The following is a 110000-nucleotide window of genomic DNA, read 5'->3' as shown; positions in this document are numbered from 1 at the left end:
CTTGTAATTTATTGTCAGTTCCAGAGCCTTGTACACTGATGTGGTGGCAGAGCTGATGTTTCTACCTGAGTTTCCCTGTGCCTTTCTGACACTCACACACTGTACAGATGGATTTGCACTGCTTCGTTTACATGTCGGTGTGTAAATATGTAAAAGCCTTAAACTGACTGTAAAGCTCGACCACAGATGTTTAAACTGTTCTCTTGCTCACGGGTTGTTTCCTGTAAACAGACGATGAGGAAGATGTTCCAGAGAGTAAACGGTTTCCTACTCCTCCAGTTTCCATACGTCTGTGTATGAGTCTCAATTCTCTTTATGATGAAATTCTTCCACAAGCTATCAGAGCTCAGAGATGTCTGCCTGCCGATAAAATCATAATGAATATGAAAAAGTAAATAGGGTAAGAATTCCTGTCACATTCTGTGAATCCAAATATGCTTGTGTAGTACAGACCACACCACTTCCATTCGATGCATAGTAAATTAATACTATTATTATTGTTAATATATTTCCATTACTATTATTATTATTACATCTTTATCATTATGAATAATAATAAAATATGCTTGTGTAGTACAGACCACACCACTTCCTTTCGATACATAGGAAATTAATATTATTATTGTTAATATATTTCCATTACTATTATTATTATAACATCTTTATCATTATTAATAATAATAATCAAATATGCTTGTGTAGTACAGACCACACCACTTCCTTTCGATGAATAGGTAATGAATATGATTATTGTTAATATATTTCCATTACTATTATTATAATATCTTTATCCTTATTAATAATAATAATCAAATATGCTTGTGTAGTACAGACCACACCACTTCCTTTCGATACATAGGAAATGAATATGATTATTGTTAATATATTTCCATTACTATTATTTTAACATCTTTATCCTTATTAATAATAATAATCAAATATGCTTGTGTAGTACAGACCACACCACTTCCTTTCGATGCATAGGAAATGAATATGATTATTGTTAATATATTTCCATTACTATTATTTTAACATCTTTATCCTTATTAATAATAATAATCAAATATGCTTGTGTAGTACAGACCACACCACTTCCTTTCGATGCATAGGAAATGAATATGATTATTGTTAATATATTTCCATTACTATTATTATTATAACATCTTTATCATTATTCATAATAATAAAATATGCTTGTGTAGTACAGACCACACCACTTCCTTTCGATGCATAGGAAATGAATATGATTATTGTTAATATATTTCCATTACTATTATTTTAACATCTTTATCCTTATTAATAATAATAATCAATTATGCTTGTGTAGTACAGACCACACCACCTCCTTTCGATGAATAGGTAATGAATATGATTATTGTTAATATATTTCCATTACTATTATTATAATATCTTATCCTTATTAATAATAATAATCAAATATGCTTGTGTAGTACAGACCACACCACTTCCTTTCGATACATAGGAAATTAATATTATTATTGTTAATATATTTCCATTACTATTATTATTATAACATCTTATCATTATTCATAATAATAAAATATGCTTGTGTAGTACAGACCACACCACTTCCTTTCGATGCATAGGAAATTAATTTCATTATTATTGTTAATATATATTTTCATTACTATTATTATAACATCTTTATCATTATTCAAAATAATAAAATATGCTTGTGTAGTACAGACCACACCACTTCCTTTCGATACATAGGAAATTAATATTATTATTGTTAATATATTTCCATTACTATTATTATTATATCATCTTTATCATTATTCATAATAATAAAATATGCTTGTGTAGTACAGACCACACCACTTCCTTTCGATGCATAGGAAATTAATTTCATTATTATTGTTAATATATTTTCATTACTATTATTATAACATCTTTATCATTATTAATAATAATAATCATATTTTTTCATCGTTACATTTGTTTTAATAAAATAGAACAAAGCACCAGTGAGGATTGAATCATTTCCCCGGACCGGCCACTAGGGGGCGGGTGGGACCTACGTCATCATTGTGGGACGCGTAACCAGAGTGCGACGGAAGCTGCGACTCGTTTTCTCGACTCAACGAATCTTTCTCCCATTTGATCGTAATAATCACGATAAAAACCATCGACCAGCGGCGGAGCGGATGTTTATCTGAAGGTAAACACGTGAAACGACTTCCTGTTTGTTATGTTTTGACGCAACGCGACCGTGACGTCAGCTGGCACATCCTGTGAAAGCGTCGCGTTGAGGCGTCACCTTCGTGTTTTGATGGATCCAGAGAAACAATGGAAGCAATAACGAGTTAAATCAGGTTTAATTGATTCTGAATATTAATCTGTGTGAGATACTGGTGAGAGTTTAAAGAGGAAACAACCAGAGGAGGAAACCAGAGGAGGAAACCAGGATTCACGGTTTTAACGCTAATATTTAATATCCACACATCGAGCTTCTTAAACATTAACATCTAAATATGTATTTTATTATTTTATCTTTAACATTTAACATGCATTTGGAGTTTCCTGGACATTACAGACATACTCCTCCAGATTTCATACGTCTGTGTATGAGTCTCAATTCTCTTTATGATGAAATTATTCCACAAGCTTTCAGAGCTCAGAGATGTCTGCCTGCCGATAAAATCATAATGAATATGAAAAAGTACATAGGATAAGAATTCCTGTCACATTCTGTGAATCCAAATATGATCGTGTAGTCCAGATCACACTACTTCCATTCGATGCATAGTAAATTAATACTATTATTATTGTTAATATATTTATATTACTATTATTATTATAACATCTTTATCATTATTAATAATAATCAAATATGCTTGTGTAGTACAGACCACACAAATCAGGTTTAACTGAGTCTGAATATTAATCTGTGTGAGATACTGTTGTGAGTTTAAAGAGGAAACAACCAGAGGAGGAAACCAGGATTCACGGTTTTAACGCTAATATTTAATATCCACACATCGAGCTTCTTAAACATTAACATCTAAATATGTATTTTATTATTTTATATTTATCATTTAACATGCATTTGGAGTTTCCTGGACATTACAGACATTTCCCTGTTGTTGTGAATGAACTCCGGACAATCTCCTGCTGCCTTATTCACATGTAAAATACAAACTGGACATTATCCGGAGTTCACGTCTTATGTCACTTCCTGTTTGCTGTTTGTCACCACGTCGGAGCCTTTTGGTGGATTTTAATAACTTCAGAGTGTTTTTAACTGATCCACAGTTTCTCCATGTTCAGTCTCTGATTCCCTGTCCACCTGTGTGTTTATCCTCTGCAGGTGTCTTCTATCTCCGAGGTACAGCAGCGTAGACGGTTGCCATGGCGTCTCCAGGGGGACAAGGAGGAGGAGCTCTGTCGACCAGGGGAGGCGGCGCGGCCCGGAGGATGAAGTGGGCTCTGGAGCTGAGCTCGGGGAACACGAGGTGAGCAGAAAAGACGAGAGACATCGTGAATTAGAGACGACTCGGTGCAGTGAAGAGACGCATTCAGAGAATCACGGGACAGTAAAGTGTAATGGTTGTTCTGCGTCTGTGCTGCAGGAGTCGTGGCGACCGGCAGGGCGGGCAGGGGGACGTGGTGTATCCCATCGGCTACTCCGAGAAACCCGTCCCTGACACCAGCATCCAGGAGACGGACAAGAACCTGGTGGAGAAGGTGAGGACACCTCCTTCTTTACATCAACACAGCAGATATTCACTTTGTTTGCAGCTTCCTGTTGAGTTTATACTCAAAATAGTAATAGTCAGTTGAAGTTATGAAACCCACTTTATTAGGGACACTTAGCTGAAAGTCACTGATCTCTAACTGCTGTAGTTTTATTGAAATGCAGTTGACAGTATACTGTACATTCTCACTGGGGGGTTTTAAAGGTTTTATTCTTTATAATCAGTTTAGCAGAATAATCCGTTCAGTGTGTGACATCTGAGAGAAGATGAAACTGTGATAATCACACGAATGTTCTGCTGAGAGTCGTCCTCTGTCTCCTTCTGTCTCACAGCGCTGCTGGGACGTGGCCCTCGGGCCCCTGAAGCAGATCCCCATGAACCTGTTCATCATGTACATGTCGGGCAACACCATCTCCATCTTCCCCATCATGATGGTCTGCATGATGGCCTGGAGGCCCATCCAGGCCCTCATGTCCATGTCTGCCAGTGAGGATCCAGTTCTTCACACAGTTTTGATTCACACACAGTTTTATAGTTAATTTGGTTTATGCCTCGTGACTTTTCCTTTGATCCTTCTCTCTGTTGTGTCTCAGCCTTCAAACTGTTGGAGAGCTCCAGTCAGCAGTGGCTCCAGGGCCTCGTCTACCTGGTGGGAAACCTCCTGGGCTCCGCCTTGGCCATCTACAAGTGCCAGTCCATGGGCCTGCTCCCAACACACTCGTCTGATTGGCTGGCTTTCATAGAACCGCCTCAGGTAAACATTACCATAATCAGAATCACAAAAAGTCTCTTTTTAATGTTTTTGTTTGTGCTTGTTGATCGTCTTCAGGGCAAATGAGCTCCGTCAGTTTCTACTGCTGTTCACTTTTTGACCAGTAGGGGACAGAATAGGCTCCCTTTGTCATTGCATGTTACATTGTGTTTAATAAAGTTATGTGAACTAGTTTATTATTAAGAATAGATTCCACGACCGGTAAAACACACATTTGTCAGATGAGGGTTTCTCTCTCCTTTATAAAGACAGTTTGTTTTAGGTGATAACGTTTTATTCAGTTTCATATTGATATTTGAGAGTTGATATATCAGCTAATATCGCTTCCCTGCATATAACCCACACGATAAATACACGTTTGATGAGCTGTTGTGTGATTTCCTCCTGTCGCCGTGTTACCGAGGCGATTCAGCTCTTTCTAATCCTCTGAACTCTTTTCTCCTGGTGTCCACAGCGGATGGAGATCATGGGCGGAGGGATGGTGCTGTGAAGCTGCCGGACCCGACGCACATGAAGGATTCATAAATCCACAGAGGTTTATACTCTGCTCATCCTGCAGCAGACCACCGCTCACACAAGGTTTCCTCCTCAGCAGATCGTCAGACTGGCTCCTGTTGAACTACCGGGACTTACTCCACACGCACAGACCCACAATCATGTTTAACTTTGTCTTGCAGAATACAGAATTCCATACGGTTTGATCTATAACTTCCTAGAGATTCACTCACAGCCTGTGCTTTTGTTTCTTTCCAGCTCGTTTCAGTTTGTAGTGAAACGCTTCATTTTAATAAATGATTTCCTTATGTTAGCAGCAACATTAACTAGCCTGTTTAACTTATAGCTCTGTTTAATTTATACTGATCTCCTTTCTGAGAATTGTCTATGAAGTAAATCCTTATTGGCCGAATTTAAATGTCAATAAACGTGTCTTAATCATGCTGAAGGAATTCTGATGTCTGATTTCTACATGAAATATGTTGGCAGCTCTTTCACGTGAAGCCAGTGGTTCTCTAGTTTCCGTCATGCCCCACTTTGGAGCTAGAATATGTTTCATGCCCCACCCGCTCCCCTGCCCCAACAAAATTATGACAAAATGGGCAAAGTTTAGCATGTGTACTTACATAAAATACACGGGGCCTGTGTTTACCCTGGTTACCCTGGTTACCTGGAACCCTTTTCTGAAATGAACTTCCTCAATAACAAACACAGACCACGACTTACTGATGCACTGGTGATAAAGTGTTTGTGTACAGTTTATGATTTGACCATTTTATTTTACTTTTATGATTCATTCATATATCAATGTGTAGAGTGGAGCTCTGACTGTGTCGTCCCACTGAACTGAAACACAACTGAACAAAATGCAATGAGACAATGTCCTGCTGACTGTAGTTTATTTACCCATTAAACATGGAACCTTAGACATCATCACAACAATTTACTTTTTACTTTTTACCAAACAGACACCACCAGAAATCCTGTTTTTATTTCCACGTCATCTACTGATGTGAATTTTGACTTATAGCTGCATATTTGAATGGCGTATAGAAAGCTCTCCTGAAAGTAGTTTTCTGCTGTAGAAAGATACGATCAGGTGTTTGTGCATTGAGGAGGAAGTGGAGCTGAATTTCATAACTTGATTGTGACTCAGCGTCATCTCAACTTCTTCAAACCAGGTTCTGCTGTGACTAAGCAGGAGTCAGAATCTCATCACACGGTCTCCAGGCATCAAAAGGCTTTTTACATTTAACTACACTTCTATTTGTAGTTTGGGTAAAAGTGAATGTGATGAATTCAAACTACTGCTGCACATGGTTCTTGTGATGTTCTTCTTCACACTGTGGTTGAAGGTGATCACCAGCATTTCACACATCATAGATACATGCTCTTTACAAGTCTGCATTCTAAGCAGCAGTCTTCATGCAGAGCATCTGGAGCAGGGGAAGCCAACACGGTGCCCGCAAGGCAAGCTCTAAATTTGAAAAAGAAAAGGAATTAAAAAATGAAGAAAAAAAGGAAATTTGAAATTTAAAAAAAGGCAAACAGCCATCTCACTCTATGCCAGTGGTTCTCAAACTTTTTTTGTCATGCCCAACTTTGGAGCTAGAATATGTTTCAGGCCCCACCCGCTCCCCTGCCCCAACAAAATTATGACAAAATGGGCAAAGTTTAACTTGTGTACTTACATAAGATACATGAGCCCGGGGCCTATGTGTGTGTGTGTGTGTGTGTAAGTGTGCTCTGTCTGGGGGCAGACACACACACACACACACACACACACACACACACATTCTCCCGCGCCTGATATTTCATGCTGGCCTGATACGATGATGATTTAATAAATTAATGTGAACGTGAGTCCACTGTTCGCGAAAAATATAAGCAACATGCACAGCACTGTACAGGGAGCCCGAACCCTGGCTACGGCGAAAGAACAATTTGTTTCTGTTCCACCGTTAAAGAGATGCGAACGTCAAAACATTAGTTCCGCCTCACATTTCCCCTCCCGGCCACCCCACCTGTTAGGCCGGGCGCGCCACACAGTTTGAGAATCACTGCTCTATGCTGAGACAAGCTAGCGGGAGCAGTAACGATGGCGAGCTAGATGTGGATTTTACCTTCCAAACTGAAGAAAACATGGCAGAAAAGCGAAAGAGAACATACTATTTTCATAATGATTGGGAGGAAAGTTCTTTTTTACGACATTGAAAGAAAATGCGTGAGTCTCATTTGCGGGGCAACTGTTAAGACGACAAAGCGGCGAAATGTGAAGAGACACTTCAGTACGTGTCACACAAGCTTCCATGCTAACTACCCACCTGGCAGCGCACTACGGACAGAAAAAGCCCGTGACTTAAAGGAGCTTTGGGCAAACAACAGTCTTTCTTCACGAGGCCGGTGATAAAATCACAAAGAGCAACTGAAGCTTTGTGTAGAGCTGCACATTGTTTGATAAAGAACAAGAAAACCTTTTCGGACGGGGAGGTCTTGAAAGAAGCAATGATGATAGTTGCAAACACTGTGTTCAAAGACGAGAAGAATGGTCCCGATGCCATCTCCGCTCTCTCCGATGTCCAACTGGGGGCAAGTACGATGGTTAGAAGAGTGTCGGCTATGTCCGAAAACTTGACGGAGCAGCTGGACCAGGAACTGGTTAAGTGCAGGTGGTATCGCATCCAGTGCGACGAGTCCGTGGACAACACCAGTACAGCTCAGATGATGATGATTATCCGAATGGTGATTGATGATTTCTCCACAAAAGAAGAAGTCCTGACTAGGGCTGGGCAAGTTAACTCGTTTTAATCGAGTTAACTCAAGTGATGAGTTAACTCGATTGTTTATCCGCCAATTATTTTCTTTTTTCCTGTTCTGCAGCAGTCAGCAACAGACTTTCACAAAATAAAAGCCTGACTTTCACAATAAAACAATAAATAATCAAACCTGAGTGAATGCGAGATAAAATAATTAATCGAGTTAACTCATCACTTGAGTTAACTCCATTGAAACGAGTTAACTTGCCCAGCCCTAGTCCTGACACTTCTGCCCCTGAAGACAACAACGAGGGGAATTGACATCTACAACACGGTGAAGAGGTTCTTCGTGGAGAAAAAGGTATCATTGGAAAAGCTGGTGTCGGTGACAACAGACGGGGCTCCCTCCATGACGGGCCGGCATGCAGGCTGCATTGCACAATGCAAAGGTGACCCAGACTTCCCAACATTTCTACATTACCACTGCATCATTCACCAGCAGGCGCTATGTGCAAAAAGTAACCGGCTTTGATCATGTGATGACTCCTGTCGTGAAGATCATAAATGGCATCCGCTCCAAAGCCAAACGACACCGGACATTCAAGGTGCTATTGGAGGAGCTGTCAGCTGAGTATGGTGACCTGTTACTACACACAGAAATCCGATGGCTCAGCAGAGGACGAATTTTGCAGCGTTTTTTTGTCACTTTTGGGCGAAATCCAACAGTTCATGCAATCGAAAGGGGAAGACGCCTGGCTGCTGGACGACACTGAGTGGATACTTGACCTTGCATTTTTAACGGACATCACTGGGAAACTGAACCATTTGAACTGTGAGCTGCAAGGCAAAGGTAAGACTGTCGCTGACATGATAAGTGATGGAAACGCATTAAGAGCTAAGATGAACCTTTTCTCTTATTTACAGAGAAATAAAGTGCTGCACTTTCCCTCCGTACAGTCAGTGTTGATATTAAAGTTGCTTGCCTCTTTGAGTCCACCTGTCACTGTGAATCAGCCTTTTCTGACATGAACTTCCTCAATAACAAACACAGACCACGACTTACTGATGCACATCTACAAGACTCACTCAGAACTGCAGTATGAAATTACACAACAGATTACAGGACATTGGTGAACAGGATGCAATGCCAGGCTTCCCACTAACAGACATCTGCAGACAAAGAAAGAGATAACGTGTTTTCATTGAAATGACAACATTAAACTCAAATATTGCACAAAAATGTGAAAAATAATTTGTTCAAAAAGTGTAACAGATATTATGATTTGTTAAAAATGCCTCAGATTTGGTGATTAGTACTTATGTAATAGGATTCATTTAAAAATGTGAAAGAGTTGATCTTACATAACTGATCATTTGTATAAACCTGGGACAGAGTTCATGATTTGTTCAAACATTTTACAATGGTAGTGGTATGTACAAACGAGACATGATTTAAAGATATGACAGTTGATGATTTCCTACATTTTTTTAGAAGTGATAATTTGTAAAGAAAAATATATCAGGTTTGATTTTGAGCAAAGTAGTACAAACACACAGTTGTACAAATGTGCTTATTCATACGAAACTGTCTAGAAAGATATTAACAGAAATTTCAGAACTGTGATACCTCTGACTTTCAAATGTTGAAACAGATTATCAGAAATATATGGTGCCTGTTTTAATATATCTGTTTCCTACCATCACTGTTGTGGAAATCATTGTTAATAATTATTGTGAGGAATAATTAACATTGACGTGATCAGACAGTCTCCTCACATATATTATTATTATTATTATTAAAAGTTGATCCGTGCAACTTTGTTATTCAGGAAGTTTGTATCGAACAAGTAGCCCTTCGTACTACTCAGTACCTTTGAAGTAGCTCTCAGTCTCAAAAAAGGTTGGTGACCCCTGCTTTAAAGGGATATTTACTGAACTGTGTAGACTGCTGCAATGAGTTCAAACCTTCAAATCTATATAGATATAAAAATATATTTCTAGAGAGAAAGTCCCTTTTGCATCCAGCTGTTAGTTTTCACACTGGTGGTTTTATCTTCTCTGCACGTTTGTATTTTCAGCCACTGTCACTTCAGTGTCACCTGCTAAGCTAAGCTAAGCTAAGAACAACAATCGACAACAAACTCACATTTGAAGCCGACGCTGATGCTGTTTGTTTAAAGGTCCACCAGCGATAAACGTCTATCACCAGGGGAGAAGGTTTAATGTGGATTCTGCTCACAGATCTATAGAATCCAAACAAGATGAAAGACTTTGAGACGTAAGAACTCATCCGTCCCTGCGACCGTCGGCCTCATTAAAGCGTCATGTGATCTACACGCCCTTATGTACATGTGCGTTGTGTGTATAGAATTATTACTTTCCTTTATTCTCTGCTGGCTGTAACACAAACGGACTCTTGGGGATAATAAAGCTGATCTTGAGCTGCTGCTTCACTCTATTTCATGTGACGTCATTATCTGGTTTCTCTGACGTCCAGCAGGTTGTTGGTTTGATTCCCCTGATCTCTTACTTCTCTGTGTGTGAAATCATCCACTTTTATTCTGCACTTTCACCTTTTTGCCATTAATTGCAAAAGGTCTTAAATCCATGATGCCATAAACACACACAGAACCACTAACACACCGGTGCATGAAGGGATTTTTTCATGTTCATAGTATTTCACATGAAATGTGAAGCTGGCATCTGCAACACGTTTTACACATTTCCATAGAAGCACATTTCTTTATTTCTTCATGACTTTTCATATTCATGATTAGCTAAAGTGAGATTTCTGGGGTTTATTTACTTGAATATTCTTTGTACTGGTGATAAAGTGTTTGTGTACAGTTAATGATTTGACCATTTTATTTTACTCATATGATTCATTCATATATCAATGTGTAAAGTGGAGCTCTGACTGTGTCGTCCCACTGAACTGAAACACAACTGAACGAAATGCAATAAGACAATGTCCAACTGACTCCATTTTATTTACCCATTAAACATGGAACCTTAGACATCATCACAACAATTTAATTTTTACTTTTAACCAAACAGACACCACCAGAAATCCTGTTTTTATTTCCACGTCATCTTCTGATGTGAATTTTGACTTATAGCTGCATATTTGAACGGCGTATACAAAGCTCTCCTGGAAGTAGTTTTCTGCTGTAGAAAGATACGATCAGGTGTTCGTGCATTGAGGAGGAAGTGGAGCTGAATTTCATAACTTGATTGTGACTCAGCGTCACCTCAACTTCTTCAAACCAGGTTCTGCTGTGACTAAGCAGGAGTCAGAATCTTATCACACGGTCTCCAGGCATCAAAAGGCTTTTTACATTTAACTACACTTCTATTTGTAGTTTGGGTAAAAGTGAATGTGATGAATTCAAAGTACTGCTGCACATGGTTCTTGTGATGTTCTTCTTCACACTGTGGTTGAAGGTGATCACCAGCATTTCACACATCATAGATACATGCTCTTTAAAAGTCTGCATTTTAAGGATTACACAAAAACTACTGAACCAATATCCACAAAACGGCAGAAGGATGGAACCAAGAACCTATTGAGTTTGGTGCAGAAACGGACAAAGGGGCAGGAAGTCGTTCACTTTGTTTAAAATGAACATGTTGGACTTTTCCACCAGTTTCCCAGTGAAAGATTCCCATTTAGAGAACTGGTATATTAGTGTTTGCAGATTGATTGAACTGGACTGTCGGGGCTCGGCGGAGGCACTCAGAGGGAAATTCTACATCTTGTGTCATTCTAGTGTTTATGAATTAAGTCAACACACTAATGTCAGATTATTTGCTTGCCTGTAAATCAGTAATAATATAGACGTCTTTGGAATTAGAATTAGAATTAAAGGACACATAGTGCGTGCGTTTTAACATCTGATTGCATGTTTCCCGTCAGATAACGTTGTTTCCTGTCATCAAAATGTCACAACATGAAATGATCATAATCTACAAAGATATTTTAAACTGAAGACATATTTGAGGCAATACTCCTTTTCTTTTTTACTGCATTAAATTTCCATCGTTGCTATCCCCATTATTTCAGATATCATATAATTCCAAATATCCAGTAACTATCAGGACGACAGTTCTGTCTGGTGCAGGGACGTGTGCTGATTTCTATCACGGTGGCTCGACAGCAACAGAATATAAAAGTACAGTATATAAAGGCTAGATGTCTCGTCTGCGTTGCCGGCCAACGGAGAGGAACGTCACCACATGGCGGCCATCTTGCTACGGGGCAGCTCGCTCACCCATAACATTGTGTTGGTAGTGGTAAATAACCATGTTAAAATGTTATTTTCTAAAAAAAAAAAAATAATGTATGCAGTGTCATAACTACATCTCTGATGTTTATAACAAACCAGATCGTTTAAAAATCGGTTGAAAATTGAGCAAGTTATGGTTATTTACCACGACCAACACAATGTTATGGGTGAGCGAGATGCCCCGTAGCAAGACGGCCGCCATGTGGTGACGTCTTGCTCCGTCGAACGAGACATCTAGCCTTTATATATGATATCTATGGTGTGAGGCTCCTGTGAGGAAGGAAACTGACCCAGGAAACAGAAGTGCACCAACACCTCCCTCTCTCATGTTGATAAGAGATGTGTTCCGCTGATTCTCCACCTGTCTTGAAGTGTGTCTGAGTGGCGCTGCTGGATGGGACCATGGGGAACTCTTTGCTCCGGGTGCTGTCCTTATTCTGTGAGTATCAGAAACTTTTATTCTATGAATGCAAGATGTTTATTAGATGTTTGTCCAACCACAGCAACAGCTGCTGGAACTGAAATGTCTTTATCTATTTGCTGAGGTAACCCGCCGCATGTATTCTGTTACATGCACTTTAATAACTTTTATTTGAGACTAAATTGTGGTTGTTGGAGAACCGTTAGAAAGTGGAAATTATATTTTCCTTAAATTTATTATTTGATGCCCGACAGATGAAAAAATACCAATTTTATACCTGATTCATTGATTCATTTGCAAAAAGATAATTCGATATAAGAAAAGATGATTTAAAAAAACAAATCAAACATTGTGATGTTCTCATGGGAATTATAGACTTTAAAGTTACAGGCTGTGAATATTGTCCCGATGATTATCAGAGAAACAATCATCTGATCCACATGAATTCAAATAAATGGATCAAACTCAGTAGATCACTGATAATTTAACTTCTTTGATTCATTGAGTTATTGATTCTCAAGACATTTCATACTTTTGTACAATTTCTTTGATGGGTAGTTTTAATACTACTGCTCATACTCGCTTCTACAATATAACAGTACTTACTAACAGACTTATTACTAGAGTCTGTCCTGTGTTTGATTATTTACCTGGTTTATTAATGTCTGATGAGATACCAATGTTTCTTTCAGTGCTGAATACACTCCTCTCCTGTGGACACACTGAATGTGAGTCAGCTCTTTTCTTTATTGATCTCTATCTTTATTAATATGTATATTTCATCCCATTTTTCTTCATGTATGTTACTAAGATCAGTGAGTATATGAATGAACTGCAAACTTATAGAACAAAACTCTGATTTGTATATCCTCTAACTATGTTTGTGCGGGGGGGGGGGGGGGGAGATGCTGTGCTGACCAAGTAAAGCACTTCACAATAACTGGGACAGTAGAAACATGAAGTAGCAGGCTTTCATGACTGGCTACGATGAAAACAGAACCAGTCAGCAGCAATATTAACCAGTTCTCTCTGTTGGTTTGATATTTGTGTTTGAATGTTCAGTGTCCAACAGAAGCTTTGTCGTGCTGCAACACAACTGGACTCAGATATTCAGCGGAGAGACGATCTCTGTCAGGTGTGAGATCCAGGGAGGAGGAGACACCCAGTGGGAATATGAATGGAGGACAACAAGCTCCCACCAACCAGTCACTGGTCCAGACACAGCTCCCACACACAGTGAATACAGGCTGGGCACTGCCTCTGTTTTCCACAGTGGAGAGTACTGGTGTAAGGCCAGAGCGGACTGGTATTCCTCAACAGAGTGGAGTGAGGCCTTCCAGCTGAGAGTAACACGTACGTCCAATCATCTTTCAAAACCTCCACGAGGACGTTAGTCTTCACCTCTTTCTATTGGTTGTTCTTGGCAGGATTACGTAAAAACTACTAAACCTATTTCCCCAGAAAGCATCTGGGTGTGGACCTGAACTGGTCCACATGTAAACATGCTAATGTGGCCCAAGTACCTTAAAACCAACCTGGGTCTTTCTGGCTCACATCAGGTGCTGTAGGCAAAGTGTGATCTGGATGTGGACCTCAAGTGGTCCATGAATGGTGAACATGGCTCAAACAGCACATAACACATGGGGGCCTAACCCTATCCCTTGTGGTTGACACACGGTATTGCTCCGGCTCATCTGTGGCCCGGCTCTGGCAAACAGCAGTGGACTGCCCCAGTGCCATCACTCCATGAGGTGTGTGGGCTGGAGGCCAGTGTGACAGTGTGGGACACATCTGGTTCAGAAGCATTGAGCTATGTGGGGATCAATGAACCTTTTACATGTTGAGATTCATCATTAGACCTTTTTGTCTTATATATTCTACGATCAGAACTTTGTCCTCTACTGAGTGAAAATTTGCTTCATACCCTTTAATCTTTTTTCTCATTTAATTTGTCTTTCATTTTCTCTCACGGACTTTGAAAGCCGATAAACCCAGGCCCAGGCTGACTGCCGATAACACAACCATCACAGGAAAGGGAAGCGTAGCACTGAGCTGCTCTGTGGAGAACGCGTCTGAGTGGAGATACGACTGGTTCAGAAGAACCTCAGCCTCCTCTGCAGCTCAGATCCTAAGTTATAATGAAACAGATGATGGAATCAGCATCTCAGAGGAAGGCATCTACAGCTGCAGAGGACGGAGAGGAGACACAACCTTCCTCACAGAGGACAGCAACCGAGTCACAATAGAGAACAGAGGTAAGAGTCAGTTTAGAAATCCAAAGACTAGTTACCTCCGCTGTGGAGGTTATATTCTGTCCCTGGACGTTTCTTTCTTTATTTGTTTGTTAGCAGGATTACGCAAAAGCTACCGGATGGATTTCCACGAAACTTGGGACAGAACCAATGAAATTTAGATGGAATCCAAACATCCAGACTTTCTTTAACTTTTACTGAGCAACAGCGCCCTCTGCAGCCACATGTGATATTTTTTAATAACTTCAGAGTGTTTCGAACTGATCACAGTTGTTGTGCAATAATGGTTAGGAGTGATACCATGAGATGGTGTGCCTTAAGGCATTCAATATATATTTATAATATTTTGTTATCAAAATAAAATATAAAACAATAATATTTAAAATATTAATATTAAATCATAACTTTAGTTTGTTAAAGTTACCTCGGGGCACCACCCTTCAAAGGAAAATAGACAATTTATTGATTAAGATCAGTCTCATTTAGATGGAGTTCAATTAGAAATCTCAATATTTACTATTAAAGATTATACAATGAACAGTGAAGGTTTATGGAATTCTTGACAGTGTAGAGGTTGGCAAAATTCACTTATGCAACATTAATGAAAGAACATTTGTGAAAGAAAAACATTTATTATGAATATAATAAAGTATAAAAAACACAAATTACTAACATGTATTAACTAAACAAAGATGTGTATGGGAGTGTGTCTATGTAAATCAGGTTGCTCTCAAAATGGTGGCTTGCCAAAAGAGTAACACCTTACCGTTGGCTTTTAAGATAGCGCACCCCCCCCCCCCCCCCGTTCTACAGAAGTGGTTTTACAACTGGTAGCAGGCGAAGAGTTAAATGAGGTGAAGACTATGCGTGTGTCTGTGTACATGTTAATCAGAGATTGAAAGGGTCAGAGAGATCTTGTGAAGAGCATATCTAACATTTAACTTTCAAATATCTTATAAACACAATATCACAACATATATCACACTTATAAACACCACACAGAATCAAATAAACAGTCTTGCTTAGCGTAGTATAATTATTAAGCCCAGATTATGTTACCAGTCTGAGGGAAAGGGAAAAAGAAGTTGCAGTCCAGTTCGCAATTCGGTGAAGTCTCCGGTTGGTCGTAAGGTTTCTGCTCCCGCGGTTCTGTTGAGCTGTGATGCTCTTGCTTGTTGAATCTTACCTACAGGACATCGAGTCGCTGCTAGGACTTTGTAGAGCTTGATATGAGAGGCGGTTTCCTTGAGAAGATGAGCTGGAAGCTGCAACTCTGCGTTCCTCTCGTTGGATGCAAACAGAAGGGGTGAGCTGGAGAAATCAGGTTTCTCCTCTCGCCGATGCAGGAAGAAAGGCCGGCAGCCTCACTCCTTGAAGAGTTATGGAAAGAGATAGAAGAGGGGGAGAAGTCTCCATGTATTGGCCCGGTGACCTCACAGGTCATGGGGCCAGGGTGACCAATTGGAGTTGACCCTGGTGGCTTTTCACACCTCTGTGTGAAGTTGCAGATACAATGAAACCTGCGGCTTCCTGTGAGATTGAGTTCGGGAGGCTTCTTCAGAACAAAAGGCCATGCTTGTTTCCAGGCTTTGACCACATGTAGGCCGAAAAGGACGCCCGTGGTTCCTTAAAAAACATTTCCCAACACAGTTCAGCTTCACTCTCCAGCTGCAGCTTGTTGAGACAGGTTGTGACTCTCAGTCAGTTCTTCTCTCAGGAGATGGAACCCACTCACCAGAGTCACAGAGAACAGACGCTCAGGGAGAGAAGGAGGAAACTTTCTCCTTATTAAGGCAGAGAATCATTACATTAACTTGGAAGCTGCTGTTTTAAGGTTAAAAAGTTGCATAGTGTTTTGCTTTAAGATTGTGTGATTCTTTTTTGATTCATTCCCCTGATGAAAAGATGAGAGGACTGGTATCTGTACAGTTTGGTGGAGGGAGGAGCTGTACTGAGCCCTTCTACTTTCTTCTGTTCTCTGTTTCTATTTGTGATCAGTTTCCCACAAGGCGTCTGTGGCCCTGCAGCCTGACTGGTCTCTGGTCTTCAGCGGTGAGACGATCACTGTCCGGTGTGAGGTCCCTGCAGATGTACCAGCTGAGTGGGAGTATGAATGGACCAAACCCAACTCAACTAGGGTTCCAACACACAATGAATACAGGATTGTCAATGCGTCCTCGTCCGACAGTGGAAGCTACAGGTGTTTGGCTAAAGACAAGAAGAACTTGAATTCCACGACCGAGTGGAGCGACGACATCACATTAACAGTTTCTGGTGAGAAAGAGTTTTGAGAAACTGGCAAATGTCTCCTTCAGTTTATGTTCATATTCGCTGATGAAAAATAGAGTACAACAAAAAAGTAACAAGGGATGCATCGATTCAAAAGCTGAACATCTTACCGATATTTCTCTTGTTGTTGCGATCAGCCTATTGGCGAGTAAGATGACGTTCACCGATGTTTAGATGTTATTCTCATCTGGGAGGAAACAAGTGCTGTTCAGAATCCAGCAATTTGGTTAATGTACGGAACGGCTGTGGCTAACTTGTGGCTCTGATGTGGCAAACAGGTGGTATAATCTGGACCAAACCATTCTGTACTTTTGCTTTTACTGCTGTTTTAGTTTGTAGACTGCAGAAGACTGAAGGAGATACATGTTCTACTCATTTCATTCAACTCTCATGAAATGGACTAAATGCAAAAGTGTTTTAAACATTAACAGAAATACCAGCGGCGAACCTGAGTGCTGACCACAGAGCCTTTCCAGTAGGGGGCAGTGTGCTCCTGACCTGCTCCGTGGGCCCAGCATCACCCGGATGGAAGTATTATTGGTTCAGAGGTGAGAAAACCTCGGAGCCCCTGACGGATGAGGATTTCAAGTCCCATGGACAAAGTGCTAGTGCCTCAAGTGAAGGACTGTACTGGTGCAGAGGAGGAAGAGGAGATCCAGTTCACTACACCCAGTACAGTAACTCAGTCAGGATTCATGGAATCGGTGAGTGAGGAGAGAATCCATTCTGCGTTCATGACTGTTTGTTGAGATGACGTAAAGGTTGATGCTGATACAAGCTGTTATTCTGTCTTTACTGGTGAATATGAACAGTCCACAACAGAGCTGCTGTGACTCTTCAACCCAACTGGCCGAACAGATACAGAGGAGAAGCCGTCACCCTGAGGTGTGAGATCCAGGGAGGAGACTCTGAGTGGGAGTATGAATGGACAGCAACCAGCTCACAGGCACCTCCCAACACAAAGGAGTTCAGGATCAGTCTGGGGTCAGATCTGAGCGGCAGCTACTGGTGTCAGGGCCGACTGAAAGGTGCACGGCAGAACTCCACAGGATGGAGTGTTCCCCTCACCTTGTCTAACGGTGAGTCAAGTCATATTCAGTATTAAAATATAGGTGTTAAAGTTTAAATATTACAAAGTTTATATGTGTTCAATGCACATGTACAAAAGAGAAGCCAAAATATCCTGGATACCAGCCATCTTTCACTTTTCAGGTCATTTAGAGCCAGAGTCTGTGAAATCATGATGGAGGTGTGGAGCTGGGTATCGAGGTCCCGCCCATACATGTGCTCGACCAATCACGAGTCAGAGTCAGCTGTCAATCAGGGCGTTTCACTGTTTTTATATCATCAAATAACTAATTAAAACCAAACTGATCAGAAACATGAACACGTGAACAAACTGAAATGAAAGAAACCATGGTTGACATGTACTGCAGGCAGCCACCAGGGGGCGGTGTTATAGTTTGGCTTCACTTTTGGGGGCAGTCATGTCGACGGCTGAATGTGAAGCATCCAGAAACTGCATTGGTTCCAAAATGAAACAAACATGAAGACGTGTTTTTGTTGTGACGATGTTCCGTTTCAGCGGCTGCACCACCACCTGTCGTCACTGTGTCTCCGTCATGGCTGACTCCTGGAGCCTCCGTGACTCTCACCTGTGGGGGGGGTCCACATCCCACTGCAGGGTGGAGGTTCTACTGGTACCGAGCTGACCCCATTAGTTTGGATCAAGTCCCAAGATGTCAACAGTCAATTCCATATTGGTGGAGTGATGTTCACGTTCCTGAGTTCAGTTATGAGCTGCTCCCAGGAAGCGACGGAGGAACTGAACAAAACTCCTTCGTCATCCAAGGCCTGACGGAGTCAGCAGGTTATGCATGTCGAGCTGGAAGAGGAGACCCCGTGTTTTACACTGAGTACAGTGAGACAAAGTGGGTGTGGTCTGGAGGTGAGTTTGTTTCTTTCTCTTGAAGCAGATGTTGTCCCTTCAGTCGCTCAGTTACTTGGGGAACTTTACTTTGGCTGGTTCCTCCAGGTGATTCACTTTTAGAGGTCAAAGGTCAAAGGTCAAGACAGATACAGGGTTAGAGAGACAATCTGAAGCTTATATTGATCAGAGAATCATTCCCCAAAATCTAATGTCACATGAATTATTCTTTGTGTTCATCCTGTAGGACTGACCTGAAGTTGACATTATTTATGATCATATGCTCGGACTGACATCATCATGATGTCACTGTGATGTCACTGTGATGTCACTGTGATGTCAACAAACGATTTCGTCCTTCTAACGTTTCTCCTGTAAAATGATGCAAAGCCTAAAATGACACCTTTAATATGGAAACATTTCAAATGTATTCTGGTAATATTATGACCTTATTCCCAAAAACAAGATGTGACTGAGATGGAGTCTCTGCTGATGGCTTCACGTTTTTAATGCTCAACTAATTTAAACCATTAGTTTCTGTTTCACACTTCATGTCACGTTTTTCAGATTCCAATTCGTCAGTGTCTCTCACAGTGAGGCCGGACTCAGTGCAACACTTCTATGATGACGCGACCCGTCTGACTTGCAAGGGAAACTCTGATAAACTGAGATTGTGGATGTTTACTAGAGACGAAGTACGAGTGTTAGAGTGCAAGTCTCAGGAGAGGAGCTTCACATGGAAAATGAAATATTTTCATTCTGGAGTTGTCTGGTGTGGATCTGGATCAGAGATCAGCAACGCAGTCAACATCTCTACAGGTTGTAGTTTTTCATTGAATCTATTCACACTGTGCATGTTTCCAACATCCCATAATGTGATTTAAAGGTAGAGTAACTGAAAGTGGGGAGCACTGCCTCCCTTCACTGCTCCTGCAGGAGCTGCACCCCCCACATGTACCAAGCTGCATCACATCAAACATGATCTCTGGATGAAATTCACCTTCTTTATTTACACAACCACACGTTCAACGCCCAGAATCAGCTGTGAGAGTGTGTCCGTCTGCGTTAAACAAGCAGACATCACGTGACTGTGTGGACGCCACAGCCCACAGCGCCACCCGGAGGCTGTTTCCCTCTCTCTACTCAAGAGGGAGCTCTTTTGGTTGGAGAGCAGGACTTATATTTTTTTTTAAACTTTTTATTTTGAATTTTGAACAGAAAGAAATAAAGGGAAAAAAAAAAAAAAAAAAAAAAAAAAAAAAAACAAACAAAAAAAAACATACAACACACTCATGGGTGTAACAGTATATGGTCACATTCTTCTCAATACATCGAAGTACAGTGTCACACTATTCCAGGCACAGTGCATACATAATCCATTTTTCCCAACGTTCAACACATTTCTCCAATTCCAATCTTAAAATATAAGTCAGTCTCTCCATACAGTAAACTTCTTTCACTATCCCCCTCCACTGGTGCAATGTTGGGGGGTCAGTTTGGAGCCATCTTCGGGTTATAGCCTTTCTACCACATGCCAAGAGAATCTTTAGCAGGTATTTGTATTTGTGAGGGATAAATTCTGGTATTTTACCTAGATACAAAGTAGTAAAAGAGTAGTCTACTTTAATTCCCATCATCTTACATATTTCATTAGTTACTTCCCTCCAATATGGTTGAATTCTTTGACAAGCCCAAAAGATATGAAAATGATTGGCCATAATGGCTCCACATTGTCTCCAACAAAGCCCCGGACTCTGAGAGCCTGATTGCAAAGCCGTTATTTTAGGAGTGATAAAAAACCTCACAACATTCTTCCAACCAAACTCTCTTAATGATCTTGAGTTTGCAGTGGTTGCTTGTGTCTCACATATCTCCATCCAGGACTCATCTGATATTTCTGTACCAGACTCCTTTTCCCATTTTTGTTTGATGTATAACGTAGAGTGATTTTTGGAGGTTTGTATACTTTCATATATTCGTGAGATCAGTTTTTTAATGTTGTTTTTTTCATATGCTTCATGGAATATAGAGATCAGGTTATATTCTTTCCCCTTTTTGATTTGTGATATTTTATTAAAGTAGTCTCTGGCTTGTAGGTATCTAAAAAAATTGCATTTTTCCAATCCAAATGAGTTAGAAATTGCCTTATAACTCTGAAATTTACCGTTAGAAGTGAGTGAACAAAAGGATGTGATGCCTCTCCTAATCCACTGTTTAAAGCTCCTGTCCAGTCTCGCAGGTTCAAACTCTGGATCATATGCTACCCAATTCAAGACCCTGGCCTGTTTCTCTAACTGCAATTTCCTCAACATCCTAAACCACAGTTTAACCGTGAATAGGGTCCATTGATTCAAGCTGTTATAATTCTTTTCTGCTTGGCTTTTGTTTCCTAATATTGATTGTATTGGAATATCTGTCTGTGTAATTTCCAAAGACTTCCATTTAGATTCATAATTTGGTGTACACCAGTATACTAAGGGTTTCAATTGTGCAGCATGATAATAGGCCTGTAAGCATGGTAGAGCTCTCCCTCCCCTCTCCTTCTTCAGCTGCAGTGTCTTGAACTGTACCCTTGGTCTTTTACCGTTCCAAATAAACCTTGAAATCCACCCGTCCCATTCATCAAATTGTTTGGGTGGTATCTCCAGGGGTAAGGACTGGAAGAGGTAAAGAAATCGTGGCAACACATTCATTTTGATTATTTCTATTCTATTGCTCATATCCAGCGGGAGCATCGTCCATCTAGAGATGTCTGATTTTACCGCTTTGTTGATGGGGCCATAATTCATTTCAGAAAGCTTCGACATATCTTTTGGTAGATTTATTCCTAGATATTTTATTGTGGAAGAGTCCCATTTAAAGTTGTACTTCTTTTTTATATCTGGATGGGGAGTATAATTAAATGTAAGGGTTTGAGTTTTTGAAGTATTTAGCTTATATCCAGAGTATGAGTTGTAAGTCTTTAATAGACACATCAATCTGGGGATGCTCGAGTCAGGGGTTGTGATAAAGAGCAGGACATCATCCGCAAACATACAAATTTTATGTTCCTCTCCTCTAATAGTTATCCCCTTTATCTCAGGATCCTCTCTAATTGCTTGGGCCAAAGGTTCAATAAATAAGGCAAACAAGGTCGGGCTCAGGGGACATCCCTGGCGTGTCCCTCTTTCTAGGCGAATAGTTTGTGACAGGTTTCCATTTATCCTAATCCTGGCTGTTGGAGAGGAGTATAACGATTTAATACATGTGATGAAGCAGTCCTTAAAGCCAAATCTTGCAAGTACCCTATACAAATATTCCCAACCTACTGAGTCGAAAGCCTTTTCGGCATCTAGACTAACCAACATTGCACCAATTTTGGCCGAAGTAACATGACTCATCACCTGTAATGTTCTCCTTAAATTATCCTGTGTCTGTCTATTTAGTACAAAGCCTGTTTGGTCCAAATCTATTAGCTCCGGGATAATAGCTTCCAGCCTTTTAGATAGGACTGAGGCAAATAGTTTATAGTCTACATTGAGTACTGATATCGGTCTATATGAGCTGCATTCCTTTTTATCTTTACCTTCTTTTGGGATGACAGAAATGACTGCTTCCTTCCATGACTGTGGGGCTTCTCCTGTTCTCAAAGTGTGGTTAAAGCAGTTAAGCAGCATAGGTGTTATTTGTGTTCTAAATGTTTTGTACCATTCAGACGAATATCCATCTGCACCAGGAGCTTTATTAGTTTTCAATCTTGAGATGGCTTTATTCAGTTCTTCTAGCTTTATCTCAGCCATAATTTCTTTATTCTGTTTTTCTCCTATGGATGGTAGGTCCAGCGAACTTAGAAACGTCTCTATTATTGTGGTATCGGCTCTGGTTGGTTGAGTGTACAAGTCCTTATAATATAATTCAAAAGAGCGTTGGATGTCTTCTAGATTACCGCTCATATTTTTTGTCATAGGGTTCCTAATTTTATATATTGTATTCTTTTCCTGTTGTTTTCGTATCCTCCAAGAAAGGAGTTTCATAGCCCTCGATCCTGTCTCATAGTACTTTTGTTTGGTAAATTTAAGTTGTTTTTCAATTTCCTCATCATATATACCATTTATATCTTGTTTGATTTTATTTATTTTAATTAATATTTGAGGATCTTTTTGTTCTGTATGTCTAATCTCTAGTGACTTAAGTTCCTCTTGTAATTCGTTAAGTCTTTTCTGTTTTTCTTTTTTCCGTGAGGCCGTAAGTGCAATTATTTTACCTCGAATTACAGCCTTTGCTGCATCCCACAAAGTATTAGGAGACACTTCTCCATTATCATTATACTGTAGGTATGTTTCAAATTCCTGCTGGATCTGTTTCTGTACTGCTTTGTCATTTAAAATGCTTGTGTTAAGCCTCCAAAGTGTATTTTTCCGTTGGTTGTTTAAATATAAGGTTAAATATACGCCTGAATGATCAGATACGTCTCTAATCCCTATCTCACAATCTCTGACCCTATGCCAGTCTGATTTATACATAAATAAGTAATCAATCCGTGAGTAAACAGAATGACAAGGGGAGTAATATGTAAATTGTTTTTCTATGGGATGGGACTCTCTCCACACATCAATCAGGCCCAGTTGTGTAAGCATTCGCTGAACCAAGATGGCATTTGGGCTTTTCTTTTGGCGTTGGTTAGATGTATCTAATTTTGGTTGAAGTTGGATGTTAAAGTCACCACCAAGAATCAGGGTTCCCTGTGTTTCCTTTACCATCAATTCGAATATTTTCTTAAAAAAAGATTTGTTACTCCCTGGGGGAGCATACACATTAAATAAAGTTACTGCTTCATTATCTAATTTGCCTTTTACTAAGACAAATCTCCCTTCATTATCTTTCACCTGAGAAATAAATTCAAAATTTACTGCATTGGGGATCAGTATGGCCACACCTCTCCTCCGGCCTGATTTATGAAATGAATAATAGGTATTTTGAAACCCAAGCTTTTTTAATTTTTCATGTTCAGAAGAAGAGAGATGTGTCTCCTGCCAATATATTATCTGCTGCTTTTCTCGCTTCATTTTTGCAATAATTTTACTCCTTTTTATCGGATTATGCAGCCCATTGACGTTCAGTGTGACTACTTTATACTCCTGACGATGCATATCTTTTTCCAAACTGTGTTAATTTGTGTGACATTACCCATGATAACAAGAACAACGAACAGTGAACAATGAACTAGAAAAACAGAAAAAAAAGACTTCCAAGTCCGAAGTTCCAATAAAGCTTCAAAATGAGAGGAAATCCTCGCGTCCATCGAGGGCCTCTCTGTGTCAGAGATGGTACTCTGCACCGGTAACATTTAAAACAGCTCCCAACAATCGGTAAAAAGTTCAAACCTGTCCAGCTCTGTGAGAAACGATAGTCAGTGTCTTAGTAGCTCACCCACAGACGCTTCACTCTGCAGCGTCAGATGTTCCCGGAGTGGCGCGCTGAAAGCTCCGTAGTTTCTCCCTTATCCGTCCGCGATCCACCGCCCGTCCGGATCGATTTGCACCCGCTTTCTCCCACGTCGATAATCTCCGTTGTTTCTCCCCGGTAGGGTCCGGCTCTATCTCATTTTCCAGAGTGATTCCTCTCTTCTTCAGGTCCTTTGCAGCCTCCGCCGCGCTCTCGTAGATCCGGGTGCCGCTGTCAAAAAACACCTTCAATTTAGCTGGATGTGGCGTCTGGAAGCGGATACCCTTGGCTTTGAGCTCTCTCAGCATTCCCGCGTATGCCTTTCTCTTTTTCAAGATCTCGGGAGGGTAATCTTGGTCGAAATAGATCCTTTTCCCCTCATATCGAACGACTTTTTTCTTCCATGCTGTGTGCAGCACCTGCTCTTTCACTCTGAACTCGAGGAAGCAAATCACCAGTGATCTTGGCGGAGCGCCTTGGGGAGGTTTTGGAGCCAGTGCCCGGTGGCAGCGCTGTATTCCGAGGTCCATGTCCGCTACCGGCATGCCGACTTCTGATTTTATTAGCTTGGTCACAAACGCCGACAGATCGGGCCCCTCAGACTCTTCCGGTATTCCGTGTATACGGAGGTTGTTTCGGCGTGAGCGTGCTTCTAATTCGGTTAATTTAGCCTGCAAAGTCTCTTGGGTCTCTAATGCCTGGATGAGAGCCTCCCTCGCAGCTTCATCCCTGTCTTCGATATCAGATATACGTTGTTCTACCTCCGCAACTTTGGCTACAGTAGCATTTAGCTCGCTAGTAGCTTCTTCAAGTTTCTGGTTGATTTCTCCTTTAAACTCGTTCAGTTCCTTCTTCATGTCGTTGCGAAGAGAGCGTCGGAATTCACTCATTTCACTTTTTAGATCTGACCTGAGTGCCCGAATCTCGTTGTAGATAGCCTGCATGTTCGGGTTAGCTACTTCTTCATCAGCGCCGCCATTGTCCTCATTGCCGTCTTCGTCTTCATATGTTTCGTCGGATGTCGCCGATTTATCACGTTTTGAGCTTGGTTTAAGTTTAGTCTTTCTTTGCTTCTCCCCTTCCATGGTTAATATCAGTACTTTTTTTTATCAGTAGGGTTTTTCTAAGGGGATTATATCACACCGGGTGGGAGCGAGATTTTCAAGCAGCCATCAGGTTCAGCGCCACCGGAAGTCTTCAGAGCAGGACTTATTGATGTCCCATTCAGATTTAGTGATGCTCTCACTCTAAACCCTGCGCTCACACTCAACTCTCCCCTGCTTGAGCTCAGACGTCCTGCTCTTGAAGCCAGAGCTGTGTATTGAAACCAGATGTTTTTCCAGCGCACACACAACGTACAGCTCATGGACCTGAGGAGCAGGATTTAACTAAAAGTGCATTGAATGACTTTGGCTCCACTTTAACATCTAATATTTAGACTCATGCTGTCTATATACGAGCTGAATTATCAGGTTGTTCACATTGATGATGGTTTTTTTAACTGTTTACAGTTGACCATGATGTTATCCTGGAGAGCCCTGCCCATCCTGTGACTGAGGGACAGTCCGTTACTCTCAGCTGCTCATTGTTCACAAGACCAAACCTCGATTCCAACATCTCTTTCTACAAAAATGATGAACTCCTCCAAAGTGATGTCAGAAGGGAACTGGAAATCTCAGCTGTGTCAAAGTCAGATGAAGGTTTCTACAAGTGTGGACGTTCAGGAAGCTTCTCAGCGGAGAGTTGGATGTCAGTAAAATGTGAGTGTGATCAATATGAGGTAGAAAAGGAGTCTCCAGGTTGAGAAGTAGATTCAAAACTTTTCTACTCAGTATTTTCACTGAGACGGTTTCTAAACACCAGCTCCACTTGCTCAATACACTTATAAAATCTTTTGTTACCCAGATACCAGCCATCTTTCACTTTTCATCTCATTTAGAGCCAGAGTCTGTGAAATCATGATGGAGGTGTGGAGCTGGGTATCGAGGTCCCGCCCATACATGTGCTCGACCAATCACCAGTCAGAGTCAGCTGTCAATCAGGGCGTTTCACTGTTTTTATATCATCAAATAACTAATTAAATCCAAACTGATCAGAAACATGAACACGTGAACAAACTCAAAAGAAAGAAACCATGGTTGACATGTACTGCAGGCAGCCACCAGGGGGCGGTGTTATAGTTTGGCTTCACTTTTGGGGGCAGTCATGTCGACGGCTGAATGTGAAGCATCCAGAAACTGCATTGGTTCCAAAATGAAACAAACATGAAGACTTGTTTTTGTTGTGACGATGTTCAGTTTCAGCGGCTGCACCACCACCTGTCGTCACTGTGTCTCCGTCATGGCTGACTCCTGGAGCCTCCGGGACTCTCACCTGTGGGGGGGGTCCACATCCCACTGCAGGGTGGAGGTTCTACTGGTACCGAGCTGACCCCATTAGTTTGGATCAAGTCCCCAGATGTAAACAGTCAATTCGATATGGGTGGAGTGAAATGCACATTCCTGAGAAGTTCAGTTATGAGCTGCTCCCAGGAAGCGACGGAGGAACTGAACAAAACTCCTTCGTCATCCAAGGCCTGACGGAGTCAGCAGGTTATGCATGTCGAGCTGGAAGAGGAGACCCCGTGTTTTACACTGAGTACAGTGAGACAACGTGGGTGTGGTCTGGAGGTGAGTTTGTTTCTTTCTCTTGAAGCAGATGTTGTCCCTTCAGTCGCTCAGTTACTTGGGGAACTTTACTTTGGCTGGTTCCTCCAGGTGATTCACTTTTAGAGGTCATAGGTCAAAGGTCAAGACAGATACAGGGTTAGAGAGACAATCTGAAGCTTATATTGATCAGAGAATCATTCCCCAAAATCTAATGTCACATGAAGTTATTCTTTGTGTGCATCCTGTAGGACTGACCTGAAGTTGACATTATTCATGATCATATGCTGGGACTGACATCATCATGATGTCACTGTGATGTCACTGTGATGTCACTGTGATGTCAACAAACGATGTCGTCCTTCTGACGTTTCCTCTGTAAAATGACGCAAAGCCTAAAATGACACCTTTAATATGGAAACATTACAAATGTATTCTGGTAATATTATGACCTTATTCCCAAAAACAAGATGTGACTGAGATGGAGTCTCTGCTGATGGCTTCACGTTTTTAATGCTCAACTAATTTAAACCATTAGTTTCTGTTTCACTCTTCATGTCACGTTTTTCAGATTCCAATTCGTCAGTGTCTCTCACACTGAGTCCGGACTCAGTGCAGCACTTCTATGATGACGTGATCCGTCTGACCTGCAAGGGAAACTCTGATAAGTGGAGATTGTGGATGTTTACTAGAGACAAAGTACTAATGTCAGAGTGCAAGTATCAGGAGAGAATCACAAGCTTCACATGGAAAATGAAATATTTTCCTTCTGGAGTTTTCTGGTGTGGATCTGGATCAGAGATCAGCAACGCACTCAACATCTCTACAGGTTGTAGTTTTTCATTGAATCTATTCACACTGTGCATGTTTCCAACATCCCATAATGTGATTTAAAGGTAGAGTAACTGAAAGTGGGGAGCACTGCCTCCCTTCACTGCTCCTGCAGGAGCTGCACCCCCCACATGTACCAAGCTGCATCACATCAAACATGATCTCTGGATGAAATTCACCTTCTTTATTTACACAAACCACACGTTCAACGCCCAGAATCAGCTGTGAGAGTGTGTCCGTCTGCGTTAAACAAGCAGACATCACGTGACTGTGTGGACGCCACAGCCCACAGCGCCACCCGGAGGCTGTTTCCCTCTCTCTACTCAAGAGGGAGCTCTTTTGGTTGGAGAGCAGGACTTATTGATGTCACATTCAGATTTAGTGATGCTCTCACTCTAAACCCTGCGCTCACACTCAACTCTCCCCTGCTTGAGCTCAGACGTCCTGCTCTTGAAGCCAGGGCTGTGTATTGAAACCAGATGTTTTTCCAGCGCACACACAACGTACAGCTCATGGACCTGAGGAGCAGGATTTAACTAAAAGTGCATTGAATGACTTTGGCTCCACTTTAACATCTAATATTTAGACTCATGCTGTCTATATACGAGCTGAATTATCAGGTTGTTCACATTGATGATGGTTTTTTTAACTGTTTACAGTTCTAAATTATGTTGTCCTGGAGAGCCCTGCCCATCCTGTGACTGAGGGACAGTCCGTTACTCTCAGCTGCTCATGGTTCGGACCAAACCTCGATTCCAACATCTCTTTCTACAAAAATGATGAACTCCTCCAAAGTGATGTCAGAAGGGAACTGGAAATCTCAGCTGTGTCAAAGTCAGATGAAGGTTTCTACAAGTGTGGACGTTCAGGAAGCTTCTCAGCGGAGAGTTGGATGTCAGTAAAATGTGAGTGTGATCAATATGAGGTAGAAAAGGAGTCTCCAGGTTGAGAAGTAGATTCAAAACTTTTCTACTCAGTATTTTCACTGAGACGGTTTCTAAACACCAGGTCCACTTGCTCATTACACTTATAAAACCTTTTGTTACCCAGATACCAGCCATCTTTCACTTTTCATCTCATTTAGAGGCAGAGTCTGTGAAATCATGATGGAGGTGTGGAGCTGGGTATCGAGGTCCCGCCCATACATGTGCTCGACCAATCACGAGTCAGAGTCAGCTGTCAATCAGGACGTTTCACTGTTTTTATATCATCAAATAACTAATTAAATCCAAACTGATCAGAAACATGAACACGTGAACAAACTCAAAAGAAAGAAACCATGGTTGACATGTACTGCAGGCAGCCATCAGGGGGCGGTGTTATAGTTTGGCTTCACTTTTGGGGGCAGTCATGTCGACGGCTGAATGTGAATAATCCAGAAACTGCATTGGTTCCAAAATGAAACAAACATGAAGACTTGTTTTTGTTGTGACGATGTTCCGTTTCAGCGGCTGCACCACCACCTGTCGTCACTGTGTCTCCGTCATGGCTGACTCCTGGAGCCTCCGTGACTCTCACCTGTGGGGGGGGTCCACATCCCACTGCAGGGTGGAGGTTCTACTGGTACCGAGCTGACTCCATTAGTTTGGATCAAGTCCCCAGATGTAAACAGTCAATTCGATATGGGTGGAGTGAAATGCACATTCCTGAGAAGTTCGGTTATGAGCTGCTCCCAGGAAGCGACGGAGGAACTGAACAAAACTCCTTCGTCATCCAAGGCCTGACGGAGTCAGCAGGTTATGCATGTCGAGCTGGAAGAGGAGACCCCGTGTTTTACACTGAGTACAGTGAGACAAAGTGGGTGTGGTCTGGAGGTGAGTTTGTTTCTTTCTCTTGAAGCAGATGTTGTCCCTTCAGTCGGTCAGTTACTTGGGGAACTTTAGATTAGATTAGATTAGATTTCTTTATTTATCCACACAACGGGGAAATTCACTTGTTACAGCAAAAAAGAGAAAAACAGAATTTAAATAACAGTGCCGAAGCAACAATAAAAAAGAAAGATCAAAATATATACACTACTAAACTACACATAATGAGAGTAAAAATATACAGAAAACAAAAACAAAAAACAACCTGCAAAACAGACACTGTGCAAAAGCAGGTACTGGGGAGAAAGTGGAATGATGTAAGTGTTATTGTAATGAAAACAAAAGTATTATAAGTAATATTGCAACAGTAGTGACCATGATACAGAAAAAATAATTAAAAGTAAGTGACCATAATATAAATAATACTACAAGATAGTATAAAGGAAAATATAAATATTGCAATGTAACCATTATAAGTGACCATGATATAAATATAGATGTAAAGTGTTGAATATTATTGTGCATGGTAGTGATCTGAGTAAAAAAAATAAATAAATAAGAAAAATAAAAATACAAATACAGCTATGGTGAGAGGTTGAGTGGAGATAAAGATAATAGACAGGGACTAGAACATTATCAGGTGGTGCTGGTGTTGTAGAGCCTGACTGCAGCCGGGATGAAGGACCTGCGGAACCTCTCCTTCTTACACCGTGGGTGTAACAGTCTGCTGCTGAAGGAGCTGCTCAGGGACCCCACATTGTCATGTAGGGGGTGAGAGGTGTTGCCCATGATGGACGCCAGCTTGGCTAACATCCTTCTGTCCCCCACTTCCTCAATGGAGTCCAGAGGACAGTCCAGGACAGAGCTCGCTCTTCTTATCAGTCTGTTGAGCCTGCTCCTGTCTCTGTCCGTGCTACCCCCCCTCCAGCAAACCACAGCGTAGAAGATGGCTGAGGCCACCACAGAGTCATAAAAAGTCCTGAGGAGAGCCCTGCACACTCCGAAGGACCTCAGCCTCCTCAGCAGGTGGAGGCGGCTCTGGCCCTTCTTATAGAGGGCATGTGTGTTGTCGGACCAGTCCAGTTTGTTGTTGAGGTGAACACCCAGGAATTTGTAGTTCTCCACCACCTCTATGTCCAATCCCTGGATGTTCACTGGTGTTAAGTTGGATGCTTTTTTCCGGAAGTTCACGATCATCTCCTTCATCTTGCTGGTGTTCAGCTGAAGCTGGTTGAGCTCACTCCAGCTGACGAAGTCTGTGATGACCGCCCTGTACTCCAGGTCATTCCCCTCAGGAACACATCCAACGATGGCTGTGGCATCAGAGAACTTCTGGATGTGGCAGTGGGTGGTGTTGTGGGTGAAGTCGGAGGTGTAGAGGGTGAAGAGGAAAGGGGAGAGCACCGTACCCTGAGGGGCACCTGTGCTGCAGAGCACCACGTCAGACACACAGTGATGGAGCCTCACATACTGTGGTCTCTTGGTGAGGTAATCCGTTGTCCATGCAGCCAGGTGTTGGTCCACTCCCACGTTCTCCATCTTCACTTTGAGCAGTGAAGGCTGGATGGTGTTGAATGCACTTGAGAAGTCAAAAAACATGACCCTCACAGTGTTCCTGCTGTCCTCCAGGTGTAGCAGGGATCTGTGCAGCAGGTAGGTAACTGAGTCATCCACCCCAATCCCAGGCTGGTAAGCAAACTGCAGGGGGTCCAGCTGTGAGCCCACCAGCAGTCGTAGGTGTCTCAGGATAATCCTCTCCATCGTCTTCATCAGGTGAGAAGTCAGGGCAACTGGCCTGAAGTGGTTAGGCTCCTTGGGGCGCGGCGTCTTCGGCACCGGGACCACACAGGAGGTCTTCCACAGGGCTGGGACTTTCTCCAGGCTCAGGCTTAGGTTGAACAAATGCCTGATCACACCACAGAGCTGGTCAGCACAGTCCTTGAGCAGTCTTGGGCTGATACCATCCGGGCCCGGGGCCTTCCTTGCCTTGATCTTCTTGAGTTGGCTTCTCACCTGATCATCTGTTATAGAGAGGGGGGTGGAGGATGATTGGGGTGGGGGTGTGGGGGTGAGGAGTGGTGAGAGTCTCAAGGGGGGATGATGATCTGGAGATGGGGTGGGGGTTGGCTGGTGGGGGTCAGGTGTCGAAGGTGGCAGGCTGAGGAGGGGAGGGGGGGCTGGCCAGGAGAGGTGTGAAGAGGGGGCAGGGGGGGGGATTCAAATCTATTGAAGAACAGATTCAGTTCATCTGCCCAGTCCTTGTCCCCGCTGGGTTGTTGTCTTCCCACACCTTTTCCGTGGCCTGCGATGGTCTGCAGCCCTCTCCAGACGTCCCTGGCGTTGTTCTGCTCCAGCCGCTTCTCCAGTTTCTTCCTGTAGCTGTCCTTCCCCTTCCTGATCATCAGCCGGAGTTCCTTCTGGACTCTGCGCAGCTCCTCTTTGTCCCCCGAACTGAAGACCCTCTTCTTCTCGCTCAGCAGGGCCTTTATCTCGGGGGTCACCCAGGGTTTGTTGTTGGGAAAACACCGTACCAGCTTGGAGGGCACAGTGTTCTCCTCGCAGAAGTTAATATAATCCGTGATGCAGTGGGTCATGCTGTCAATGTCAGTGCCATGGGGGCTGCAGAGTGCCTCCCAGTCTGTAGTCTCGAAGCAGTCTCTGAGCCTGGCACTGGTCTCCTCGGACCACTCCTTAACAGTCCTCTTCACAGGTCGTTGTTTATTCACCACAGGGGTGTAGTCCGTGACGAGGTGAACGAGGTTGTGATCCGAGCGACCAAGCGGGGGGAGGGGGGATGAGGTGTATGCATCCTTGATGTTTGCATACATTAGGTCCAAAGTTTTATTGTCTCTAGTGTGGCAGTTCACGTACTGGGTGAAGGTGGGAAGAGCAGAGGACAGAGGGGCATGGTTGAAGTCACCGGAGATGAGGAGGAGGGCTTGGGGGTGCTGGCTTTGAAGATGCGAGATAACTGTGTGGATCCGATCTGAAGCTACAGCAGCGACCGCCGAGGGGGGGGTGTACACAGTCACAACAATAACATGTGAAAACTCCCTCGGGAGATAGTATGGCCGCATGCTGACCGCTAACAGCTCCAAATCTCTGGTGCAGAGCATCTCCTTCACGCTGGTGTGTGCCGGGTGGCACCATCTATCGTTAACCAACACAGCGATCCCACCTCCTTTCTTCTTACCGCACTCCGTTGCTTTTCGGTCCGCTCGTACGAGTTGGAAGCCGTCCAGATTTACGTGTGAGTCCGGAGAAAGTTCAGTCAGCCACGTCTCTGTGAAGCACATGAGGCTGCATTCCCTGTATTCCCTCTGCAGACGGGTCAGCGCCGTCAACTCTTCCATCTTGTTTGGGAGAGATCTTACATTCCCCATGACGACAGACGGTAAACATGGTTTAAACCGTCTTTTCCGCTCCCTGCGCTTCACTCCCGCTCTGCATCCTCTTCTCCTCCTCCGTAACTCCTCGGGGATCTCCGGCCGCTCCGCGCAGAGAAGGGGTGTGTGGCGCAGGCCCAACAGCTGATCCCGGGTGTAAACAATGGAGCCGTGGTTGAATGGGGAGCCGTGGTCGAGTGAGTTTCCCACAGCCACACCAAAAAGTGCCGAAAACAGCAAGGAGCAAACTACGAATGTTAAAATGTGAACATCCATAGCTGCGCACTTGCTTAAAGTGTCAATGTAGTAAAAAAAAACAACAACAAAAATACACTAAAAACACTATTTACACACTAAAAGAGGTACGAAAAGTGAGAGCTGCTGTAACAGGCTGCCACTCACGCAGCGCCATCAGGGGACTTTGGCTGGTTCCTCCAGGTGATTCACTTTCAGAGGTCATAGGTCAAAGGTCAAGACAGATACAGGGTTAGAGAGACAATCTGAAGCTTATATTGATCAGAGAATCATTCCCCAAAATCTAAAGTCACATGAAATTATTCTTTGTGTTCATCCTGTAGGACTGACCTGAAGTTGATATTATTTATGATCATATGCTCGGACTGACATCATCATGATGTCACTGTGATGTCACTGTGACATCATCATGATGTCACTGTGATGTCAACAAACGATGTCGTCCTTCTAACGTTTCTCCTGTAAAATGATGCAAAGCCTAAAATGACACCTTTAATCTGGAAACTTTACAAATGTATTCTGGTAATATTATGACCTTATTCCCAAAAACAAGATGTGACTGAGATGGAGTCTCTGCTGATGGCTTCACGTCTTTAATGCTCAACTAATTTAAACCATTAGTTTCTGTTTCACTCTTCATGTCACGTTTTTCAGATTCCTATTCGTCAGTGTCTCTCACAGTGAGTCCGGACTCAGTGCAGCACCACTATGATGACACGATCCATCTGACCTGCAAGGGAAACTCTGATAAACTGAGATTGTGGATGTTTTCTAGAGACCAAGTAGAATTGGTAGAGTGCAGCTCTCAGGAGAGAATCACAAGCTTCACATGGACCATGGATTATCTTCCTTCTGGAGTTTTCTGGTGTGGATCTGGATCAGAGATCAGCAACGCAGTCAACATCTCTACAGGTTGTAGTTTTTCATTGAATCTATTCACACTGTTCATGTTTCCAACATCCCATAATGTGATTTAAAGGTAGAGTAACTGAAAGTGGGGAGCACTGCCTCCCTTCACTGCTCCTGCAGGAGCTGCACCCCCCACATGTACCAAGGTGCATCACATCCAACATGATCTCTGGATGAAATTCACCTTCTTTATTTACACAACCACACGTTCAACGCCCAGAATCAGCTGTGAGAGTGTGTCCGTCTGCGTTAAACAAGCAGACATCACGTGACTGTGTGGACGCCACAGCCCACAGCGCCACCCGGAGGCTGTTTCCCTCTCTCTACTCAAGAGGGAGCTCTTTTGGTTGGAGAGCAGGACTTAGTGATGTCACATTCAGATTTAGTGATGCTCTCACTCTAAACCCTGCGCTCACACTCAACTCTCCCCTGCTTGAGCTCAGACGTCCTGCTCTTGAAGCCAGGGCTGTGTATTGAAACCAGATGTTTTTCCAGCGCACACACAACGTACAGCTCATGGACGTTAGGAGCAGAGTTTAACTAAAAGTGCATTGAATGACTTTGGCTCCACTTTAACATCTAATATTTAGACTCATGCTGTTTATATACGAGCTGAATTATCAGGTTGTTCACATTGATGATGGTTTTTTTAACTGTTTACAGTTTACCATGATGTTCTCCTGGAGAGCCCTGCCCGTCCTGTGACTGAGGGACAGTCCGTTACTCTCAACTGCTCATGGCTCGGACCAAACCTCGATTCCAACTTCACTTTCTACAAAAATGATGAACTCCTCCAAAGTGATGTCAGAAGGGAACTGGAAATCTCAGCTGTGTCAAAGTCAGATGAAGGTTTCTACAAGTGTGAACATTCAGGAAGCTTCTCACGGGAGAGTTGGATGTCAGTAAAATGTGAGTGTGATCAATATGAGGTAGAAAAGGAGTCTCCAGGTTGAGAAGTAGATTCAAATCTTTTCTACTCAGTATTTTCACTGAGACGGTTTCTAAACACCAGCTCCACTTGCTCAATACACTTATATACATGTACTAAGTATTTCTACAACTACAAACCTTTTTTGCACAATTTCTTTTCACGTCAAAATGTCTGCTGAAGTGTTGGATCTATGTTTCTCCACGTCATGGATCTTTCTTTGCTCCTCACTGCTCCTCCTCTGATCAGTGACTCCTGCAGCACCTCCCTCTACGTCTCCTGTGCCGCTGGTCGTTGGGCTGGTTGGAGGCTTCACACTGATTCTCCTCCTCTCGCTGCTGCTGTTGTGTTGGTGCAGGAGTTCAAAGAGTGAGAGCTGCTCTGGTTCATTTCATTTAAATCAAACTTATTCCAAACTATTGTCACGATAGTCATGGAGCAGAGGTTGAAAAATAAAATCATGTAACGTGATCATTATTGTCTTTTCCACAGATCTGTGTTGTGACAGGTTGGTTCCACTCTCTCTTGTTTCATCTTCAACAAAACATCAATTCTTTTCTTTTCCTGTTTCATTCACTTGTGATTGTTTGACTGTTTCAGGCTCAGCCAGTCTCTGAGAACCAATCAGAGCTCAGACCCAACTGTCCACCACGATGAAATCCAGCTGCCAGTGTACTCGTCTCTTCTCCCCGGTCAGCCGTCCTTCTCCTACTGAATGCCTTCACAGCTATTTCTAACTTGATGCTTTTCAGAAGAACCTAGTCACAAAGTTTCCAATTACATTTCATGTTGATTTGATTTTTTATTGACTCGTAGGTGACGACTGCATCTATGAATCAATCAGAGGAGACACGGAGGAAGGTACAGTATAAAATGTGTCTCCTGCAGAGAAGTCCTAAATGAAAAACCTTCTGATTTCAGGTGGACGGGCAGATGAGGACAGAAATGTCCAACACGATGTCATGACATCAATACACACGTGTGGCTTTCCAACATCTCATTTTAGTCACATGGTCCAAAGACAGACATTTGGACTTTTCAGTTGAGTCTGAAGCAGAGTTACAGGTGGAAAGGTTCCTCAGACCCGGCTCCAGACCAAAGCACCAGAATGTAGTCAGACCCGGATCAAACTGAACCAGGGATCGGTTTAGCTGCGTCCATATAATGTTTGAACAACAAGGACGTTCATTTGCATTGGAACACGTGTGGAGCACCTGAAGCTGCTGATGCTGGTTGTGATAGAGATATTAGAGTGGCAACGAGATCAACTAAATGAATAAAACAGTGGTTCTCCACCTTCTCAAGTCGTTTTCTGTCTGATCTTCACAGGAACCCGAGGTGATCCAGAGGAGACGTCTGACTACGTGAATGAAAATCCACATTCAGCTTCAGGTACAAATATTAACAACTTGCTGTTCAGCTACTGGCTCATGTGCATTTGAAATAAACCTCAACTGAAACTCCATCATATCATTATTAAATAGTTCTTGTACGATAAATATGCAGTTCAATTGGTGTCTCAAATTTCAAATCCTTTGTGTAAAACTATGAACGGCCTTGATCATGTTGTCGGGTTGAAGTATCAAGTGTGTACTTTTGAAATTAATAGTTATTGTCACTTTGTTTCAGGACGACTCTGAACGGTGCATCCTCCAGAAAACAAGAGCATGAAAATCAACATTCATCCTTAAACACCTTCACATATTAGACTCACCAGTTTTGTAACAGCTCATTGGAAAGAACAACTTGATCTGGATTGAATTTCAGTATAAATGAAAAAAGAAATGCTGTGATATTTGCTTTGTGTTTACGTTCAATATTTCAATTGGCTGATATGGGCCTTTTACGATATGCATTGATATGAAAAGGTTTATTTTACAGGATAAATAATGTGCATTATGATTATATTTTACATTGAACATTTTTTTGTCTTAATTCAAGTTCTATATATTCAGCCGTATTTGTGTCTTTTTCAATTTATCTTCATTTCTTAAAAAAAAAAAAACTTTTACTTAAGCTTTATTACAATTTTATACATAAGTGATGTTTTTTACTCCTTGATATCGGTATCGGCATTGGCCACTAAAAAAAGCTTATTCTGTATATTTTTGCCGCAGTCATGCAACAAAAGTTTGAATGCAACCTGTGATGTTTTCCATTCGTACGTATATAAATATATCTTTGTTATTATTCACCAATGACTCAATGGAGGACGATGTCAGAAAGGACCTCGTCTGTCTGTGTGTTATGATCCATATACAGTCTGTGGTGATGTGTGATTATTTCCATGGCTCGTAATTCTCTGTTTGATGAAAACAATCGTCTGCAGACAGTTTAGCTTTTTGTTTTTAAATGTGATGAACTGTAACATATTATAATTCAAACACATAATTGAATGTGTTCTTTCTTTTATCTTAATTAAACCTTCGAAATCCCAGCTGGACTCTGTCGATATTTCCTGTTTTATTTTGAAATCCTTCACCTTACGTGTCCTCAGTGTTCACCTTCACATATTAGACTCACCAGTTTTGTAACAGCTCATTGGAAAGAACGACTTCATCTGGATTGAATTTCAGTATAAATGAAAAAATAAATGCTGTGATATTTGCTTTGTGTTTACGTTCAATATTTCAATTGGCTGATATGAGCCTTTGAAGATATGCTCCGATATGAAAAGGTTTATTTTACAAGATAAACAATGTGCATTAAAGTGTAGGAGCCAAAATTAATTAATGAATGCAGCTTTGGTGGTAAATATCTGATCATGAGTTCTGGGTAATTAGTTTTCACATTTTTACCTCCGCAAAGTAAATTGTGCATAAATGATGATCCAGGGATTTGTTTTCACTTTCTCTATATTACTTTTTTAAACTTTTTCATTGATTTCAACAGCAGAACGGAAACCACGTGTGAGGGAAAATATCAAAGTTCGACATCACACAACACAGGCAAATATCATCTGTCTGAACTAAAACACAGCATATATTACATTCTGGTTACAATATTTGTACAATATAATTACTACCTGGATTGTCTTATCATTATTCTTTGGCCACCTATTACTATTATTATATAGATTATTACTTCAACTAATTAACAAACTAACTAACGATTTTATAAACACAGCTGCTTTCAGACTTCAGATTTTATTTCAATTATATGTTTATTTTTAACCCTCTCCCACCTTTTTCTCTTGCTTTTTCTTATCTTTATTACAACTTAATTGTTCTAATTCTACTTCATGTCACGAGAAGAGAGAGAGAAGAAGAAGAAGAGGCCTCGGCCAATCACAGCGCTCAGGATCGGGCTCTTTGAAGAGGGGGAAATTCCACAGTTGACAAGTAGGAAGAAGACAAGAGTACACCTTACTCTGAGTTAGGGCTGCGAAATTCCGGGAATTTTCAAAGTTGGAAAACTTTCCATGGGAATTAACGGGAATATACGGGAATTAACGGGAATATACGGGAATTAATGGGAATAAACTGGAAATGTTGTGGGTAATTTATACTAACTGTATTTACCTTGTCATAAACAGACATAAATATAAACATTTTGTTGTGTCATAGACTGATTTGAGCCCTGAGGAAACATTCGGCACTTGACTATACGCTTCTGCATCGTTCTACATTGGATGGGGTGAAATGTCTCCACACATGAGAGAGTGCACGTGGCATTGTTCTGTAGAATAAGATGAGAAAAAAGTTTGTAAAAAAACACTAATGCAGTGCCAGATATATAAATAGTTAGCCAAACAATTGGAAAAGTCTGTAAAAATATTAATTAATATTATAAATATTATAAATTAATGGAAAAAGGCTAGATGAACAATCCTCAATCAGTATGCTAATATATTTTCCCAGTAATATCATTGAAACTTACCTGACTAGTCCTGCACTCTACAGCAGGCCTCAGTAGCCCTGCTGTAGAGTGAAGCATGCTGGGAGTTATCTGTGCATGTGATGGAAGAATGACCAGTGGAGGGTTGAAACTCAACGTTCCATACATCTTTAAAATAGAGTTTTGAATGATGTTTTTATTGCTCAGCGTTTAATTTGCATAGTTTTATTTTTTTTTACAAAATTCCCAAAATTCCCGAGCTAAATATTCCCGTGGAAAGTTTCCGGAAAGTTTCCGGAAATTTACCGGAAACTTTCCGCCCATTTGCAACCCTACTCTGAGTACACGTTACTCTGAGTACACAAGTGTACACGCTACTTTGAGTACTTAAGAGTACACGTTACTGTGAGGTAACAGGATCATATTCAGGTTGATGATTCTAATTAGTGTTTTTACTTGAGGAGGTTTCATGCTCTAATGTTCAGAAACCATCACTTTCCTCAAACTGCTGCAGCTCCTCTGTTCAGCCTCTGTCTGAAACACATTCCTCCTGTTTCTGGAGTTTTGGTGTTTTTCTAAAGAGAGTCTGTGGTTGCGTCTTGTGAATGAACCCTTTGCTATGTTAATGACTGGGAACTGTTTCTGTCAACACTGGGTGTGGAGGACAGGACACTTAGTGAAACTACACACAAATCAGTGAAAACACACAATCACAGTTATATGGAATTTAGAGAAAATCTGGAAATCAATCAGCAAACATACTTTAGATCAGGGGTTTTCAACTGGTTTTGTCCCAGGGACCACCATTCTGACTAGAAAGTAATCCGCGGCCCACTGATGTGCCTGAGCGCGCCCGTGCCTACGTGTGTGTGCGTGCGTGCGTGTGGATTCATGTGAAGGTTTAACATTTGGTTTTCTATTTTGGTTTTATTTAAAAACCTTAAACAAATCTAGATATATCTACTTAAAAACCTCAAACAAATCTAGAAAAATCTGTGAAAAAATAACAAAAACGGTTGATTTTCAGTGCTTAAGAATTGAAAACAAAATTAAAATGCAGTTTGTAGTTGTACCGCATCTCAGAACCATATGTACATCAATATATATCGTTCATGACTTAAATGTAGACATGTAGCTGACATGTTGAGAGAACGTTAAAGTAACGGTGATCAATAACAATCAACATAAACTGGGGCTACAACTGAAGAGGGAAGTAATGCAGAATATGTCAGAAATGATAATCATACACTATCACACAAACAATTGAGGCCTACTTAAGTTTAACCGCATGATCACAAGCGCCTTTATATTATTCTAGACATATGTTTCTTATTTAAGATATTTTTCACGATATTTAAGAGTAATCTGGAAATGTGTTGAAATATCAAAGCGAATTTCGCGGACCCCCTGCAATGCCGTCGCGGACCACCAGGGGGCCGCGGACCCCCGGTTGAAAACCCCTGCTATAGATCAAACCAGTTTGGGTCTTAAACACTTTGATGGTTCCAGGTAACAGTTTATCAACCAGGACACGTGGTTGATCTCAAAAGTTCCATTTCTGCTCATCTCATGTTTCCCCTTTTAATGTATTTGGTTGTTAATGAGTCATAATATTATAATATTTGACAAAAGCAAACGAGGATCCAATTTGAATTAAACAAAAACAAATTCAAAGAGCTTGAGTTTGTTGTTCTGACCGGATTAACCGTGTTGGACAAAAAAAGTGAAACAGAAGTTTTGAAGAAGAGGAATTCTCCCCAGCGACTCGTCACCAGTGGGTGTGTTGGTCCAGACTGGGAGCGAGAGCTGGTATCAGCAGCACCACCCTGCCCAGAACAATAGCAGCAGGTGGGGCCGCGGCCAAACCCGTGAGGCCAGAAGAACAGTGTTTGCTCTGTGTCATGAATGAGAGGTGGGTTCTAACACAGAGTTTAAACAAACATCTGGAATCAAAATTTATCAGGTTTCACACCCAGAACTGAACTTAGCACAGAGTCACCTGTTAAACTGCTCACCTCTGAACAATATTCAATATTCAACATGGTTTTTTGAAAGTATTTGTACTGCAGCTTGACAAAGACGTGGTTATTGAAGTAAAGTCATGACAGTAAATCCCCTAACTTGTTGTGGCAGCAGTGGTTAGACAGGCAGAGCCGGAGTGTGATGATTAATACAAGAGACATTTTAATAAATCACTTTAACTAATGGGATCTCAGTTTGTCTTCGGAGGTTAATCTTTATCTACCTCATAAAACTATTATGATTTGTTAATACACATAGTTCACATGAAGAAACATACTAAATATACTTCTGTTTATTTGTACTTTGTCTTTTTAATACATGTAATATAATATTTTCACATACTGTGAATAGATTGATTGTCCACTTACATTTCAATACATTCAAGATAGATTTATAGATGTATAGATAAGAAGATAGATTTATAGATAGATTTATAGATATGTAAAAAGATAGATTTATAGATTTAAAGATAGATAAAGGGATAGATTTATAGAATGATAGATAGATAGATAGATAGATAGATAGATAGATAGATAGATAGATAGATAGATAGATAGATAGATAGATAGATAGATAGATAGATAGATAGATAGATAGATAGATAGATAGATAGATAGATAGATAGATTTATAGATGTATAGATAGATAGATAGATAGATAGATAGATAGATAGATAGATAGATAGATAGATAGATAGATAGATAGATAGATAGATAGATAGATAGATAGATAGATAGATAGATAGATAGATAGATAGATAGATAGATAGATAGATAGATAGATAGATAGATAGATAGATAGATAGATAGATAGATAGATAAAGACAGAGACAGAGACAGAGACAGAGACAGAGACAGAGACAGAGACAGAGACAGAGAGAGAGAGAGAGAGAGAGAGACAGATCGATTTATAGATAGATTTATAGATATGTAAAAAGATAGATTTATAGATTTAAAGATTTATAGATAGATAGATAGATAGAGGGATATATTTATAGATAGATAGATAGATAGATAGATAGATAGATAGATAGATAGATAGATAGATAGATAGATAGATAGATAGATAGATAGATAGATAGATAGATAGATAGATAGATAGATAGATAGATAGATAGATAGATAGATAGATAGATAGATAGATAGATAGATAGATAGATAGATAGATAGATAGATAGATAGATACTTAGATAGATAGATAGATAGATAGATAGAGAGAGACAGAGAGACAGAGAGACAGAGATACAGAGAGACAGAGAGATTTATAGATTTATAGATAGATATATAAAAAGATAGAGCGATAGATAGATTTATAGATATATAAAAGGATAGAGCGATAGATAGATTTATAGATTTAAAGATAGATAGATAGATAGATAGATAGATAGATAGATAGATAGATAGATAGATAGATAGATAGATAGATAGATAGATAGATAGATAGATAGATAGATAGATAGATAGATAGATAGATAGATAGATAGATAGATAGATAGATAGATAGATAGATAGATAGATAGATAGATAGAGAGAGAGAGAGAGAGAGAGAGAGCGAGAGAGAGAGAGACAGAGACAGAGAGAGACAGAGAGAGAGAGAGATTTATAGTTAGCTTTATAGATATATATAAAAAGATAGAGCGATAGATAGATTTATAGATATATAAAAAGATAGAGCGATAGATAGATTTATATATTTATAGACAGACAGACAGACAGTTGACCTGGTTCCACCGCACCGGTTCCAGGGACCGGTTAGACTCGCCTGCTCTGCCCCGGATGGAGCTCGGTGGGCCGGGCAGCGCGCAGCGGGGGGGGCGGGACAGGTGAGGACACAAGAGGAGGACCAGTGGCTCAGCGGGTGTCGCACCGTGAGGACGGAAGTTCGCCACAAGTTCGATTCTGCTCCGTCGTCGTGGTTTCGTGTTGATGCTTCTCACGATCCCTCCCGGTGGTTTTTAAAGGACGCAGTTTTAAACCCCGCCACTTTAAAGGTTTTATTTGTTTTAAAGGATCAAAAAACAAAGGAGCTTCTGGAGGAGTTCTTCTCACACGCACGCAGGATTTCTCGTCCCTTTGAACGTGTTCCTGAGAGGAACCGGGTTCGAACATGGAGGAGCAGGAGTGTTACCAGCACCCGTTCGTCCACCGGGTGCAGCTGACCACAGCCCAGAGGATCAGGGTAACTGCACCTTCTCCATCTCTCAGGGTTCCTCATCTCAGGGTTCCTCATCTCAGGGTTCCTCATCTCAGGGTTCCTCATCTCAGGGTTCCTCATCTCAGGGTTCCTCATCTCAGGTTCCAGCTCAGGTTCCACTGGAGAACCTCAGAACCAGCTGGAGACAGAGACAGAAACCGTGTGATAAACGCAGCCTCGTTGTTTCTGTCACGTTTAAAGACTCTTTAACTTTAAATAGTTTATGAAATCCCAGCTCGATCAATGCGATGGAACTCCTCCAGCTTCATATCGTTATAATTTGGACTTATTGATATTGTTTTATTTCGAGATAGCAATGTTCGTATCGTTAGTATCGACAGTTATCGTGATGCGTTTCTTGTTATTTTTTGTTTTATGCCCGAAGACAAATCTCTGCTCCTGAGTAAAGGTCGTGGTTTTTAATGTTGTCTCATGGGAAGAGATGTTTATATCGTTAGAAATTGGACTAAACTTATGATGCAATTGATGAAAACTACACACCGATAATTATTGATAACACATCTAAAGACTTTATCTTGTGTTGCTGGAAAATTTAGGTTAATTAAGAGCAGAATCTGCACATTCATCCTTCATGAAAATAATCATCAGTCTCACGTGTTAAATATCTGTCTAAACTAAAGCCGCAAATCATTTCCTTAAAGTAAAAAACATTTTATTTACAGTCCTGCTAGACAATAAAATCAGAACAACTTCTGAATTAATGCAAATGAAGACTTTTCTTTGCCAAACCTTAATATTTTAGAAAGTGACTGAACGTACGACGGGCAAAACTTATAGTAAACAAAACACAAACACACAACCCAGACACGCCCGCTTCCTGCACATGTCTGCTGCTGGTTTCTGTCTCTGTCCTCTGGCCGAGGGTTCCAGCTGCTGGTGTGAGCTTCAGGTCATTGTCCTGCTGAGAGACTCCAACCCTTCGTCCAGGCGTCCCCCAACTGTCCAAAGGGACTGGTTGTGTGTGAACGCATTTCACGTTTGTCGTTAATCAACAACTTTGGACAGCAACACAACTCTGTGACAGCCGCGCTGGGGCCACATGATCCAAACAGGACAAGGATCATAGTTTATTTCTGCATTCGTCTATAAACACATTAATGCTTCAGTCACGGCTTGTACAGCATGAGATTATAAAGTCAAGTTTTATAATAATTTGAGTGGTTTTATTTGGTGTTGGTTTGATGTACGTTGTCTGTTCCTCAGGGCGTCATCCTGGGCAGCTTCCTGTTCCCTGTGCGCGTCACAGTGGCGGCCATATTGTTCCTGGTGGCCTGGCCCGTGGCCCGGCTGCGGCTGGCCGGCCTGTCGGAGGAGGAGCGCGCCCGGCCCGTCACCGGCTGGCGCCACCACCTCTTCCACCCGATCATCTTGGGCCTGAGCCGAGGCGTCTTCTTCACCCTGGGCTTCCTGTGGGTGAAGGTCAAAGGTCGCAGGGCCGACCTGAAGGAGGCGCCGGTGCTGGTGGTGGCGCCGCACAGTGGCTACCTGGACATGATGGTTCTGTGTCAGACGCAGCTGGCCACGGTGGTGTCGCGGTCGGAGAACTCCAGCCTGCCGGTCGTCGGAGGTGAGGAGATGCGACTCAGATCACAAACACAATAGAATAGATTGTGTGACAGTTTTGAATAATCGTATCTGTGTCAAAGAGCCGGAATGACGACATCTTTTTACAGTTTCTTCTCTGGTGGAAAGCTTTATTTTTGAATTGTTATCAGGTGTTGAATATCCCCAAACGGTCAGGCAGCAAACTAAGATCAGTACTCCTGAGAGAGGAGGCTGGTTGAAAATGAAAGTATGCGAGGAAGTCTCAAGATAAACAAGCGCCTCAGTAGTCTGCTCCTGACCTGCTCTGTCCGCTCGGGCACTTCCTGTGTTGCTGGACTTCTTCTCTGGATCTGGTTTTTAATTTACCCCTTGTGTTTTTCCTCAGCCTTGCTGGAGTTTAACCAGGCGGTGCTGGTGAGCAGGAAGGACCCCGAGTCGAGGAAGAAGGCGGTGACCCAGCTCAACGAGAGGCTGACCTCTGATGGCTACTGGCCTCAGGTGAGATCTGATTGGTCACTCTGTGCTTTTAGATCATGTGCTGTCTCACAATGTCCATTTTAAACTTGGCCTAAGTTTGGAGTAATGAAACTATTTATTCAGATCTCCTCTAAGACGTCTATCAGCGTAACACGACCTGGATTTATTTAAGTAGGAGACAAGACAAATAATCTTTTCAATTTAATGACGGTGCCAAAATAAACACAAATCAATCACTGACATGAATTGAACGGATGAACTTTCTGATGTGCCCCTGCTCTTTAAATGCAGCCTCTGAATTCGGACTCAGTTTTGGGAAAAGAAGGTTTTGTCTCTAACAGCAGGTCTGAACTCAGGAATCACATTTTTCAAATCTCTGCTAGATGCTGGTGTTTCCAGAGGGAACCACAACTAACGGCCAATCTCTCCTCAAATTCAAACCAGGTGAGTATTTGCAGGAATAAAAGTCTTGGCCTGTTTACTGTTCAGGCTCCAGGAAGAGAAACACTCCTCCTGCTTGTTCTCTGGTCCTGAAGCAGACAACATACCACAGTTTAGCTGTTTGTAAGAAACTATGAAGGAATGAAAAGGGCCTGCCTCATTTTTCTGTCCCTCGTCATCAGGTGCCTTCGTCGCCGGCGTCCCGGTCCAACCTGTTCTGTTGCGTTACCCCAACAAGCTGGTGAGTAGAGGTGTGGGAGTGTTGACACACACGTCACAGGTGTGATACTACAACCAACTGCTGTCTGTCCTATACAGGTTTATTACAAAGGGATAACTCATCGCTTTACTTCATGTTTCAGTCCAGAATTGAACTTGCAGCCTTGGAAAGCACTTAATCTTAATGCAGATGGTGAAAGTTTTCTTTTAAATACACAATCTGTTAAATCACATGTCGACATATATGAGATGACATCATGTTTGTGAACATACAGCAACAGTTTGCATCATGTCAGGTTGTGTAATGAGGGAACATGAGACTCTGTTGCCATGGAGAGCTCTGTGTTTGTTCTGGCACTTTATGGTTTGATTTATGGTATTTTTATGGCTCTTCCTCAGGACACCGTTCGCTGGACATACAAAGGAACCACCTGGTGAGTTTTGTCCTTTTTCATATCCGTCAAACCAGCTTTATCGTGAAAGTTCTTGGTTCTTTGTTTATGACGCTCATATTCTCTAAATTAAATCTAATAATCTGTCTGTGTCCGTTAGGCTTGAGGCTCTGTGGCACACCACGTCACAGCTCTACACCAACATGACGGTCGAGGTAAGACCGGATCATTCGGGTGAAAACCTCTCCTGGTGTTTCGATCAGATTCCCAACTTGACAGAGAACCCTTGTGTTTCAGTTCCTGCCCGTCTACAGCCCGTCGGAGGAGGAGAAGAAGGATCCCAACCTGTACGCAGACAATGTTCAGAAGCTCATGGCCGGGTACGTTAAGGTCACTCCTTCTTTTATGACTCATGTCAGAGCAGACGCACGAGTGCAACTGTAATTACTGGAGCCACAACTATCAATTCACTGGCAAATTGTTTATTTTCTTGATTGACTGGCTCATGAACTAAAGCTTGTTGTCGATGACAGATCCACTTGTGATGTTGTGTAGTGACTTTGTGTGTTAGGTCTCCTGTATTCTGAGGTTTCTGTTAAGGCCACTACAGGGTTCATAGTTCATGTTAAATTGTTCATGTCCAAGATCCTCTCACAAAACACGATGTCAGTACAGTAGAATAGTTTATTTTCTTGATTGACTGGCCCATGAAATGTCAGAGGGAAAACGTGTCCATCACAGCTGTCAGTGTGTTTCTGAACTAAAGATTGTTGTCGCTGACAGATCCACTTGTGATGTTGTGTAGTGACTTTGTGTGTTAGGACTCCTGTATCCTCAGGTTTCTGTTAAGGCCACTCCAGGGTTCATAGTGTGTGAGCTAACAGTTGTCATTCCCTCTCCTGATGGTTCAGGGCGCTCGGACTCCCAGCTACAGACTACGTGATGGAGGGTGGAGTTCCCGTCAACAAACTGGGAGGTCTCTCTCTCCCAGTGGAGTCTCCCGCCAGGAACACGCTGTCGCTGCTGTACAAGAGCGGGTGAGAGAGAACCTGCCTCTGTCTGAAAACACCCAGTCGCTTCAATGCATGTGAAAAATCAAATTACTGATATTTATCCTCTTGATCTCTCAGCCTGCAAGCTTCTGCAGTTGAAGAAGCACTGGACCGAATGATTGACAGGTGTCAGTCAGGAGCTCCGGGGTCAAAGGTCGGCGCAGAGGAGCTCTCCTCGATTCTCGGACTGACGGAGAGAGAGACGGCCGTCACCGTCTGCAAGTTCTACTCCAAGGTACGAGCTGTTTCTGTGTGTTCGTCCACTTCTTGAGTTTGCACGCTTATGTGTGTGTTTTTGTTGAAGTTAAAACAGACAAATGTGATGATAGCGTTGTGTTTGTGTGTTTCAGGATGAAACCGTGGATGTGGGACAGTTTTATTTGAGTGTCGCTGCTCTCTCAGGATTCCTCAGTTTCAAATCTCTTCTTCACAAAGCTTTCAATGTGAGTCCTGCTGCTCCAACAAAACACTGTCTGTCTTGAGGTCACATTTTCAGAAAGTGTGAGGGAAAGAGAAGTTATTTGAGAGGTGTTGGATTTATTCACACAATGTGATTTTATGTATTGAAACATCCAAACGTTGTTGTTCTCCCCAGCTGTTCGACAGGGAGGGCCGAGGGAGTCTGAGTGCAGAGCAGCTGTCGGGCCTCATGGGGGCGCTGCTGGGAGTTCCTCAGTACAACACCTCTCCTCTGTACCAGGAGGCCTCACATCAGGACGAGCTGACGGAAGGTGAGCGACTCTGAATGTGGAGTTTGTAATAACTGCTGCAACTTTCTGCTCTGAAGGAAGTTTTGACGTGTGGTGAAACTGATATAAGTTATGTTACGAGTTGAAGCTACGTTCTGCTTTCCACTGCTGATCTTCAAAGACACAAACACTTTGAAATCCTCATGGTTTCTGCTCTGGTTCCTCAGCCAATCTGCTGCGAGTGCTGACCTCCCACCCGACCTATCAGAGGGTGGTGAACGAGTACCTGCAGCCGGTGGAGGCGGGCCCTCACCTGCCCTTCACCCCCCTGGCGGGGGGGAGGGCTGTGAACAACAACAGATATGTGCACGACAGCAAAAAGCTTGAATGAGGATTTTTCTGAGGATTCCTTTAAGAAGAAGTTTCTCCAGGACGACCAGTCACGTTTTTTATTCTCCAGGACGATTTGAATCGACGAGATTTTTGGATTTTATAAAATTTCAGTGTTTGATTGAAGACTTCAGGAAATCTTCTTGTTCCGGATGTTTTTAAAAGAACTCTTATTATTTTTGTCACTTGAAGCCATAACATGTTTTATTTATAGAGTTTCCTCTTGTGGTTATGAAATGTTTTCTCTTTTTTAAAGGGACGAGGGATTGTGCAACAAAAACTACCCAGTAAATCAAAGTTGATCATGTGTAAATGAAATGTTCTTACGTTGTGTGAAATTCCTTTATATTTATAATTGAATTAAACTGTGAATTGTTCTAAGTGTTTTGCTGTTTTGGGTTTTTGACACAAACACATCTCTGAACAAATAAGGTTTTCAGACTGATGACATTAATTGTCCATCTTCTTCCTCCTCTATTTCGTCACTTATTTGAACAGGTTGAAGTCTTTATATTTGAAAGTAACTCCCTGTGATGCTGCATCTTGGATCGTGCGTTCTGTGGCTTTGTGTTTTCAGGGCTCGGACGTTCCTCACACTCCTTGAACTGGGAAGGAGGAACTCTCTTCCAGCGCTGGACCCTCAGAGCTGCAAGGTCCTGAGTTGACCCTGCAACTCTGGACGTGGAGGGACACTCGGATTCTGGCTCTTCTGAGACGACTGAGCTGACCGGGGGTCTGAGGCGTCCTCTCACAAATCTGTCTCACTGTCCTTAAAAGCGAATAAGGCGGCCAATTCATCATCGTCCGCTGTCTCCAAACCAAAATCCAGGAGGCCCAGATCAGAAATCCATCGGGTAGTTTGGTAATCCTGCAAAACAAAGAAATAAACAAACTAAACACAATAATCTCCTTGAAAGTTGTACTTTTCGATGAATAAAATAAATTGTTAGTTACTGCTTAAACTTTGATTTAAATATAAAAATTGATTTAAATAGATTTTTTTCTGTACAGATAGTAGAATGTAAAGCTGTTGACCTTGGGACACAGAGAGTCTGAGATCGTCTTGTGCTTCCCCGAGGTAAATCCTGCAGGAGACCTTTTGTCCAAGGAGAGTCGAGAACCAGGCATGATGAGCCCTGGCTGGACACTGGGACCTGGTGCTGAGGCCTGGAGGTTGTGTGGAGCTGGACACACACCTGGCAGGACAGTGAAGGCTTCATCCATCCACCATCCATCCATCTGCTGAGGCTCGGTTGGATTGAACTCTTCAACCATGCAGTCGAACCAGTCCTGGAACATCAGCTCTCCTGAGACCGAGCTGTCTGCAGGACGTGTGCTGGAACAAGGACAGACGGTGGATTCTACGTGGAATCCAGCAGTATCTTTATTTACAGTGTTCTTAAGGGAAGAAGGCGGCCCTGCATCCATCCTTTACCTCTTTTCCATTGCAACTGAAAAAAGGAAAAGGAAAGGTGGATATCAGCAAAGTTTGATTTGGCCATTTCATCCAAAATATCAATGCATAAAAACAGCTTCTCTTTATTCCACCTAGTCCCCTGCACAGTTCATATTTTTCTTCAATAACCAGTATTTGACCGACAAGTTTTTCACACTGCTCCCCTTTGGAGGACCACATTTTGCTCCCATGTTTTCTGGAACATGTGTTATGGATGTTTCACACACTCATAGAAATCAGTCCTCCAAACATGAAACCTGATTTGTGTTTTCATCAAGATCCATGAATTATCGTCTGAGAAATCAATAAACATCCAATAATCTCTCAAAGTTGAAGAATGTGACAAAAAAAAGTTCAACAAGCTAAACACACGTGCAAAACTCTTTCAAGTGAAATTATATAAATGAAAGATAATACACATTGCAGGTGGATGAAATAGTCGTGATCGGGTTCACCTTTCTTCCAGGAGATGATTCGTCTTCAGCCAGTGTTGTAAATATGTATATGTCATTGTTTTGTTTTCATTTAATTTTGTTTTGTTTTTGTTTCATTCATTTCCTGTGTTGTTTCTCTGCTATATTCTTCTAAGGCTTATTCTTCATTCAGGAGAAGCTCCTTTGATGACATGGAAGATGAGTCTTGGATGAGAGTTGTGGGTGTGAAGATCAAAGTCATCAGAGGAGCCTGTGTGTCTATGATCCAGAATAGTGTATATATATATTATGTTTTATTATACTTTAACAGTATAGTGTGTATATTTTATACTTGGTGCACTGGTTCAAACAGCTAACATGATACTGAACAATAACATAGCATCTCAGTCTCGTGATGAGCTGATGCTATAAACTCAAACAGGACATTAGGACACTTGTGCTGGAAACCGCACGAAAAACACAATTTGTTAAAATGATTTAAATAGCCAACACGACAGTTCATTAATATGTATTAATTAAATGCATTTTTTTTTAAATGCTACTACATTTTATTGACCAGCTGTGCTTGGACGTGGATGGAATAGATTTTAATTTCATTATATTTTATTTATCTGTTGATGAAGCCCTTGATATGTGGCTGAAAGATCCATAAGAAATCCAGTGAGTGAACATTGAGAATGCAACTTTTATTTTAAAGGCTATAAATAAATGTTCGAGCTCAGTAACATCTTCCTGTCTCTCCTATTGTAATAAGAAATTGTCTTTGGGAAACTTAACAGCGTCTTACATCGGAGAAATACATTTCCCAGCATGCCGAGCGAACCGGATATCCGCTCTTACTTCCGGCTGAGTTGAGACTTCGCCACACGTGGAAGAGGAAAGAAGAGAAATCACGAGCGTCGCGTGTTTCTCGCTTTAAAAACGAAATAATATCAAATTTGATAAATTTCTCTGGATCTTAGAGACGCTTTGTTTTCATCGCCATGTTTCTGCAGTTTTACGACACCGAGACCGGGGAGCGAATCTACACCCTGAAGGTAAAACGACCTGTTTACATCCGCCATGGTTCTGTTTACTGCTCCAATAATCCAGCTTCAATTCACACTCATTCAAGATTCAAGATATTTATTATCAAATGCACAACAATAACATGAAGCAGTCGCTGGCAATGAAATGCTTGAGGCACAGGCTCTCTTCTAGCAATGCTCAAGTAATCACAACCAAAGAAATACAATAAAATAGAAATAGTATCAAATAGAATATCAAAAATGTAAAATAGAAAATAAAATGTATATATCTAAAAAATATATATATACAGCTCATGAGAAAAATAGAACAACAATAGTTCAATTGTGTGCAATAGTGAAAATATGTAAATGTGCCAGGGTGCTCGTTTGGTGGAGTTATTGCAGTTCAGAGGAGTTTAAAAGTCTTATGGTTCTTTATTGATCTAAATGACAGAATGCACAACAATCATGCACAATAACAATAATCACACTATCCACAGTGATACACACACACACACACACACTGATCCAGAGTTTCCACGAACCAGATGTAGTTTCACTCCAATCTCATCCATATTCTGTTCAATTTAACTTTATTAACTCTCCTTGCACACTCACGTATAATCAGGGTTAATCAAAAATTATGTTTAAGCAAAGAAGTAAGAAATAAGTAAACCTACATACACACAGGAGGAAAGGTAAAGGCCGAGGCAGTATAAACAATGGGGAAAATAAGGACGAATAACCGAAAAGAAATAGGAAAATAAAGGCAGATGATTCATAATCAGGGCAGGAAAGTTTACTAATTTTAAAAGCTTGTGAAGCAGATGTGGGATTATATAGATGTATCCAATTTATTCAGCGACTGAATGTTCTCTCTCCTTCTTTTATCTCCCACAGAAGCTGAGACCCGACGGGCAGCCCACCAGCTCGGCCCACCCGGCCCGCTTCTCCCCGGACGACAAGTTCTCCAGGAACCGGGTTCTGCTGAAGAAACGCTTCGGCCTCCTGCTCACCCAGCAGCCCAGACCGGTCCTGTGAGGGAGGGAGGGAGGAGAGGAAGGAGGAAGGAGGGAGGATGGGACTTGAACAGAGAGAGAGAGAGAGCCAGGAACCCAAGGCCCAAGAGAGGGACTGGACATGAATTGGAAACCAGCTGTCGTTGATGTGGAGAAACATTTTTTTACGTACCAGGATTTGTTCTTTTTTAGGTTTTGGTTATTTTGTTTTCCTGCTGAATAAATGGTCTCTAGATGGACTGTATTCTTTTGTTGGTGTGTATGAAATCCAGAGGTGACAAATTAAACCGTGTCTCCTGAGGGGAGAAATACAACAAATGCATTCATGTGTCGTTTATTCTCTGCTATATTCTTTTATAGCTTATTCTTTCCTTCTTCGTTCAGGAGAAGCTCCTTCGATGAGAGTTGTGTGTGTGTGAAGATTCATTGTCTTCAAAGGAGCCTGTGTGTCTTTAATCCAGCTCCGGAGTGAAGAAGACTCCTTTCTTGACATTAATTTACACCCACGATTCCATGTGGATCCTTTTGTACAAAGTCAGGTCCTCAGCATCAGAGATTCTGAATCCAGACCAAGAATTGGCTCATTTTCCTCATTCTGTATCATCATGACCACTAAGCCGTGAATCTGAAATGATTGCGAGCAGCCATACTAACACTCTGGATAAGGATAATCAAAAAGCATATCAGTCTATTCAGTTCATACTGAAAAGAAGCTAGCTAGCTCATAGTTCATATTTCTCTTCCTCACTAGTAAAGGATTATAAAACAAGACCAACATGCATCAGATGAGCTGGAGCAGCTGTGTGAAAAGAATGGTAGGTGTTCCATAGTCAATACACAACAGTGATACACAATTTATATTTGTTTATAAAGTGAACAAGGAAAATAATGTGTTGTGTTAATCAAAAGCAAGATATTTAATGAATACTTAGATTATTAAATCATAAAAAACATTCATCAGAATTCTTTTTATTGCCACGTATATTTGCATATATTGGAAATTGCCATGGTGTGGTTGGTGCACTGTACATAAAAACAAAACGATATATATATATATATTGTCGTTTTGTTTTTATATATATATATATCATATATTAATTTCAAACATTAAGCAAAGAAACACTCAATATTCGATGTAAAATTGTTTTTTATTCCAAAAGTAACAAAAGAAAAGTTCAACTCAGGATTTGTGATGGTCAGAAACAAGTTACCGGGGAAACACCTGATCGACGCGTTCTGATTTCCGGACTACACTTCCCTGGCCGCGCTGGTAGCATCTATCAGTGCGCATGCGCGGGTCAGCCTGGCACTACGGCAGCGGAGGCGGGACACACCGCGCGCTCTCGCTTGTTTTTGTGTCGGCTCCGCGGGACCAAAGTGCCGAATGTCTCCGGATGTGAGAGGAACCGGGACCCGCACCGGGACCCGAACCGGGACCCGCAGCCAGGTACGAGCCCCAAGTGTCCGCTGTGCGTGGGACCGGAGCCCGGAGGCTCGGAGGGGGCCGGGATGAGTGCGGGTCTCCGCGGGGGGACGGGGGACCAGCGGCGGCTAGCTGCGGCTAGCTGCCGTTAGCTTCCGAGGCTAGCTGCCGTTAGCATCGGCTAGCGGCGCCCCCCACCCCTCGCAGTCCCACGCTGGACCCGGGATGTCTCTCGCCGCTTCCACGTCTCATTCCCGGTGTCTTAGTCCCTGTCCCTCCACGGTTCCCCCCCCCACAGGGGCCGGTCACACCCCCCCGCTCGGTCCCACCTCTCGGCTCCTCTCCGCCGCCTCGGACGCGTTCTCCTTCGGTCGTGAAACCGCCGGGTGTCCCCGGGACGTGTCCCCGGGACGGTGCTCCGGGGGACACGTCCCGGGGACACGCAAGCTGCGGAGGGAGGGACCGGTTCCAGCCAGAACTCTTATGGTTCGCTTAATTGGCTTAGAATGGGAAGCGAGTGGCGGCGAACAGGCGAGCATCTCCAGCTGCTGGTGGAGAACCAGTGAGGAACCAGTGAGGAGCCACTGGTTCCTCACTGGTTCCTCACTGGTTCCTCACTGGTTCCTCACTGGTTCCTCACTGGTTCCTCACTGGTTCCTCACTGGTTCCTCACTGGTTCCTCACTGGTTCCTCACTGGTTCCTCACTGGTTCCTCACTGGTTCTGCTGGGCTCCCACCAGCAGCTGTAGAACCAGTGGCTCCTGACTGGTTCCTGACTGGTTCCTGACTGGTTCCTCACTGGTTCTGCTGGGCTCCCACCAGCTGCTGTAGAACCATTGGCTCCTTACTGGTTCTCCAGCTGCTGCTGGGCTCCCACCAGTGGCTCCCCATTGGTAAACACTGGTTCCTCGAGCTGCTGGGCTCCAGCTGGAGAACCAGTAAGGAGCCACTGGTTCTACAGCTGCTGGTGGAGAACCAGTGGCTCCTCACTAGTTCCTCACTGGTTCTCCCACCAGCAGCTGGAAGAACCAGTGGCTCCTCACTGGTTCCTCACTGGTTCTGCTGGGCTCCCACCAGCTGCTGTAGAACCAGTGGCTCCTCACTGGTTCCTCACTGGTTCCTCACTGGTTCCTCACTGGTTCTGCTGGGCTCCCACCAGCAGAACCAGTGTCTCCTTACTGGTAAACGCTGGTTCCGTCTAATATCGACCACACGGACTGGTAGAGGAGAAACAACAGAACCACTCTGACTCCTTATTATCATATTTATAATCAAAGCAACAGTATTTTTTTATCCAAATTGAAGATAAAGACTCATTTGGTTTGTTTTTGTCCAGTTATAATATCAACTGGGACCATGCTATCGCCCTGTTATTGTGTAATACTTCTTAAAGTATGATTTTATTATTATAGAATGAATATTGCCTCGCTGAAGTATTTTAAACACTCTTATATTACATCTCTGGGCTGCAAGTAAGGATTATTTACACGAGTTATTATTCTCTCAAGTCCTCGCTTAATTGTTTTGTCTGTAAAATGTCAGAAGATATTCTAAAATGCCCCAAAAGTCCAGATATACCTTTTTTAAATGTCTCATTTTGTCTGAAACTAAACATTCACTCCTCACATCAGTGATGTTTGATGCTGGGCAATAAAACTAAATCAGTATTTATCACAATAACATTTAGAGCGATAGCAATACAATAACAGAGAATTGATTTACCGCCAGTTTGTAGATTTCCTTTATGAACCCAGATGAATCATTTCAGGGCTGCAGGTGACGATTATTTTCTTGATTAGTCTATAAAATATACATGTGAGGATTTTAATAATTTCTTTCTGATACGTGACAGTAAACTGATAATCTTTAGATTCCGGACAGAACGAGATCTAAATCACAAGCAGGCGTCGATGTGAGAGAGCAGAATGAAAATCTGCTGAGACGCTTAAATAAGCAGAAATCCAGGCTGAGTTACCAGAGAGGGAACAAAATGTTCTGCTCATCTTCCTGCTGTATTAATAATCATAATAATAATAGACGGTTGGATCGAAAGTGGACAGGAAGTGGGGACGTGTTTTAAAAGGGGAAGAGAACAGTTTGATTATTGAGACGAATAAAAGAAGGAGTGAAACATTCCTCTGGTTTCCTTCTCAGTCCCAAGAAACGACTGTTGAGTTGCTGTGGAGACAAATTGCCTGAAGGTGTGAATGTGGTTTGTCTAGACTCAAATCCTCTGGTGGGTGTTTATCAGCCTGTTACCCCCCCCCCCCCCCCCATCCCCTGTGTAGAGAACCTGGGCCGTGCCCCTGCATGCAGAGCGAGAGGAAAGCAGCACCAGCACAACCGGTTCAAACTGCCCTGCTTTTAATAATTAAATTATCAACCGAGCTAAAAACAATTCATTCATCCATCTGCAGCCGTCCTGTCACTGATTCCCCCCCCAAACGCCTCGGAGGGAGTCGACTTTGCTCCTTCCAGTTCGACACTCGAGGTTCATGCACTGGTTATTGTTCTACGCCTCCCTCACCCAGAGAGCTGTCATGCTGTGGGAGGGCGGAGCCACGGTCGCTTCACCAGTAACCACGGCTTTGTTCACGTTTTATAGAGTAGAATAACGTGTTGGGACCCGCCTCTGTTGATCTGTAGGAGCGCGAAGGAAACTTAAAGAAACAAACAAGGAGCTGCAGTGATTCTTTTTCAACTTCCCTGTGCCTGTGATATGTTAAAGGTGAATTACAAAACGGTATTTGTCGCTCTGTGATTATCGGAGCCCAACCACGATGGATATTTGTTGGTCAATGCCGATATTAGGCAGAAATAAATACTGATGTATCAGCCAATATATGAGTATAAATTAGGGATGTCACGAGAACCGATACCTACGATACCTTTCGATACTAAGATAACAAAACGATGCCGATGCCCAAGTTTTTGAATTACAAAACGGTATTTGTCGCTCTGTGACTATCGGAGCCCAATCACGATGGATATATGTTGGTCAATGCCGATGTTAGGCAGAAATAAATACTGATGTATCAGCCAATATATGAGTATAAATTAGGGATGTCACGAGAACCGATACCTACGATACCTGTCGATACTAACATAACAAAACGATGCCGATGCCCAAGTTTTTGAAGTACCGTAGGCACCGTCAGCTTCGATGCCAGCAGCTGTTAGCAACTTAGCATTAGCATCGGTGCTGCGCCAGTCGACGTTTACATTCTGAAAACCAAGACGGCAACTGCGGCTGCAGCGTTCGCCCCACCTCGACTTGTTTATTAAAAAGGCACAAAGAGTCGTGTATGGAAGTACTTTGCGTTTGACGCCGGGTTTACACCGGACACGGAAGCAACGCCGCCGCGCTAATCCTTAGCGCGCCGGCACATGGTTGTTTACACCGGAAGCTGAAGCGGCGCATGGGAGTGGATTGGAGCCAGCTGTTATTTTACCGTGGTATCGAAATTGGCATCGAGAATCGTGTTATTTTACTGGTATTGGCACCGACTACTGAATTTTTGGTATCGTGACACCCTTAGTATAAATGCAGACAAAACTAATTAAGATCAGTTCTGCTTTTCCTCGTTGGAGATACTGAGATCCTGTTCACAGACCTTTAGACCAGTCTTTGTTTTACAAGCTTAACTTCTGATCTATTCTCTATATGTCCTGAGCTGGTGTCCGTTCTGAATCCATTTCTATCTGACACTCGTGGGCATAGAAAGACGCCGGTCATATATTATCTTTCACCCGACCGGTGGTAAACGACCAGTTTGCTTCAATGGAGAACTAGAGTTGCAAAATGACAAGTTGTAGAGGCTGCCGATACCTCAGCATCACCTGGGAGCTAGCCTCGCCCCCCCCAGGGTTAGGGTCCATCATCTCCTCCACCCCCTATAACGTCCTCTCCTCTTCTCAGTGAGTTGCCATGGCATCAGTGCGCTTCACCGTGACGCCCACCAAGGCGGAGGACCTCCCTGGGCTGTCGGACACCTCCCCTGACATCAGCTCCCGATCGGGCGCCCGCGTGCGCTTCGGCTCCCGGGAGAGCGTCAACCGGAGCGACCCGCACAGCGAGACCTCCACCACCACCGCGGGAGGAGGAGGGGCCGAGACCCCCGATGACAGCAACACAGAGCAAGGTGAAGAACGCACGAGAATCACAAGACACACACGCACAAGTAGATCTGTTTTGAAACGTAAGAACATACATGATGAGGCGTGTTCTCGCTCTTTACGTTGGACGAACACCTGGCGAGACTGCTCCTGACTGCAGTTTGCATAAGGTGTCACTCTTTTGTGTGTGATCCCCTCATATCATCTTAACTGCTTAGGTTGACACAGTCGACTTAATCCACCTGTAAGCCAGCCGGCTGAGAAATAAGCAAGTCATGTCACACTGGCTCCAACACGGGAACCTGACGATACTTGAATAATCACTGGACAAATTCAGTAAAGACAAATCGGTGTTGGTTTGGAGGGAAATCTCTTTGAGGATGAAGGACACGTAGGAGTGAAAGCACCGACTTTAAGTTCCACCTCATTGTGATCATCAAAAACCTGCTGTTCTTTCCATTGTTTGTCCTTATTCGTAGTATTTTCTGTATCTTAACAACCGACTGCAGAATAGAAAGAGGCCTTGGGTCGGTCAGAAAGACATTCAAGCTCACAAGGGTTTGAAAAGCTCCGTGTCCAAAATGTGTTGAAAGGGAAGTCGAAAGAGAAGTGCTATTTTTAGATCCACCCTCAGGCACGTCTCAAGTCCAACAAGGCGTTTTCTTTAATGTGTTTATTGCTCTCTGGGTCATTACGCTCGCACATTTGTTTCCTGAGTAAGCGCCGGTCCCCACGGGGGCTGCCTCGGGGGGGGCCGGGACAAATTGAGCAGTAGCTCAACAACGCCACCGTCACTGCAGTGAGGCCGGCGGCGGGAACAATAACAGAAGTGAAATGTGCACCTTGTGTGATCTTAATGTAGGTTTCACATCCCCCACCTGCTGCTGCTCAGCCCTTCTCTTAATGGAAGCTGACAGCAGAAACCTTTCCACACGCGCTCAGTTCACATCTCGGGAAGCTGCACGCTCACTTCTGGGTTTCCATTTGAAACTGGGTCTTTCTCGCTCAGGACGTTAGATTCACTGTTTTCGTCAGATTTAGCCTCGGGAACCAGTGTAGAACGCAACAAGCATTACCGACCCTGATGTCTTAGCTATCAGCTTGTGCAGTTAAACTCTGTATTCTACGATTATACAAACGTTTACCTGTGGAGAGGAGACGAGCAATCTACGACAATTCCGCCACTAACAACCAAATGCTTCTATATATGAGTGATGACGTGAGGACAGTGAGCGTCTCTGATTGAAAACGTGGTCGTATGGATGTAGCCTGAGTCCAGTTTGACACGAAGACAAACACTGAACCCTTTCCTTGTGGCTGCCATGACTGGGCAGTTGTCATGTGGCAGTAATTCACTTTCCCCAAGTGTGTAAGAATAGCTGTGCTGATTCACAGGCTCAACCAAGGGGGGGGGGGGGGGGGTGATAACCGTGGAGAGATGTAACTGTATTAGCTTCACTGATCCACTCAAGCAGTGGCATAGTAGTGAGGAAGCCCCACGTTGTTCAATGAGCTTCCATAAATAGAAATGGAGCTGGTTAATCCGATTTGAGCTTCGATCAGTTGTGATGCTGTGGCTGTTGTTGGGAGAACGCACACCTCCCTCTCCTTCTGTCCGTCTCTCCGTCTCTCAGTCTCTCACCCACGCAAAGAATCCATCAGCGTTTGCCCGGCGGCTGAAAGAGAAAAGCAGCGAGCGCACGGGAGCGATGCTGCAGGTTTAAACACGAACGAGTCGAGATCCTGAAGAGGAGAAGAGGCTGGAGGAAGAGGGTTATTTTCAGAAAGGTCAAAAGCCTGGTGATCCGTTAGTTCTGATGCCAATTGAGTTAGATGTTGAATTTGATGTCCACACACGCACACCTGGCTCCAGTAGCTTTCTGTGTTACACAGACACACACAGGCATGGCACTGAGGTGTGCTGATCTCCTCTCCTCTTGGGAACACGCACACTGTGGACAGCTGTGTTCCTCCGTGTTAACTTGAGCGTGAACGCTGCAGTTATTTACAGGACTGTTGTTTTTCTCTGCAGAGGCAAAGACAGCAAAAGGGCGAAAGAGTGTGTTGTCCACAAATATTCATAGATGAGCAGAAGCCCACGATCATGCCTGTGTCGGTCGTATGGAGTGTAAATGGTGAAAAACGTCTTTCACAAGTTCTCAAAGCTCGAGCTGATGTCGTCATGCGTCTTGTTTGTTCGACCAAGTGTTGAAAACCTTCAGTCAACAATCGTAGAAAAGTCACAGGTGAGAAACAGGATCTGCAGGATTTTGACTCAAGACAAGAACAACTTTTTATTTTATTTCCTTGTCATTGTTGGATCTTTAAAATGTCCGAAAATAGTGAAGAAACATAATAACGTATAAGGCCTTTCTCTATTTGTCTGGTTTTGTCAGACCAACTTGTAATTTTTTTAGCCAAAAATCAAGATTGAAACATTCAACAGGATGTTTACATGTTCATATATTTATATAGATAACATTGGCAAGGATTCCTAAGGTGTTATCAAACCATAATAACATAGAAATGTAATTGAGGCTTGATATTTTACAGTTCATTCATAAACCTTATTGTATATATAAACATAAATGCCCATCGCCTCTAGATTGTTCATTCTATAATGTAAATAGATCTGCAAATATGCTGATACAATGTCTGTGTCAGGCTCAAATCCACTGATTAATCAATTGAGCTCTATAATTAATGAATCGCTTCACATCAGGTCATAAACAACAAGCACAGATTCATTCTCTACTGAACGACAGAAGGGAAACGTGACATCAGGCCGAGTCCGTCAGGCTGAGACAGTCTGAGCATTCAGGAAGTGTTGAAACCAAAAGACACCGACACTGTCTCTGATGAACAGGTTAGACGTTCAACATTCCAGAGGGACACTCGATCTGCGTCTGACTAACGAGTGAACTTCTCTCACGAGAATCTGTGCTCATCCAAAACACCTTCTCACGGTATGAAGGAAAACAGTTAGATAAGAAATCCCAATGAGCAAGTTGGTTAATCTTCTCCCACCGTGACAACCTGCCTCGGCCGCTGAATATTAACCAGCAGTTTCCCACTCTGTCTCCGGGCCACGTGAAGGAATGTGTTGGGAAGTCGCCGCCCACCAGCCACATGCTGGTATTTTGTTCTTGTGTAACCAGCAGATGCTCTGTTCTAAAAATGTAGCTGATGCATTGTGGGATGTTTCAGCACTTGTGTGTTGTGCAGTTTTCTGTCTGGGCTCTCGAATATTAATTCATCTTTAAGCAGTGGTTCATAAATTGATCGGCTTATAATCCCTTAAATGAAACTTTTTCTGTACAGTTATTATGAACGAGGTTGTGAGTAGATTTGAAGAGATGAGTGTTACTGGTTTTTCTATAGAAGGAGAAGAATCCCATTAAATTCAATCAAGCTGGATAAACACCAGATGTCAGTCAATCATATCTGACACCAATATATTGTCCGATATATATATTTAATAAATAAATAATCAATGATTCCTAAGATGTTGTTTGAAACCCTTACGACCAAGACATGTAGTTGAGGCTTGATACTTTACAAGTTTATTATGAATAACCACGAATACAAAGAAAACACAACAACAACAGCCAAAGTGTTTTTCTGCATTATTTATCCTGTAATATAAAAGTTTATATATTTTCCAACTTAAATGCTGAAACCGAAGTGAACGGCTTGAATCGGCTGATTGTGATTGAGCATTTGATAAATCATTTGTGTGTTAACTTGAGACAAAGAGACTCACTCAGAATTAAGGCGACAACAAAGAGCAACAATCTTATTTACACACAACACAACGTTGTTATCACAGTCGACTCCTTCCTCCACGAATCGGGTCTGGAGTCCTGTCGTGTGTCGTGCGTCCTTCACTCGAGTGCATCGCTGCATCCGGCCGCTCGCTGCCGTCAGCCTGAGAGTGAGGCGGGGGGGAAGTGATGCTGCTGACTCAGCGGCTGCTGATGATGCAGAGGCCTGTGCTGACTGAGGTGGAACTGAATCCGTGACAATGTATGAAGCTGTGCGTGTCTGCGGGAGGGAGAAACGAATCTGAGAGCGACTCGACCTCAGAGAGCCGTGGGGACGGGATGAAGATGTTGAAGACGCTGTGTGTCTCTTCTACTTTGTCTCATTCTGTCTTTATCTGTGTCCAGGTGATGGAAACTCTAAAATCTCCAGCGTGTACATCAACAACAGCCACGGGGTCGATGATGATGATTTCTACGACAGAAACTTGGCCTTATTTGAGGTTCGCAATGCAACACATTTTAATCATGTTGTAAATATTCTTAAAAAATTATCATTTTAGTTTTTATAGATTTAAAAAGTCCCTGGAAACTTGTTTTCTATCTCCAACAATGTATTAAACAAGTCTTTTAATATCCCCGTCCCATCTGGCTCCCTCCATCCATCCTTTCTTTCCTCCATCTTTCTGCATCTTCACCCACTTGTTCACCCTTCCACTCTTTCTCTTTATTTCCCTGTCCCTGCTCTTTCTCTTCCACCTTCCCTTCCTCCTTGTTGTTTCTTCCTTACCCCCCCATCTTCCTCACCCGTTCTCGTCTACCCTCTTCTTCTTCATCTCACAGGAGGAGATGGACACTCGGCCGAAGGTGTCCTCTCTTCTCAGTCGTCTGGCAAACTACACCAACCTGACCCAGGGGGCCAAGGAGCACGAGGAGGCCGAGAGCATCGGTGAGAAGAAGAAACCTGGCAAGGTAAACCTCAAAGTCTTCAGGAGAACTTTCAAAGATACAGTAAGTGATAAAAGCAAAGGGAAGCACGTAACACAGCTGCTGCCACTATAAAATAATCTTATCAGAACTTTATAGAGTTGTTCTGATTCCAATACCAGCTTCGGAAACGCCCCAGACACAAATGCATGTTAAGAAATATATTTGTTTCCCTTGGATGAAACAACAATTTACTTTTCCGGGAAATCCATGTTGATTCAGATCAAACAAATCTAAAATACACAGTTATTTTCTGCACAAATGATCTTTAGCCCTTTGAACAACATAACGATATAAAAGGTAAAGACACAAGACGAATCCCTTGAGATTCACATTAAAGATTAAACCCGGAGTCCCTGTGAAACCTTTAACTATCGACCTCTTGACCCGCCGTCTGCAAGTGAAAGTTCAGGAGGTCGTCCCCCTGATCCGCTCTGAAACCTCGGCTGATCCGGAGCCGAGTCGCCCAGATGAGACTCTGTGATCCCCGACCCGGCTCTGATTGTTTGCAGGATCTTATTTGCCGACAGCAGCCGGGGAAAGTCGAACAAAAACATCTTTGATCCTCCTTCCAGCCACAATGAGTGTTCAGGATAAACATTAACTTCAGTCCCGTGTGTTATGGTGGTGTAGCGTCAGGGCTTAACTTATTAAAATAGATACATGCAGGGCTCCAGACTAACGTTTTGGCTTAGGAGCACTGTGCTCCTAACCCAGAAAAATTGGGAGCACCAGCAAAAATCTAGGCGCACCACTATAAAACGTTGGCCAAACCAAGTAATACTACTATTGATCAATGTTAACAACCTGGAATAACATGTTTGAACAGATTATAAAAGGTAAGGCATGACCTTGCTTAGATAAAGGCCTACATTGATAGGTGGAAAATAATTGCACGGTATTTTAGGTGGTTTAGATGGTAGGGGAAGTAGGACAAATCACACCATTTGTTTTAACCAAATTCTTTATTACTCAGACTGCTCTTGTACCTGCAGTCAACTGTTGAAAAATAAATAACAAGAATATTATAACATTAAGAAACCATGGTGACACTCACAGATCAGGATTGATTTTGACATTAATAGCTATAAATATAATCAGTTTTACGGTCATGATCAGTAGAACAACATATTACTATCTACTACATGTGCCATAGTGTTACAACACTATATATATAAAGTCCTTTCTTAATAACTTAACATCATACGTAAGAATGGCCTCACAGATCAGTATTAATTTTGACATTAATAGCTAAAAATATAATCAGTTTTACAGTCACGTGGATCTTATTATTTCTAGCGCTCATACCAGCTTATGACTTGGTTCTGCAGCCCATTATCTAGGCGCACACCTGAAATTTTTGCTTATATTTATAGGTGCACGCGTGCGACCGTGATTTCAAATCAAGTCGCACGGCCAAAATTCCAGTCGCATATGCGACCAGATCAGTCGCAGTCACGAGCCCTGTACATGAATGAAGTAGTTCACTGAGAGTACAGAATTAATCATACATTTATATTAACGGGATGACTAAATAGAAAATCAATCTGGTAAAATGTAGCTAAAGGTAATAGAGTGCTTATAAAGATGGACGCGGGTCTCCACCTCCTCACTCACGATGTTCTATCCTGTTTATATGATATTAAAGACGTGGTCACAGCTGAGTTCTCCTCACGTTCTGTGCCGTGTTTGGCTTCTGACGCCGACTCTTCTCGTTCCCTCCAGGCGCCGCAGATGGGGACCTTCATGGGCGTCTACCTGCCGTGCCTGCAGAACATCTTCGGCGTCATCCTGTTCCTGCGGCTGACCTGGGTGGTGGGGAACGCCGGCGTGCTGCAGGCGCTCTCCATCGTCTTCATCTGCTGCTGCTGTGTGAGTGCTGGGCTCCGATGGAAGACGGGATCAGACGGGTGATTTAAAAACCTTCTAACTTGAGCTGTTTGTCTCTTTTCTCCACTTCAGACGATGTTGACTGCGATATCGATGAGTGCGATCGCCACTAACGGAGTCGTACCAGGTATGTTTTCACCTCCTCTCCTCTCCTCTCCTCTCCTCTCCTCTCCTCTCCTCTCCTCTCCTCTCCTCTCCTCTCCTCTCCCCTCTCCTCTCCTCTCCCCTCTCCTCTCCTCTCCTCTCCTCTCCTCTCCTCTCCTCTCCTCTCCTCTCCTCTCCTCTCCTCTCCTCTCCTCTCCTCTCCTCTCCTCTCCTCTCCTCTCCTCTCCTCTCCTCTCCCCTCTCCTCTCCCCTCTCCTCTCCTCTCCTCTCCTCTCCTCTCCTCTCCTCTCCTCTCCTCTCCTCTCCTCTCCTCTCCTCTCCTCTCTCCTCTCCTCATCGCTGTGACCTCCCTCATCAAACCTCCAGTTAAATCTCACCTTGAAGTCTTGACCTTTGATTCGTGGAGGTACGACTTGCTGCTCCTCATCCGTCGGCTGTCGAGCATCATTAACACGTCTGTATTAACTCGGTCAGAGACAGTTCACTCCCCCACCCGGTCCCAACTGTCCCGTCACGTAACAGCAACCGTTGAGTCGTTTTTGTCGCTTTGTGAATCCTCCAGGTTGTTCTCCTTCCCGTCCTCCTGCTGCCATTTGATGAAGTGCATATTTGTCCTGTAATAAATGTTGTTTCTTTTTGTCCCGTCTCTCCCTCTGTCCACTTCTCCCTCTCTGTCTGCACACAACATTAAATACCCAGGACATTTATCCGCCATTGACCTCTCACTAAAACGCCACTAGCCGAGTCTCCTAAACGCCAAAGTAGTGAGATATTTCCACGAGCATGTGACATTGTAATAACCGAACATAGAAAGCTAAACTCTTGGTAGGTAACATAGATAATTAACGTCTAACTTGTCTTACACACATTTAATTTCCATACGCTCGTGCTCTCTCACCATCTAGATCCAGATGGTAGTAGACACTGTGTGAACGTTGTTAACTGTGGTTAAAACAGAGGCCGTAAATAAAGATGGACGACATGACAGCTCCTCTCAAGTCCTGTCACCGTAGATTTAATTCTGTTTAATTCATTCAGATCCAAAATGAGTCCTGCTGATGAAATCTTGACCATAACAGAGGTCAGTAGTTTATAGGTTGTGTCTTGAGGATCTGGATTCTTTTAGCTTCTGTTTCCTACGTCCATCTTTATTTACAGTCTATGGATGAAAGTAAAGAAACCAAAAGTGTTTGGATTCACAAATCTACTGAGACTCAAGCTGTTTGGTTGTTTAACTTTTTTATTTTGAGTTCATGAAGTTTCTCCGTTGGCAAACTTCCTGAGCGGCTGTCACAACGGTTTCAGTTCATCTGTTGAATATGTTGTTGTGTTACATCAACATTAACTCAAACCTGCAACACTACAATCACAACGTTGTGTTGCCTGTTTGTCCGATGTACACACACTCTTTGTTTGATGTGCATGTTGGAAACCAAACACTGATTTCTGCACTTTGACTCCGTCGTGAACTTGTTGATTCTGTTTCTGATCGACTCCTTCTCGTGATCTGGTTGGAACTGGTTTCAAATTGTATCTGAGCTCACGTGGAGTTTGAGCTGCGTAGATACGATTTCACCAAAGATCTGCTCTGTCTTCTGGAACCCCCCCCCCCCCCCCCCCACCTCCTAACATCAAATTGTTACTAACCATCCATTCCATCTCTCTTTTATGTCCCATCTCCTCTTCTTATCTTTCCTTCTCCTCCTCTTCTCCTCCTCATCGCCTTCCTCCCTTATCTTTTATGTTTCTTCTTCTGTCGTTCTACCCTGATGTTCCACCTGCCTCGCTCTCTCTCTCTCTCCCTCCCTCTCTCTCTCTCTCTCTGCACCCCTCTCCAGCGGGAGGCTCGTACTTCATGATCAGCCGCTCTCTGGGTCCGGAGTTCGGGGGGGCGGTGGGCATCTGCTTCTACCTGGGAACCACCTTTGCTGGAGCCATGTACATCCTGGGCGCCATCGAGATCCTGCTGGTGGGTTCCTCCTCCTTCTCCTCTTCATTACGAGAAGCTATTGTTGTTGTTGTTGTCGTTTTCTTTTCACCACCACGATGTGTGATGTTACTCTAGTCGGCATCAGCGCCCATTCTGCAAGGGTTTGATCATAACATTACTTTAATTTCCCTCCCTCCCCCCAGATGTACATAGCACCCAAGGCGGCCATCTTTGAGTCCAACTCCCCCGAGGGCGAAGCGGCGGCCATGTTGAACAACATGCGTGTCTACGGCTCCATCTGTCTCCTTCTCATGTCCCTGCTGGTCTTCGTGGGCGTCAAGTACGTCAACAAACTAGCCTCCATCTTCTTGGCGTGCGTCATCGTCTCCATCGTTTCCATCTACGCCGGAGCGCTGGTCTCCGCCTTCAAACCGCCGCAGTTTCCGTAAGTATTGATTTAAACGACGCCGACCAGTCGCTAGACTCTCCCCCGTGCTGACCGAGGTGTGTGTGTGTGTGTGTGTGTCCGCAGCGTGTGCATGCTGGGAAACCGAACCATCAACGGGCACGCCATCGTGGACAGCGAGTGTGCGAAGACGCTCCTGCTGCCGGCCGGCGAGCCCGAGGAGAGCGACCACGCCAACTTCACCATCAGCACCGGTGGGTTCAGTGACACTCCACAGCTCAGTCGCTTCCATTCAGATTTCATCACCTCCTGTTGTCCGTCCCGATAGAAAACAGCACGGCCGCCCCGACCTTTGACCCCGGCCACATTCCTGCCCTGGTGGAGTTCACCACGTCTCTGTGGAAGCAGTTCTGCCGCGGCCCCGAGCTCAACGCCTCCTGCGACGAGTACTTCACGTCCAACAATTTCTCTCAGATCGAAGGGATCCCCGGTCTGGCAAGTGGGATCATTTCAGGTAGAGTGTGTGTGTGTGTGTGTGTGTGTGTGTGTGTCTGTGTGTGTGTGTTTATGAGTGTGTATGTGTAAAGCTGTTTTCACACATGAACTTCGGGTTATTCCTCTGCGAAATATAGAAATGAGTACATAAAGCATTAAGTACTCAAAAGGCACAAGAATGAGTGTTAAAATATGGGAAATATATTTAAGTTTGTATTTACAGACGTCAGTTTTTTCATTATTGAAAATCAACAATTACTATATATTATATCACCTCAATATTAACAGTTATGTACCACTTCAGATTGTCCAAAACATTTCCTTGTTCTTTCATTCTCATATTCATACAGACGACATTGGTCTATAATATATAACAGGCTATCTACATTTAATTTTAAAATACAATATTATAAAGTTAGACGGGAAAGCTGAAAGATGAACACATCAACATCGGTGTGATAAGTAATAATAACCAACACTTGTTGAATCTTCTCCTCACAGAGAACGTGTGGAGCTCCTACGTCAGTAAAGGGGACGTGGTGGAGAAAGCCTCCGTCAGCTCCTCTCACTTTGCCCCCCCCGCCTCCAACCACCAGCCCTACGTGTTTGCTGACATCACCACCTCCTTCACGCTGCTGGTCGGCATCTTCTTCCCCTCGGTCACAGGTACGCACACATTCCTGCTTTCTGTCATCTTCTCTTCCCGAAACGCTCGACCAGCGATCGATCCCCGGTTCTTCTTCATGCCTTTTTCCACCTCAGGAATAATGGCTGGCTCCAACCGGTCGGGCGACCTGAAGGATGCTCAGCGCTCAATCCCCATCGGAACCATCCTCGCCATCCTCACCACCTCCATCGTCTGTATCCTTTCAGCACGGAACACCAGTTTCTTTTTTCTTTTGACTTGTTAACTTACCTGAAATGATCTGTTACAATAATTTGCACATCAAATGAAAACCTCCTCACTTCAGCTTTATTTATCACTGCTTTCATTTGATTGGCCGGTTGTTTCCCTGAGCGCCTCGTCCAGATCTGACCAGTGTGGTTCTGTTCGGCGCCTGCATCGACGGCGTGGTCCTCCGAGACAAGTCAGTCCGACACCTTGAACCCGTCTCTTTGTGTTTGTGTGATCCAGTCTCTCTGTTCCCTCTGACGTGTGTTTTTCCCTCCTGCAGGTTTGGCGACTCGGTGAAAGGGAACCTGGTGGTGGGGACTCTGGCGTGGCCGACGCCCTGGGTCATCGTCATCGGCTCCTTCTTCTCCACGTGTGGCGCCGGCCTGCAGTCGCTGACCGGGGCGCCGCGACTCCTGCAGGCCATCGCCAAGGACAACATCATCCCCTTCCTCCGGGTTGGAGCTGCAAATAATGATCCATATCCACGTGGTAGTCGTTAGAAAGTGTTTCCTGAAGACACTGACTGTCCCTTTGTGCGTTTGTCCCCTGGTCCAGGTGTTTGGACACGGGAAGGCTAACGGAGAACCCACCTGGGCCCTGCTGCTGACCGGCCTGATCGCTGAGCTGGGGATCCTCATCGCCTCTCTGGACCTGGTGGCTCCCATCCTCACAATGTGAGACACAGCTGTGTGTCAGTGGGGGGGGGGGAGGGATATCTCACACTTGTTATTAATATGATTGATTCATTTTCTCTCCATCCAGGTTCTTCCTGATGTGCTATCTGTTCGTGAACCTGGCCTGTGCCCTCCAGACGCTCCTGAGGACGCCCAACTGGAGACCACGCTTCTCCTACTACCACTGGTATGTACACACACACACACACACACACACACACACACACACACACACACACACACACACACACACACACACTACATCACAGCCTTACACGAGCACTGATCTCTGCCTCTTGTGTCCAGGACCTTGTCGTTCTTGGGGATGATCATCTGCCTGGCGCTGATGTTCATTTCCTCTTGGCTCTACGCAATCATCGCCATGGTGATCGCAGGCATGATCTACAAATATATCGAGTACAACGGGTATGTTGCCATGGAGATGTGTCCCCTGGATAGCGGCTTGTCTGGGGAGGTCGAAGAATACACATGACATATCAGAGTATTTAAATCTTCATATCCTTGTGTATATATTTATATGTTCCTTGTGTGTGTGTGTCAGAGCGGAGAAAGAGTGGGGGGACGGGATCCGCGGCCTGTCACTCAGTGCTGCCCGCTACGCCCTCTTGAGGTTGGAAGAGGGACCACCACACACCAAGAACTGGAGGTACTGAACCACAACAAGATCTTAAGATGAGGGACAATGATGCTGGAAACAAAACAACTTTCAGCTAATGGCTAAATACACCTGCATGTATCCCAATTCTATTCTTACTGCTTTCAAAATTATTATATGATGATTTTCTGTAGAGCGTGTAGAGACAGACGGGATTTATTTTACTGATTCAAGTTTTCTATTTATAGTTATGATTGAATTCTATTTATATAACGGTAAATTGAATGTCGACTCCAGGTCTGAAAAGCAAAGTGCCTAAAACCTGTATTCTCTTGCCTGGCCAGCAGAGGGCGACTCCACTGGTAGTTTCTATCGAAGTCAATGAGAAAGTGATTCTAGTAGTTCTCTGTCAGGCTCCGCCCCCTCCTCCTTCAAATATGGATTCTTCTAATTAAAAACCAAGGTGGCAAAATGCAACGTGAATGTTTTAATATTCACAGAACACAGATCCTCTCGATCTCCCGGGTGAATCCACGTGTTGCTCTATCTCCTTCAGGCCTCAGCTCTTAGTGCTGCTGAAGCTCGATGAAGACGCCCACGTGAAGTCTCCTCGCCTGCTGACCTTCGCCAGCCAGCTGAAGGCGGGGAAGGGTCTGACCATCGTGGGCACCGTCGTGTCTGGAAACTTCCTGCAGAGCTACGGAGAGGCGCTCGCCGCCGAGCAGGTCGGGAGAAGAAGATCCTCGCGAAGCTTTGTTGCTCTAGAAACAGTTTTCCTGATCTCACCTGTGTTTGTTCCTGTTCAGACTCTGAAGCACCTGATGGACAAGGAGCGCGTGAAGGGCTTCTGCCAGTGCATCGTGGCCCAGAAGCCTCGCGAGGGCATCAGTCACATGATCCAGTCCAGCGGCCTGGGAGGCATGAAGCCCAACACGGTGGTGATGGGCTGGCCTCACGCCTGGAGGCAGAGCGAGGACCCTCAGTCCTGGAAGACCTTCATCAGTGAGTCCTCCAGCGCTGAGCCTGTCACGTCTGCTGCTGCTGCTGTTCACTAAACTCACTAAACCCCCCCCCCCCTGTTCTTTCCAGACACCGTGCGGGTGACCACGGCCGGCCACCTGGCGCTGCTGGTTCCCAAAAACATCTCCCTGTTCCCTAGCAACAGCGAGCCCTGCACCGAGGGCTACATCGACGTCTGGTGGATCGTCCACGACGGGGGGATGCTCATGCTGCTGCCGTTTCTCCTGCGCCAGCACAAGGTCCCTGAACGCATCTTCAATATCTGTATCAAATCTGAGAGGATGTGGTGCTTCGAGCAGCTGTGTTTGACTGTACTCCCCCCCCCCCCCCCCCCTCAGGTGTGGCGTAAGTGTGGGATGAGAATCTTCACAGTGGCCCAGATGGAGGATAATTCAATCCAGATGAAGAAGGACCTGGCGACTTTCCTCTATCACCTCCGCATCGAGGCCGAGGTGGAAGTGGTGGAGATGGTGCGTTGGTGACACACACTAGTTATTGTCACACACACACACACACACACACACACACACCTTTGTTTGGAAAGACGTCTCACTCTGTTGGATTTGTTGGAACCGAAGCAGCACTCGGTTCACCTGTGGTTTCACAGGGTGAAGGTCCTTCCCTCACAGATACCGCTGAGAGTCAACAGAAGAACTTGTCTCCACACAATCTTCACGATCTTTCTGTTTCCTCTGCTCTTCTCTCAGCACGACAGCGACATCAGTGCGTACACGTACGAGCGGACCCTGATGATGGAGCAAAGATCCCAGATGCTCCGACAGATGAGACTTTCTAAATCCGACCGGGAACGAGAGGTGAGAAAAGTCCAACTGTACGTGAACATTAAAACCCAGGGGAACCTGAACTGTACGTGTGACTCGGGATCCGTGATTAGATGATCGGCTTTGAGTCGTTGTCAACATGAACATGAGTTGTGTGCCAGATGAGTCGTAACACACTCACATCTTATTCTATCTTGTGAATGTCGTGCATCATTTTAGCAGGGAAACCCTGGTAGCAGCAGCAGTAGGCCAGAGGCAGGTGGCGCTACAAAGTCTCAGGTGAGGTCAGTGGTTATGGACAGACGTGAGTTCATGAATTTAATCAAATTGTAGAAGAAGAAGAGTTAAAAGACGCAGGAAACTCCGGAAGGTTTCACACAGTTTGAGCCGTTAGACGAGCTGATTTTATAGAATCTTTGAATGTTAGTTATCGTCTCAGAATTAAATCAGTTACGTGATCAAATCAAATCAGATATAGAAGCAAATATAAAGCAAAACACACTTGTGTTAAAAAAGCCCCAACGACAGTTTCCTCTCAACGAATGTGTGAAATGTGACTTCATGATATTAAGATGTAGAAATGCTTAGAGTAGAACTTTGAGTGTTAGGACAGATAAATAAAGTCGTACTGTTATTAGAAGAAAGTCGTGATGTTAGTATTAAGAATAATATTGCAATGTTACGAGAAAGAAATGTAATTTAATGAGGATAATGTTTTAATAACACGAGGAAAACATTTGTAGTTTTACAAGAATGAATTCGTAATGTTTTGAGAATAAAGTTGAAATATTAGAGTTTTTTATTACTGAATATCATGTTTTTATTATCAAATTACAACTTATACCCATAATATTAGACGAGCTGATTTTATAGAATCTTTGAATGTTTGTTATCGTCTCAGAATTGAATCAGTTCTGTGTAAAATGTTTGAGAAAATCATATCAGATATAGAAGCAAATATAAAACAAAACACACTTGTGCCCCAACAACAGTTTCCTCTCAACGAACGAATGTGTGAAATGTGACTTCGTGTTAATAAGATGTAGAAATGCTTAGAGTAGAACTTTGAGTGTTAGGACAGATAATAAGTATTAATTAATGAGAGTATTGAGAATAATGTTGCAATGTTGCGAGAAAGAAATGTTGTAATTTAATGAGGATAATGTTTTAATAATACGAGGTAAACATTTGTAGTTTTACAAGAATGAATTCGTAATGCTGTGAGAATAAGGTTGACGTATTAGAGCTTTACTGAATATTATCATGTTTTTCTTATCGAAGTTATACCCGTAATATTACAACATTATCCTTGAAATGTTTTCTTCAACAGGATCCTGATGCTCAGTCGTAGTTTCCACATAAAATGTATTGTTGAAATCTAATTTAAGACAAAAAAAAACATGTTAAATGATAGAAATTCTGCATTTTAGAGAAAAATATTACATAAATGGCATTTGTTTTAATCCGTTGTGAGAATCAATCCAAACTCTATTAAAGCTGCTGTTGTCTCCCTTTGCCTCAGAGGGTTCGCTGGAGTTTTGATGATGTAAGTTTTCCGGTGAAGCTTCGGCTCGGTGACGTAGAGCAGCTCCGACGTTAGTCGTCTCGTTCTAGAATCGCAGCAAAGACGTTTTCTCACTCGCACGGTTTGGATCAGCTGCGAGTTCTGTGGAATCCTTCAGAAAAACACAAAAACAAAGTGTGAATTTGTGTAAATAACCCGTACAGTTATTTTTCTTAAGGTTTATGGTTTAACTCATGGTTTAAACTGTGACTAAAAATGCACGTAGACTGAATTGAAGCAAATCTGGACCTGCCTGAAACCTGTATTCCCTCAAATGGCCAGCAGGGGGCTCGAGAACTGCAAACTTTATTGTTTTCAGACTTTAAAAATCCCAAATATCTTAAAAATTCAGCCGTTCTTCTTTCTGTTGTTTATCTGAAGGATTCATTTCACAGTTCTCGTTGCATCACTCACTTCTGAATCTCAGAAGCCTTTTGATTCAGCTCGTGTCCCTGTAGTTGTTCCCCAGAGCGACCTCTGTTCCCTCTCGTTAGCACGTTAGGTGACCTTGTGTTGTAGTCGAGTCCCCCCCCATCCCCCCCGGTGCAGGAGTCAGCTCTGACTCCTGCTAGAGGAGGCGCACAGGTAAAGGGTTCCATGAGTAGAAGAGGGAGGAGTCAGAACACAAAGGTCCAGAAGGTGACGAGGTGAGAAACCACCTGTTTGTCTCTGTCCCTCAGGCCCAGCTGGTGAAGGACAGGAACTCCATGCTGCGTCTGACGAGCATCGGGTCGGACGAGGAGGACGACACAGACGGCGGCGAGCGAGAGAGGGCGGCGAGCGGCGGCGGTGATGGCGAAGGAGGAGGCGGCGGCGGCAGCGGTAACTGCGAACACAACCGTCGAGTTCAGATGACCTGGACCAAACAGAGGACTTTGCACTACAGGGCGGCGCACTCCGGATGCTCCACCCCCGAAGGCTTCAGAGACATGCTCAGCATCAGGCCGTGAGTGGAGCGTCTTCACAAGGTCACAGACCGGACGCCAGAAAACATCCAGTCGAGAGTTCAGCCGATGTGACCGGATCTGAGCAGCGTTTCAAAGTGTGCGAGTGTCTTCAGTAAAGTCTGTTGTTGAGCTGCTCTGTGTTTCTTCTCCTGCAGCGATCACTCCAACGTCAGGAGGATGCACACCGCCGTCAAGCTCAACGAGGTCATCGCCAACAAGTCCCACGACGCCCGACTGGTCCTGCTCAACATGCCAGGGCCCCCCCGCAACGCCGAGGGAGACGAGAACTGTATCCTCCTCACCGCCGGCTTCTCCAGGAAGCTCCGAGTCGCTCTGTTTGTGTGTCTGTTGTCTCCTCTGTAACCAAAAGGCTTGTGTTTCCCTTGACTCGTTGGACCAGACATGGAGTTCCTGGAGGTCCTGACAGAAGGACTGGAGCGCGTGCTGTTGGTCAGAGGCGGAGGAAGTGAGGTCATCACCATCTACTCCTGATTGGACAGAAGAGAGGAATCCAGCGTTAAAGAAGGGAGACGGGGGGGGGGGGGGGGGGGGGGGTGTCCCGAAAAGAGAGACAGTCATTGGCTGCAGCGTCGAACCGGCCCTCATCCTTTCCTTCTGTTCACGTTCCTCTCACCACGAGGGTTTCCATTCCGCAGAAACACAATTCCATCAATGCGAAAAAAAGGAAAAACCAGAAAAATACGAGTGTGTGTGTGTGTGTGTGTGTGTCTGAATGTTTGTCGGCTTGTGGGAGAAGGGACCAGCGTTGTGCGACAGCTGAGGGACCAGTGAGGAACCAGTGAGGAACCAGTGAGGAACCAGTGAGGAACCAGTGAGGAACCAGTGAGGAACCAGACTCCAGAGGGCGGGAGGCTCCGAGCGTCTGAACAGACTCAGGGTTTCTTTTTGTACAGAATGTATTTTGGAAGCAGACGTGACGGCTCTGAGCGTCGAGTGTGTTTCGTGTTTCCTGAAAGACGCAGAAATGTTCTTATCGTACTTCCGAGTCTTTCGTGCTACGTCCACCAAAACGTCGGCGAGCTTCTGTAAAATCTCTTTACTTGAAATCAATCAGTTCCAGCCTCGGTTCTTCAGATCTCCACCAGAACCGAATCCACAGTGAAGTTTAAAGTGGGTTCGGCTTAAAGTGGTTAAAATGGTTTCGGCTCAGACGGTCAAAACAAAGATGGGCGACGTGTCTCCGCTTCCTCCCGTTGTTCAATATGAACCCGGCCACCAGGGGGGGGTGTAAGATGTTTTGGCTTCACTTTTCGGGAGCCGTCATGTCTCTGTGTCTGTGCCATAACCCCCCCCCCCACCCCCACCCCCCCGTTGGACTGCATGTGAATAGTTAATTCGTTGGAGGTAAAAGTGTGTTCCTAAAACGCGAGGACGAACTTTGCGGTTGTTTTTTGTTGTGAGAGAATCGGAAAGAAGACGAGTTGTTGACACACTGGACCATTGAGGAGAGGACTGCTGCACTGCATGCTGGGAAAACTCACTCAGAGTGTGTGTGTGTGTGTGTGCGTTAGATGTGTTCACTTGACACTGAATTTGTGTGTTCCATTCCCTCTATTTGAAAGTGTTTGCTGCGTTGTGTCGTGTGAGCTCCGACCCGACACTCGCCACCTCACGCCTGAACCCGCCGCCCCCCCGCTCACCTCCTGCTGTGTTTGTGCGTCTGAACGCGATCGTGAGCTCGTTGCTAAAGTTCGGGGTCGTAACCTCGAGGTGTTTGATTCCACTATCATGCTTTTGTCCTTTTTGTTTTCTACAGCGTTATCGTGCAGGGACTCTTTCATGTTCACCGTCATTTCCTGTTAAACGTTGTTGTCTCGCTTGTACATACGGGCGAAAAAGATCCCGAGTTTTATCTTTTTTTAATGACATTAATATAAAAAGGAATCGTTACAAAAAAGAAGAAAAAAAAACTGATTGAAAAGCCAACGGAGCAAATAAAGGAATTTTGAAAGAAAATTTGCTGTTTTTGTTTGATTATTTCTAATCGAGTTTTGGGACATTTTTAAGCAACACCACTAACTTGTATTGAGCAACAGCGCCCCCTGCGGCCACAGGTGGTAGAGAAAAACAAATTCTATATATAGCTTCACTCACTCACTGAACGAACACCGGATATTACCCATGATCCTCTGCTTCCTGAAGAAATCCACCAAACTGTTCAGAGTTCTTCAAAATTCACTTTAATGAGATTTTATGACAAAAAACTGAATGAATATTTGACATTAGTCTTTTATAAATTACTTATTATTCATTCGTCATTGTTTTATTGGTCTGTTCATTTAATTTTCAGCACTTTTGTACATATTAACCAACAAGTTTGCTAATGTCATGAAATCAAATACTGTTGTGAGTGACACTTGCAAAATTCACAATCATTTGCAAGTCATTTGAAGTATTTTACATTTTAAATCCAATGCTTTTACTCTGGAGTTTTCTTTCGCAGGGGTTTTAGCAGCTGCCTTTTATCTTGAAACCCCTTTTCTCCTGTGCGTGTTGACGTCACGTCCCGCTGTACGTACAGAGGCGGAAGCCGGTGCCATGTTGAGGAAATCAGTTCTGGGCGAAGTTCACTAACAAAAAAGGGGATAAAAATTAAAACATAATCAGATTCCGGGGGTGAACATGGAGGTAAGAGTAGTCGACACTAGACACGTGATGGAATAAACGATGACGTCAGCTGGTGACGGTGTGTGGTCATCACAAACTCTGAGTCGTGGTCGTGACGTGCGGAACTTTTCCTTCTCGACCCCTTTTTTTATGTTTCCTCCATTTAACTTCCGTAAGACACCGAGGCTGCGGTGTCACTTTCATCTGAATCCGCAGATTTTAAGAGTTTGAGGCCGGAACCGAAACAAGTTGTTAAAAATACCTGCCGGGAAAATTCAGTTCTTATTTGTTTCATCGATTTATCTTAATATTCGGATTTATTTTAGTTTTTAATTAACGAATCAGCTGCAAGTGAGTCGCGAAAGTGTTTCAATAAAACAACTGGAGCAAAAATTCACTTTTGGCCGGAAGCTCTTGACAAGCGACTTCCTGGCACAGCTTTCAAAATAAACGTGAATGACAAAACCTTTGAATTGAAAGGGTTATTTTCAATACAACAATATTATTTATTATATTATTCTTTTTACAAAAATCCACAATCTTGAGAATGTCGGTCATGATTGCAGGAACCGTTGGTACGCTGCAATCATGACGTCTCACCATGTTCTTAAAATATGACTTATTAATTATTTGAAATGATTTCAACTATTACTCTTTAGTTTGGTCCGTGTCCATGTCAGTCACTCGGAAGAGGCAGGACTCATGACCTGTACTGCAGCCAGCCACCAGGGGGCGACATGACGCTTTGGCTTCATGCTCTCATGTCATGAGCTTTTATAAACGGTCCAGTTAGCCAGCGGGTTTTATTTTGACACTCCCGTCGCCCGGCTTCCGGTGTGGTTACCCGGTAACTTCCCCGGCTCTGTGTCTCCGGGATCCTCTGAGCTGTCTGACCCGGGCCAACACGAAGCTAAGTCCGGGTTCTGGACCTTGTCCTCCGCCGCTGTCGCTACCCGGAGCCCCGGTCCAGCCCCGGTGCCTCGCTCGGTAAACCCCGGTGTCTCCGGTACGAGGACCGGCAGAGGAACCGGCTCCAGGCGGCGTGAGGAGCACCTTAGCCGGGCTAAAGCTAAACCGTGTCAGCACCAGGTAACAGCCACGTTAGCTCGGGGGCTAACCGGGTTATCTCTGGCACGGTTCCTCGTCCCGACACCTGGAGCATCGCGTTGTCTGGCTCGGTGTCCCCGGTAGATGAGGACAAAAGGACCCCGGTTCGGACACATGAGGCCCCGCTGAACCATGGACCTGAACTTCTACTCGGACCTGACGGACGGAACCGGGCCGCACGACGGGGACCCGGAGTTCCTGGACCCGCAGTCCTTCAACGGGTTCGACTCGGACCACAAGGTGACTGTCACCTGAGGGACGGAGCAGCTGTCAGCCACACATGTGACCTCCCTTTGTCCGAGGCCAGCACAGGAGCCTGAACGCACCACACTGCGCAAACCTACCTGATTGGCTGCGTTGTTCGTAAACGCTCCTGTACTCTGCTTATTAGCTGATGCCTGTACATTGTGTATTACCCGATACTGAGTACTGAGTCCGATACCTGGGCTTGGTGTATAAGCCGAAACCGAGTACTACTGAGTCCGATACCTGTACTTTGTGTATTAGCCGATACCGAGTACTACTGAGTCCGATACCTGTACTTTGTGTATTACCCGATACTGAGTCTGATACCTGGACTTTGTGTATTAGCCGATACCGAGTACTACTGAGTGCGATACCTGTACGTTGGGTATTAATCAATACCTAGTATTGGGTCAGATACCTGTACTCTGCTTATTAGCCTATACAGAGTACTGTTTCCAACACCTGTCCTTTGCGTATTAGCCGATACCAAGTACTGAGTCCGATACCTGTACTTTGTGTATTAGCCGATACAGAGTACTGTTTCCAACACCTGTCCTTTGCGTACATAAAGTAAACAACATATGTTCACGTATTTTAACAGCCGAATTATTTCGTACAGATCACGATGTTGCTTCAGGGCCGGGTCACACTCACGCACTTCTTCTTTGCAGCGGTTGTGCAGCACAACTGTTGTTTCCGAGCGGCGAAGAAAACGAAAATTGCAGTTTTAGTGACAGTGGTATATACGTGAAAAGATTGTTAGATAAATTCTGTCTATAAACGTAATAATAAACTCGCTTGTTCTGACTTGTGAATGTTTCAGTTTCCCGGCGGCAGCGACAACTACCTGACGATCTCCGGGCCCGGCCATCCCTTCCTCTCCTCCGCTGAGGTCAGTAGCACCAAGCAGCTTCCGTCTTCTTCTCTTGACATTCGATTAAATGTTGATTTCCCCCCCCCCCCCCCACAGACCTTCCACACTCCCAGCCTCGGCGATGAGGAGTTCGAGATCCCTCCCATCTCTCTGGACCCGGACTCGTCCCTCACCGTGTCCGATGTGGTGTCCCAGTTCGGGGAGCTGTCGGACACCGGCCCCCCCGACAGCGTGGCGGCCCCCGGGAACGCCGTGGTGGAGGGCGACGACCCCTCCTTCGCCTCCACCTTCGTGAGCGCCGCCTCCCAGGGGCTGGAGCACCTGACCCTGGGCGCCATGAACCAGTCGGGAGGGAGTGCTCTGCTGGGGTCATCGCTGGGGATGGTGAGCGGCGCAGGAAGTTCCAACCTTCTCTCGTAAAACATGAATTACAATCCACTCACGCGTCCTGTCGTCTTCTTCTTCTTCTTCACGTGTTCAGGATCTCGGCCATCCCATCAGCTCCCAGTTCGGCAGCTCGTCTCCCGTGACCATCGACGTCCCACTGGGGGACATGAGCCCGGGCCTGCTGGGCTCCAACCAGCTGACCACCATCGACCAGTCGGAGCTCAGCGCCCAGCTGGGGCTCGGGCTGGGAGGCTGCAACATCCTGAAGCGCTCGCCGGACCACCCGCTGTCGGCCGGGGCGTCGCCCACCAGCTCGCTGCAGGACGACGACATGGACGATTTCAGACGAGTGAGTCTTTAATCCCTTTTTCACGATCAGCTCTTCACCATAAGATATGAAATCCTTCACAAACGCTGGTATTTGTTAGTTCAGTTATTTAATTCATCACTGCTCTTTCCAGGAAGTCACAAATCTGAACCAACCGTCGTCCTTAAATGATAAACTCCGTTTCTATCTCGTCCCCTCACATTCAGAGCGTCCTGGTTGAGTCTCCCGTGTCCCTGGCCGTCTCCTCTGGGGTCATCTCCCTCGACCCCTCCCTGTCCGACTCGTCCTTCTCCACGCTGACGTCTCCGGCCTTCGTGAAGAAAGCAGGACGAGCAGTAGTGAAGCTGGAGAAGCTTCCCAAAGACCCCAACAAGCCTCAGAAGCCGGTGTCGGCCTACGCCTTGTTCTTCAGGGACACGCAGGCGGCCATTAAAGGACAAAATCCCAACGCTACGTTTGGAGAAGTGTCTAAGATCGTGGCGTCCATGTGGGACAGCCTGGGGGAGGAGCAGAAACAGGTGAGACGAGACGGAGGACTTCCTGTTTGAGCTCCTGTGGATTCTTTTCATTCTGAAGTTAAAAGAATGTCTTTGTCTTTCAAACTCCTCGGTAGCAGATGTGAGCTTTTTAATATGTGGTGAGATTTAAACACAACTCAAATGTCGGAGCATAATTCTCCCGTTTTGATTTTATCACTTCAGGTTTACAAGAGGAAAAACGAAGCGGCGAAGAGGGATTACCTGAAGGCGCTGGCGGAGTACAAGTCCGGCCACGGGTCTCAGGTGAGAGTCGATCTGAAGATTCACACGAGAAGCTTTTCATACGAAACCCTCTAATGACTTTGTTTATTTGTTTATTCAGAAGGATCCCCATTAGCTCCGCCCCCTAAGACAGAGCTACTTTTAGTGGGGTCCACATTTAAAACATACATACAGATATCAAACATTTAAAACATACATTACATTACAAATATCAAAAGTTAAAATACATAAAAATAATGATCATACAATTTTACATTACAGATATCAAAAATTAACTTAGTGGTTATGCAATTTTACCATTGTCATGATATAAAACACTGATATATCCAATTCCATAGAAGCGAAAACTGCAAACCATGTAATAGATTACTACACATGTATATACAGTACATCACCATCTAGTGTCACAAGTATGCTGTACCCAAGTGTTTCACTTTAAATCATTCACCTGTTCTCCCTGTTTGTCTTCAGGCTCCCATTGAAGTCATGGACACGGCGCCCTCGCCTCCACCTCCGGCTCCATCAGCCGCCCCCCCCCTCGCCCTCCGCTCCACCAGGTCCCAGCAGTACAACCCAGAGGAGAACACCATCACCAACATCTGCACCTCTAACATCATCCTGGACCTGCCCCAGGTCACCACGCGCTCCCGCACGGGCGCCAACAAACCCCAAGCTCCGCCTCCCGCACCGAACCCCCCCACCGTGACAAAGATCATCATCAAACAGACGCAGTTGCCCTCCGGCGCTGTAACGGTCACGGCGACGGCGGCCTCGTCGCCACGCCAGCCGCCTCCTCTGCAGCAGATGCAGAGCACGCCTCCTCCGCCGCGGCTGCAGCAGATGGTCCACGCCCAGGCTCCTCCCCCTCTGCAGGCCAAGCCGCGAGGCGGGGGGGCAGCGGCGGCCACCGCGCCTCCACCGCTACAGATCAAGGTCGTCGCATCGTTGCGACAGTCGGATTCAATCACGCCGATGATTATGGGGGGGGAAACGCCTGCGTCCCCGACTCTGATGATGGAGCTGGGACAGTCGGCGGCGGTGGTGACAGGACGAGAGGAAGTGGCAGATGTAGAAGAAGGGGTAAGATCCAGAATGATAACCACATCAGAATAATGCGTAGAGTTATTAATCATATCTGGTGGTAGTAACAGATGAAGAAGAAAATACCCCCGTAAATGAAAGTCTGATCAGCTGATGAACAAACTTTAGACTTTATATAAAGACGTCAACATGACAGCTCCCAAACAGTGAAGCCCAAACATCTGCAGCTCCCCCTGGTGGCCGGCTGTGTCCGCCTCAAACATCCAGTGAATGCTTTGAGGCGCGGAGCTGGAGACGAGTCCTTCATGTAGATGTTTGTGTTTCTCTTTCTTCTCCCAGATGGAGGTGGAGCTGAACGTCGCCCCCGGCCTGAGCCTGACTCCGCCCTCCAGGCCCGACATGTGCCAGCGAGCCGGCTGCACCAACCCGGCTGTGGAGAGCAGCGACTGGGACAAGGACTACTGCAGCAACGAGTGCGTGGCCACACACTGCAGGTACCTGAGCTCCTTCACACCTGAGGCCGAGCAGCTCTCACACCTGAGCTCACTGTCTGGGTCGATCTGTGCAGTGAGAGCAAAGTGACGGCCACATGTCAAAGGTCGAGAGGGAAAATTAACCGCTTCCTTTCTGTTGCAGAGACGTGTTTATGGCCTGGTGTGCCATCCGGGGGCGGAGCTTCACCGCCGTCACATAGGGGACGGCCCAGCTGACGTCGGAGTGACACACAAGAGACAAAGATGATACATGAAATGCAAATGAACAGAGGAATAACTGAATGAATGGATGAAAGCCAGATCGGGCTCAGGTACCTGCAGGAGTGTTTTTTGTTGTTTTGTTCATCATGTCCCGACAGATGAGAGAACAGTCGAAACAGGAAGTGCTTTCAAAGTGTTATGGTAAACTTCCTGTGACGCTCTCATCCGGCACAAACGACTCCAGCTGAATTTTTTTTTAACAAATGCATCAGTCGGGACAGACGGCTCATAATGAGATGACTGGATAATTTAATAATATGGACGGAAACAGAAAAGGAGACTCTGCTCTGCTGCTGTTGATCATGTGTTGTGAATTTAAAATATGGACGTGAGGAAAGAAAAATCTAACATTTTATATGTACTTATTGTGTTTTTAATTATTTTGAACAGGAAAAAAAGTGCAGGAAGGAAATTGTGATCCTGCAAATGTGTTTCAGTTTATTATATTGATTTAAAGAAATTCTTTACTGTTACACTGGGGACATTTTGTTATTCAGTTATTTATGGGCATTTCTGCGTTGACGGGCCGGAGGATTTAATTCAACAGAAATTTGAACAACCAAGAAGTGGGCCAAGCACAAACCGTCTTAAAGCTAAACTGGAGTCGGACAAGGGGTAAAAAAATATTTGTGAGAAGTAATTTTGAGTCAAATACTGTGTCACCTTTAAAAGCCACGATGGTGGAAACTGGAAACTTTTAAAAAAAACAGGTGCTAAGATTCAGGGACAGAAATCCCTCCGAGGTTCTCTGCTCCTCCGCTGCTCAATCACCCGGTGACGTAAGAGGGTTTTTACTCATGTGGTGCTTCTTTTGTTTTTATGAGGAACATTTGTGGTGAAAAGAAATAACAATATTGGAGTGAAACGAACACACACCAGCTCTGACAACACTACTTCCTGTGAGAGGAACGGGAATAAGAGTCGGAACTCTGTGAACATGACGAAGAACAAACTGTTCCCGGATGAAATGATGAGTCTGGTTCACTGTAGATATCCTGGGAATGTTATCAATGGTGAAATAAAATATTTTATGTTTTAATATATATTTGAACACCTGGAGCAGGATCTTTCAAATCTCCGCTGGTTTCCACTTTGTTTCTTTTCATAACTGTCACATGTCCGTCAATGTTGATTCTGAGGAAAACAAGTTAATTTGAAATAAGGAGAAAAATTGTTTCACACAAGTTTGTTTTATTTATTCTGTTCGTCAGTTTAGTTCAGTGAAACATTCTCTTGACACTTTTAAAACTTTATTCAACACTGACCTGTTAACAAACACACTTTAATTTAAATGTCTCGTGACAAATAACGAGATAAAAAGATCAGATGATATTACGTGAGCAGGCGGGAAATTAATTTGTTAGGCAATGATAAAAAAAACAATAAAAATAGGCAGCAAAGTAAAGTACAGTAACACAAGTATTACTCTACAGAAATATATGTATTCATATATCTGCTTCTATAGATGCACAGGCAGGTACTACTTATTAAATACAATGTGTTTTTATATTCAGAGTATAAATATAGAACTATAACAATGAGAAAAAAACTTTGTTCACTCGCGGGGTCACGTGTCCCTCAGCTGATCCCGTCGCTGTAGCTCGTATCGCGAGAGTGACGTCACCCGGAGCTTTTGATGACGGTGGCGGGAAAACCCACCGTGGCGGGAAAGAAAAGCAGCGTGGGTCACGCAAGGCAGGGGGCGCTGTTGCGTCACCGCCACATTAAAATGCGCCACAATTAAAAGATAATAGGACAAAGTGAAAAGAAGTAAAGAAGAGGTCGAGTGACGTGTGGATCATCGGCTGTCCGTGACGATCTGTGATTAGAGGAATATTAATATTAATGACTTTAATCCGGTTTATTATCATGTGTGTTATATGAGGAGAGCAGGGGGGAGGGAGGAGAGGGAGGCACAGAGGGGGGTGAGTTAATGAGAGACTGGAGGAGAGAGGAAGAGAGAGAGAGAGAGAAAGAGAGAGGAGCTCACACTCATTTTAATATTTCTGCGTGTGGACGATATTAGTGTTTTTATTCTGGTTGGTTCGAATCCCGGAGGCCTCGAGCACCCCCCCCTCTTCCCCCCCAAGCAGGGTGGAGAGAGAGTGCGTTGTTGTGGGTTGACTCGGATCCTCTTCCTCCTCATCACCTCCTCCTCCTCTTCCTCTTCCTCCTCTTCATCCTCCTCCTCCTGCGGCCTGCTGAGAAGCCGGGAGCTGGAGTTGGCAGCGGAGCTCTCACCATGGCGGTCAACCTGGACAAGGACGCGTACTACCGCCGCATCAAGAGGTTATACAGCAACTGGAAGGTGAGGACGGGTTGCTGGTTCCGGGTGGACGCGGCACCGGGATCGAACCTGTGACCCGGGAGTGGGGGGGAACCGGTGCCGAGAGGCGAACCGCCGCGTTTTTCTAGCCGGGCGAGTCGCCTTGTTGTCGGGGAGGAGCGGTGAGGTCTCCCCGCCGACACCCGGGGCTCCAGGGTCCGCGCCGGGCCTCGGTCCCCCCGGGTGTCTCCGTGGGACCCGGGTGGTGGACTCCACGTGTCCCCGGTCCACCCGGGACACGTCCCCGCGCCTGTCTCGTCCCACAATACCGGGCTAGCTGTCCCCATGCTAACACGCCAGGCTTCCCATTCACCGCGTTAGCATGCTAGCTAGCAAGTGTCCCCCCCCCGAGCTAGCTCCCGAGCCAGGCGGGTAAACGCGTAGCGAGCCAGACCCGCTTCCCGTGACGAGTAACCCGGGTTAAAAGTGACACAAACAACTTGACCCGCGACTTCCACCGACCTGGGTTCGATTCCCAGTCGGTTTTTAAAGCTAACTGTCAGTTTGACGCCACATGCTAATGCTAGCAGGCTAGTTAGCATCTCAATAAAGTGACATGTGCAGCTTCTGGAAATCACTTTATTCAAAGTTTCTACACGTTTCCTGTCTCACGTCGTCAAATCCCGAAGCTGCTTTTATCCCCAGGGACTCGAGTCAGTTTCCTGAAGTTAGAAAACGATGCTGTTGTTTATTTTGCAGCTGAATCCTGCAGATAAATGTCTCTTTTGTTGATATAATGATGATAATATGCATTGTTTATGTCCTTTAAAAGACATTGAATGAGCTGTGTGCAGCTGCTGAAGACTCCACACACTTCTACATTAGATTAGATTCAACTTTATTGTCATTGCACAGTACAAGTACATATGCAACGAAATGCAGTTTAGCGTCTAACCAGAAGTGCAAAGAAAGGCAGTAAAAGTGCAGAGTATTGTGCATATTAATGCAGAGTATTGTGCATATTAATGCAGAGTATTGTGCCTATTAATGCAGAGTATTGTGCATATTAAAGTGAAAATGTAATAAATAGGATCTGTACAGTAGAATCACAATCAGAATTCTTTTATTTGCCCATACAGGAAATTGCCTTGGTGTCATTGATGCACTGAACATAAAACAACAATAAAAAAAAAACAACAATATATAAGAAATAGAATTAAATAAAGTTGAGTAAAGTAGAATAAAGTATATACATATATACAGTAATAGAGTTATGAGCTACTCAATATAACAGTATTAACAGGAATTGTAAGATATATGGACGATGAATACACTATGAGCAGACTATAAATATGAATACACTATAGGCAGGATATACAGTATAAAAAAACAAAGTAACAGTCTGTGCAATGTACAAATGTTCAGTGGTTGGAGGAGGGGGCGTGTCCCTGATATCACTGATGTCTCCAGTTCTTCATCTGGAGACACTTCCTGAACCTGTGGACATGATGGACGTCCCCTCGGTCTCCTCCAGTCTCACGTGCTGTTCTGTTTGTCCTCCTGCAGAAAGGAGATGACGAGTTTGGCAAAGTCGACGCCATGGTGGTTTCAGTCGGAGTGGACGAGGAGATCGTTTACGCCAAATCCACGGCCATACAGGTAAGGACGCCGCCGCGTGATGAAAGCCCGAGGAAGCCGAGGACGCCACAGTCAGGTGCAATGAACAGACACTTTCCTGTAGTCACTTCATGATGTAGCTACAGTGTGACAGTACCAGATGCTTTGGGCCGTTGTCTGGATGTCGTTGGTTCTCGCTCGCGCTTCATATCGACTCTGGGGGAGTTCCTCTGGGTTCCTCCTTCACTTCACGGATTCTTTCTCTCCTCCTTCTCCTCAGACTTGGCTGTTTGGCTACGAGCTGACGGACACCATCATGGTGTTCTGCGACACCAAGATCCTCTTCCTCGCCAGCAAGAAGAAAGTGGATTTCCTCAAACAGGTGGCGATCACCAAAGGCAACGAGAACGCCAACGGAGTCCCGCCCATCACGCTGCTCACCAGGGAAAAGGTGCATAGATACCATCATATGATTTTTAATATTGGAGCTTGTGGAGTTTGTTCTGTTGTGTTTTCAAAAAAGCTGACTCTTCACTTTGTTGATGGTTTTCCAGAATGAAAGCAACAAGGGCAACTTTGACAAGATGATCGAGGCGATCCGAGGCAGCAAAGAGGGAAAGAAGGTCGGGATCTTCAGCAAGGACAAGTTCCCCGGAGAGTACATGAAGAGCTGGAACGACACCATCACCGCCGAGGGCCTGGAGAAGGTGAGACCCGAAGCTGCACCTTTTAACTCCTGTGATCAGAAGTGAAAAGTAGGAGGAGTCTGGGTTTTAAGCTATTATCAATGACCCTCTTGACCCGTGTCCCGTGTGCAGGTGGACATCAGCGCGGTGGTGGCGTACACGACGGCGGTGAAGGAAGACGGGGAGCTCAACCTGATGAAGAAGGCAGCGGCCATCACCAGCGAGGTTTACTCCAAGTTCTTCAAAGAGCGCGTCATGGAGATCGTTGATGCCGATGAGGTGAGGACCAGGAAGAGCAGGAACACGTTGTTAGCTGTGAAGTGTTTGTGTGTTTGTGTTCTTTGCACAACGTCTCTCTCTCTCCACCATTACACACTGGGGGTGGGAATTGGCAAAAATGCGATATTTGGGCCACGATTCAATAGTATTGCGATTCTGCGATATAATGCGATACTGCAAGTATTGCGATTCGATTCTGCGATATATTGCGATTCATGTCCCCCATATTATTCAAAGGCATTACAAAAAATGAGGACAATAAGACTGCTCAACTCACTTCAAATGTCACATTTAATTCTGTGAACAACATTGTCTTCTCCACATTAACTGAAGTGCAAAAACTTTGTCCTTGAACATTCAGGACACAGGACCTTTGTAATTATTTTCTGAATAGGAGACCTCTCACATGAACACTGAGCTCCCAGCACATAACTCACAATTATTTACATACAATACAGTAACATCAAGCAGACATAATAGAGTAACATAAACCTGAGAATAATCATATGAATAAGAGTAACCTAGAGCTTCAATCAAATTGGAACGTTACTGTATCTCCTGCAGTGGATAACATCCTTTCCTCACACACACTAGGTATCTTTTAAACTCTGAAACTCTCCTCGGCATTTTTTTTTTTTTTTAAATTAAAATGCGGGCGCAAGATATCGCGATACTGAACAGAATAGATTTTTTCCCCCACCACTATTACACACATTCTGTTCGTATCTCTTGTCCAAGACGTATAAACCCCTGAGGTCTTGTGTTGAATTGTGTCTCTCTTCCCTCCCTCGCCCAACAGAAAGTGCGCCACAGTAAACTGGCCGAGTCGGTAGAGAAGGCCATCGAGGAGAAGAAGTACCTGGGGGGGGCGGACCCTTCCACAGTGGAGATGTGTTACCCCCCCATCATCCAGAGCGGTGGAAACTACAGCCTCAAGTTCAGCGTCGTCAGGTAAGAGACCCGGTCTCAGCAGAGTCGGATTTCCACTCAACATCTGAGCAGGTGACGTGTATTGTGGTTGTTGTAGAAGTTGATGAATAAGGAAAGGAACGCGGACCCAGTACTTACAAGTATAATGATGTTTATTACACAAAGTAGCACAGGTCAGGACGAGCTCTAGAGACTCGGAGAAATCACACAGCCAAATGGTGAAAGTCTGAAGTCTCCCTGCAGGGCAAGAAGTTTTATAGGTTGGAGGTGGGACCCCAAACCTAGAGATAACATTACATCACACAACAGGGTCTTCAGCCTAAATAAGGAGGTGTTTTGCACATGAAGATGAAAATGCATTGGTCAAGGAGCTTCCCTTTACCCCCATCCATTTTCTGGTCAGAGGTCATTCCCTAGGTAAAAGGTCTTTCCAAAGAGGGACAGACCTCCTTGAATAAACATCTGGAGGACTCTCTGGAAATGTCTGAGAGTCACGAAGATAAGCATCATAAATATCAGCCTGTCATTATGTTTCGAACACACCAACATGTTCTACTCTAACGAATACACGACACAGGAAAAGAGAATTTACTGATTTATCTGATGAAACTAAAACAAATATTTGACATTTTTGCTTTAAAAAAGTTTGAATTGTCGTTTGAATTGTCTCCGTTCTGTCTCTTCACCAGCGACAAGAACCACATTCACTTCGGTGCCATCACCTGCGCCATGGGGATCCGCTACAAGTCGTACTGCTCCAACCTGGTGCGGACCCTCATGGTGGACCCCCCCCAGGAGATGCAGGACAACTACAACTTCCTGCTGCAGGTGGAGGAGGAGCTGCTCAAAGAGCTCAAGCACGGTGGGTCTCTGGAGGGGGGGGGTGGGGTTCCATCCTTCATGCACCTGTACATCTATGAAGTGCTCTCTGATGTCAGCCTGAGCACATTGAGCTGATTGTTCCGTCTCCTCCTCAGGTGTGAAAATCTGCGACGCCTACAACGCCGTCCTGGAGTACGTGAAGAAGGAGAAGTCGGAGCTCGTGTCTAAGCTGACGAAAAACCTCGGGTGCGTTTCCACGACTTCCATCTTTCTTTTCCACGTACTCACCCGCGGTTCCACCCGTAACAGTGTTTTTGTTTCATCGTAGATTTGCGATGGGAATCGAGTTCAGAGAAGGCTCGTTGGTGGTGAACGCTAAGAACCAGTACAAACTGAAAAAAGGTCAGTTTTTTGAATTCTACTCTTTACAATTTTTCTCATCTCCTGGCAATATTAGTGTTTTTATTCCATTTATTTCAACTCAAAGCTAAATGGAGAACGTGTGTGTGTCTTGCAGGCATGGTGCTGAGCATCAGTTTGGGATTTGCTGACCTCGTTAACAAAGAGGGTAAAAAGGATGAGCAGAAGAAATACGCCTTATTCGTTGGTGACTCAGTCCAGATCAATGAGGTGAGTGATTTTACAAAGAGCTGCTCAGACGTGTGTGTGTGTGTGTGTGTGGAGGAATATCAGAATCCAAAAAGTGTAATCCACGAGCCGATCTCTCTGACATCTGGAAACGTTTGTGTAACAGGAAGAAGCCGCCACGATACTCACGCCCGTCAAGAAGAAGATCAAGAACGTGGGGATCTTTCTGAAGGTAGGTGTCTGAGCTCCAGCTTTCAGTCGAGCCCTTTAGCCACTTCCAGCCAGCCAGAGGAAAACACTAATATGACGTTATGTATTGTGGCGTCTCTTCTTTTTCTCAGAATGACGACGAGGAGGACGAGGAGGAAGATGGCGACGATGCGGAGGAGCTGCTGGGGAAAGGAGCCCGGAGCGCGGCGCTGCTGGCGGACAGGACCAGAGTGAGTGTGTTGTTTTCACCGTGTGACAGGTGATAAGTGTTTATTTGTCACCTTGACTCTGCGTTGATAACTAAGCGTGTGAATGTTTCTGTGCTCTACCAGCTACTGGGGAAGGTAAGTAGCCATTGTTTCTTCTCAAATCTCATCGGCTGAGTTGTTCAGTTGGAACAAAACTCCACCTGCAGATGAGAAAACGTTTCTCATTTTCATTTCAGCGAGTTTATCATTATTGTTTTTTTTCTGTGTGTTTTTTGTTTTTTCCTGACCATCCGAAGCTGTGACACATGTCTGTTCTCTGCATGTGTGTTGTGGTTGTTCATTCCTTTTGATTTCCCTGGTGTTGGAGGCGTTGTCACTCAGTTGTGTCTTTTGTCAACACTCAGAACGAGCTGACTGCGGAGGAGAAGAGGCGGACCCACCAGAAGGAGCTGGCCAATCATCTGAACGAAGAAGCCAAGCGGCGCCTGACGGAGCAGAAGGGAGAGCAGCAGATTCAGAAGTGAGTGATGGAGCCTGAAGGGGGCGCTAGAGGATGTTTGGATAAATCCACACGTGGGCTGGAGTCACTTGATTAATTGAATCCACCAATCTGATAAGAAATACTCCGGTTAGACACTGACAGATAGAATTAACTCTTCTTTATTTTATTAATTTTTTCAGGGCCAGAAAATCTAACGTGTCCTATAAGAACGTGTCTCAGATGCCCCGAGAAAGAGACATCCGAGAAATGAAGATCTTCATCGACAAGAAGTACGAGACGGTCGTCATGCCCGTGTTCGGCATCGCCACGCCGTTCCACATCGCCACCATCAAGGTGATACTTCGAATTCTCCATCTGTCTACTGGCGTTCGATCTGGGGTTTTATATTTTTCTTATTGATCATGTGATCTTTGCTTGTCTCTCGTGTTCAGAACATCAGTATGTCGGTAGAAGGAGACTACACCTACCTGAGGATCAACTTCTACGTCCCCGGCAGCTCTCTGGGTCGACAAGAGGGAAACATCTTCCCCAACCCTGACGCCACGTTTGTCAAAGAAATGTGAGTTAAATATTTACCAAGTAATCGTTAAAATATTCCCTGTATTTCATGTCCAGGAAACTGAAACTCTAATTTGACGTTAAGGCATTGTTGTGTCTTTAGTAGGGTTGCAAAATTCCGGGAATATTCAAAGTTGGAAACTTTCCATGGGAATTAACGGGAATATACGGGAATAAACTGGGAATGTTGTGGGTAATTTATACTAACTGTATTTACCTTGTCATATACAGACATAAATATAAACATTTTGTTTTGTCATAGGCTGATTTGAGCCCTGAGGAAACTTTGGGCACTTGACTATATGCTTCTGCATCGTTGTGTCATTCTTAACATAGGTCTTTGCACAGTATTTGCAAATGTACACAGCCTTTCCTTCTACATTGGATGGGGTGAAATGTCTCCACACATGAGATGGTGCACGTGGCATTGTTCTGTAGAATAAGATGAGAAAAAAGTTTGTAAAAAAACACTAATGCAATGCCAGAGATATAAATAGTTAGCCAAACAATTGGAATCGTCTGTAAACATATTTTACAATTGATGGATAAATGAATGGAAATAGTCTAGATGAACAGATGAACAATCCTCAATCAGCATGCTAATATATTTCCCAGTAATATCATGGAAACTTACCTGACTAGTCCTGCACTCTACAGCAGGCCTCAATAGCCCTGCTGTAGAGTGAAGCATGCTGGGAGTTATCTGTGCATGTGATGGAAGAATGACCAGTGGAGGGTTGAAACTCAACGTTCCATACATCTTTAAAATAGAGTTTTGAATGATGTTTTTATTGCTCAGCGGTTAATTTGCGTAGTTTTGTTTTTTTTCAAAATTCCCGAGCCAAACTTCCCATGGAAAGTTAAATTTACCGGAAACTTTCCGCCCCTTTGCAACCCTAGTCTTTAGTGTCTTAATTTAGGTGTTTTTGTTATTTTAAATTTAACTTACTTCAAACTAAAATGTGTTGTTCTCACTCCTTCTCCCCTCAGCACGTACCGAGCGTCCAACCTGAAGGCGCCCGGCGACACGTCGGTTCCCTCCACCAACCTGCAGAACGCCTTCCGCATCATCAAGGAGGTGCAGAAGCGCTACAAGACGCGAGAGGCGGAGGAGAAGGAGAAGGAGGGCATCGTCAAGCAGGACACGCTGGTCATCAACCTCAACCGCAGCAACCCCAAGCTCAAAGACCTCTACATCCGACCCAACATCGCTCAGAAGAGGATGCAGGGCTCGCTGGAGGCTCACACCAACGGTGAGGAAGCAGGAGTTACACCTGCTGGTAGAGTTAAGAACTGTGAGCAGGCGTAGAAGTAAACTCCTGTGATTTCCTCGTGCAGGTTTCCGGTTCACGTCGGTCCGCGGTGACAAGGTGGACATCCTCTACAACAACATGAAGCACGCCATCTTCCAGCCGTGTGATGGGGAGATGATCATCGTGCTGCACTTCCACCTGAGGGTGCGTTTGTTGGTTCAACCTTCACTGAGGCGGCAAAATCATTTCATCGCTCGGACACGCAGCCCAACAGAGTTAATCAACCTGTGGCTGCAGGGGGCGCTGCTGCTCAGTAAACGTTACGTAGTGTTGCTTTTGCAGGAGGCGTTCAAATGTCTAATTATCTCCATCACACTTTTCCTGCAGAACGCCATCATGTTTGGGAAGAGGCGCCACACAGACGTCCAGTTCTACACGGAAGTCGGCGAGATCACCACGGACTTGGGCAAACACCAACACATGCACGACCGAGACGACCTGTACGCCGAGCAGATGGAGCGCGAGATGAGGCACAAGCTCAAGTCGGCCTTCAAGAACTTCATCGAGAAGGTGGAGACGCTGACGAAAGAGCAGCTGGAGTTCGAGGTTCCGTTCAGAGACCTGGGGTGAGAGGAGCGTCCGGACAACGTGATGGAGAGAACGTGAATACCCGAGAAGCAGGTGGACTCATTTGTTTTCTCTGGGTGTCTTTTGTTTCCAGGTTCCAGGGCGCCCCCTACAGGAGCACCTGCCTGCTACAGCCCACTTCCAGCTCCCTTGTCAATGTTACTGAATGGGTGAGTGAGAACCTTCAAGAACAATATTCTGTTCTGAAAGTTTAACTTTGGTTCAGAGAAGTTTAGACAAATTTAACTGTTTCTGTCCCCATCAAGCCGCCGTTTGCTGTGACCCTGGACGAAGTGGAGCTGGTCCACTTTGAGCGTGTGCAGTTCCACCTGAAGAACTTTGACGTGGTCATCGTCTACAAGGACTACAACAAGAAGGTCACCATGATCAACGCCGTGCCCGTCAACTCCCTGGACCCCATCAAGGAGTGGCTCAAGTACGACACCTGTCACCATGATGCTTTGAAAGTCTGAGTGACAACTCTCGCGTTGTTTCTGTCAGTTAATGTTTTCTGTCTCTTCCTCAGCTCGTGTGACATCAAGTACACGGAGGGAGTCCAGTCGCTGAACTGGACCAAGATCATGAAAACCATCGTGGACGACCCCGAGGGTTTCTTCGAGCAGGGGGGCTGGTCCTTCTTAGACCCAGAGAGCGAAGTAAGTTCAGCTCAGTGGAGGAAGCCTTTCTCCTGATGATCCGTAACTCTTCACCATCTGTGATTATATCTGCTTTACTGCGTCTGGTCTGTGTCTCAGGGAAGTGGTGGAGAGGAAGATTCAGAGTCCGAGATGGAGGATGAAACGTTCAACCCGTCTGCAGATGAAGAAGAGGAAGAGGTGGAGGACAGCGATGAGGATTACAGCTCAGACACGGAGGACTCGGGTCGGTTTAGTAAACGTTTACTAAATATGAAATCTGTAAATCCAGTTTGATCCGATGTCTCTGATACGAGTTGTGAATGTCTTGTGTTCAGCGGAGTACAGTGAATCGCTGGGCAGCGAGGAAGAGAGCGGGAAAGACTGGGACGAGCTGGAGGAAGAGGCCAGGAAAGGTTTGTACCTGCAGCTTATTCCTCATCAGTCTGTTCCGTCTGGGAAGGATAATTGACAACATCAAGTTTAACCTGTGAGAGACAATTTGGATCAAATCGAAGCACATACAATATATTTACATATTTGACACTGTAACAAGATCCTTGATTTAATCTGGGAAATTCAGGAAAGTGTTGAAAGAAAGTTAGAACAAGTTCCTGGATCGGGTTCTTCTCTGACCTCCCATCCTCCCATCCAGTCAATTATGAACACGCTTCGTCACAACACTTATTGTTAACATACATCTTGTCCCCCTCAGCTGACAAAGAGAGCGTCTACGAGGACGAGGACACGGCCAACAGGAAGAGAAAGATCCGGCCGTCCTCCGGCCCTGCTTCCCGCCCGTCTGCTCGCCCGTCTTCCCGCCCGTCGTCCCGCCCATCATCCCGCCCATCGTCCCGCCCATCGTCCCGCCCATCATCCCGCCCGTCAGGCTCACCTAGCAAGAAGAAGCGACGGACCTAAATGTCACACAAATACACACACACACACACACTGCCAAACCCTAGCTGACCCTTGACCCTCCCTCCGACCCCAACTGGCTCTTGTCGCCCGAACACTTCTTACACACACACACACACACACTCACACACGATGTGTATAAAGACGTAGACGGCCCTTATGTTGGTGTTGGTCAGTGAAGTGTGGACGTTGAGGCGGTAGAGAAGGAACCGGTCGCACACTTCACTCATCAGCTCTTCTCCCTCTTCACTCCTCCTCCTCCTCCTCTTTCGTTTCCACTTCCCTTCTCCATCCATCCATCAGGGTTTCATGTGTGTGTGTGTGTGTGTTTAAATGGGTTTTTAATTGCAAGCATTGTTTATTTTTTTGTTTAAAAAAAAATAAGTTTCTTAACTAATAAATAAAGAGATGAGACCTGATCCTCTGCCAAGTGTTTTATATAAAAAGCTGAGATTCCCTCTCCTCCTCCTCCTCATTTCCCCTTCCAGCCATGTTTTCTTCTGTATTCGTTCAGTTGTGGTAATTAAATGAAACATTTTTCTGTTTTGTTTTTTTGACGGGAGGGGGGGGGCGCAGACACACATTTTCTGATAATACTTATTTGAACGGGTTTGTAAACGTTTGCAGACAGAAACACAAACTGTCTCCTTCGCTCTTCTCTGTCCCTTTTTCTTTTTCTTTCATTCTGAGTAGATATGTTGTACTGTTAATTCTGAAAATCCTGTTTTTGTTTTTGTAATAAAATGAAATGGAATTGTAGTTTTCAATGGTCTGTTTACTCTCCTCATGACAAGGCGTCAGGAAAACCAGTTTCACACGTGACACCCAAGAAAGATCCGGAGAAATGACTACGGACTAAATTACTAATAACCAGAGCCGAACTTTCAACTTAAAAATCTGTAAGAGTAAGATTTGAAATGCCTAGAAGTTTGCCTAAGATTCAATCCTACAAGAGGTTCCAGATTTATAAACCCAGTGTATATGATTTCTATCGGCCACATTTGCGAAAGACAAATTGACACTTAACTCAATTCAATTTTATTTGTATAGCGCCCAAATCATAATATACATTATCTTGAGATGCTTTACATAGAAGGTTAAGACCTTAAAGATTATAGAGAAACCAACAGTTCCCACAATGAACTGCGACTGTGGACGGAAAAAACTCCTCATTTACAGGAAGTAACCTCTGGAACCAGAAACAGGACAACTGTTGAGGTCATGGGCGGGTTGTGAAATTAAAGCTGTTTCATAATCATTTAACGTTTACAAAGTTTCTTATACCACAGAAATACTTTAAACAGTGATGAAAACTTGTAAACTTTACCCCAGCACGTGAAAGTGGGTCGAATCAAACTGTTGAAGATTTTGTGATGATTCTCATACTGTATCTTTGCTCCCTAAATTAAACGTACACATTCACCGTGTCCTGTTAAATATATTCGAATCTGCTTTAGATAATATGTTCATATCTATATGATGCCCTTTGGATGATAGACGAGGACTTTACAGGCTATACGCAACTTTCAATGTTTGCTATATAATGCGTATTTATTTCGTAGATAGAAATGCTGCTTTGGGTTTAGATCATTTCACAATAAACTGAACAGTTTCATGGCATCTGGTCAGTCAAGCTTTTAAGGTTAGTTCTAGTGACGCAATCGATAAGTGATCTGCTGTCATTAAAATGCTGGATCACAAGGGAGGCATGAAACTATGAACATAATGCAGAGGGAGTGGCTCCAACGTCTTTATAAGTTCCATCCCCGGGGATCTGCAGTCAAACACACACCAGCTGGATCTCCATCAGGTAACACGATTTGCATTAACGTTTGTTGATTATTGTTCATTGATTTTTCTGATGTAGTAAATGTGTCGGTATCTTTTTATGAATTAAACAGTTTTATATATCTTTGGGGATGTAATATTTAATTCAATATATTCAGCCAAATATATTTGGGCATAAATTAAACTATATCATCGGCATATATGTTGATGCTGGGTTTATAAGTTGCTGATTATCAGTCGCTGATCTCTCTTTTAATAGATTTGCTGTAAAACGTGAAGAAGAACAACTGGTTTCCAGGTTGTTGACAACATCTCATGCTGGTGAGTCACTGCAAGTCTCTAATTATAGAAGTTAATTAACTGACTAATTAACTTAATTAACTTAAATGAACAAGCTGTTAATTCTGCTCTTACACGCGATGCTAAAGTAACAGCTAAATGCTAACATGCTTCTTTTAGGAATTATAATGTTCACCATGTTCACTGTCTTGGTTTAGCATGTTAGCATTCTCCAATTAGCACAAAACACAAAGTACCGCTGAGCATGAGGGGAATGTTGTGATAAGATTCAAATGAAAACTTGTGTTACTCTCGTAAGTCCATTTCACCCTTTAAAGTTTATACATTATATAATGATTACAATGTGCTATATAAATTATTGTGTGTTTGAAATGAGAAGAATACAAGCTGTGTTCTCTCCCCCTCAGGTTTTTAAATGCTGATGCACTGACCCGAGAGAACCAGAGAGAAATACAAAAGATTCTTGGCTCACTCCAATCACAGAAATAAGCCTTGTGACACAATATTTGGCTTCACAATACGATAAAGCAACACAATGGAGCGTCGGTCACCAGACACTGAATCCTCTGGTGCTGATAGTGAGATGTCAGTGGAGGAATTGGTTATGAAAAAAAACTCCACATCCACCAATACGCGACTGTTCTGTATGTTGGCGCTGCTGAAGGCGTATGTTCCTCGGTCCTACCTCCTGATGTCTGAGTGTCAAAGGATTCTTGGCCCACCAAAACCCATCCATGGAGGCCCCCCCTTTGAAAACAGAATGGAGCCTTTTACCATCTTCATCAGGAAATCCAGTCCAAACCATGGACACAAACGTGTATGTATGATTGACCAGGTATTTGCACAAAAGGCTGTGGAGGTAATGGCTGACATTGGGATTCCCAGGAGTGATACAGTGAGCAAAATTATGTTCTCACTTTGTGGAGCTCAGGCCAAACCACATGTTCTCCAGTTAATCAAAGATCTGCTGACAAAGAGAGAAATGGGATGGAAAGGCAAAGAGAGGTTCTCAAGGTTGGTTGAAGATATACTGGAGCATGAGAGTTTTAACGAAACTCTAATAGTCTTGGAGGAAGCGTCAACAATATTCAGAGAGAAGGCCATTTTCCCCCAAGTTGTTTCTCGTCTGTATTGCATTGCTAAAGAACCACCTGACTATGTAAAAGCTGAAGAATGGGCAAAGGAAGCCATTGATCGAGCTCCAGACATCTCCTACATAGCTGACACTCTTGGGCAGGTTTATAAGAACCGTTTGTTGAGGAAGAGTAAGGGACCAGAAGAAATCATGAGAATGGCAGACGAGGCCTTCACAGCATTTACAGATGTGGAGAGGAAAGCAGACAGGGAAGAGCCCGATCAGATGGACACAAAAGGTACTGCAAGCATTGCAGCTACTTTCAACAATCGGGGCCTTTTCGGCTTCCTTCAAGTGGCAAAGATCGCTTTTGAAAAACTCAAAGATCAGCAACTGAAGGATTCTTTAATCCAAAACAGGAAAGAGGATGTTGAAGCCAAGTTTGAATTCTTTGAGTGGTACCTGACCTACTCAATGCCTGACGAGACAACTTTAGAGCCAGATTACTTCTGGAAGGTTGTGGCACTCTGTTACGAATATTACACAACAGAAGCAGCAGCTGAATCCACCAGCTTCGCAGGTCTTCTCGAGTGTTTGAATCAAGGCCTTTTCAGGTCCAGGGGGAAAAGGGCAGGATTTCAGGAAGAGGAGAAATCAGGGTTTGATTTAGAGGAAATCCAACGTGAGTTGAAAAACGACTATGAGGAAAATGTTGATGATGTCCAAGTAGCAGAGAGGTACATCCTCTCCAACATCATCTTGAGTAATAGGATTCCGGATTCTCCTCAGCTCGCCTCGGTGAAAGAACTCCAAACTGTCATTGGGAGATTCTTGGCCACAGAAAGGAGGCAGGAAGGAGGAAGAAGTCCAGAGTTCTACCTGTTGGTGCTGCTGCTGTGGTTGTTCCCTGAGGAGCAGCCTCCGGTGGTGCAGGACGAGGACGATGAAGAAGTGGAACAAGCGCCCACAGATGGGCAGCCTGGACAGCTGCCTCTTGACCTTGGTTCTGACTCAGACCTACAACAGTATGTCACCTTCATGGAAGAAGCCTATGAAAGGTCCAGTTATGCCAAGTACCTCCGATCCCGTTACCTTTTGCCTCTGTTTTTTTTGGGAAAGGGCTCTGGACTGAGCAAATGGATTCACAAATCACGGCTGGACGCAATCGTGGAACAAACGGTGGACGCTGAGCTGGCGGGTGAAAACTATCCAACTGATTCAGAGAAAGCAAGGCGGATTGAAAACATGTGGAAGAACGGTGACGTGTGGCAAGTGCCAGAAATCCAAAACATCCTTCAACCGGTCAGGGTTGAGGACAATAAAGTGTTTATTTGTGCCGGAGAGTTGAAAGTAAAGGTTTCAACAGAGGCTGAACCAGAAGATCCTACATTGAGCACCACGATCATCTATCTTGGCTTCAACATTAAGGGTCCTGTCCTCTTCTTAGTACGAGTCCCTCAAGTGAACAATGACTGACCAGGAACACTTTGGGATCTCGACCCAGCTCAACAGGTGATGGAATCAACAACAGATCACCATCGGTACCTTGAAAGCCATGATTCTCGTGTGAAATATTTTTGGATTCATGAAAACTAAGTGTAACTTTTCTCTAAAGCAACCGAACTTTTATCTTGTTTTTTTTCAGTCAGTAGTCTGAATTATCGGTGTTTGAAGGTGCATGGGTCAAATGTGATTGACATTAATCTGATTTGTTGTAATGTTTGGATATTCTTAAGAAAATATGTCTCAATCTTATGTGATAAAGATATTAAAGACATTTCTCTCAAATACAGCATACTTGCATATATAAACATTTGGGTTGTAAAACTGATTTTGTGGTTGTGTTTAGTATTTACAATAATAAATGTTTTCCCCCATTGATTTCTACTGGCCAGGTATTCACTCTCTTAAGCATCCAGATTTGTTTATGACAAAATTAATTTCCATTTCAACTAAGAAGGTTTCTACCAGGGGAGAGAAACCCGTTCTTCTTCTTTATAATAAAGTTTTTATCATGTGGTGTCTATTGGATTTATTATCAGTCTCTATATTATAATCATTATTATTTTATTAGTAGTTATTATTATTGTTATTTTGATCGTGAGTTCCATATCTTTTGTTATAAAGCACTTTGTGAATTGTATTGATAAGTGCTATACAAACAAAATCGTTATTATTATTATCTGTGTTTAGACAAAGGAAATTACGCTTTTACATTTTGATTCTTGTAAAGTGACAACAAATATCTTCAACTTTCAACTTTCCTTTGTGCTAATTTAATTGAGAAGTTTCATTTCTTTCTCATCACAGGAATTTGAATGAGGTGCACCTACTGATCCAGGACAACTGTCGAGGTCATGGGTGGGTTGTGAAATATAAACTGTTTCATAATCATTTAACATTTACAAAGTTTCTTATACCACAGAAATACTTTAAACAGTTATAAAGCCTTGTAAACTTTACCACAGCACGTGAAAGTGGGTTGAATCAAACTGTTGAAAATTTTGTGATGATTCTAATACTGTATCTTTGCTCCTTAAATTCAACATACACATTCACCGTGTCCTGTTAGAAATATTCGAATCCGCTTTAGATAATATGTTCATATCTATATGATGTTCTTTGAATGATAGACCAGGACTTTATGGGCTACACGGAACATTCAATGTTTGCTATATAATGCGTATTTATTTCATAGATAGAAATGCTGCTTTGGGTTTAGATCATTTCACAATAAACTGAACAGTTTCATGGCATCTGGTCAGTCAAGCTTTTAAGATTAGTTCTAGTGACGCAATCGATAAGTGATCTGCTGTCATTAAAATGCTGGATCACAAGGGAGGCATGAACTATGAACATAAAGCAGAGGGAGTGGCTCCAATGTGTTTATAAGTTCCATCACCGGGGATCTGCAGTCAAACACACACCAGCTGGATCTCAATCAGGTAAAACCATTTGCATTAACGTTTGTTGATTATTGTTCATTGATTTTTCTGATGTAGTAAATTTGTCGGTATCTTACTGGAGCTTTTCCAACATGTTCTTTTTTTATGAATTAAACAGTTTTATATATCTTTGGGGGTGTAATATTTAATTCAATATATTCAGCCAAATATATTTGGGCATAAATTAAACTATATCATCAGCATATATGTTGAGGCTGGGTTTATAAGCTGCTGATTATTAGGGATGAGCGAGTACAGCATTAACTGTATCTGTATCTGTTTACCATATGAATTATCCGTATCCGTACTCGGAGTGGGCGGGGCCTAACCAGGAAGTGGGTGTGATTTAACCCGGAAGTGGGCTGGTTCAACATAACTTTCTTATTTAACTTTGAAATTTTTTTATGATTTTTTTATTTTTTATAAATTTATTTCCACACCAGGTGTGTGTGTGTTTGTGTGTGTGTGTGTGTGTGTGTGTGTGTGTGTGTGTGTGTGTGTGTGTGTGTGTGTGTGTGTGTGTGTGTGTGTGTGTGTGTGTGTGTGTGTGTGTGTGTGTGTGTGTGTGAGTGAGATGCGAGGGACGTTCACTGTCTCCCGGAGAAACGAACACTCTGTGTCCCCAGCACAGAAAGACGCGATCCACATTCGTTCACAAGTCACACAGACTGGCCTTGCTATTTTCACTTTACATTAACACTTAAAGTTTAGTGCAGTGTAATTGTTTGCCGTGATAATTAAATGCCAGTGTGATAATAAATGACAATTTCAAACCATACAAACTGTCATGTTGTACTGTATTTAATAGAGGTTTACTTTACTGTAAAGTAAGTGTAAATGTAAAGTGAAAACAACAAAACCAGTGACCATGACCCGTGAACAAATACAATTCACGTCCCTCCACACTAAAAACACAGAGTGTTCATTTCTCCGGGAGACAGTGAACGTCCCTCGCATCTGCAGCGCTCCTCTACTGAGCCAATGCAGGTCTCGTGAAAAATGTTCCAAAGACTCGTACCCGAAGACCCAGTTGGGAAATGAACGAATCATTTCTGCTTCCTTGACTGAGTCTATGGAACAGTCCCGATGCGCAGTGAACCTGAGTGACTGAGAGACAGAAGCTGTTCTGTGAGTGAGTGAGCAGAGCCGTGTGTGACGGGAGGAGCGCTGTGACGCTGTGTGAGGATTTTCATTCAGTCCGAGCACAGATAATGACTCCGATTACTCGTATTATACTCGTACTCGGCAAAAGTGCTTTAGCCGTACCGGATACTCGTTTCAGCCGAGTATCCGGCTCATCTCTACTGATTATAAGTCGCTGATCTTTCTTTTAATAGATTTGCTCTATACGTGAAGAAGAACAACTGGTTTCCAGGTTGTTGACAACATCTCATGCTGGTGAGTCACTGCAAGTCTCTAATTAGAGAAGTTAATTAACTGACTCATTAACTTAATTAACTTAAATGAACAAGCTGTTAATTCTGCTCTTACACGCGATGCTAAAGTACCAGCTAAATGCTAACATGCTTCTTTTAGGAATTATAATGTTCACCATGTTCACTGTCTTGGTTTAGCATGTTAGCATTCTCCAATTAGCACAAAACACAAAGTACCGCTGAGCATGAGGGGAATGTTGTGATAAGATTCAAATGAAAACTTGTGTTACTCTCATAAGTCCATTTCACCCTTTAAAGTTTATACATTATATAATGATTACAATGTGCTATATAAATTATTGTGTGTTTGAAATGAGAAGAATACAAGCTGTGTTCTCTCCTCCTCAGGTTTTTAAATGCTGATGCACTGACCCGAGAGAACCAGAGAGAAATACAAAAGATTCTTGCCTCACTCCAATCACAACAATAAGCCTTGTAACACAATATTTCGCTTCACAATAAGATAAAGCAACACAATGGAGCGTCGTAGAGAGATACTAGGGTTGAAATCGGTTGAGCTCTGTGTTTTGTATATGAAAGAAAACCCCACATCCACCAACACGCGACTGTTCTGTACATTGGCCCTGCTGAAGGCGTATGTTCCTGAGTCCTACCTCCTGATGTCTGAGTGTCAAAGGATTCTTGGCCCACCTGATCCCATCCATGGAGCCCCCTCCTTTGAACACAGAATGGAGCCTTTTACCAAATTCATCAGGAAATCCAGTCCAAACCATGGACACGTACAAGTATGTATGATTAACCAGGTATCTGCACAATATGCTGTGCAGGTAATGGCTGACATTGGGATTCCCAGGAGTGATACAGTGAGCGAAATGATGTTCTCACTTTGTGGAGCTCAGGCCGAACCACATGTTCTCCAGTTAATCAAAGATCTGCTGACAAAGAGAGAAATGGGATTGAAAGGCAAAGAGAAGTTCTCAAGGTTGGTTGAAGATATACTGAAGCGTGAGAGTTGTGACGAAGCTCTTTTTGTCTTGGAGGAAGCGTCAACAATATTCACAGAGAAGGCCATTTTCCCCCAACATGTTTCTCGTCTGTACATTGCTAAAAAAACATCTGACTATGTGAAAGCTGAAGAATGGGCAAAGGAAGCCATTGATCGAGCTCCAGACATCTCTTACATAGCTGACACTCTTGGGCAGGTTTATAAGAACCGTTTGTTGAGGAAGGGTAAGGGACCAAGAGAAATCATAAGAATGGCAGACGAGGCCTTCACAGCATTTACAGATGTGGAGAGGAAAGCAGAAAAGGAGGAGCCCCTCCAGATGGACACAGAAGGAACTGCAAGCTTTGTAGCTACTTTCAACAATCGGGGCCTTTTCGGCTTCCTTGAAGTGGCAAAGATCGCTTTTGAAAAACTCAGAGACAACCAACTGAAGGCTTCTTTAATCCAAAACAAGAAAAAGGATGTTAAAGCCAAGTTTAAATTCTTTGAGTGGTACCTGACCTACTCGATGCCCGACGAGACAACTTTAGAGCCAGATTACATCTGGCAGGTTGTGGCAAAATGTTACAAACATTACACAACAGAAGCAGCAGCTGAATCCACCAGCTTCGCAGGTCTTCTTGAGTGTTTGAATCAAGGCCTTTTCAGGTCCAGGGGGAAAAGGGCAGGATTTCAGGAGGAGGCGAAATCAGGGTTTGATTTAGAGGAAATCCAACGTGAGTTGAAAATCGACTATGAGAAAAATGTTGATGATGTCCAAGTAGCAGAGAGGTACATCCTCTCCAACATCATCTTGAGCAACAGGATTCCGGATTCTCCTCAGCTCGCCTCGGTGGAAAAACTCCAAACTATCATTGGGAGATTCTTGGCCACAGAAAGGAGGCAGGAAGGAGGAAGAAGTCCAGAGTTCTACCTGTTGGTGCTGCTGCTGTGGTTGTTCCCTGAGGAGCAGCCTCCGGTGGTGCAGGACGAGGACGATGAAGAAGTGGAACAAGTGCCCACAGATGGGCAGCCTGGACAGCTGCCTCTTGACCTTGGTTCTGACTCAGACCTACAACAGTATGTCACCTTCATGGTAGAAGCCTATGAAAGGTCCAGTTATGCCAAGTACCTTCGATCCCGTTACCTTTTGCCTCTGTTTTTTCTGGGAAAGGGCTCTGGACTGAGCAAATGGATTCACAAATCACGGCTGGATGCAATCGTGGAACAAACGGTGGACGCTGAGCTGGCGGGTAAAAACTATCCAACTGATTTGGAGAAAGAAAGTCGGATTGAAAACATGTGGATGAACGGTGACGTGTGGCAAGTGCCAGAAATCCAAAACATCCTTTGCCCGGTCAGGGTTGAGGACATTAGAGCGTTACTTTGTGCCGGAGGGTGGAAAGTAAAGGTTTCAACAGAAGATCCAACATTGGGTGCCACGCTCGTCTATCTTGGCTTCAAAATTAAGGGTCCATTTCCTCTTCTTAGTAGGAGTCCCTCATGTGAACAATGACTGACCAGGAACACTTTGGGATCTCGACCCAGCGCAACAAGTGATGGAATCAACAACAGATCACCATCGGTACCTTGAAAGCCATAATTCTCATGTGAAATATTTTTGGATTTATGAAAACTAAGTGTAACTTTTCCCTAAAGCACCCAAACTTTTATCTTATTTTTTTTTCAGTCATGACTCTGAATTATCAGGTTTTTTTGAAGGTGCATGGGTCAAATGTGATTGACATTAATCTGATTTGTTGTAATGTTTGGATATTCTTAAGAAAATATGTCTCAATCTTATGTGATAAAGATATTAAAAAATTTATCTCAAATACAGCATACTTGCATATATAAACATTTGGGTTGTAAAACTGATTTTGTGGTTGTGTTTAGTATTTACAATTTAATTTTTTCCCCCATTGATTTCTACTGGCCAGGTATTCACTCTCTTAAGCATCCAGATTTGTTTATGACAAAATTAATTTCCATTTCAACTAAGAAGGTTTCTACCAGGGTAGATAATGTTAGGCTTTCTCAGTATAAGGACCCAATCGCAGACCAAGATGCAAAAATACTTATTTATTTCAAAAAAGGACAAAACCAAGGATCCAAAAAGGCAAAAATGACAGCAGCAAAAAACAGAAAATCCAATTCAATAGTTGGCAAAAACAGAATTCCAAAAAAGGGAAAAAACAAAGAGGATCAAAAATCAGATTGTCAAAAATCACACAAGATAACAGACCTCAAAAACTTAGAATCCTGGCATGGCTTCTCACAGGCAAAAATGATACAATCCGACAGGGGACAACAGAAAGACTGGGCTTACAGGTGCATCTCAATAAATTAGAATATCATGGAAAAGTTCGTTTATTAAGATAATTAAATTCAGAAAGTGGAACTCATATTTTATATAGATTCATTACACACAGATTGAAATATTTGAAGGGTTTATTTCTTTGAACGTTGATGATTATGGCTTACAGCTAATTTTCTAACCCAAAATTCAGTATCTCAGAAAATTTGAATATTGTGAAAAAGTTCAATATTGTAGACTCACGATGTCCCACTCTCATCAGCTTATTAACTCAAAACACCTGCAAAGGTTTCCTGAGCCTTTAAATGGTCTCTATGGCTGGTTCAGTAGGCTACACAATCATGGGGAAGACTGCTGACTTGACAGTTGTCCAGAAGATACACATTCACACCCTCCACAAGGAGGGTTAGCCACAAAAGGTCATTGCTAAAGACGCTGGCTGTTCACAGAGTGCTGTATCCAAGCATATTCATAGAAAGTTGAGTGGAAGGAAAAAGTGTGGTAGAATAAGGTGCACAAGCAACAGGGATAACCGCAGCCTTGAGAGGATGGTGAAGCAACGGCCATTTAAGAATTTGGGGGAGATTCACAAGGAGTGGACTGAGGCTGGAGTCAGTGCATCAAGGGCCACCACGTACAGACGTATCCAGGACATAGGCTACAACTGTTGCATTCCTCGTGTCAAGCCACTCCTGAACCAGAGACAACGTCAGAAGCGTGTTACCTTGGCCAAGGAGAAAAAGGACTGGACTGTTGCTCAGTGGTCCAAAGTCCTCTTTTCAGATGAAATTCAAATTCATTTGGAAATCAACGTCCCAGAGTCTGGAGGAGGAGTGGAGAGGCCCAGAATCCAAGTTGCTTGAAGTCCAGTGTGAAGTTTCCACAGTCGGTGATGATTTGGGGAGGAGCCATGTCATCTGCTGGTTTTGGTCCACTGTGTTTTATCAAGTCCAAAGTCAACACAGCCGTCTACCAGGACATTTTAGAGCACTTCATGCTTCCTTACACTGACAAGGTTTATGGAGATGCTGATTTCACTTTCCAGCAAGACCTGGCACCTGGCCAAACTGCCAAAAGTACCAATACCTGGTTTAATGACGATGGTATCACTGTGCTTTATTGGCCAGCAAACTCGCCTGACCTGAACCCCATAGAGAATCTATGGGGTATTGTCAAGAGGAATATGAGAGACACCAGACCTAACAATGCAGACGAGCTGAAGGCTGCCATCAAAGTAACCTGGGCTTTCATAACACCTCAGCAGTGTCACAGGCTGATTGCCTCCATGCCACGCCACATTGATGCGGTAATTCATGCAAAAGGAGCCCCGACCAAGTACTGAGTGCATATATATGAACATACTTTTCAGTAGGCTGACATTTCGGTATTAAAAACCTTTTTTATATTGGTTTTTTGTAATATTCTAATTTTCTGAGAGAGAATTTTGGGTTCTCATTAGCTGTAAGCCATAATCATCCAAATTAAAAGAAATAAACACATGAAATATTTCACTCTGTATGTAATCAATCTATATAATATATGAGTTTCACTTTCTGAATTGAATTATCGAAATAAATGAACTTTTCCATGATCTTCTAATTTATTGAGATGCACCTAGAAGGAGGAACAAAGGCAAGACACAGGTGAACAAATGAGGCAAACACTCAGGGTGATGATGGGGAACAGGTGAGGGGGACAAAGAGCGGGAAGCAGCAGAGGGCGGAGTCTCAGGACAATAACAGAAAACACATGGTCTGACAACATAAACACAACAAGCACATGTCAACATAAATAAACAGGGGGAAACACATGGAATAACAAAACACATGCAGGAGGCACAAAGTAAAAAGTCTTAGATCACCGTGATCTTAACAGATAACTCGTTCTTCGTCTTTATAATAAAGTTTTTATCATGTGGTGTCTATTGGATTTATTATCAGTCTCTATATTATAATCATTATTATTGTTATTAGTAGTTATTATTATTGTTATTTTGATTGTGAGTTTCGTATAGTTTGTTATAAAGCACTTTGTGAATTGTATTGAAAAGTGCTATACGAACAAAATCGTTATTATTATTATAACTACTATTATATATCAACTTTCATCCTGTAGAAAACAAAACAATAAATGTCCAGAACAAAGAAGTAGAACACGGACGTCGCGTCACGGACCCAGGTGTAAACAGGAGAATTTCCGAGGGTCCGTGAAGGCAACCTTTTTTCCGCAGTTCCTGGTCGCTTTCGTTCTCTCGTCAAACGTTCGATTCCCACGAAGCAGCAGAAGACCGACCGAGGACAGGAAGGTGTCCCGGCCCGAGGAGGACAGCTAGCTGACCGGGGGACAGGTCCATGCTAACTGACCGGGGGGCAGCTCCGTGCTAACTGACCGGGGGACAGGTCCATGCTAACTGACCGGGGGACAGCTCCGTGCTAACTGACCGGGGGACAGCTGCGTGCTAACTGACCGGGGGACAGCTCCGTGCTAACTGACCGGGGGACAGCTGCGTGCTAACTGACCGGGGGACAGCTCCGTGCTAACTGACTGGGGGACAGCTCCGTGCTAACTGACCGGGGGACAGGTCCGTGCTAACTGACCGGGGGACAGCTCCGTGCTAACTGACCGGGGGACAGCTCCGTGCTAACTGACCAGGGGACAGCTCCGTGCTAACTGACCCGGGGACAGCTCCGTGCTAACTGACGGGGGGACAGCTCCGTTCTAACTGACCGGGGGACAGGTCCACCGCGTCTTGTCAAAGCGTGTTCGTTTATCCTTTACGAGAAGATGAGCCGAACTCAGTTTGCTCAATCAAAGTATTTATTTATAAAGCAATGAACAGGTTACAGCAAAGCAATGGGCTTCCAGTACATAAGTTGTATCAGAGCGCCATGAACATCCGGCGCCTGTCTATTTTATAACAGTAGATCTTCGTTCCTCCCTCTCGGAAGTGCGCAGGCGTAATCAGGGGTGGACTGGGACAAAAATTCAGCCCTGGCATTGTCTGTCCAGACCAGCCCACTACATTATCAGCGGACACCAAATAGAAGTCCATAAATCTCGCGGCGTCTTCTCTCATGCGTACTACTGTTACCACCTAGCTCAAAGATGGCAACAACAAGGGAGGCCACACACAAACCTCTCAAGTCAAAAGTAAATTTATTTAACTCCAAATCAAGATAGCTCTAACTACGTAGTGGGATGTGTAAAATATGTTACGCGTCAGTGGTGTTAACAGTGTTTGGATGTGTGAAAATAAGGTGTGATGTATGTTGTAAGGTGTTGTAAGAAAAACAAAGGCTGAGGGCCCCATGCCCCTGGAAGCAGCCTTTAGATCTGCAGCTGAAGCCCAGCCCAAAAGGGCAGGCCCAGGGTGACGCCCCTGCCAGCTCTACCTGTGTATGGAAAACAACTCCTCAGGCTCTCACAGGTCAAGTGGTCAACCTGAGAAGGACATGGATACATTATAATGTCTCTAATCATCACAAATCAAGTATGATTTCATAAAACATAAAAAATGATAAACTCACCAGACTAGAGGAGACTCAACAGACAAACTTTGGTACAGTGAAGGCAGAGGGTGGAGGCAGACAGAGAGCAAGTCCTAGAACATGGACAGAGGGGGAACAACTCCTCAGGCTCTCACAGGTCAAGTGGTCAACCTGAGAAGGACATGGATACATTATAATGTCTGAAAAATAAAGACAATGTTTTCCTCTGTCCTGCACCTAGAGTTTAGAACTTTTTGGATGTGTGTTTCTTTTAAAACCTTTTGAAAATTATTATAATTATGAAGTATGAATTTATACATTCAAAAATACATGATAAACTTACCAAATTCTAACAGGGGTCCCAAATGTCCACATATAAAACAGAGGGAGAACGACTCCTCAAATATATCACAACAACCTGTAATGGAGAATAATTGATCATTTAGTGTACATGATCACACCATTAAGGATCAACACATAAGCACAATAAAACTTCTGAAAAGAATTATTAAAATGACAAATATTGAATTACTACATCCATAATGATTATAAATGGTTAACAATGACAATGTGTGATAATAACAATAATATTAAATATTTCTCACATTATCAGTGGAGCAGCTTTTAAAGCAGCTCACTCTTCTCTGCAAGTCTGTCTATCACCGAGTCAGAGTCCAAGGCCTTGAGAATGTCTTTCTCTGTGGCCATCAACATAAATGCCTCCAATTTGTCAGGTGAGAGGGTGCTTCTGAGTCTGTTTTTAATTAACTTCAGGATTGAAAATGTGCGCTCACAAGCCACCTGCGTGAGGGATAATGTAAGCAGGTATTTATAAGCAAGGCCTAGGACAGGGTATGCATCTGTTAGCATGTTGAAACGGCGAAGTATCTGGTACCATGTCTGCCTCCACTCGCTCATCATTGTCGAGTCCTCCTCGCTCGTCTCCCGGCGCACCTGCTGCTGCTGGGCTGGTGAACCAGGTGTAACAGGCCAAATTAACCCCCGCCCAAATTAAACCCGGGTATACTTTGGCCCGGGCCAGAGTATATCCCAGGGGATACACTGTCCAAGGCAAAACTATACATGGTGGATATGTGGTTGATTTAGCTCTAAGGTCAGGTAGGCATAGTAGTTGTATTGTGCTATCAAAGAATTTGAATCTTCAAAATCTAGGCTTGATATTCTCTTATATTTTAATGATAATTTACACTGCATTAATTAGAATTGGAACCAGGGTCTCATTTATAACCGTTGCGTACGCACAAAACGGGACTGAAACGTGCCTACGCTACCTCTCACACCAACGTTGGGATTTATAAAAACAAACTTGACGGGAGAATTTGCGTATTTCCACGCAAACTCTGACCCATGCGTACGAACGTTTTGGAGACGGGAAAGAGCGCAGAGAGAACCCAGTGCACAGAGCGCACTGGAGATCACTTACAACAAATTAAGAAACTTTCCAAATAATATCCCAGAGGAGGTGAGGATCCACTGATGTGAGGGAATCAGTGGAGCGGGGATCTGCTCGATGTGTGCACGTTAATGGAAGAACGAGGAGGAAGCGAGG

General features: G+C 43.8%; 8 protein-coding genes across 10 annotated transcripts in view; all 8 read left to right on the top strand.

Moving 5' to 3' along the window:
• The window catches only part of si:cabz01101003.1 (ubiquitin carboxyl-terminal hydrolase CYLD), a 16142-nt gene extending 15869 nt beyond the window's left edge, over nt 1-273 (top strand). The window contains exon 17 of the mRNA XM_061066324.1: nt 1-273. This exon is cut by the window's left edge and continues 704 nt beyond it. The gene's annotated coding sequence lies outside the window, so the exon portion shown is untranslated.
• A 1790-nt stretch (nt 274-2063) lies between these two features.
• Nucleotides 2064-5434, top strand: emc4 (ER membrane protein complex subunit 4). Its single transcript, XM_061066336.1, has 6 exons — nt 2064-2182; nt 3332-3476; nt 3594-3708; nt 4052-4205; nt 4313-4473; nt 4946-5434. Exons 2-6 carry the CDS (start codon nt 3373-3375, stop codon nt 4979-4981), a joined length of 570 nt encoding a protein of 189 aa, XP_060922319.1. The 5' UTR covers nt 2064-2182; nt 3332-3372; the 3' UTR covers nt 4982-5434.
• A 2060-nt stretch (nt 5435-7494) lies between these two features.
• LOC132996251 (uncharacterized) lies at nt 7495-35128 on the top strand. The gene is made up of 13 exons (XM_061066594.1): nt 7495-7728; nt 8044-8103; nt 8300-8378; nt 13473-13802; nt 14432-14704; nt 16700-16975; nt 17506-17694; nt 17803-18069; nt 18576-18938; nt 26639-27010; nt 27558-27815; nt 29266-29631; nt 34839-35128. The coding sequence occupies exons 1-13, from the start codon at nt 7495-7497 to the stop codon at nt 35126-35128; spliced, it is 3357 nt and encodes a 1118-aa protein (XP_060922577.1).
• Nucleotides 35129-42930: 7802 nt separating this feature from the next.
• On the top strand, nt 42931-48703 carry lpcat4 (lysophosphatidylcholine acyltransferase 4). Its single transcript, XM_061066331.1, has 13 exons — nt 42931-43140; nt 44380-44743; nt 45107-45219; nt 45582-45642; nt 45822-45880; nt 46258-46292; nt 46411-46465; nt 46548-46630; nt 47162-47287; nt 47381-47537; nt 47653-47745; nt 47898-48033; nt 48219-48703. Exons 1-13 carry the CDS (start codon nt 43069-43071, stop codon nt 48380-48382), a joined length of 1518 nt encoding a protein of 505 aa, XP_060922314.1. The 5' UTR covers nt 42931-43068; the 3' UTR covers nt 48383-48703.
• Nucleotides 48704-51123: 2420 nt separating this feature from the next.
• On the top strand, nt 51124-52615 carry nop10 (NOP10 ribonucleoprotein homolog (yeast)). Its single transcript, XM_061066338.1, has 2 exons — nt 51124-51308; nt 52179-52615. Exons 1-2 carry the CDS (start codon nt 51255-51257, stop codon nt 52317-52319), a joined length of 195 nt encoding a protein of 64 aa, XP_060922321.1. The 5' UTR covers nt 51124-51254; the 3' UTR covers nt 52320-52615.
• Nucleotides 52616-53647: 1032 nt separating this feature from the next.
• LOC132996023 (solute carrier family 12 member 6-like) lies at nt 53648-74437 on the top strand. Its single transcript, XM_061066320.1, has 26 exons — nt 53648-53744; nt 57640-57862; nt 62006-62100; nt 62441-62569; nt 64310-64456; nt 64547-64601; nt 66418-66548; nt 66713-66954; nt 67042-67169; nt 67244-67429; nt 67912-68076; nt 68173-68271; nt 68441-68498; nt 68586-68760; nt 68861-68979; nt 69068-69166; nt 69286-69405; nt 69542-69646; nt 70152-70320; nt 70402-70597; nt 70685-70854; nt 70954-71085; nt 71323-71430; nt 73642-73907; nt 74064-74197; nt 74309-74437. The coding sequence occupies exons 2-26, from the start codon at nt 57649-57651 to the stop codon at nt 74398-74400; spliced, it is 3534 nt and encodes a 1177-aa protein (XP_060922303.1). The 5' UTR covers nt 53648-53744; nt 57640-57648; the 3' UTR covers nt 74401-74437.
• Nucleotides 74438-76453: 2016 nt separating this feature from the next.
• On the top strand, nt 76454-83078 carry tox4b (TOX high mobility group box family member 4 b). Of its 3 annotated transcripts, none has more exons than XM_061066327.1 (9): nt 76454-76557; nt 78713-78781; nt 78860-79147; nt 79245-79499; nt 79685-79996; nt 80180-80260; nt 80711-81319; nt 81620-81774; nt 81917-83078. In XM_061066327.1, the coding sequence occupies exons 1-9, from the start codon at nt 76552-76554 to the stop codon at nt 81972-81974; spliced, it is 1833 nt and encodes a 610-aa protein (XP_060922310.1). In that variant the 5' UTR covers nt 76454-76551; the 3' UTR covers nt 81975-83078. The 3 variants fall into 3 exon arrangements, with proteins under 3 accessions (XP_060922310.1, XP_060922308.1, XP_060922309.1); XM_061066326.1 differs by lacking the exon at nt 76454-76557 and adding an exon at nt 77120-77883; XM_061066325.1 differs by lacking the exon at nt 76454-76557 and adding an exon at nt 77117-77883 and having other exon boundaries at nt 78713-79147.
• A 945-nt stretch (nt 83079-84023) lies between these two features.
• supt16h (SPT16 homolog, facilitates chromatin remodeling subunit) lies at nt 84024-94894 on the top strand. Its single transcript, XM_061066321.1, has 24 exons — nt 84024-84343; nt 85868-85960; nt 86199-86369; nt 86473-86625; nt 86737-86883; nt 87683-87834; nt 88503-88675; nt 88791-88881; nt 88964-89037; nt 89153-89265; nt 89390-89455; nt 89565-89663; nt 90047-90162; nt 90324-90477; nt 90576-90703; nt 91693-91955; nt 92041-92159; nt 92343-92581; nt 92677-92752; nt 92849-93018; nt 93109-93238; nt 93338-93464; nt 93556-93633; nt 93933-94894. The coding sequence occupies exons 1-24, from the start codon at nt 84278-84280 to the stop codon at nt 94136-94138; spliced, it is 3204 nt and encodes a 1067-aa protein (XP_060922304.1). The 5' UTR covers nt 84024-84277; the 3' UTR covers nt 94139-94894.
• Nucleotides 94895-110000: the final 15106 nt, after the last annotated feature.

This window comes from Limanda limanda, chromosome 22 (genome assembly GCF_963576545.1).
Source record: "Limanda limanda chromosome 22, fLimLim1.1, whole genome shotgun sequence".
Lineage (NCBI taxonomy): Eukaryota > Metazoa > Chordata > Actinopteri > Pleuronectiformes > Pleuronectidae > Limanda > Limanda limanda.
Note: the sequence above shows the minus strand (reverse complement) of the source record. Positions and strands in the feature narration are given on the sequence as shown.

What these genes read in the sequence shown, in the direction of transcription:
- tox4b (XM_061066325.1), top strand. Translation starts at nt 77,776, where the DNA reads ATGGACCTGAACTTCTACTCGGACCTGACGGACGGAACCGGGCCGCAC. An exon ending in GGTTCGACTCGGACCACAAG is followed by an intron (nt 77,884 to 78,712) that starts GTGACTGTCACC and finishes TGAATGTTTCAG; the next exon opens with TTTCCCGGCGGCAGCGACAA. An exon ending in TGGCAGATGTAGAAGAAGGG is followed by an intron (nt 81,320 to 81,619) that starts GTAAGATCCAGA and finishes TTCTTCTCCCAG; the next exon opens with ATGGAGGTGGAGCTGAACGT.
- lpcat4 (XM_061066331.1), top strand. Translation starts at nt 43,069, where the DNA reads ATGGAGGAGCAGGAGTGTTACCAGCACCCGTTCGTCCACCGGGTGCAG. An exon ending in CAGCCTGCCGGTCGTCGGAG is followed by an intron (nt 44,744 to 45,106) that starts GTGAGGAGATGC and finishes GTTTTTCCTCAG; the next exon opens with CCTTGCTGGAGTTTAACCAG. An exon ending in ACACCAACATGACGGTCGAG is followed by an intron (nt 46,466 to 46,547) that starts GTAAGACCGGAT and finishes CTTGTGTTTCAG; the next exon opens with TTCCTGCCCGTCTACAGCCC.
- LOC132996251 (XM_061066594.1), top strand. Translation starts at nt 7,495, where the DNA reads ATGATAGTTGCAAACACTGTGTTCAAAGACGAGAAGAATGGTCCCGAT. An exon ending in GGTTCTTCGTGGAGAAAAAG is followed by an intron (nt 8,104 to 8,299) that starts GTATCATTGGAA and finishes CCTGTCGTGAAG; the next exon opens with ATCATAAATGGCATCCGCTC. An exon ending in AACGTGGGTGTGGTCTGGAG is followed by an intron (nt 27,011 to 27,557) that starts GTGAGTTTGTTT and finishes CACGTTTTTCAG; the next exon opens with ATTCCAATTCGTCAGTGTCT.
- nop10 (XM_061066338.1), top strand. Translation starts at nt 51,255, where the DNA reads ATGTTTCTGCAGTTTTACGACACCGAGACCGGGGAGCGAATCTACACC. An exon ending in AGCGAATCTACACCCTGAAG is followed by an intron (nt 51,309 to 52,178) that starts GTAAAACGACCT and finishes TATCTCCCACAG; the next exon opens with AAGCTGAGACCCGACGGGCA.
- supt16h (XM_061066321.1), top strand. Translation starts at nt 84,278, where the DNA reads ATGGCGGTCAACCTGGACAAGGACGCGTACTACCGCCGCATCAAGAGG. An exon ending in CTCAAGTTCAGCGTCGTCAG is followed by an intron (nt 87,835 to 88,502) that starts GTAAGAGACCCG and finishes TCTCTTCACCAG; the next exon opens with CGACAAGAACCACATTCACT. An exon ending in GTTCCGTTCAGAGACCTGGG is followed by an intron (nt 92,582 to 92,676) that starts GTGAGAGGAGCG and finishes TTTTGTTTCCAG; the next exon opens with GTTCCAGGGCGCCCCCTACA.
- emc4 (XM_061066336.1), top strand. Translation starts at nt 3,373, where the DNA reads ATGGCGTCTCCAGGGGGACAAGGAGGAGGAGCTCTGTCGACCAGGGGA. An exon ending in ACAAGAACCTGGTGGAGAAG is followed by an intron (nt 3,709 to 4,051) that starts GTGAGGACACCT and finishes TCTGTCTCACAG; the next exon opens with CGCTGCTGGGACGTGGCCCT. An exon ending in CCTCATGTCCATGTCTGCCA is followed by an intron (nt 4,206 to 4,312) that starts GTGAGGATCCAG and finishes GTTGTGTCTCAG; the next exon opens with CCTTCAAACTGTTGGAGAGC.
- LOC132996023 (XM_061066320.1), top strand. Translation starts at nt 57,649, where the DNA reads ATGGCATCAGTGCGCTTCACCGTGACGCCCACCAAGGCGGAGGACCTC. An exon ending in AGGCGCTCGCCGCCGAGCAG is followed by an intron (nt 70,321 to 70,401) that starts GTCGGGAGAAGA and finishes GTTCCTGTTCAG; the next exon opens with ACTCTGAAGCACCTGATGGA. An exon ending in GTCCTGGAAGACCTTCATCA is followed by an intron (nt 70,598 to 70,684) that starts GTGAGTCCTCCA and finishes TGTTCTTTCCAG; the next exon opens with ACACCGTGCGGGTGACCACG.